At 40.9% G+C, this 144,179-nt stretch overlaps 1 protein-coding gene across 2 annotated transcripts; it reads left to right on the top strand.

The window, feature by feature from the left end:
* Positions 1–66,819: 66,819 nt before the first annotated feature.
* LOC149313539 (synaptosomal-associated protein 25) lies at positions 66,820–142,436 on the top strand. 2 transcript variants are annotated; one of them, XM_089519278.1, is made up of 8 exons: positions 66,820–66,996; positions 114,998–115,133; positions 116,759–116,800; positions 126,256–126,304; positions 131,555–131,672; positions 138,167–138,292; positions 140,376–140,520; positions 141,449–142,436. In XM_089519278.1, the coding sequence occupies exons 2-8, from the start codon at positions 115,062–115,064 to the stop codon at positions 141,515–141,517; spliced, it is 621 nt and encodes a 206-aa protein (XP_089375404.1). In that variant the 5' UTR covers positions 66,820–66,996; positions 114,998–115,061; the 3' UTR covers positions 141,518–142,436. The 2 variants fall into 2 exon arrangements, with proteins under 2 accessions (XP_089375404.1, XP_089375403.1); XM_089519277.1 differs by lacking the exon at positions 131,555–131,672 and adding an exon at positions 131,837–131,954 and having other exon boundaries at positions 66,829–66,996.
* Positions 142,437–144,179: the final 1,743 nt, after the last annotated feature.

Genomic DNA, 144,179 nt, shown 5'->3' with positions numbered 1-144,179 from the left:
ACATCACGGGAAGAAATTAATCATTAGAAAAGGCAATGGTGATAGGAAAAATGGGTGGCAGTAGAAAGAGAGGGATACCACATGCCATATGGTTAGACTTGATCAGGGAGGGCCTGGGCCTACAGGATCTGAGTAAAGTAGTTGAAGACAAGGGCTCTTGGATATGTCTCATACATGGGGTCACCATAAGTTGAAGTGAACTTGAGGGCAGTTAACAACAACAATGCCAAAGTACAGTAGAGTCATGCTAGAGAAAAAGCACCCTCACCCAAGGAAAATTTTAGAAGCTGCAAAGTTATAAAACTCTTAGGTATATCAAGGAAAAGCAGATTAAACATTTCCAGGGCATTCTGACCTATCCCCAACTAACTGCCATTTTCTGCTAATAACAATAATAATGTGAAATGTAAGGGGAAAGTGCAACATGAATAGTTTTCACCAGGTGCTTGCTTAGTAATTTTCCATTATGGCATAATGCCTGCTGTTTAATGATTGACTAATATATATCCACTATTCTCCTATGATAGATTGTATGTTGCTGTATGTTGTTGAATAAACTTTCTAATACTGCTATGAATGGTAACATATATGTTCGCTTCAGAACTCAGCTTTAATACTGACATCTTGCCTGGCATGTTGTAAAATACAATGTTATTAAACACAATTATGTCTTCTGTCTACCACTACAGATTCCAGTCCAGTCTTGAACCTTAAAGGGGCATAAGCTCCCCTGCAAGAGCCAACTCACAAGCAAGGAAAAACTGCATCTGTACTGGAATAACAATGCAGTTTGACACCACTTTAACTGTTATGGCTTAATGCTATGCAATCCTGGGATTTGTAGTGGCACCAGAGCTCTCTGACAGAGAAGGCAAAATATCTCACAAAACTACAAATCCCAAGATTCCATAGTATGGAGACATTACAGCTGAAGTGGTATCAAACTGCATTATTTTTGCAGTGCAGATGTAGCCCAAGCCAACAAATTTCCTAATGAGATTTTAAAACTGGCTCGATTAGGATGTCTGGCAAAATGCAGTTCTGAAATGGACCAAACTACTGATTCCCAACCCCAAGATTTGTTAGACTGGAACTCCCAGAAACCCATCCTGTACAGCCTATGGTCAGGAATCAACTTGTAACCCAACAACATCTGAGAACCCAAATTTGACAACTTGTAGCTTAGCAAGAGATCAGGCATTCTCAGGTGGAACTGATGGCACTTACAGCATGATGATGATGATATATATATATATATATATATATATATATATATATATATATATATATGGAAACTAGACATAGCTGAAAACCTCCAGCCTTGTTCTGCCAGCACTTTTTGACCAGTCTCAATTCTACTATGAAACAGCTCAAGGAACAAGAAGGGAAAATAAAGGTGATATCTAGTTGTATTTTCCATCCTTGTCCTTTGAGCTATTTCATCATAGCACAATGGGGAGCGGGGTTTAAAAGAGCAAGAAAGGAAATAAAGCTGTAAATTCTATGGCGAGATCAAGTGTGGTGTAGTACTTTAGTATTAGACAGGGACTCTGGGGGACTGAAGTTCAAATTCCTGCTCAGCCGTGGAAACTCACTGGGTGACCTTGGGCAAATCACACTCTCTCAGCTTTAAGGGTGGACAGTGGCAAATCTCGTCTGATTAAATCTTGCCAAGAAAACCCTAGGATAATGTTGCTATCAATCAGAATTGATGTAAAGGTACATAACAAATGTTCTAGCAAGCAGGAAAAATCAAACTAGTAGATATTTAGTTTATGAAACTGGCTAGATCAAGTTGTTATATAGATTGTATAGATTATATAGATTATATATACATATTATATATTATACAGATTATAATACATTATTATATATTGGATTATATTTGACCGTAAAAAATTGAGATGAGCATCTTTGATGAAACTGATGGGATTGATAGCCTGGTTTTTTATCCCATGCAGGCCCTGTAGCATTCCTTGTGGAAGGAAGGGTGGAACATGTATGTATGGTATGTTGTATGGTGTGCTAATTTGCCTCTTAATTGCCTATCGATAGGTTTGTCTACATGGACAAATTCCCCCAAATTCCCTTTGGGCTTACTGTGCCCTGTTTATATGATGCAGGGCCAAACCCCAAATCAGGTTTAGACACTCGTGCCTAATTCTGGACTTGTCTCCCGAACCTGCTTTTAAATACTGTATTTTCTGGCGTATAAGACTACTTTTTAACCCAGGAAAATCTTCTCAAAAGTCGGGGGTCATCTTATACGCCGGGTGTCATCTTATAGGGCAGGTGCTGAAACTTCCAAGCTGGACTGGAGAATCTGCGGTCGCCGCATATGGTGGGGGAGCTCAAAAACGGCTGCGGCCATATCCCCACCATATGTGACGATCGTATGAAAGCAGCTACTGCTCTGATACTCTTGGAGACAGGAAAGGCTGGGCAGGCAGGGAGAGCTGACCAATCCAAGCAGGCTTTGTATACAACGAGATTTCCTGCTAAGTACCTGCATGTCATTTGAATTAAAATTACCATATTGAAATCAAATCTTATGTTTTTAAAATTTTTATTTGGTGTGTGTTGGAAGAGGGATAGTCTTATACGGTGAGTATATTCCAAACTATATTTTAACTGGAAAAGTTGGAGGTCGTCTTATACACCCAGTCGTCTTATATGCCGGAAAATACGGTAAATCACTTTTTATGGCAGGTTTTTGGTTCTCTTTGCCATAGTGGCAGTGGTGGCCTTCATGCACACTTCCTGGGAGCCATTGGCTCTGCCACTGTGTGCATGAGTGGTTCTAAGGTCAAAACGAGGTCCCAGCATTGATAGCATGGCTGGGTGCTTTGTTCTGACCTGAGCAGCGATGCTAGGCAATGAACAGGAACCACATGGGATGGCAGTCACCCATCATTTACTGCAAGAGTTGAAAAACCACAGCAAATGACAGCAGGTAAGGGGTGAATTTGGGGGGAATTCATGTCCAGAATATCCTGGGGCCACCCCTGAGCATTCTGGCAAGTGAAGACAAGTCCTAAGAAACCAATCAATAATTCTAAAGTGCTCTGGGACACATTCATGCTAAATTGAAAAACTGTTTGCCAACAACTGGCTGTCTAATCTGGTTACACAATGGGAGAGAAAGAGGTCACGCAACACTTTAGGGACAATCTGGGAAATGTGCCGAAGACTATTAGATGTTCTTCCTGTTATTATTACAGAGAGGTGAACAAAATACTTCTGAGTTATCACTGTTGTGAAATGAGGGCCATGTTCTAACCATGGACCATTTTTCTGGGGCATTACTGTCCATTCTTCCTTTGTGTCTTCCTAGCCTCACAGATTATGTCTGTCAATAGCTGCCCATCACTTTGAAATTCAGATTGTCAGCTCTGTCTGTTTAAAATGCTTTGCTTATTATGGAATATATTTTTTCATTCAGAAAAAGCCGACATGACCTCCCCATCAAGCATGCCTCTTCTATCTCAGCTTTCACATATTTTCCAGAATACATAAGACTGAAATAAATGTGACAGTGCACCTATATTAGTGTATTTTGTGTCTGTCACATTCCTGGTGGAGGATTCAAATTTCTACATTAAAAGATATGTGAGGCTGAGGAAAGCTGAATTCTGCCCCTGCCTCTCTATTACTGTATTCACTTCATTCATGTCTCCTCCCATATTCCACTTCTTAAAATCTGGGTGCCTAATTTGCATATTATGAAAATATTATAATTATGCAAATCACTCTAATTTGCATTTTAATTATGCAAATTCAGCACATTGATGGTTGCATTTTCTCTTCCTCTGTGTTTAACCTTTGTACCATTTTCAAAGTTAGAACTCACCTGATAAAAACAGTACAGATCAATGTTTAAAATGACTTAGAACAGAGAAATCCAAATCCCTAAATTGAACCTATCATAGGGTTTCCCCCCATGAAAACGAATGGCCAGCTGTACAGTATATTGTGTTGTCTCCAATTCAGATGGCTTAACTTATGGGATGGTGGTTGGGATTTTGGAGGAGGGATAAGCAGCTAGGGATGGGGAGTGGTCTTGGTGGGAGGCGAAAATGTAGACTCGCCAATATTCAAACCCCATAGGCTTGATGGGGCACACATGCACATGAGAGAGCACAGAGCACATGCCATAGGGAATATTCCCCCTCCGTGAATATTCAAGACCGCAGATCTCAAGTCCACGAGAATGGAGAGCGGCTGTATTTGCTTATACTGTTCAGAGAGGTGAATATTTTATATGTACACTTCTTTTTGCTTAATCTTTCCCCTCTCCTTCCCCCTCATCCCCTCCTGTCTTACCTGCCTTTATTTATTCCCACCCCTCCCCCCTTTGAAGCAGAAAGAGAGTCCAAGAGGAGAGAGGGAGAGAAGCTCATTGCCTATGCAAGATTTAAAGCCATGACTGCTGGAGGCTATCTCCAACTCCTACTGGGTTCCCCTTCCCAATCCTGGTGTTAAGAGGGATATCATCAACTGCTTTTGATTTTAATTGTACTGCTCTCTTCAAAGAAGAATAAGAAGGGAGGGGAGTTTCTCAGTCTCTGACAAAATGCAGCTTGGAACAAACCAGGAATCTGGGATTTGTGGCTTAAATCATGCCCAGCCAACTTGGACATTTTTTGCACCCTCCAATCTATGATTGTCTCAGTTTCCCAGCACATATGGCAAGTCTACTTCTGCAGGCTAGGTTCAAAATGCAAAAGTAGTTTGTGCTCAGCCAATTCAGCAGAGAGGAGGGGAGGGGAGGGGAGAGGTCCAAATCTTGCTCTTCCCAGTAGGTTCTGACAAAAGAAAACTGCTACAGCCTCTTCTGGATTGTGTGTTCTTCCTCATTAATAATTTTATTTATTTTGAACACAGCCTGATGGTTCTTAGCCACACATGTCTGTTTTCACTTATGAAATATTGGCGGCAATGAAATTACATTCTTTAAACTACAAGTCCCAGACTTCCCAGCCAACACAGCCATAAACTGGGGGATTCTAGGGACTGTAGTCCAAAAATCAAATGTTTCCAAACTCTCTTTTAAACACAGAGTTGTCAGGGGGCAAAGCTTCCATCAAAAGAAAGCCTGGGCCACACTATAATTTGTGTGCCTCTCTCTGCCTTACAATTGTTTTTATTCTATGTTTCTAGGAGGTTTCCCCCTGCCACTTTGCTATTAGCCTCTGCTTCCAAATATTCACCATTAACATGTTGTGCTGAAGACCGCTGGTGCAGAAAGGAAACAATTTTAACAGCTGCCATCATGCCGTGAGTGTTTTGAAATACTAAACATAGTGCCTGGTATTTTATTCATTCAGCAAGCTTAAGTACTCTAACCTTTGTTGGCTGGGTAAGTGTTAGCAGGCACCATGTATGCACACACACATACACATATAGACATACACACATATACACAGAGAGAGTAGGGAGGGAGGGAGGGAGAGAGAGAGATTTAGAATAATAAAACCTGAAGTGCCTGTTCCTTCAATAGTTTATGCCATGCATAGATTTTGTGGGATGGCATTCAATGAATATATAAAGCCTGAGCTTCTATGTAATACGCAAAGGAGAGAGGGACTGTGTAAGAAAGGGGATCTGAAAGAGACTCTAGTAGTCAGGAAGAAAGGAAGTGGCAATGCAACAGAGATATGCACAATAACAGCCATGAGCCGTCTCATGGAGTGTGGCGGTTGTGTGTCTGCTATCATACCATATATCCTTCTTGCTGGATATGGGATTTGATATTTGATATCTAGTGCCAGGCACATTTTTGGGAGGTCATTGTGGAACCTAGGGTATAGATCATGTTGACTTATTTGGGAGACCTAGATAGTACTAAAATAAATGCTGATCGACTCCACACATACCCAAGGCTCTTCATGCATCATCTCACAATGGAGACCGAGTCCCATTGCAAAAGCAGTTAAAGACCATCTTCTACTTCACCTCATGTTGTGTTCCTAGTCACCCTTTCTTGTCCAAATATCTTGGGATTGTCCCCAAGCCAATCACTGTTTTGTCACTCCACAGTTAAAGCCATCAACCAACTTGACCCCTTTTGTCAATTCTGTGAGAAACACAGCAAAACCTTTTTTACACCATGTGGTAACACCAAGCACCCCATTGAGACTATGAGATAAGATTTAAATATCAGCTCCAGGTCTAGCCTCATGCATGTACAGAGGATCCCTTTCACTTCCTCTATGTTGCCCTCAGATATTTTCTGAGCCATGCACCATTTTCCATGGACTGGTCATTATCACCTCCTCTAATTCCTGACTTCTTGCTATCCAGCTTTTCACTCCTTCCTTTCTGTTAGCCTTGTATGGTTCATAAGGTTGCAATGTGTTTGTGTGTTTGTGTGTACCTTTGCACATTTCTACATAAAGCCTTTATATTAACTGAAACCAGAGTCTTTCTACAGTTAGTACTTATATGCATAGGTGAAAAGATCCCCAAAGTTACCCTCCTGTTGCAGTCCTCCTTTTGAGCTAATATTTTCCCCAAAATACAAAGGAAACCCTAACACTGTTGTTAGGCCCCCCAAGTCCCCCAATCTTTTAGGGTAATGGGGGAAGACCCTACAAAAAATAGAGGTGACAATATCTTTCCTGCCAGACTAACCCAATGCAGCAACAGACCTACTGTATCTAAGTCTATATCATTGTGCCAAGTGACTGGAAGCAAAAGCAGATATGGATTGCTCCTGATCTGGAGAGGCTGTTTTCTTGGGAAAGCAGGCAACATCATTGGCCTGCTTTTTTGTGTCTGAGGTGCCTTTACATAAGAAACATAGTGTGTGAGCAATTGCCAGTGTGAACTAGGAATGACAGAATACTGCAGGGGTGGGCCACATGTTTCCTCCATACGTTGTTGGACTGCAGCTCCCATTAGCCCTAGGCAACAGTGTCAATGGTAAAGATTATGGAGATTTTAGTCCAATAACATCTGGAGGGCCCAAACCATTCCCTTACAATACTATTATTCCCTGTGCTCCTAGGTGGCTTGTATTTCTATTACCTAGCCAACTCAGACTTTTTTGACAATATAATACAGGGATGGAGAAATTTTGCTGGCCTGACAACAGGGCTGCTGCTACACTGAAGAAATAAAGCAGTTTGACATCACTTTAACTTCCATGGCTCAATACTATGGAATTCTGGGATTTGTAGTTTAGTGGGGCATCAGAGTTCTCTGACCTAGAAGGCTAAACACCTCCAAACCTACTTGGAAACTCCCAGTGGTCACATGGCAGCAGTGGTCATGACCACCCTGCTCACACACTATGTTTCTTATCACCACCCACAAGACACGCATAAAGACTCCTTTCCCAGTCTTCCACCATAGATCTACTACGGAGAAGGATTTCCCCCCCCCCCCTTCTCAGCACTGAGGAGCTGCAAACTCCTAACATTTTTGCTGCTTCTTTTGCAAGTCTATCCCAGTGAATTCTGGGATTCCTTTTGATTATGCACACACAGGATTGTAATGACAGTCACTGATTCCTACTCCCTGACCCTCAAAAATGCCTTTCAGACCATTGTCCCAAAGGATGGAGTTCCTCTTGCTCTTTTTCATAGCTTGTAAAATGACACTTGCAGGCCACTGTTCCTAGAAGCCTCCAGCCAGCCTGGTCACTGGGGGATTCCGGTCCAAAAAAACATGTTTCCTACACTCAGCTCTTTCTGCTGCTGGAATAGGTACTTTCTGGGACATGAGTAGTGCCACAAGCAGGAGCAAAGAAAATTATGATCAGCGGCTTTATTATGGCTTTTAGTGGTATTTAAGAAGCCCCGGCTATGAGATGGTTTAAATTTTATTTGATTTGTAATATAACTAATGAAGTATAATGTGACATTTCATGATATTTTCCCCCGTAAGTGCTAAAAATGCAAATTAAGATGGTAATGTGACACCTCTGGTATTCTTTGTTAGAATAGGAAACTCTTATCCCTTCTTTTATACTGCTGGGATGTAGGAAGATGCCCTTTTCTGAGTGAGACAAACCATGGCTCCATTCTAGCTCAAGGGAGAGGGTGACTGTGGGCCCTCCATATGGACCCTTCACCTCCTGCTAACCATAGCTAGTTTAGCCCATGGTGAGGAATTATATAAACTGAAGTCAAAGGCTATGCTTGGTCTTCTTTGATTTAGCTCTATAATGTCTACACTGACTGGTAGTAGCTCTCCAGGGTCTTTCCTAGCCCTCCCTGGAAATACCAGATACTGAACTGCAAGCATGTAGTCTGCTCCTGAATTGTGGCCCTTTGCTTTGTTGCTTTGTTCCTTATTTGCCTTCTTTTGTCGTTCCTCATAGGGCATAGTTTCCAGACGCTTCACCATTTTAGTCGCTCTCCTTTGGACATGCTCCAGTTGAGACCCTATAGCCCTGTTGGTGAACCCATGGCAAGTGTGCCATCTGTGGTATGCAAAGCCATCTGGGAGGGCATGCAGCTGCTACAGGAAGGAGGGGCGAGAGTGTGTGATTTTCCTAAGATTACCTGTGGGTTTTTGTTGCTTCATGGGGAATTGAACCCTGATCTCCCAGAGGACTAGTCACAACAAACCTGTTACAAGATTTTCTTAGCAAGATTTGTTCAGAGGGCTGGAAGGCCTGCACCTTGCTATGTGTGGGATTCTGGGAACTAGTTTTGTGAGGTGTAATGAGGCCATCCATATTGTTGTTGTTGTTGTTGTTGTTGTTGTTGTTGTTGTTGTGTGCCTCCAAGTAGTTTCCAGCTTATGGCAACCTTAAGGCAAATCTATCATGGAGTTTTCTAGGCAAGATTTCTTCAGAGAGAATTTTTGCAATTGCCTTCCTCTGAGGCTGAGAGAGTGTGACTTGCCAAAGGTCTCCCAGTGGGTTTAATGTGCTGGGATTCAAGCCCTAGTCTCCAGACACCCACCCCAAGAAATCCTCCCCAAAGTCCCACCCCCGAAAGTCCCACCCCCAGCACCCAGTGACACCCAGGGCAGGAATGCCACTTAGTTTGGGCATGTGGTCTCTAAAAGTTTCACCACCTCTGACCTACAGGTCTGTTGTCTTTACACACATAAGAGAATGTAATGATGGTCCCATCAGAGACATGAACGATGAGGACAAAGGGAAGTACCTTCTCAGTGGTTGTTCCCAGGCTGGAATTCCCTCCTATGGGAAGCTAGGCCAGCGCCCTCTCTGCTTTCTTTCTGTGGGCAAGCAAAGGCCTTGCTCTTTACCCAGGCCTTTGAATGTTAAACTGCCTGTTGCAGAATATTGTGTTGTATTTGTATCATTATTAAATTATTAGTGGGACCTCGCCATCCACGGGCTTACCATCCACAGATTTGAGCATCTGCAGATGGCAAGCCTAGCTGTCCCAAGTAGTGGTGCATGAACGTGGCCATCCCCATTGCGCTGCCATTTGGGGCAACAGGACTTGAGGTCTGATTTTTTTTCATATCCGCAGGGGGGTCCAGAACAGATCCCCCATGGATATGGAGGTCTGACTGTATTTTAAGTACCTTTAAAAATGTTTTAAATTACTTTTTCATATGATTATTTGGTTGTCATTTTTTAACTTTCGTACTATCCACAGCTCTCACTGCATTTTGCTTCAACTCAGATTGCTTCAACTCAAATAGTAAGCTAGCCTGGGTCCCACATGGGAAGAAAGGGGGATATTAAACAAATAAACAAACAAATATGCACAGAGCCATGCTAAATCAGTCCAAATTACCATCCAGTACAGCATTCTGTTCCCACAGCAGCCAACCACATCCTTATGAGAATCCCTCAATCAAGACTATATATGGCTAAATAAAATAAGTTTAAAAAACAACTCTGATTAGGAACAAGACAAAGGCACAAATCTTAATGCCCAGTTAGAAGGGAATGTGTGTATAGATGATGGTTAGGATTTAATGGCTGTTAAGATTTAATGTGCAGTTTAGTTCTTTTAATTCCAGAAAACTGGGCAGTAATTTTTGAGGGAAAGGAGTGTATTCTGAAGGTCAAGACAAGGAAGAGTCACCAGCTGCTGGTGGAGAGAGGGATAGAGAGATAAGAGGAAGTTGTCTGTCCCCGATAAGCTGTGCAGAACATAAATGATCCTGAAAAATGTTAGCACACAGAAGCAGGGAAGGAATTGCTTTGTATTCCATCTGCTTCTATATATTCTCTCATAGCAGACAGGGCTAATTGAGGGCAAAGACTCGGGAGCAGCGTGGCTTTCAAGAGGGGATGAACAAGTGAATGTGAAAGGCAGCAACACAACCAATATATGTTCATGGCAAGTGTCAGGCTTAATCCTAGACTCAAAATCACGATTCCTAGTCTCTTGGTGTTATACTTGGTGCAACTCATTTGGCCAGGGCAAAGCAGTCCTTTGAGTTTTGGTTTTATGGTAGAAGGTGGCTGTCCAGCTTCACCTAGAGCTATCGGATTACTTCCCAAGCTGATTAAAGTCACCTTGGTCAATATCTCAGGACAGAAGGCCATGTTATGCCACTAAACTCATTTGTGCTAGTTCTTGACAATGAGGGTACTTGGTAGGAGCATTTACTGGGAAAGGACCAGCATGATGGAGCAATGCTTAACTCTTTCTTTCATGTACTGACTCACCTGAAGCATCCTTTTCCCAGGGTTTTCTAGTCTCTGAATTAGCTGTGGGAGGAAGGAATTAAAAACTGTGGAGCAGAAGAAGGACTGAGCACCACTCACCTATTTATTCTCCTTTGCCATTCCTTGCCATCCCAATGAAATTAGGATGAATTTCCTGGTCACCTGTAAATGTCAACTTCCATTTTTAATACTGCTTACTAGTAAGGCTATATTCAAAGCCCTGTGTTATCAGAGCTTCAGAGCTTGATTAATCTTAGCGATTTGGTGCCTTCTGTACATTTGAGGGATGTTTGGTTAGTATGCAGATGAATTGCAGTTACTGTCAGGTGCTTCAGAAGGATCAGCTGAATTCTTATGTGAAGTCAAAGGCTTTCATGGCCGGCATCTCTGAAGATGCCAGCCACAGATGCTGGCAAAACGTCAGGAAGAAACTCTTCTAGAACATGGCCACATAGCCCGAAACCCCCCAAAAAATCTACAGATAAATTCTTGTCTGTGCTACAGCACTTAAAGGCATGGAAATATTTCAGAAAGCTTTTAAAATGTGGTTGGTTTTCGTCCTAATGCTCCTGCCTGCAGGTAGTACGCACAGAGGTTCTGAGGGAACTTTCCATATCAAAAAGCTCCAGAGACTAACAGCCCATGTGGCCTAGTGTTTACAATGAAGTGCTAGGACTAGGGAAACCCAGACTTGAATCATGCTTACCCTTGAAACTGTCAGTCACCAACAGGGATAATGTGAGGATGAAAGGTGACAGGGTTCACTGGTCAAGACCCTGCTTCAGGTTGTGCAGTGCAAAACTCTGCATGCAGAGTTGTGAAATGATAGGGTTTTATGAATGGCAATATTGTCACCCAAACGCATAACTGAATGAGCAAATGAATGCACAACAAAAGGAGTGCCACAGCCAGTTTGAACAGGGGAAGAGGGGTAGACATTGCCATAGAGTGTGCATTTGCATGCACCACAGCACTGTGTAGTACACAGATCTGCTTCTACAACCTTGAACTGAAAGTGGATATTGTGAATTTGCCCAAGGTGGGGGAGTCCAATCTCTTCCTTAGGGGACCATACACATGTGGAAGACACCATTAGATTCAGCCATCTTGGTCTCTTTGGCAAAAGGATGGGATACAGAGGTTATTAAGAAGGGCTGAATGATACAAGGGGGCCTGTATATTTGTGAACACCTGGTTATAAAATACATAAGCAATGCAGCAATGCAATGATGCCTGTCTGTATTCAGTTGATTGCCAGAGACTCCTGTATTTGGAGCAGTGAACTACTCTTTAAACTGCCCCTCCTGGACTGTAAAGGAGCTATCCAAGGTCCTGAAACCAGTCCCCCAAAATAGGTTCAGCACTTTATATAAGTCTTTGAAAGCTATCCAAAATCTGGAGTGCACATGCATCCCCTCCCTGACACCAGCCACCACTGAATGAATCAGTATTAGCCCCATTACTCCTTAAAGCACATATGGCGAGGGAGTGTGACTGAACTCTATCCTCATGAATTTTAGAGAAGGACCAGGAATGATAAATGCATGCAAGTAAGATTCACATTAGATGCACTGCTTGTTTATTTTATATTCCTATGCAGGCAGTTATACAAAGTCTCACAGAGACAAACTCTAACTGGCTTATTAAAACAGACATTGATTCCATTTATTAAATGCCTCATAAAATTAGTTCTCTAGCCACTGTACAAGAGTTCTAACATTTATTTCAACAAATAAGAGAAATCTAGTACAACATAAATACTACAGATTCCACCAAATTCCACTGACTTGGAGAGATTTGCAGATGTGTCTGAATCACAACAGACCAAATCTAAATTTGAAACCTACCAAAGTTTGGTTAGCAATTCATATTCAAAGGGACTGAGGGAAACATTTAGTGTGTCTGCAAAAATTGATATATTTCTCTCCAAGTTCTCCATATAAAGAAGATGCCAGCGAAGGAGGGAGGAGAGAGAGGGAAAGGGTCTAGTTTTGTGGCTGGAAGATATTGCTTCCAATCACCCTAAATGATTTTATCAGGACACTCCAATCCCACCGCTTTGGGAAAGGGAGGTAGAAATAACATTCAGGACTGTTTCTGTACTCACTGCTCTTTGTGGATTCTCTCTCCTAGAAGAAGGAATATTAAAAGAGTTTCTATGGAGGCCATGGGACCGAGGAGAATATGATGCTGACTGCTTGTTTGGTAATTGCTGGGTGAGTAAATTGAAAAATGGGCGGAATTCTGATAAAGACATATAGATGCATAATGTTATTCATGTAGGGCCAAAAAGTCACCATTGGACAATGGATAAAGTCTCCTGATAGAGATGGATGTTGAGTGGCTCAGACAGCATTTCATCTGTGCCTTGTCTTATTTGAGCATTGTGCATTACACGTTGGGTTTGTGCATCCCATATTTTCCATTCTGGTTGTGTTTTGTCTATTGTGCATTGTGAATGGCACCTAGTCATTAACATGTGTTGCACAATGTTGCCATTCTGCATAGGGGCTGCATAGCTCTCACATAGTTTATCTTCACATGTGAGTATTTACACTAGGCTTGCTTTCAGCCTCAGGGGAAGGCAATGGCAAACCTTCTCTGAAGAAATCTTGCCAAGAAAAACACATGATAGTCCTTTAGGGTTGTCATAAATCAGAAATGACTTGAAGGCACACAACAACAACAACAACAACAACAACGGGATAATGAACTGAGACCAATGACTGCCACTGTATGCTTCATGCCAATCATTCACCTCTGCCCTATTGTAATTTCTGTGGCTTTGGTGCCAGTTCGGCAAAAAATGAGATGAAAAATCTCAGTTGATTTTTTTCCCCATTCATATCTGTCTTCTGCACTTATCCTTCTACAACTGTATATGTTTCCTCTGCAGGGACATCTCCACGAAGCAAGCTATCATATTCATTCAAATTTCCATCCCTCAAAAAACTACTCATGGCCAGGGGATGTAAGGGTAAACAAATTCTAGAATTCTATATATCCGATTGGATTCATGTCCCAGCACCAATTGAATAGCTGCATTTAGTGCTATGATCATTTTAAAAAGGTGATGGAGGAGGGAGAATACAAAGCACTGGGCATGATACAATCACATGAAATAATTGATTTCAATGGGAGAGTTAAGTACATGGGCTGAGGTTCTACAGCGTGATCTACATTTTATAATTTTACAAATCCATAGCTACATTGCAGAAGTTCTGTTAGTGAATGGCAAAGATGGTCATCTAGGCATTCACAAGAGTGTTCCAATGCACATCTCATCCAAAATCCACAAATCAGTGTTACCTTTATTGGGTCAACCAAAATGCACAAAATACATGATGCAAGCTTTCAAAACTCCATTGTCTTCTTCATCCAAGGAAGGTATAAAACATCATATAAGAGAGATTGAAAAGATGCATTACAGGAAAGAAAGAATTGAAGGGCTAAGGCTAAAATCTTGTACCATGTAGTGTATGTAGCCATATAGTATCTATAGTGACCTGGGTGTAAATTCAACTGAGCTTTCTTCTTAGTAGAGGGGCACTGTAAGGATGAGTTTTCTTTTAAAACTTCTGGGGGAGGGGGGGCTTTCCTCTTGTGGGACTTTCTTCTAAGTGGAGAGGCATCTAGGATTGTGCTAGAAGAGACTGAGCTGCATGAATCATGAAATCCCTCATTTAAATCCTTCTTCTTCCTTGACCACAGCATGCAGCCTGGCTTAGCCTGTATTCCTCATCTGTAAAATGTGGGTGATTGATAAGATGGGTTTATTTTGCAGGGTTCTTGAAAGTTTTAAGACAAAATAACATCTCAGCTCAACCTGTGTGCCAAAACATGGTTTGTAGTATCAGAAACAATAGACTCATGTACTTGCTTTACTCCCATCTAAGTAGTTGCATAAGATTTTGGGTGGTTTTTGTTTTTGTTAGATGTCTGAATTGGAATGCTGTGCTTTCTGCTTATCTGCTAATACAGAGTTGATGGGGAGGTCTAGTGTTTGTGTACATATTTTTAATAATTTGCTCCTGCCTCATCATCTAGACAGGAAATTGTAAGCAGCCAACATAATGCAGATAAATACTGCTCTAAAAGATATATACATACTTGCGCACAGCTTCATCACCGCATCGAAAACAGAGATCAGAAAATAGCATGATCTATAATGTTCTAGAAAAATAATAATTCATGGATGCCTTCATAAATTTTGCTCTTTAAACCTGAAGAAACTGAACTGAGCTGACAAGAATGTCGTGGCCCAGATTGTGATGACTGTTTATATTTTCACTTTGCAAACCATAAAGGAAATTGATTTAACTGGGGCCATGTTTATTTTAAAAGAATGGCAAGAGAGTAGTACAGTGTGGTATTTTTGATCAACTTCTCTCTTGCCCAAATGACAACCAGTGATGGTTAGTGGTTTCCATGTCAGAGGAGTCATGAATCTGTTCTGGCTTGTAGTCTGAACTGTAAAATGGCTATCCAAGATGGTGAACCCCAACTCCAAAATAAGTTCATTAACTTACATAGGACTTTTGAAGTTTAGACTTAAGCCTAGAACAAATTCACCACCCCATTTACATGGAAACCCTTAACTGAAAAGTAATCTCTCCATTTTTATTTTTTAATAAAAGATTGAAGGTTTAACACGTTAAATATTTGTCTTAAAAATCAGAAAGAAAATTAAAGTTTAATGTTTTCTTCCTACCAACATATGCATCTTTGTTGCTGCCATATTTAGCTGTTTGAAAAACATTTTCTTATCAATAAATACTTTACCTGTTAGCTGATTATTTTTTAAAACTTTAAAATGACTGCTTCTTATTCTTTCTTCTTATTCCCTTTCATGATGCTTATAAACATATCCTGATCTCTACCTATCCATCTGGGTTACTTGGCTTGTTTTCCAAGAATTCCTTTGGAGTTCTAAAAATGCTTTGAAAAATACAGATAGCTAAAACCTCTGAGGGCATAACAAAACATTTTTTGATTCAGAGGTACAAAATACAACAAATATATTGTTGGCAACAACAGATTTCTCAAGACCATTGAGGAACAATTCATAACAGCCTTAGGTCACCACTCCCTCAGATACTCCATTCATTATGTAGAAGGACTTGCCCAGTTCACAGTCTTTGGGGGCTTTACAGCTCTCAGCAAATGGATCCCAAAGATGTTGGGTCTGAAGCCCATGAGCTGGAAGACTTGGAAGCTTTCAATAATCATAAAGGTGCCTATGGATGCTAACAACCATTTCTCATATCATAACTCCCACTGCAAACTGGCCGCAAAATCACTTCCACAGCCCCACTGCCTGCTCAATAAACTCAAGTAGACTGCCTTTGCAGATCGGCTAGAGACAAAGCACATTTAGGGGTGGAAAGGTGAATACCATCAGCCCTACATAGTTTAGCCTGTGAATGTTTGGTTTCAGAATGATAAATAATTCCACCCTCATACTCCTGTAATGCTAGAGGAGTCTCTTAGTTCAGCTTCTCACCAGTCTGAAAGCAATGGAAAAACACCTCTGAGTATTCCATGCCTAGGAAACCACTATGGAATTTATGAGGAAACCAGAAGACATCAGGCAACTTGAAGGCACATGCACACTCACACACATACACACAACAGGTCAGACGCTGAGAATGACCAGGCAAAGATCAGACCATCAGACGATCACTGACGTTGTTTTGAGGTCTTTGCCTTTGCAAATGTGAGCGCCTTGTCCTTCAAAAGGTCCAAATCATTTCCCACCCAATGAAACCGTGTGCAGTTGAGTAAATGGTGTCATGTCGTACCTCTTTTGCCCTACCAGCAACCCTGGGAAACTTAGTTCATGACAGTGTTGTTATACTGCTTGTCTTCTAGCTGGGCAGTTTGGATTGGTCTGTCTCAAGTTGCCTGTCCCAACCAGAAAGTACTGGGTTTCCTAAGATCCTGAAAATGTATTGTGCCACACTGCAGTGGATGCAAATGTAACCACTATGAACTATTGGTTTGGCCTAGTAAGATTGCCAGCATGATGTTGTAGTTTGAGTGTTAGACTATGACCTTGGGGATCAGGGTTTGATTCATCATTTGAGCATAAAAATCCACTGGATGATCTTGGGCAAGTAACACTCTCTCAGCCTCAGAGGATGAAAATGGCAAGCCTCCTCTGAAGAAACTTGCCAAGAAACCCTTATAATAGGTTCACCTTAGGGTCATCATAAGTCAAAAATGACTTGGAGGCACACAACAACAAAGCATGTGGGGGAAAACCCTAAGGAAGGGGCTATACTTACTAGTTGAGTTGAGAAGGAGAAGGAAAGCTGCAGCTGGAAAGGAACTATCATTGACACAGCTAAGAAGTAGGGTTTTTTTCACCTTGAATAAGGTAGTTAGATTTTTAGCTGTGGATTTAGGAGGGGAAAAAAGGGTAAATTGTTTCTCATGCAATTTCTATATTACATCTGCTTTATTTTGTACTTCATTTAGGGCTTTAAGTTTGCCCACAAATGTTGCAGTAAGACTGAGTAGCATAGTCAGAAGAGTCCTGCAGGGAAATCCTGCACTGGCACCTCATTGGATGAATGGAACGTTTGAGACAGTGCATATGCATCAAATTTAATATATGATTTGTTGTGTTGATGTTAAAAATATATGTAGAGATCTAAAGTGCAATTATGTTTACAATATTTGATTATAGTTGGCCCCATAGAACCCAGAAAGAAGTACACAGGGAGAGCTTGGGTATAACTATTTACAAATTACTAGTTTCTTGTAATTAATGACTTTTCCCAATAACAGCTACCTCTCTACATTACGATTGTGACTTGACGATGGATATTTTCACTCCTTTTGCCACACAATAGAACATTTATTCACTTTTATAGTTACACGATTATGACCATGCTAAATGTTGGAGGAGGAATACCACATGGTCCAAGTGCTGGCTTGTCTTGTGCCTGTTACTGCTGCATTTATGGCCATTATGGCAGCAGTGAGACAGGTGGGAATAGAATGTGAATCATACTACAGGCTAGCAACATGTAGCATTTAGAAGTTTTAAAAAATAACTTTTTGAGGAGAAAATGAGGAAATAGTTACTTCGGGAATGTAATATATTTTGACCCTTGTAACTAATTACTTTTAAGAATAACTATCTAAGCTTGGAAAACATCTTTAACCCTGGCACTAGAGGCTTACACTAAACTTAAATGATATGGGTACAATAGATTAACGAAACACCACTATTATCCAGATGAGAATTGGGTCTGGCATCTTGGTGTTCCAGGTCAAAGTCTGGGTGGTAGAGCTAGGAACTCCTTTCCTATCCCTAGCGAAAGGACTGAAAGTGATTTTCAGGCACAGGCTTTTCAGCAAAAATATGAGTCTCTTTCATAATGCCAGCCAGCTACTTAAATGATGAGGAGGAAAGGAAATCCTTGGTGGATTTCTCTAGCGGCACTGTGAAGATCAAACACAGAAAGTCGCTGGCAGTGAATATTCTGTTCCTTAGAAGTAGAGGTTGATTGCTCTGTATCTGCTTTTCATACCGCTGTTAATCCTCCCCTGCAAAAAGCCTTACAGGGAACTGAAGACTCCAATTTAAAAATCTAACCTACTAGAAATGGCATGTCTTCATTCAAGGCCTGTTCAGCCCTTTCCTCTGGGCCTTCTGCTTTAATCCATCATCCATCACTGTCATATAACTGCTCTGTGAGAGGAATGCCATCAAGGATGCAGAAGTCCAGCCCCCACATTTGGCAGAATGACAAGGAAAGGCCCTCATCCAACACAACAAGGCTGGCTTACAATATTGTGAAGTGAAATAATTATCATCTAAAGGAGTGCTTATATGGTTATTAAGTCCAGTATCTCAAAGCACCTAAATTGCACGACTCTGTATTGTCTTCATCCCCATGTTGAGGACATCTTGAAAACATAAGGATACTTACTGTTGGAAATAGAACAATGGAGTAGATTAGTCATCCTATGATCCAGCAGGGCTTGTCTTATTGGCAGTTTCAGGGCTGGAAAAACTACTTTTGGGGTTACAACTCCCAGAATACAACAGGTAGTATAACATTTCCACTATACATCCAGCATATCACCAGATTATTATTATTATTATTATTATTATTATTATTATTATTATTATTATTATTTTACCACTCTTCTAGGCTGCTTGATAAACCAACTTCTCTAGGCAGTAAGAATATAGGTGGTTTTATTTTCCTAATTATATTTTATTGAAGAATTTTCATAATAGCAAAATGAACAACCATTAAACATGCACACACATACACACAAAACACAACCAGGGAAACAACAGTTTTGGGTGCAAATTAACAAACCTCTATGGGTAATCACAGTTTACAACGTAAGTAAGTTGAACAAAGGAGTCCAATCAATTCTACTAAGGGCAGAATTCCTTGGAAAATCTATGAAGTTTTATTCTTTAGTGGGTAACGAATGAAGATCCAGCATGTCTTTCCAAAGTATAGCTTGATATATTGCTGCTAACATATTCAATGAAAATAGATCAATCCCCTTGAAAAGTATTGTTCTTTTTATGTCCATTACATACCCTAGTGTTATATGATGTCCCACATTCTTTTCCACCAGTTGTCTATTTTTAAGTTTCTGTTTTCCAACATTGTGCCTTTTCTGTCCTGGTGACTGCAATGAAGAACCTAATCAAGTTCCAGTGTTTCAGTTAACCATGGTCTTTGCTGTAAATGGCTAGTAGAAGACCTGGGTAAAATGTAACAGTATTTTTTATGATAGGACATTCTAGCCATATGTGAGTATAAGAACCCAGGAATTTACATCATCTCAGCAGGACATTCCCCACCATTCTCCATAGTCATATGCATGGCATATACCATTTGTGTTTGACTTTGAGAGCTCCTGCCTTTACTGCAGCTGAATGTGATTTGTAAGACCAAATGTGAAACCAGCAAGTTTCTGAGATTTCTGTTCCTAGCTCAGATTGCCATATCAGTCTAGCAGATTGTCCCTTTCCATAAATGTTTTCCAAAAGGTTTTTAAATCTATCTGCTACATCTCCTTTGTCTTGATGCCTCTCCTCCATACAAATTGATTGATAAAAGGTTAAGGAGTGAGGAGTGTGTCTGACTGACATCAGATGAGAAGCAAAGGAAGAAATTTGAAATATTTGGAGTCAGTTAGTTTTAATCTGTCCAGACTGCACTGTTTAACTGCCTGTCATTCCGGTTCTCCCCTGCTGAAAAAGTTCTCAAGTCCTATAGATCACACAATCTTCTCAGCCCTTGAATTGTGTAGATTTATCTGCTGCATTGAAATTGAGATGCAAAAGGTAGGAACAGGATCAGGAGAGACTATATTCGTCCATTGTTTCCATGTGAGAAGTGAACTGCAGGAAGGGAAGGGTTTTGTACATCTTGTTGATTTCTTGCCATTTTGGAGAATATAAGATTAAACTCTACTGAGCTGTTGTTTATTTCTGATAGGACCCACTTGGTGGGATATGTTTCCTTAATGAATTGAGTGAACTGTCTTAGTTGAAATGCATGAAAGTAACATTTAATGTCTGTTATTGCTAGTCCTACTTCTCTATTTTCAAACATCTTATTGATTTTGTAAACCTAGGACTTTTTAAATTATACATAAATTCATTAATAATTTTTACCACAGTTTAAATTTGGAGAGAGGAGGACTTATGGTTATACACTGGAATTAAAAAATAGGTTGAGATGAGAAACCTCTTTACTGTAACAACACTTCCTAGCATGGAAAATTTCAGATTCTGCCATGACTGGATTTTGGTTCTCATCCATTTAGCAATAGGATTGTAGTTTCTAAGAATCAGTTGAGGCAAGTCTTTTGTGATAATTATGCCAAGGTATAAAAATGCTGAAGGTTGTAATTGTAGACTGGTTAGCCACTGCCAGTGCCTCTGTTGTGAAGATGGAGCATTTAGGCACATAATCTTTGATTTCTCAAAATTAATCTTGAGACCCAAATGGTCACCAAAAACATCTAGTATTATTTCAGCTTTCAGGTTTTTTCAGGAAGATCAGGAAATCATCTCCATACAGTCCTATTTTAGGTTAAGAACCACTCTTTGAGGGCCCATAATATCAAATCAGTTGAGCTAAAGGTTCAGTGGACAAAGCAAATAAGAGTGGTGATAAGGGACAACCTTGTTTTGTATCACTATGAAGCTGAATTTGGTCTGAGTCTGTTTTGTTAACTTATACAATTGCCTCTGAGTATTCACACAAGTGTTTTAATGCTGATATGATTATTTGACCAAAATACATCTTTTGTAGTACCCCTGTATCACTCGCAGCAGGAGCCCAGTCAGTAAGTGCACAAGGTCACAGCCCAACTAGCTGTCGAATGCAACACCCATGACTTTGGCAGTCAAATGCACACTCATAGCCCAACCTTTAGCTGGGCAGGTATGACACCGACGGCCCATCTAGCCATCAAGTGAGCGGGTTTAGATATGAATAGGTGAAATCACCACACAGTTCTGGTCTCCAGAAGGTTGCTTATTTAAGAAAATAGGGTAGAAAGAAAAGTAAAAAGCAAAGATTCATAATTCCACCTTCCAGTTCCCAACAAGTAGATATAAAAACAAAAGGAAATCAAAGCATATATCACATAACATAAAGGAAAAGAAGAGCAATCACACACTCTAGCTTAACCTGTCAAAAGGAAAGAAACCAGACACCCATGTCTCTGGCCCATGGCAGGCCGTGACAAAGTACTTCACACTTACACATTGTCAACGTAGGGCTGCATGCTTGCCTGCATGGTAAGAATTCTTTGTTCTCTATTATCTTATATACCCATTCTTACAAAGCTTTGACAGCATCACATCATCTACCCTGTAGAGGATGGGCCCACGGAAAGGGGGGAAAGGTTCCCATATCAACTACTAACTTGTTTATCCCATCAGCAGGTACCAGGATGAGCTGGGAACATCTTTTATTTTAGCTCTGGAATGCCATACCTCCTCCCTTTTGTACCATCCCAGTACAGAGAACTTTCTTTGAACTCATTCTCACAACAAGGCCTATGCATTTTTACTATTAATTAAAGTCTGAACCATGCTCTTGCCAAAGCTATAAACCTCTGGCCCAATACATTTCCAAAGAGAATCTTCCATTCAACCCTGTCAAATGCTTTCAGTGCATCTAACGAAAGAAGTGCTACCAGGATCTGCAACAGGGAGGACTGGTGTACTATCTTAAGGGCTCTGTGGATTGGGCCAGCCAAGTGTCCACTCTGGGCAGTAAGAATAGTAAGATTAGATTTTTAACAGCATAAATTCTGAAGCAGATTAAAAGCCACCTCAGAATGAGCCCATCAGCAGAGAACAACCGCAATGCAAGCAGTCTAAAAGCAAAGCTTGGAAAAGTTACTTTTTAAAGACTGCAACACGCAGAATCCTCCCAGCCAACAAAGCCATTCTAAAACTATGATTTTCCAAGCTCTTCTAGGAGGTTTTCAGCAATACTTAAAAAAACACAATTAACCACCAGATATAAGTCTCTGAAAATCATTCATCAATCAGGGTGCCCCATTGGAGACGTTCTGTGGCCTGCTAATTAGACAGCATTTCTGTTTTGTTTCATTGTCTGATGCATTCAGGATGTGGATATGAATGAAGTTCTCATCCAGAGAAGAGAATAGTTATAAGGGAATTTGCTGTTTCAGCCTTATGCCCTGTTAATAATCCAGAAGGCAGCCATCCTGCAAGACATGATATTGTTTTAAACTTTTCAGCTCCCAATCCAGCTCTATCTATGCATGACTAGCAGCATGTGAGCATTGCTGGCAGGGGACCTGCACATGCATCTACTCTGAAAGTTACACCCAACCAGTTCAATAGGACTCAGGTGAGCTTTTGTATTCATGCACAGATTTCCCTTGCCAGAACTGAGTGCCTGAGTGGCAGTCCTGCACATTTTGAGTGTCTCAGCACAGGAAAAAGGTTTTCTCTATACATTGATTCATGTTGTCAACCCTGTCTGGTATTGTATTTATCAGCTTTCCCAAACCTGCTGCACCCCTGCCCCCGTGATATCAGGTGTTGTAGTCTGACACATCTGAAAGGTAGGCAGTTTGGAAGGGATTTAATCTAATGGAGTTAACCTAATGGAAAGATTGTAGCCTTTCAGAGATTGCTAGGTTATAGTTTCCTTGATCTCTCACATACAGTGAGCCCTTGGTAACCCTTGGAGTTTGGTACCAGGACCCGCGGTGGATACCAAAAGCCATGGATGCTCATGTCTCATTAAATACAATGGCATTGTAAAATGGTGTCCCTTATATAACATGGCAAAATCAAGGTTTGCTTTTTGAAATTTATATTTATCAGAATATTTTCAATCCATGGATGCTTGAATCTATGGATAAAAAATAATCTGTGGATATGGAGGGCTGACTGTACAAGCTAGGGCTCATGAGAGCTGCAGTCCATCAACATCTGGAGGTCTGTTGGAAACTGTCTTGCTTGATTTGCCAGCTAAGCCAGCAACCAAACATATCATTTTCCTGTTCCCAAACTACCAAGCATAAGAGATACCTTTCTCCCTTAGAAACACACACAGATTTGCTTTCTCCCTATCTCCTGACATTTAACACACTGAGTTTCAAACATACTTATTAAGGTTAGGAAGGGTGGAGGACATGTCATGTTTTTTCATCTTAAATAACAGTGTCAGCACTTGCAGATGAATTTATGCATCTTTTACCAACCCCTATAAGAGAATGTCTGTTTACTCACATCTAGAGAGAAACTAGCTAGGTAGGCAAATCTGCATGATGGCTTCTCTGTCTAGCCTGGGGAAGGATAAAATGTGGTTTGCTTTGTTCATTTGTATGAATTTCACACCAGGAGACTTAATTAAGACTTTATGTGCAGGAAGAGGTAAACATGCATCTGTATAGCATGCAGATATATACATCCAAGGTGAATGTTCAAAGAAAAAGAGAATAGGTCAGAGAATTATATTTCCCTTGTTTTACAACAAACCAGAGAAGCATTTTTTTGGGCTGCTGTTAGCAAAATTACTATATTCCCCCATGAGGATCATGTTCAAGATCCAGAAGTAGTTCTCAAGCTGCTTAATTGTTTGTGACCTCAGAGCAAAGACATAAAAGATACACAGAACTTTTTTTAATGCAAAGCTAACTCTGGCTGTTCAAATACAAAGAAACTGAACGTTATAGCCCACACTGGAAAGGAAACATGATCTTGGTTTTAATGACTATATTTTAAAGATGAAATTGAGAAACATAAGAATAATGCCATTTCATTAAGGAAGTAAGGGAAAGTGAAATGAAATACTGATTTTGGAAGTGACAAAGCTTAAGTGATTTGTGGCAGACGTTGCTATAGTGCCAATCCAGACAGCATCTGCACTGCAGAAATAATGCAATTTGATACCACTTTAACTGCCGTGGCTCGATGCTATGGAATTTTGTGATTTGTAGTTTTGTGAGACTGTTAGCCTTCTCTGTCAGAGAGTTCTGGTGCCACAACAAACTACAAATCCCAGAATTCCATAGGATTTTAACTGTCATGGCAGTTTAAGTGTTGTCAAACTGCATTATTTCTACAGTGCAGACACAGCCTTAGTCATTCATGATGCTGATTACTGACAAAGGTGCACAACTACTGTAATCTTTTGTCATATGTCATCATAGTACTAGCACTATTGCTGTCCAAATGGTAGCTAAACTAAGAACCTCAGTCACACATGTAAATATACACATATATACATATACACATGTACACGTTAATATCCTGTTTGAATACCTGGATTTACAAATGCATTTCAGACCTTTTAAAGGGACCCAAAGGAAATGGGCTCAGATCCAGAGGTAGCTCCATTGATTTGGGATGGTGAATCCATGCTGAGTTTTATAGGGGCCACTCTGGGTTTTATGGAAGCATTTTACAGAAGCCATCCAAGAAGCTGAACAAATTGATGTGAATCAGTATAAATCAGCTGGATTCAAGATTTATCCAGAAAAGTAAAAAGTAAAGAGAGTTTCCAGTTCTTTTCATTTTGATTTTACCCGCATAAGCCTAGCTTTGCAGCCAAACTCTGTGTTCTTCCTCCTCCCTCTGCCATTAATCATGTGTCACCTTTAGACTCATACTGTATTTCAGAAACTGGTTTTCACCCATTTCTACTGAGCGTTCATTATTATTATTATTATTATTATTATTATTCAGGAGCTATAGCTACAGTACTAAAGAGTGTTAGCAATATTACATTAGTAAAACATTGGGAACATTCTGTTTTGATGCAAACATTTCTTGCTCTCATTTGATCTCTTCTGAATCAATGTGCTGGAAACAATCGCTATGGTCTAATCTGCATTGCAGAAATAATGCAGTTTGACACGACTTTGACTGTCATAGCTCCATCCTATGGAATTCTGAGAGCTCTCTGACAGAGAAGGCTAAAGATCTCACAAAGATCTCACAAAGCTACAACTACCAGAATCCCATAGCATTAAGCCATGGCAGTTAAAGCAGTGTCAAACTACATTATTTCTGCAGTGCAGGTTAGACTTGTGTCTTACTGGCAGAAGCCATTTTAACTAGTTCCAGACTAATACAAACAGACTGCTAAATAGAGATAACAGTTCATTTTGGAAACCACTGGGGTAATTTAAACTGACCTGAGAAGTAGGAATGCAAAGTCCATGAAAATGCCAGAATATTCAGGAAATGCTTTGGGGTGAAGAAAATGTCATGTGGTTCTCCAAAATAAAATTGGTTTGCACAAGAAAAAAAGCTGGTACTTTTAGAGACTTTTGGATGTTGAGAAACTGGAGCATGTCCAAAGGAGGGTGACTAAACTGGTGAAGGGTCTGGAAGCCATGCCCTATGAGGAACGGCTTAGGAGCTGGGGATGTTTAACCTGGAGAAGAGAAGGTAAGAGGTGATATGATAGCCCTGTTTAAATATTTGAAGGGATGTCATATTGAGGCGGGAGCAAGCTTGTTTTCTGCTGCTCCAGAGAGCAGGACCAGGAACAATGGATCCAAGCTACAGGAAAAGAGATTCCACCTCAACATTAGGAGGAACTTCCTGAGAGTAAGGGCTGTTCGACAGTGGAACACTCTTCCTCGGAGTGTAGTGGAGTATCCTTCCTTGGAGGTCTTTAAACAGAGGCTGGATCACCATCTGTCGGTGATGCTTTGATTGAGATTTCCTGCATGGCAGAATGGGGTTGGACTGGATGGCCCTTGCAGTCTCTTCCAACTCTATGATTCTATGATTTTCTCATCTGGAAGGACACTTGTTCTGTTGTTCAGGATTCAGTTGAATCAGTTCCACAGCCCTAACAGAAACCACCAACCACAAGTACTCACATATAATTGCAGAATATGAATTCACTTTCTCCCCTCTTAGATAACTCAGGGTCCTCAAGACAGAATGTAGTCCTTTGCAATGAAACACATTTTCTGTCCCATCCAATATCGCTGGAGATGGGAAAATCACTCAACTTCAATTTATTCTGTTTTCAAAACTGCTAAGAATTCAAGTTATTTCTATCCCAAACAGAAGGAGTTTGAAAATTTGGGGAAAGCCTGATCAAATTCTGTTTTACCTCTTCACCATGCTGAATATGTTTTAATCTTGATCAAGCTATTTATTGTTTTAGTCTGACATTGTTTAAAATTGTGTGCCTTTTTATTTGAACATTGCCCTGAAATTCCATGATATAGGGTAGGATAACAGCCTATTAACAAAGCAAATAATGTAGCATACTGAAGCAGATTTCTTACCTTTCTTTTAACTAACATAACTCTAAATAGTTGACATATTAATTTTCTTTTGAATCTGTGACCTTGGTGAGAATAGAATAGCCTTTTGATGTCAGACAATAGCATTTGGAATAGCATTGGTTCATTAAAAAAATTCTGCAGTAACATTTTCTGGGCTAGTATTCATTTGACTTTCATGTTTTATCTCATTTTATTTGAACTCTTTTCAGAATGACTGAGCAAAATGCCTCGCTGTGGTGGGACAGGCATTTATTTTGACCAAGTGGTCCCTTGCTGATTATGACTCTCATCATACAGAGATTTATTTTAAGTCAGCTCATGTTTAAAGATACTTTGTGTGTGACTGGGAAAAAAGAGGAAAAAATAGCCAGGGATCTTAACAACCAATATATTAAAAAGTTGATGCCAGTGGCTTGATCCCATCTGACAGTCTGGAACAGGAATAGATTGCAGGAGGAAATGGCCTGCTTTTTTCAGCTTTTAAAAATGCATTTCTGTTGGTGCAGTTGTACAATTTTCTGAGGGAAAAATATCACTGCCTAATTTTGTAGAATCTGCATGTGCACAGAGGTATAGTATTTCTTCTACCCTAGCTGTTATTCATTTGTATTTTGGGGGGGGGGGGGGGGAGTCTAACAGAGAGAGCTGAGCCTGTCTGTAAACTACACGTGCATATAATTTCTGAAAGGAAGAGCCATGCTAGTCTGTTGCAAGAAAAACAAAAAGCCCAGTAACATCTTAATCTCAGCCCAGTAATATCAACTTTCATAGAACATGGTCAATTTCACCAGATGCATAAAGTATAATCCAGAAGTTCTGGAAATTTATTTTGTGAACATGGCTGGTGGGTGAATGATAAAACCTCAGGACCAATGGAAACTAATTCCCTTAGGAAACTCCAATCTATCAGTAGAGGACAGAATCAAAACAGGTTTGCTTTTGCTTTTTTGTCATACTATAGCCTGAACCATACTGGTAATCTCAACTAGAGTAGAGCCATTAATTCCTGGGATTTATGTGTTTACTTATTCAGCAGTTGATTTGATGGGTCTATTTTGGTTGAGACTACCAATAGGGTTCAGCTCCATCTCTTAACAGGGTTACTTGGTAGCAGGATGTTTGTCTTACTAATAAAAGCCTTGTGAATGGCCAGTGATAACAATTGACTTGCTTTGTTGTGTGCCTTCAAACCATGCCCTATGAGGAACGCCTTAGGGAGCTGGGTATATTTAGGTTGGAGAAGAGAAGGTTAAGAGGTGATATGATAGCCCTGTTTAAATATTTGAAGGGATGTCATATTGAGGAGGGAGCAAGCTTGTTTTCTGCTGCTCCAGAGACTAGGACCCGGAGCAATGGATGCAAGCTCCAGGAAAAGAGATTCCACCTCAACATTAGGAGGAACGTCCTGACAGTAAGGGCTGTTCGACAGTGGAACAAACTCCCTTGGAGTGTAGTGGAGTCTCCCTCCTTGGAGGTCTTTAAACAGAGGCTGGATGGCCATCTGTTGGGGATGCTTTGGTTTAGATTTCCTGCATGGCATTTCAAGTAATTTCTGATTCATGACCCTAAACCAAACTTATCATGGGATTTTCTTGGCAAGGCTTGTTCAAAGGTGGTTTGCCTTTGCCTTCCTCTGATGCTGAGAATGTGACTTACCTAAAGTCACCCAGTGGGTTTCCATGGCTAAGTGGGGATTTGAACCCTGGTCTCCAGAGTCATAGTCCAATGCTCAAACAACTACACCACACTGGCTCTCAATGGATTTGCTACTGTCAATATTTCCTACAGTGAATTTCCCTCATACCACACTGTCTACAATTCTATCCCAATCAAATGGACTATATATAGAACTAGAATTCTAGATAATACTGTGTCAGAGCTTGGACAAGTTATTTTTTTTTAGAGTCCATCTCCCAGAATCCCTCAGTCAGCAGAGGCACTGGTAGTGCTGGGTGTGGATTCTGTGAGTTGGAGTCCTCAAAAAGTAAATTGTCCATGTTCATCATCTGATGTAGAGGACTATGGTTCATGAAGTCTCAAGCAATAACCAATGTGGTGGTCTTTAATGTGTCACAGGACTTATTCTTGTGAATTCAAGGAGCTCATTAAAAATACTGATACAAACCAGTGCACATAGACAAGACTAGTTCTTCAACTACACTTCTCTTTCCCTTAACACCACCACTACCAACTCAACATGTGTTGAGGAGCAAATAGAAACAGCTCTTCCCTTCCTACATGCTGTGCTGTCCCTGCCTTTGCTCACAGAGAAAAACTGATCTAGTGGCACCTATGCCAATAGAGACTTGTTTTGGATTTCATTCACACAGCTGGTCCCCATGAAGCTTCAATACTGGACAATACAGCTACATGTAGACAAGCAGAGAGAGTGGTGAAGGAAGCAGTGCATCAGGTGGGAAGAGATTTCTGTTTGAAGTGTTGGTCTGGAGTAAGGTGGAATATTGTCCACATCAGACCACAATCAATATGGGTTGTGCTGCATCCACAAATTCATCCAACCACAGATCAAAAATGTTCAAAAAGAAATTCAAACATTTTAAAAAAAAACCTTGCTGTTCATCGTTTTATATTAGGGGTACCATTTTACTCTGCCATTGTATATAATGAGATTTGAGCATCCACAAACTTTATTTTGTGTGTGTTTGTGTGTGTGTGTGTGTGTGTGTGTGTGTGTCCTGGAACCAACCCCCAGCAAATACTGAGATCCCACTATATTACAAATTCCCCAAAGAATGTGGAGGCACTCAGGATTACATTTATCTAAGTAACCAAGCAAGAGTATGGTGAACAATTCCCTCAACACAGAGCAGTAGATACATGTCACAAGTACAGACCTCTCCATGGAATCCTCTCATGGAATCTGCTAATGTTATGAACCATGAAAATGGACTGGCAGTACACTCAGCTAACTCAGTGGTGGCTGGTGGCTCTTATATCAGTGGAGTGATGGATCCATTCCAGGTTTTGGCTCATTGGAAAGACCAAAGCACTGAACCCATTTAGGAATAGAATTAAGCACCTTGGGTACAGTAGCTGTTTCAAAGCCTGGATGAAGCTCTGGAGAGGATTCACTGTCCCAGTGGCATAGGGGCCACTAGCCATTACTGATATTGCAACGTAATATTAAGGTGAGGAAACAGATGAAATGGTGGGTAGGGAGCATGAGTCTGATGCAAATGTGAATAAGCATTAGAACTCTGAAACAGGAACAGTTAAACTAGCAAAGCCAAAACCTGCTAGAGAGCTCATGCTGAGCACTTTCAAATACCTGAGTAGCTGCACCATGCGGTGAGCTGGGGAAGCGCATGCTGCAGGATCAGCTTCAGTAGGCAAATATCCCCAGGCCCTGGACAAACATCACTTACATATGCTGGCTGTCTGATTTTCTGATTAAATATAGTGGCATAGTAAAATGGTGTCCCTTAGCAAAATCAAGGTTAGCTATTCAAGCTTGAATATATGATAAAGAATCTGTGGCTAAGGATGAAAGAATGGATAATGGAAAACACCCATTCCATCAACATTATCTGACCTCCTATGTGTGTTTCTAATTCAACCTGCATCTCTCCCCATTTACCTGAAAACACAATGATGGTTGACCATTTCCATGCCTGTGAACCTGCTCTGGGTTTTAGTCTGGAATTTAAAAGAGCTATCCAAGATGCTTCAAGATACTGGAAGACAGGTTTATGGAAAGTACTGAAAAAAGCATCCCTGCCCTTCTGACTGTTTTTGACCTGTGGATTATGAAGTCATGGATGACAGAGAGAGGGGGCTGTCTCAGGCCACAGATCTGGATTATAATAAAACAGGTCGAAAGTGTTGCTTCAGTACTACTTACGGTTTATGCAATATGGCCAACATGGCTACCCCTAGATGTCTTTTGGATTTCAAGATATGACATTTTAGCCATCACAGGGGAATCTTAAAGAAAGAGCCAGTGCACTTGCCATCTGATGCTTTTGTCTCCAACAAACCGCTTTGATCACCTCAGAAAAGCGGTATAAAAATAAAACATTATTATTATTATTATTATTATTATTATTATTAACATTGGGACAGATTAGCATGCTTTGCCTCTAGACCACCTAAAGCTTTCCTGATGCAAAACATGAAGACTTCTTGAGAAATTCAGTGTTCTCTACGTACATAGGAGACTGGGGCTTCACAAAGGAAGGAAACAAGGAAACATCTTCTTTGAATTGCAAAGGGACACTACATCTTCTTGACTTTGAAAATCTACCAGTGACCACTTGGCCAAAAAAGGGTGAGGTGCCAGTCTGCAGATAGTGAACTAACTCCAGAAACAGAAAATGCAGGCCTATGACTAACATGTTTGATTCCTTTCTCCTGTTTGCCTGATGAAGAAGCCTGTGTGACATTGAAAGCTTGCAGCATGTCATTGTGCATTTTGGTAGGCCCAAGAAAGGGATAATTGTTTGTATGTTATGGTTTTATGGTGAGGGATGGAAAGACATGCCTATGGGGCTTTCTACAGCCTCGTGCATTCCTCCTGCAAAACACACACACACACACACACACACACACACACACACACAAACCAAAACAGGGAAGGGAAAGGAAAGACACTTGTCCGGCTTTGGATCCAAGGCATGTTAACTGATGGGGCTGTTCTACCTCAGACAGCAAAATACAGTTGGCCCTCCTTATTCACAGACTTTTTATCCACGAATTCAAGCATCCACGTCTTGAAAATATTTTTAAAAGTATAAATTCCAAATAGCAAACCTTGATTTTGCCATTTAATATAGGTGACACCATTTTGCTCTGCCATTATATTTAATGGGATTTGATCATCCACAGATTTTATTATCCACGGGGGATCCTGGAACCAAACCCCAGCGGATAACAAGGGCCCACTGTATAGTTTTTTGTGGGTTTTTCAGGCTAGGTGGCCATATATATTGGGCCAGCCCTACAATCATGCTATTTTCCCCCCCAGAAGGGTCAGGAGCCTTTTCCCCTTGCCCCAAATGGTCCCTTGGGGCTCTTTTTGAACTCATGTGCAGACTACCATTGCCAGATTCCCCATAGCATGCAGGCATGGCAGTTAAAGTGGTGTCAAAGTGAATGGTTTCTGCAGTGCAGAGGCAGCCCTGGATGATTTCTGCAGTGCAGAGGCAACTGGCTGTCTGAGCCCAAAGTCACCGAAACCGCAGGGCTGCAAGGAAGGGATGACTTGGCAGAGCCCAAGGAGGAGGTTTCCTCTCTGGCTGCTGCCTCGGAGGCTGGAAAGGAAATGGCAGCAATCACATTGTCCCTCCTCCTCCCTGGTCTCTCCCAGAGATGAAGGCAGGCCTTGTTAGTATGCCAAGGAGTACCCTGCCTGCCTGCTTCCCTGGCTCTGCATTTCTAGGCTCTGGGAAAGAGAAGCACCAAACAGCCTCTGCAGGTGTCTCAAAGCAGAAAGGCAGGACGGGGGCGGTGGCGGGGGGAACAGGCCTCCTTTGCAGGCTCCTCCTGCAGCAGCATTGCTCTCGCTCTCTTCTGTTGCTAAACATCTGAAGGTCCAGGGGGTAATAAGTGGAGGCAAAACAACCCAAATTCTACTTTCTAGATATAATATAATATAATTATAATATTGTATATGATACAATATAGTCTTCTTTATACACTCGTCCCTTCACATTCATTAGGGCAGTGGTTCTCAACCTTCCTAATGACGTGGCCCTTGAATACAGTTCCTAATGTTGTGGTAGCCCCCAACCATAAAATTATTTTCGTCTTGGTTCCTAAGACCATCAGAAATTCTATGGTCTTAGGTGACCCCTGTGAAAGGATTGTTTGACCCCCAAAGGGGTTGCGACCCACATGTTGAGAACAGCTGCACTAGAGTTAGGGGCATAGGACCTATGTATGTATATATATATATATATATATATTAGTCTACTTTATATATGCACACGCACACACACGTTGTTTCCAACTTATGGCAACCCTAAGGTGAACTTATTAGTGGGTTTTCTTGGCAAGTTTCTTCCCTTGTGGAAGCAGAGCAAGCCTACAAAACCTTATGCTACACCATCTTTCACTCCAGTTGCATCTGCACTGCAGAATGAAGGCATCTTGACCCCACTTTAACTGCCATGGCTTAATGCTATAGATTCCTGGGCTTTGTAGTTTTGTGAGATACTTAGCCATCTCTGTGAGAGAGCTTTCGTGCCCCACCAAACTACAAATCTCAAGATTCGTAGCACTGAGCCATAGAAGTTAAAGCAATGTCAAACTGCATCAATTCTTCAGTGTAGATGCAGTCTGAGTTAAGTCTCAAAGGTGATACAAGATCCCTTTGCATACTGACATTCTAGACCATTATAACTGTTTCTCTGAATTCTTCTAGAGAGCCAGAGGTGTCATGGTGTGAGCATTGGATTAGGATGCTGGAGACCAGGGTTCAAATCTCGGCTTAGCCATGGAAACCAACTGTGTGACCTTGGGCAACTCATACTCTCAGCCTCAGAAGCTGTCAAAGGCAACCCTCCTCTGAACAAATCTTGTCAAGTAAACTCCCTGATAAAGTTGCCAAAAGTTGGAATAGATTTGAAGGGACACAGTGACTTAAGAAAAAGAAACAGAAATCATTGCATGCTGAAGCCATGCCTATCCAAGCCACCATTCTCTCCTGTTATGGACAGCTTCAACATTATAATCCTTCTTCTTGAAAATAACTTTTATGGCTCTGGTGTGTCTCTTTCTTGAGTTAGGTTGAGAGAGTATGGTAGAAAAGCTTATATCCTGAATGACAGCTGTATTTATCCCTGCGTTTTATTAGAACTCTTCGGGATATTTTTATATTGTCTATTTCTGTACCTTTTTTCAGCTAATGACTGTCTGCTGTTAATGACAGGGTGATTTGGAGGTCTCTCATTCATAAAGTTGCTGTAAGCTGAAATCGACTTGAGGGCAGTTATCAACAAACTGCATTTTGTGTTGATCACTTTCCCTTAAGTGCAGAAATGTTTAAAGTTTTAAAAATAAGTGGATTATAAACACTAGGTCAGGGGTAGGGGGGCATTTTCCATTCACTGCTTAATTCTGGATGGCCTCAGCATGTCATTGGATCTATTGATTTGTTGTTTCATAAAAGTAATTTCTGAGTTCTGCTTCAAGCAAAGACAGCATTCTGCATCACTCTTTGCTCCTAACCCCAGTTCTCCAACTAGCAATGGGGAAAGCTTGAGTTTCAGGGGCAACGCTAACATGGTTCACTTGCCTTTTGTGTAAGAATGCCCTCAAGACTTAACAGCATCTCTGCAACATTTGTTTTATGGACAGTTTTGGAACCAGAGGATGATAAGTGAATAGGAGAAATTGTACTCTTATTCAGATTTTCCAAAAGAAATTTACAGATATCCTGCTATGTGGCACCTGAGTGTCCAATAAAGGAAATGCTATGATCTGCCAACCTCTGATGCCATACAAAACTGGTTACTTGCTTACTTGTTTTGATCTGCTTTCTGCTTTCTTTCTGCCCCTTCCTTTTAGGTGTAGGGCTACTATCATTCTGAAACACACATGAACATCTCAGACATACCCCAGTTAACACATTCCCCCAACTGCCTTTTTTCTCCTTATCATCTGTCTAGCTGGAAGTTTAAACAAAAATACGATGGGTGTATGTTAAAGCATACACACACCACCACCACTATGTTAAAGAAGCATAAATTTGGTCACTTGAATAGATATCATCAGCAAAGTGGAAGCCGGTGAAAGAAAAAGTCATCCCTAAGTGGATATTTGGAAGAAGCCTGCAAGTGTTCTCTAAAACACTTGCAATGTTTTTTGTTTAGTCATGTAAGATTTACCTGACTTGTGTGTTTTCATTTCACATGGGCATATTGTTAGTTTTCAATAAAAGGTTTGGTAAAATGCATTGAACTGCTCTTCTTTTTTTGTGGTATTGGAACTATCCCTAGTTTTTACAATCTATTTCCGCCTCTGGGCAGAAAGTTTCTGTTAAAGAGGTAATGCCCAAGAATATATCAACTGAGATACACCTGTATAAACTAGCAAAAATGGGGCAATAATATGCCATAAAGAACTTTAAGAATTCATTGATGTCACAAGCAGAGGCATGGTGAACTATAATTTAATTGATTTGGATTGTCCCAGGTTGAGTATCTCAAGTAGCCTTGTGAACCAAACAAAATGTATATGCATATGCATAACTACTACTACTACTACTAAATTAAGGATTCCTGCATCATATTCAGTCTATGTACTTGATAGTCTACTTCAGGGATGGGGGACATTTCTGAACTGGAATTGCCATCATGCCTATAATGCCTGACCAACAGTGACACCGATTAGTACTTATGGGAGCTATGTTCTAGCCTTATCTGAAGGGCCATAAGTCTCCTACTCCTAGCCTCCTGCATAATTAACCACATGATACTCCTTTCCTTTGATTTTAACCTTTTGTCCACGTTTTTCTTCTCCCCCTTTCCTGTTTCCAGACAGCCTTCATATACTGTTCTTCCATGGTAAAGGACTAATAGTGACTGTCCTTACTGCAATTGGCTTTCATGAGCAGACATTATAGAAAGAAAGGGTAGAGGGATAGGCCAGTTCCATCTACACTTTCCAACAGTCTATCTGAACTAGTTATTTCCACAGTGCAAATGCCATCTCCTTTGCTCTTCATCTGGAGATGCAGATAGTGCATTAAAAATCCCATCCAGGGCCAGCCCTGCTATTGGGCAGATTGGAGCAATGTCTTTAAGTGAGAGATGCTTGAGACTGAGGGCTACCAGTTCTGCAGGAGTGGGCAGCTCACCTCCAGGTGTTCTTCTCAAGACCATTAGCTATTCCCCTCTATCCTCCAAGAGAACCCTGTGTGCCAACAGCTCTATTCTCCAACTCCTAAACTGGGTGGTTCCTCAGAGATATTAGGGGATGCTCTTCTGTTGCCAGTGCTGGAGTAACAGAATTGAACTAAAATGTGAATTCACAGCCACAGCACTTAGTTATGACTGCCAATTTGGATGACTTTAGCATGGATAAATTCAGCTACAAGTCAGTATGTCCATACTGACTGGATAGCACCTCCAGTGTCAGAGTCAATGTGCCTCTGTATATAAAACAAACAAACAAACAGCTTCATTTATATCCTGCTTTGTACTAAACTAACAGTGTCTAAGCAGTTTACAACTGTAAGTTAATTGCCCCCAACAATCTGGGTACTCATTTTAGTGACTTCTTCGGAAGGATGCAAGCCTGAGTCAAGCTTGAGCCCTTTCACTGGTATTGAACTCGCAACCTTATGGTTTTGAGTGAGTGACTGCAGTACAGGCATTTAACCACTGTGCCACCAGGGCTCCTATTAATTTCTGGGAAGCATGAAAAGAAGGGTGCAGTTGCTCTTCTGTCTTGTTAGCAAGTTTCACATAGGCAGCTGTTGAGCTAGGTAGGCCTTAGGTTTGATCCAATATGACTTTTCTTATATTTTTATCATGAACTTACATAAGCATCAGCTGTCACTGTCATCAGCTTCTAAATCTAGAATAAAGAGGGGAACCATCTTTTCCCCTTCTTTGGGCAGCAAAATATCTTAGGTCATTTCAATTTGCTTTCCCTTTGACCTATGACTCACATACAGGTATGAGGGGGATCCTATTATACTCCCTCCTCCTCTGCCTTTGTTTATTCCCCGCTTTCCCCCAAAACTGTTAAGGCAGCTTGCAGATTAAAATGTTTGCAATAGAGTTAAAACATAGAAAAGGTCAACTTTAAAATAGAACTAAAGTATCAATAATATTACAACAATTTAAAACATATACTTAAAAGTATGATGTAAAACAATACAGCACTCTTTCCAAACCTTGACCTTAAAAGCCTTCAGTTTGAAAAGCCTAAAAAGTTCAAAAAAGTCTTTGCCTGCCCGTGGAAGAATAGCAGTAAGTGGGGCATTCTAGCCTTCCTAGAAAGGGAGTTCCACAGACTAGAGGGCCCTACCTTGAGTACTACTAACCCTATCTGTGAAGGTGATAAAAGTAAATAAGGGCCTCCATGAGGGTCTCAAGGCTCAAGCAGGCTTATACATGGAAATACAATTGATCAGATACCTTGGAGCTAATCCATAGAAGACTTTATAGCTCATAACCAGTGCTGTTACTTATGAACCTTAACTGATGCTCTAGTGGAGGCAATGAGGGATGACAGCAGTGCCTATTTCCTTCAAAGCCCACTGTTTCCAAGTATAGTCTAGTTCTTTGAGGAATGCTGAGTAGTTGAGTATAGTTGTCATTTTCATTCTTTACTAGATCTCAAAGCAACCTTACCTGGAGAGGGGGAGAACAGTTGGGGGGAAATAAAATGGCAGATGGATTCATCTGCCCAGTAATGTTTGGAAGGACCAGCTTCATTAGGCAGAGTGAGGCAGTCACATCAGGCAACAGATGCTGAGAGATGGCAGCACAGAGTTGTTCTCCATCCGTCCATCCATCCAGTTTATGCTACACCCTTTTTCCTCAAGAGCTCCGCATGGCTAATAATTTGCATAAAAACACAAGTAAAATCACAAATTACAAACTACAGCTCTAAAACCATCTTTAACACTACAAATATCTATCGTCACAAATTAAAATATCTGCTAAAAGTATAGCCCAAGAGAGAAGAGAAGTATGCACTACAAGGCCTGCTTCACACACCCCTCATCTAGTGCCCTGCTTTCTGGTACACTGGAAGAGGCTATCCTGTCACCAGTGTTAGAAAGAGATTCTCCCAGTAGTCAAGTTTCTTTTTGCATGTGGAATGGAAAAGAGGAGCCATTTTTTTCTTCACTGTGAGTAACAAAGTGTTTGGGGCTATTCCTGCTTTTTGGAATACTGTTCAGAGCCTTTACTGGCATTGCTGCTGTGCAAAGACTACCAAAGCCCACAGACAGAGGTGGGGACCCAAAGATGGCATTTGCACAGGGGTCCCAAGACCTGGAGCCAACCCTGGCAACAGCTGTTCTTGATCCCAAATAAAAAGCTTTCCCAGCTGTTCCACCTGAGGGCCATCTTTTTAAATCAAAGCAACCTGGAAATCCCAATGTGGGATCTTCTATATTCTAGCCTGTGATCTATCATTAATGTACACTCCTCATGCCTTACTATATTAGGTTCCTCCATCCCCATGCTTTGGAGCAGTTCATTATACGTTTTTGTGTGACTTTTCTGAAGCACATGGGCTATGGCTTGCAGCCAAATATTTCTGCTCTAGCTGGCTTGGAGAGCCTGCAAAAGAGTTGGAAGGAACATACATGGCCTGACTTAGCCGATGGCAGCTAAGCTGTCAATGTGATTATTCAGTCATCATCTCCAATGCCTGTGCAATAGCTGCAGTGCTGACTCACCTCTTGATGCTACACTCTGGTGTGAATAATGTTCCTAATGTATAAAGTCCCCCAAAATGCTATCATGCATGCTCTAATTTTTGAATGAGACCAACTGCAGTTGGCTAATATACTAGTCTCTCTCTAAATATTAAAGCTGAAAGAATATAGGACTTCTACAGAGCTTCTTTCACCATCTTCAAGGGCTTGCAGTCTTTACTCTAAACTAAAACTGTCCAAGATGCTGAGTCTATGGGGGGGGGGGGAGGGTTTCAACACTTCAGATAGCTGCTGTACATTTTAGATCCAAATCTGAAGCAGATTTACCTCCTCATTGACATGAAAGCCACCCACGGCCATTTCTTCTGCCAGTAGAAAAGAAGGTGGATCCAGTCCATGTAAACATAAAAAAGAAGCTATGCCATAAGATAACAAACTCCAAGATCTAAAATTCACTAATTAAACAATGACTTCTTCCCAGGAGACACTGCTCTGGTTTTGTCTTTTGAAACTCAGAACAATGCCATAGTTTGATAATGTAAAATTCTGACATTCTACGCCACATGGCATGGGGCCCATCCTATTTCAGAAGCACACACACACACACACACACACACACACAGGTATGCTTACAAATCCCAACAAAAGCCTTTTTGGGTATAGAGGCCAAAATCTTTGAAACAGTCTTTTGAGAAGACTCAATTGTATGGAGTAAGAAAGCCGGAGAGGCCCTATGAAAAAAGCATGAGAACATGCTGTCTGGGGGATTCTGGGAGCTCCACTCTAAATAGGAACATTTCCAAACTGTGATATAAACCACACTGAGTTAGATGGGCATAGGTATTGCCTACTACAAATCAGCTGGTTATTTTCATAGCCCCCCCCCCCTTTATTCTCCCATTTCCCCAACCCCCTTTTTCATTATTGGCTAGCTGGGCCATTCAACTGAAGCATAAACAATAGGATTGCCTGTAGCTTTCTGCAAACGTTCTGTACCCTGCTCATATTTAGTAAGCACCTAGCAGCAATTCTGTGTTTTTCATTTTCCATGCTGCCCCCACCCAACCAGTCCTGCCTCCCTCCCCCAGTCAACCCCTAACATGACACACATTCTGAAATGGAAGGGACGATTTTGTGGCAGCAGCATCTTTACTGTATTTTTAGCTCTCCTCTTTGGCTGCTTGTCTTTGTGTACTGCATTGCTGATCTGAGTTCCAGCTCTCTTGGAGCACCTTTGCCAATGCTGGCTCTTTCTCCTGAAGGAAAATTCTCTCACTGTGATATTTTGAGTGCCTCTAGGTGCAAATGTTGTGCTGCTGATTAGCATTCAACTCAATCTCCTTTACATCCATTTTATTGGAGCTAACCGCCTTCCCAAAAGGTACCTCTTACAGTATCTCTCAAGCAAACTGTATCTAGCAATATGCCCTTCCTGCTAACCTATTTTTGGTGCATAAATGTTTGATCGAGGTGTGATTGGCTGACAAGCTGTTTTTATGCTATTAGTGTCTACATGCCTTCAGATTTAAATACTATTCTTTGCAGTAGATAGGTGGCATGGGTTTCTGGATCTCTTAAGTTTATTTTATCCCTCTCAGATCAAGCTGTCAAGAAATGTCATGCCTGGTCCAGAATGTATGTGACTGTGCTGATATTTTGTTTTGTATTTCTCATAAAGCAAAAAGTAATTATTCTAGTTATGGAACTAAGAAAGAATGAGAAAAGACCATTACTTTAAATCTGTAAGTACAATTATAAGTACTTTGAGGACCCTTGCATAGTAACAGTAACTATTTTGGCAAGTGTATTCTTGAGCTTCAGTCTGATTCAGCTAGGGTCTCATTGTGTTCTTAGAATTCATTTGCTAGGGTTGGGGTGCAGGATTCTTATGAAAGTGGAAAAACTGCAAATACAAAAAACCAACACGTTTTTTAACCTGAGAAAAAACTTATCTGCGAATCTTTAGATCCTCTAGCGCAACTTGTATGGTCAACATCTGCTGGAAGTTGACCATAGAATTGTGCTGGAGGAACTACAAATGCCCAGAGAATTATTCTCTATAGGAATCTCAAGGTCCTCCATTGTGACTTCTGGTGGAAATTCTCCACAGAATTAAGATGGAGGATTTAGAATGTTTTAGAGAGAACATATAATCAAATCTGGGAATAATCAAATCTGCAAAAATCAAAGTTGCAAATGTGGAGGGCCAACTGTATATTGATTCTAGCTATTCAGAATTATCCCCCAAATTTTGTACCTGCCCCAGAATCCATCCTGCTCATGCAAGCAAACTGTAATCCCAGTGGTCTCCCATACCTTCTGGATGATTAGCAAATCACTAAAATACTGGTGGCTGATGGTGCCAAATTCAATGGGGTAGTGAATCCAAGTTTTAATCTAAACTTTATGGGAGTTCTCCAAAGTGTAGAACCTATCTGACGTTTAGGGTGTAGCACCCTGGATTGCTCTTTTAAAATCTGAGATTAAAACCTTAAGCAGAATTACTGTCACATTGACATGGAAGCCACCACTCAATTTTTCCTTGTATCTTCCTCCTTGAAGTTCAGAAGATACCTCTGTTTGAAAGGAAGAATAAGGATTTATCACATAAAGACCTCATATCATGTATGTTATGTGTAAGAAGACTAGAAATTGTCAAAACATGGAAGAAATTACAAAATTTGTCAATTAAGAATTGGTTAAACAGGATATAGCCCTATCAGAGATGTTAACCTATATCACATGGAAACCGTTTGTTACTTTTATGTGTCAAAGTAATGGTGAATTTAAACCAATGAATAAGTTAAATTTTGGATCAATAAGTAGATTAATAAGATGTAAAGAAACAGAATGAAAATTGCAGTTGTACGAGTTTTAGCAGAGTGGTATTTCTAATGTGTACTATGAATTAGAGGAGCAATGGCTTTGGGTTGTTTGTAACAAGGGGGTGAATTATTGCAATACTGAGATTGTACTGTTGTTAAATATCAATAAAAGAAAATAAAAAAGAAAGTTCAGAGGAAACATCTAAAAAAGAAAATATTGCTCTCATTTTTGCTCTCCCACCTGTCTCCCTCCCCACTAGCCAGTCTGTGAAGCCATTCCCTTCATATTCTCTGAGCAAGAGATCAGTGAAATAACAGGTCAGTTCCCTGGGGCATTGGGAAGAAAGAGAGAAGAGGAGCAGATGCAAAATTGTAGGCAGTCAGGACAGAGAAAATAAAAGAGCAGGAACAATAGGAACAAAGTGGTAGGATGCAGGGGGAAGTTGGGAAAGAAAAAAAATGGAAGCAATTTCTGTTGTAGCTGAATCTGGATGGGGAATTTGTGCTATAATTTGGTGAGTCCCATAACATCATCTACTTCCTACTTTGTGTTGTTACATGCCTTCATGTCATTTCCAATTTACAGCAACCCTAAGGTGAACCTGTCATGGCATTTTCTGTGGTTGAGAGCGTGTGATTCACCCAAGGTCACCCAGTGGGCTTTCTTGGTCAACTGGGAAATCAAACCCTGGTGTCTAGAATCATAGTCCAATGCTCAAACCACTCACCATGCAGATTCTCATAGATGGCTTTAGCATGTCCTTATTCTTCTTAAAAATAACCTTCCAAACTCCAATTTGTCCTGCTCTTGTTTTAGGAATTAAGACAAGAGACTTAGGGGCTGTACAGACTGGCATCAAAGGCCAGCATGGGGGAGGAGTGGGGGGTGGCATCTGCACAACATCTGCCCTGACTCCATTTCCATGCTGGTGTGATGCCGCACGCCCCACCACACAGTGAGCAACATCATGGTGCTCCTCTGGCACTGTGTCTAGATGACGCAGCACCAAAGGAGCACCAAAAGCTGCAGCACTGGCAGCTACGGTGCCCTTTCCATGGTGCAAAAAAGAGTCACTTTTGCAGCTCCTTTTTGCACCATAAGAAAGCCAGATCAGGGCTGTGGCATGATCCAGCATTGAAAGGGGTGGTCTGTTCAGTCCCCTAGAAGAAAAAGCTCTTACACCGAAGGCTTGCTGTGTTCATCCCTCAGTTTTACTATAGTTGTTGGGGATATTTTTACATCCTCTGTTTGTGCAACTATTTCAGTGATGATTGTGTCCTGCAGTTTGTTGTCACTGTTGTCTATTAAACATACAAATGCTGGAATCATTTAAAATCTTGAATTGCAAAGTTTTAACTTGCTTTGGGGTAAATGAATTGTTTTTGTATTCCAGTGGATACCAAGGTTGGGGACCTGGATGTTTGCAGAAGGGATCTATTTCAAGCTGTGTGTTCTTTTTACTAGTATTCAGCATTTTCCCTAATTTGGAAAGACAGTTTCTTACTTGTAAAGCTCAGAGATTGAGAAGAGTAGTGAATAGCTTGCTGCTACACATTTGCCTTAACCAAGAAATATTTCTGGTGTGTCATCTGTACATAAAAGAGCTTTCTCACAGCAGCTGCATATCTATCATTTATTAAAACTTTGAGGTAAAAGCATCCCCTTGCTCTTGCTAAATGCAGTTATACCAGGTTTAACTGCAGAAGGTTACCTCACTTTAGGAAGAAAGTGTTTTGTGCAGACTTAGGACTAAAACACCCATTTCATAATACAGCTGTGAATGCAAATGGCTATGACTTTTGTGCATCTTTATGACTTAAACACTATGCTGCATTGGACTATGAATCAGAATTCATGTGTGAAAACTTCTGAAGTCTTTGGCTAAGCAAGCAATGGGAGGGGGCACTCACTTGGAGAATGGTAATAGAATCAGAACCATCTAAAATTAGAAGCTGTTGGTTTTTCCATGCAAGTTCATCGCTTCAAGACAGGAAAATGTATTTGGAAATTAAATTCCTCATTCATTCCTGCAGGAGGTTGCAGACACAACATCACTGTGACCAGCCAATAAATATAGAAGGGGATTTAAATGTAAGATATCTTCTGTTGCTGTTGCATCCAAATCTTCTGGTTTTTCCCTGCTTGGTAGACTGGTCTGCCAGTAAATTATATATGCGGCAAACCAGATATAATGCCAAAACATTTTGGCCACAAACCTGTAGACATTACAAATTAAAGGATTACATTCTCACTCATTTCCAGGGAATTGGGAACTTTGTGACATCTGAAAACTAACATGTTTCTTTGGCATTTATTATCCCAAATAAAACATGTTTATCTTAGGGTGCCATGGGCTTCTTTGTTATTCTCTTGTGGTTTTTCAACTTTTATATAAATTTATGTATAATGCCTAAGTAGTAGAGGCTTGCATGTTACAGGTTGTTATTGTTATTTTTATGTGCCTTCAAGTCAGCAGCAAATTATGGCAACACCATCTCAGGGTTTTCTTGATAAACTTTATTCAGAGGGAGTTTTCCATTGCTTTCCTCTACAGCTGAGAGAATGTGATTTGCCCAAGGTTACCCAGTGGGTTTCCATAGCTAAGCGCAGATTCAAGCCCTGGTTTCCCAGAGTTCTCACAACATTCAAACCACTCTATTATACAGAATATATTATAGTATTGTATAGTATAGCCTATGTATCCTATTAAATTCATGGGGTTGCCATAAGTGAACAAGCAACTTGAATACACATAGAGAGCCCTGATGATGCAGTGGTTAAATGCCTGTACTGCAGCCATTCACTCACAAACCATAAGGTTGCGAATTCAATACCAGTGAAAGGGTTCAAGCTCGACTCAGGCTTGCATCCTTCTGAGGTCACAAAAATGAGTACCCAGCTTGTTGGGGGCAATTAGCTTACACTTTGTAAACCGCTTAGGGAGTGCTTAAGTCACTGATAAGCAGTATAGAAATGTACTTGTTATTGCTACTGCAGACACATACATGTGTAGTATAGGCTTGTAACTATTGTGTAGCCTCCATTACACAGGAGTTAAGATAACATTTTAAGAGGAGAGTTAAGATACACATTTTAAAACAAATCCAGATGCTCATGTAGTGCTTTGGATGGGTCCTTTGGCAGCAAGTGTGTTCTTTCACTGGTGTGTGGGAGAATTTCTTTCTCTTGTAGATACATTCTCTGTGCCATGTAGGAGGCAGAAAGGGAGAGAGACTGAGATCCAGAGAGGAGGGAGGGAGGGAGGAGAAAAACAGCAGCTATAATTGTCAAAGAAGCAGTAGAACTGGTGCATAGCATGGCAGGGATCCCAGACGGAGGAGGACAAAACCAGAGGGACAAAGACTAGCAGTTGACAAACAGGTGAGCTACTGAAGAGACATTTGTCATTCAAAAGGCAAATGGAACTGTGGTATAAGAATACAAAGAGTGCTTCTATCTTCTGAGTTTGCCCATATGCTCATATCTTCTGCATACTAATGAATCACCAAAAAAGGCAGAGAATCAAAATATTGCACTAAGCAAGCATTATAACCCTTTGATTCTGGAGAGACATGGCTTCAGGGAAAAGGTATAACACATATAAAGGGGGTGCTGATGCAGTGGCCCAAAGTGAAATCCTTAAAAACTACTGACAGCCTCCATTTGGAGATGTTTCCCTTGCCTGCAGAATGCATTGTCTGGCTGCCAAATTATGTTAAATACACAAGCCTATTTTAAATAGTGCAAATACCCAAAACATCAACAAGAACAATGCAGAGGTTTAGCATATATCATCAAGGATTTGATCCTGTGCCAGTCAGACAAAGCCAGTGTGAAGCACTCTCCATTCATGATTGTGACTGTGAAGCCTTCTGGATGTTTCAGGACTGCAGCTGCCACCATCCCTCACCAGTGACTATGCAGGCTAGAGCAGATGAGAATTGTACAGTAGTTCAATAATACCTGAATACTAATAATGCCATATTTCTTATTCCTGCTGTAGATGTGTGTGCACATGTGTTGCTCTTTAGAACGGATGCCAGAATGCTGCATACCTCTGGTTAGAACGTGGCTGGCCTTGTGTTTATTAGCAAGGAGAGGGAATTTGTGCATCACATTTGAAACATTGTAGCCATCTATCCAACAGTACTTCTGCTGGAAATTCTATTTTAGGATGTGGAAATACAGCTCAGCACTAGCTGCTGCTTATCAAATTCATAGTTCCCCTACCCCCATCTTCTCTGGCAGTCCTGTTTCATGTCTCAAAGACAAAGCTTGGAAAGATTACCTTTTTGGACTGTGGCTCCCAGAATCTTCTGACTGATATAGTTACTGGCCACTGTGCACCTTCTTCCCAGCCCAGCTGTCTATATATTAGCATCAAGGTTGGCACTAATGTTAGGTAGAATGAGGGAACTACCTCAGGTGACAGATACCGGAGAGTTGCAGTGGCAGCTCATGACCACCACCACCATGGTCCTGGGCTATGTCTCCTGCTTGGATGACACAACCATATGTTCTAAACAAGCCTGTTTTTCTCAAATGTACTGGAAGACTTCTCTCACTGACTGTGTTGCAGTAAGCTTCAAATTCTAGTCCAGTTGGCTTCCCTGTATGGAATGGTGAGGTCATTTCCAGAAGACAGGAACATATCTGAAACCAGACTAAAGGCCAAAACAGATTACCCTAAAGGGGCGGCTTGATGCTGCACCTATGATTACCAGATCAGGGCTGAAGCAACCACATGCCATGGCCCCAATCCGGCATTTTTCCAGTGCAAAAAGAAGCTGCAAAATGGTGCTCCTTTTTGCCCCAGAAAAAAGGCACTTTTGCTGCCACCGGCATGGCTTTTCAGCATTTCTGCAGTGCGGTGCATGTAAATGCCACACCATAGAAATACTAATGCCACCCACTGTGTGTTCAGAGGGCAGCATGACGCCAGCTTGGGGGTGGCATCAGGGCATACACCTGCATATTCCATGCCCCCATGCAACCCCGAAGCCAGTGTATTTTGCCGATCTCTTCAAGCCTTTAGTCACCCAGCAATTAGGGACACAGAAGCCTTTTATGTGTATTCCTTGGATACTTCAAGGTGGAGCAACTGGGGTTCTTGAACTTGGGTCAACATTCCCACCTAGAGGCATACATATGGAGCCTTCCCTACCTCAGATGTTCATGCTAATACAAGGGTGGTGGGAGGAATGCATCATCAAGGAGTAAAGGTCAAAAGTGCAGCTCCACAACTTCTTTTTAAACATTTAGCTGCAAACAGTGGCCAGAGGTAACAGTGAGTTTTCCACATATGCCACTTGTCCTCATGGGAGAGTTTCCCCACACCAGAAATGTGTGCTTTCAAAGAGACGTGGGACTTGGAGAGGGGCTTCCCAGGACCCTGTTAGGGCTGGTCAGGAACCTCCAGTTGAGACCTAGGGCCCAGCCAGTTCCCTCCCTTGGATTATCCCTTTCACTGGTGAGTAACACTTTGGAAAGGGGGCAGGGCTAAGGGAACATACAGAAGAATACAGTGGAGATCAGAGCATGTCCCCGTGAAATGTTAATCATCCTTCCAGAAAAGATCTGGGCATCCATAGGCACATGTCTTCTCTGAAGTCAGATAAATTGATTAAATATTACATGAAGACTTACAGATTTCCCAGGAAAGCTGACTGTACATAAAGAAGGATCTGGCAATCCTAATACAATCTGACTCTGACACTGGAGATACAACAAGCGTCTGTGGAATGTGATTCCATAAGAAAATCTGCACACATTCGTCAGTGCTGCCTCTTAGTACAGATGACATTCATATTTCAGCAACATTTTGCACACGAGGTCCCTGGATGTTTTGCTGCAATGGAACTCCTACAGCAAAAGCCTATCTTGGATAAATTCATTTCACTGCTTTCCATTGGCAATATGCAATAAGCTTGCAGGGGACTTTTAAGAAAATAGAGCCAATTTCTCAATACTGTGCAGCTCTTATCTTTTTAAAAGTGTCGACACACCTCTCCCACACACTTGGATGTAGCATATAGTGAAGGAAAAGGCACTACTGCCACTAATCACAGAAACAACTATTTCCTCTGATAGGAGTTGAGTAATTCTCAGGACAAGAGCCACTGTTGTACAGCAGTTTGAGAGTTGGACCATGTCTCTTGAGAACAGACTTCAGTCTCTCGCTTGAGCACAGAAACTCATTGGGTGAGCTTGAGCAAGTCACATACTCTCAGCCTCAGAGGAAGGCAAAGGCAAACCTCTCTGAACAAATCATGTCATGACCCTGTTAAGGTTGCTATAAGCTGAAAATGTCTTCAAGACATATAACAACAACAAAATTATCAGACAGTAATCATGAAGAGTTACAGAATATTTCAGAAAAGATGACGCATAAATTCTAGAAGCCATCATGATACCAGTTGTTGTTGTTATATACCTTCAAGTTTGTTTGGGTTCTTTTACTTATCACAGCCCTAAGGTGAACCTATCACAGGATATTCTTGACAAGATTTGTTCAGAAAGAGTTTGTCTTTGCTGTCCACTGTGGCTGAGAGAATGTGGCTTATCCAGCGGGTTTCCTTGGCTGAGTGGGGATTCAAACCCTGGCCTCCAGAGATGCAGTCCAATGCTCAAACCACTACACTATGCTGGCTCACAGTACTAGAAGAAAATTTAAAAAGTAGTCATGTGTTCCCAAAACAAAAATCAGAGATGGTTAATTTCTTTTATTGGGACTATAAAAGTATCAACACAAGGAGAGCACACCAAAGAATTTCAGAATATATCAGCCTGTGCTTTATAGATTACAGCAAAGCTTTTGATTATGTAGATCATGAAAAACTATGGATTGCTCTTAAAGAAATGGGTGTGCCACACCATTTGATTGTTCTGCTGTATCATAACTTACCCTGTAGAGCAGTGATTCTTAAACTTTGGTCCTGGACTTCAACCCCCAGAACTCCTGACAAGATGCCTGGGGCTTCTAGAAGTTGAAGTCCAAAACATATGGAGAACCAAAATTTGGGAACTACTGCTCTAGAGTCAGACCATTCAGACAGTAATGAAGAAGCAGATTGCCAGGAACTGAGGGTTGAACCAAAGGAGGGTCCTGCTACCCAGCAGGAGGCTGCAGGTCCTGAAGATCAATTGCCATAATTCATGAGACAAAAGAGTTTATCGGATGGGGGTTAAACCGCTCCCCAGCGCGTTCTAACGGGGGCGAGCGGGGGCGCGCACGGAACGCGATGGGCACCGGATGGGGCCCAAAATGCGACTTTATCGCACGGGGGGCCACCGCCGCCGCGCGTTCCCATCGCGTCCCAATTCGGTTCCAGAGGGCGCCATTTCTGGGAACTGTTTCAAAGCGTCCCCAGAAATGGCGCCCTCTGGAACCGAATTGGGACGCGATGGGAACGCGCGTCGTCGTCGTCGTCATCCCCCCGTGCGATAAAGTCGCGTTTTGGGCCCCAACCGGTGCCCATCGCGTTCCGTGCGCGCCCCCGCTCACCCCCGTTAGAACGCGCTGGGGAGCAGTTTAACCCCCATGCGATAAACTTCAATGAGAGATTGTGCAGCTGTCAGAGTTATTAAATAGGAATTGATCTAATTAGGAACCTGGGGTCTTGAAACAGCTGCCTATAAATCTACTAGCCACTCCCTGACATGTTGTTGCTTTTAACGCACCTTTCTTGGCTACTAGCAGTACTTTCCATCCAATGCTTGTGTTTTTGACTTTAGACTGGCTATGATTTATGATCCTATTTCACTTTTTGTTGACTTTGTTTATCTGAACTATTAACTTGCTGAATGACCTCTGGACCAGCCTGCTGGATACTCTGTGATTGACCTGGACTGAATAAATAGCTCTTGTATTCTAACTTCTGGTTCCTGGGACACTTGCTGACTGGTGCATAAGACATGATGTATAACCTCTACTCAGGATAAGAGATTACAGGCAGGACAGAATATAAAGAAACAGAATGGTTTCAAGTTGGCAAGGGGGTCAAGCACGACTGCATTTAATTACCTTATCTGTTTATCTTGTATGCTGAACATTTCATATGGAAAGTAGGATTTGACTGACAGAAAGGAGGGGTGAAAATTGGAGGAAGGAACACTAGCTATTTAAGATATGCAGATGACACCATACTACTAGCAGAAAATAGCAAAGACTTGAAACACTTACAGAAGAAAATCAAGGAAGAAAGTGCAAAGGCAGATTTAGAGTTGAACATCAAGAAAACAAAAATAGTGAGCACTTTAAAGTAGACAATTAAGACACTGAAATAATTTTCCACATCTTGGCTCAGTCATTAATCAGAATGGGTACTGCAGTCAAGAAATCAGAGGACTATGATTTGGAATAGCAGCAATGAAGGGACTAGAAAAGACCCTGAAGTGTCAAGATATACCTGTATCACTGAATAATAAAATTAGGATTGACCATACCATTATATTTCTATTTCCTATATATGGTTGTGGAAGTGGAACAGTAAAAAACATTTACAAGGAGGCTGTGGAAGGTCAGCTTTCCTAGGGATCAATATAACAAAAAAGTTTCTACTCTGGAATGGCAGCTTAAACAATCACAGTTAGAAACTTATCCTACCCATGTGCCAAACCATGTGAGCCACTGAATTAAGGAGAGCTTGAAAAAGTCCCTTTTTAGGAGTATAACTTCCATAGGCCAGCACAGTCATGCCAGGGGGGACTCCTCAGTCTGCAAGTCAACGAGAATCTTCCTTACTGACAGACAAAGGCATTAATGAGCATCTTCTGTATGCTGCAGAAGATTCTAGAAGTCATTTTAGGGCAGGGTTCACTACAAAGTAGATCATAGGTCATTGATGGGCCAACAGCTAATTTCTGGCGGCTCCCCAAGTCAAAAGGCTGCTATTTTATTTTATTTTATTTTATTTTAAGATTTTTTTGCATCCCATGCTGAACAAAGTGTGATTTCAGCCTGATCCAGAAAGGCAGTTCTCATGTTCTTAAGCAAAATGTATATGCTGGAAATTATTTAACCCAGATAGGTCCTACTTTCAGAAGTGATCCAGTGTAAATTAAACTGCTAATTGTGGCTTGTGAAAATTACAGTTTTAAATAAAAGCAAAGGAAAGAAATGCGGGCCATGTGAGATAGAACTGAGTCCTCACCTAAGGCACATTAAATGTTGTCAGACCACACTTCCCATCATCTGTGACCATATTCTACAATGACTGAGGTTGTTGAGTATCTAGAAAGCTACAGGTTTCCTATCTCTACTCTAAAACTTTTCAGTATTTTTGCTTATTTTCCAAACAGTTGTACTTGTGTGAAGAAAGAAAGAAGGACTATATCTTCTTGTTGTGTATGCATTGGGGTATGTGTTTCTGCACCACATGGTATGTGTGATTACAATTTTGCAATGAATAATGACTGAAATGGCATTTTAGCCCATGTTCATGGCATCTCAATGTGTCTCTCCATCAGTTGAGAGTTCATCAAACAATCCATATAACTTTCCCCTGCAATGCAGATTTGCAACAGAGGTCAGCCACCTGCTGTAAAAGGAAGCTTGACCGCCATTGCTGGTTTTCCAGTCAATGAACCTTGGAAAACCAGTGACCTACACTGCTTGATAAATTGCAAGTGAAGTATTTGGTGAAGGCAGATCAGTGAAATTGTTGGAGAAAGAAACAGAGAGAGAGAGAGAGAGTATATCCTAGACTTCTTCTGGAGGGGAAGAGCTAATACTGTAATGTACACCCAGGGGTTGCCATAGAAAGCAATGCAGTGTTTATTATAGATATTTCATCATTATATAACAATAATAAATCCCCACTTAATAATCTTGTAAAGTAATGGTGGAGTAAAATGTGACATGTGAATGAATCACTCATAAGAAATGCATGAGAAATTACATGCTTTGGACCAACAGTTATTATATAAGTGCTAAAGTTATTTCTGAAGGAGGCAAAGGGCGGGGAACTCCCTTCAGGCAGGCTAATTGGTTAGGCAGCGCTGAGAGCGAGAAATGCTTCAGTGCATTGCTCAGCACAGAACAGCTCTGGGCTTCTGGCTCTGTGATCCCAGTTAGAGATATAGTTAGAAATAAGTAGACTTCTTGCTAGAAAAACTGAACTATTGCTATGCTTGGGCATACTCTGGTGCGTGGAGGCCTACAGTACCCTGCCATGGCTACCATTTTGGGTGAGCAGAAATGATGAGGGGTTACGTCTGGTTGTTTTTGTGACTGTGCTGAGGGGGATCCAGCATTTTTAAGCCTCTAAGAGCAGCTACAGCTGTTCTTTTGTTGTTGTTGTTGTTGTTTTAAGAAAACATGTCTTAGTCAATGAAATTTGGGAGCAGGATGGATGACTCAGTGGATATTCCAAGAGCCACATGTGATCCATAGAGTGTTTGATTCCTAGCCCTGACCTGTGGAGTTCCAATTGTGATTTACTCTCAGGTGACTGAGTGTGATATTCTACCTAAGAAGCAATAATTTTGAGACAGGAAAGGCGATATCAGAACAATCTAGGTGTTGGAAAACACCTGTTCCATCAGGAACAGCTATGGATTTGGGAAGCTTCTTAGTTAGCATGTCTAAGGGCTGTAGGATGGCTGTACTTAGGCCCACTAGATATTGCTTAAGCATAAGTCCCATCACCATGACCACTGGGCTTCTAGCTGGGGCTGATGAGCATCTGAATTCAACACCAGTTGTAAGACCACCGCTTCTCTTCCCTTTAAAAAAGGTTTCCCACTGGTGCATGGCATGAAGGGATTGGATAGAAAGAGGCATTTGCTAACTTTCTCTTGATAGGACTACAACTTGGGTTTACAAATATAAACCTCTAAGCAACAAATGCAGGACAGAGAAAAGAATGTCCTTTCCAAAAGCCCTCCTCTCCCCACACACATGTACTAAGTTTGCTACCATCGTGATGTGATGATAATTGCTGGCTTAGAAGGCAATAAAAGGGATTGCAGAAGCTCCCAGCAGCTATTGACCATTATGCTGCGGGATTGTCATCGTGGAGTTTTTGGTTGCTCTGCATTTTGAAGGCAATTGACCTAATTCACACTTCCCAGGCTAACATATGGGTCAGAATATCCATGCTTCAGTTTCTGCACATCTTTGAATGCTGTGGTCCAGTTTGCAGCTCAAAAATTACATATAGTTATGTATGTGAACAGTAGGGAATGATATATATGAAATGCCTATGTGAGCAAGAGTTTTGTACATTTTTTGCAGTTTCTTTGTGAAGATGGGTTGGTAGAATGATGCATGCACTGGATAGAACAAACATATGAATGAACAGAACTTGGGGAACTATTTCTGACTGTAACTCCCAGGATCCCCCAGCCAGAATGGCCAGTGATCACTTCTAACATCTCATACTTTTATTGTGTTATGAAGAAGGTGCAAAATAGAAGGTGCCAACTATCAGGGGTTGTCTAGCCACATTTCCACTCCCCCAGGGGACCTTGGAGGGCCACCCCACTGCTTCCACCAACCCCTTTTCAATTTTTACTCCAATGCCCTCAATACTGTCTAAGAATTTGGGGGACAATTTCCCCACATTTTGGCCCACCATACTTTTTTAAACCCAAGAAAGGCCTTTCTTTCCCCATCAGGAAGTAACTCTTCACAACGTTGCCAAGTCACAGCCAAGGTTTGCAGAAATACTAGCAACAATAACAATAATAAAACTTGAGGAAAACAAGCCGCTCAAAAGCAATCCCCATTGGACTGAATATGCTTAATAGTCACGGAGTGCTGAATTGCTATTCGGATGGGAAGTTGGAAAAGGAGTTAGGGAACGGGGTGACTAGAACTCAGGACAACAACCCTCCATTTTGTTGCAGATTTAACTTGCATACAGCTGTTTCAAACTGGATCTGGATTTTAGTGATATCCTAAACTAGAGGAATATGTAGATAATGCAGAGTCAGGAAATCATAGAAGGATGACTGGACAGGGCAGCCAAGAGCTCCAGTGATGAGTGTCACTGAGCTTGTGGAACTGCTTGGCATTGGCAGAGTAATGAGAGAGTGACTCAGTTTAAGAGCTTGCAGTCAGCAGCCAGAGGGCAGGACTCGAAAGTTTTCTTCTGTCTTGGTAAGTCAAATGCACGACAAGTTTGCATCTACTGAAATCACAAACTCTGATACATAGTTTAAATGAAAGTCAATGGCCTCATGTTCTGCAGAAACCAGGACTAACATTCCACCTGACGAAACTGCTTCCATCGCAGAATTCTGAGGAATGGGGTCCCTTTTCACTCCTTTTAGGTTCCCCCTCATACTTTCACAAAGCATGTTCTGGAGCATTGAGAGAAACCAGGCAGAGTAAATGTTTGGGCAGTGCAGAGCACTGCCAGCATGTAGGGAAGAGCAAGAGGAAGCTGCTGCTTAGTTGTTGGCCCTCTAATAGGCACAAAACCTGTCCCCAAAATATGCTCAGTGGCTGGGATAGCTTCTTTAAAGTTTAGACTAAAATCCAGAGTAGGTTCACACTGACATGGAAGCCACAGCTACTACTGTCTGTAGCACAAGCAAGCATTCCCACAAACGTCCCTGTTCCTTTTGTTTTTGCTGCCAGTTCCAAGAACTTGTGCTCATGGCTGGTTTGTTTCTTACAGATTATTATTTTCACTTTCCTGAATCACTAGCCATTCTCCACAACTTCATATAGTTGGACAGAGAACAGCAGTACATGCCCACCATCATTGCCCCAGAAGGAGACAATCAGGACAAACCAAGCTCAATAAAGGTTTGTAAAAGTTACTTTAAAGAGTACATGCCCCATGATTTTGACAAATGCTCTGTCATGCCTTTTTATAGGTGAGTAACAAACTGCTCTCTTTCTCCTTCTCTCGCTTCTCTCTCTGTCTGGGGTGGATGAGGAGTTGGGTGGGTTACATTTCTATTGGTGAAGTGAGAAACTTTAAGGAAGGATAGATCTGCTTATTCCAACAGCCTCAATGTCATGATATCTTGATACCATTACTTAGCCTCTGAGGCAACAACATAACAAGAGGATAGCATGCTGTCAAAAGAAAATTTATGAGGACCAGAAAGCTATCGTAACCAAATGGGGGGAAATTCTCTCAAAAAGTCCATGGTTTCACCAAAAGTGTTTGTGGTCTAAACGTTTCCATATGCTGAAGCACAGGTTCATTCTAACAGATGCTGCCATATTCTTTAACATGCCATTGTATTAAATCTTTTGGGCTATCATCCTAAGAAAGCCTAATTGAACTAAGTAGATCTGACACATAGAGGAGACAATGCCCTGCATCATCTTGTTAGTTCTAAATAAAGGACAGACCCACTGAATCGATGACAACATGATAATTTAACACCCATGCAAGTTCCATTCATTCATTATGACTACTCTAGTTGGGAGTAACAAATGAATCTAAGCCAATATATAGGACTGTGGTGTTAAACAGAACCTTCATGATGGAGACAGGAGATATGGGTAATAGGCAGACAATTTCCTATTATCATAAATAACACTCTGAGACACACTGGAATGTTTGGTTCTCCATAGGAACTCAACTGTTTATAAAATACAGTGTGTGAATTGTTTAAACAGTTTTGAATGAAAATATGTCACACTGCCCATTGTGGAGGGACAGATCATCCAGAGTTAACATTGTCATTCAGTTTAAACAAAAGCCAAGGAAAATGCAAGAGTACAGAATGATTTAAGAGCCTCAGCAGCATAAGGTGGCATTCAGTTATTTTCCCCTACCCATTAGAACGCCTTCTCTCAGTGGAACAGGGAGAGTTTAAAGCAAGGAGCTTTAAAAATTACTTTTAACATGAATAAATATAACGAAATTCTGAAGATATGCAGAACTGAGCAGTAGCAGGATGCAACTTGGAACATCATCCAGTCAGTATTGCTCCATTATGAATGGCTTCTGCATGCCATTATATCCATTTCTAAAAGTAACTTTCCAAGCAGGGGACTCTGAAGCAGATTATAGAGAAGAGGGGGCCCAAGAGACTCTAGCAGAGAGGAGAGGAAAGGAAAGGAAAAGTCCCTTCACATGACTACAGGTTTATCCATGTAAGGTTGGACTTCACCTAGAATATTAGCTCTAAACAATAATTTCTGTTTTTCCTAAACAGCTGAACCGTTTCTACACCAGCTGAAAAATTCCTGTAGTTTGAAGAGCATCTGTGAAGATTTAAGTGCTGCAATGCAGTGCTTTTTAAAAGAAAGAGAATGAGAAATTGGACATTGATGGAAGGCATTGTTGCTAATGGAAATAACCTAAAGAGGTCATGGGAAGATACCCTCTTTTTTTTTCTTTCTTTTTTTCTTTTTCTTTGAAATGATGGTTAATTTGTCTTTTTTTCTTCTTCCTCTGCATGTCTTGGAAACCTTTAGCTTATAAAATGCAGTATCCTTCATTGCATACATAAAAAGGGCTATTTTCAGGATCAACACACATTCTGTAATGCTCTCATCATCCTCTTAGTTTTTCTGTGGCGGCAGCATTCCATAGGTGATAGCATCTGCACAATTTGGGCAAGGAGGAGGCACTTTCAGGATCATGCTTTGATTCACATCATGCCCCAGTGAAGAAGAGTAGTGCTTCCTCCTTTCACTACTCTGATGGAAGTTGAGGGATGAATTTCCCCCACTCTTCTAGGAAGCTCCCCACTATGTGGTCTCTTTACTTTTGCTCACAGAAACCACGAAGACTTTCATAAAGCTAAACCCCTGGCCACCAATAGTAACAGGAGGCGCTATGCAGAACCTGATGGCATTGGCCCATTTTCCAGGCCCCAGAAATAAAAGCAGGGGAGGGGAGGAAGCAATGGAAGTCAGTAGCAGTGGGAAATGGCACAAGGGAAAGGTTCTGAACTATTTTCATAGAATCAAAAAGTTGGAAGATATCTCAAGGGCCATCCAGTTCAATACCATTCTGTTATGCATAAGCACACAATCAAAGCACCCCTGACAGATGGCCATCCAGCCTCTTATTTAAAAACCTCCAGAGAAGGAGACATCACCACTCTCCAAGGGAGTATGTTCCACTGTCAACAAGATCTTGCTGTCAGGAGGTTGAGGTAGAATCTTTTTTTCCTATAGTTTGAATCCATTGCTCTTTGTCCTATTCTCTGGAGCTGCAGATTGTGCTGGTCTCATCTTTCCTATGCCAAGTCAAACACACATGGAAGAGATGTCAAGGAGAGGGTTCTGCTCCCATAGCAACTAGTTTCTGTCACCTTGCACTTCAAGAACACCCCCCCCCCCGCCACAAGATGTATAGAATAGCTAAAGGGCCATATTCTCCCATATGAACCTGTCTGTGTTTTGAACTCATCTGGGGAGGCCCTTCTCTCTGTCTCACCATCCTCACAGGTACATTGGATGGGGACACAGGAGATGCTGCCTTTTCAGTGGCTGGCCCCAGGCTCTGGAACTCCTTTCCCAAAGAGGTTAGACTGGCACCCTCCCTACACTTTCCATACCCAGATGGAGACTTTCATATTCTGGCAGACATTTGAGAATTAATTGTTTTGAGGGGAAACAAGCCTTGCATGATGTGCTGGATTCTTATTTGTTGTTGTCATGTTGTTAACATGCTGAAGGTAGCTGGCAGTAGAGGCTTATCTGCTGTCTCCTTTTTGCTCCGATTTGCTCTTCATGTATACTCAGTAAGGGATTCTGGAAATAGGTGCTATTTACCTTGCCCATAACAGGCAAGTACGCATAGTTGCAGTAGGATAAACCGAAGCACCATTCTGGTCTTTTTCTGCTCAAGCTTTATTGCATTTTTTTTTTTTTTACTTTAGACATGTTACTGCAACCTGACTCTGAAAATTTCTCCAGCACTCTTTAGCCATCTTCCCAATACTTATGCTGCTAAAAAACAAACTGACTGACTAACAATCAATCAATATTTATTGATTAGCCCTTAGGCTTTCTCAAAGTACCACAAGACTAAATAAAACTCTGTATCAAACTCTATATAAAAGTTATATAAAAGTACTTGAAAATAAAATGTATAAAAATAAGAATAAAAATATAATAAGAATATAAGTACAATACACTAGGCAATACAGTGCATACAACAAAACTAGTAAAACACTCTGTAAGACTCTATGTAAAAGGTTAAAAAAAGAAATATATATGCATAAGTAAAAATATCAATACAAAAGTCAATAAAACAATAGGCAGTTGAAATAAAAGTAAGATCATAGATCAAAATTCTACATCACCCCTGCAATTTACCCCAATCATCCCCACATATCTAGATCTCAGGTGTATTGCTTTGCTTGAGTACCGAGCTGTAATGAAAAATTTTTGAATCTTGACCACTCATAAATGATGTTGTTCTAATATGTACATTGTTCATTTGATATATGGACCGAGATACAGTTCTCTTTCCTGCTGATACAGTTTGCTCTTAAATAATATGTAAGCTGTATCCTCAATTTCATGGTGTCCACAGATTCAGGTTCGCTCATTATAAGGGATGCCATTAAATCTCTCATATCTTACCATGGTATCAAGCTGCTCAAATCTAGCTTGGGTGAATGCCTCCCTTGGGTGTTTTGTCATTTGTATTTTTAGGTAGTTTGCTAATTGAAAGGTCCATTTATATAGGGTCAACCATTTTAAATTGCATACCTTACTAAGAGTGGCTATATCTTTGGGAGCCTCAATATCTTCTGCCATGCAGTGCTCAGTTTTTCACTTTGAATAATGAAAGGTAAATCCCCACATATATGCACTCCCACAGTGTAGGTCTTCCCACCCAAGAATAGCACCCTGCCTCACAACCAGATACACGATGCCAGCCATAGATGCTGGTGAACCATCAGGAATAAACTCTTCCAGAACATGGCCACATAGCCTGAAAAACCCACAAAAAACTACAGACACGTGATGTTGTCAAGAGAAGATTGCAGCTGTAGGCAAGACTCACTGGCAAAGAAGAGCCATGGCATCCCATTTAAAAGCACTTTGTGGAATTACAATTCCTGCAGCTACCATGTTCAATGGGCATGGTGACTGAAGCATTCTGGGACTTGTAGTCCCACAAAGCATTTCCCCATGACACTGGCTTAGTAGCAGAGCTTTTTATTGAAAGGAAGAGCCAACAGTGAGCAAACAGACAGAGGAAGAAAAAGAGAGGCACAGAGAGATGGAGAGAAAGGAGCTTGAGTTCTGAACTGGTCCTTCAGAAGTGGGGAGCCCATGGCCCTCCCAAGAATGCCAGACTCCTTCTCCCCTCAGTTCTAGCCATTGTGGCTAGTGGTAAGATAAGGAAAGAGTTCTAGTCCCCTGTCAGGGAGCTCGTATAATGGTCAGCCCAATCTAGTTCCTCTACAATTCTGTGTTAACCATGAGCTGTGTCTTTTCAATATAGTCAAATAGTCTTTCTCATTAATTATCTTGAAACTGAAATTTTAAGACTACTGTTCCTTACTCTGACCTATTAAAACACACCTAAGGGTGCATCTACACTGTAGAAATAATGCAGTTTTACATCACTTTAACTGTCATAGCGCCATCCTACAGATTCCTGGGATTTGTAGTTTTGTGAGCCACAAAACTACAAATCTTTGACCTTGCAAAACTACAAATCTCAAGATTCCATAGGATGGAGCTACAGCACTTAAAGTGGTGTCAAACTGCATTATTCCAAGAGTATACATGCACCCTAGGATTCCTTCTGCTGTTGAGTTCCTGCTCAAGGAACTTTCAAAGGTAGCTGCAATCCACTGTACAGCATCCCTGGATAGAAAGGCCTGATGGACATATATAGGCCCTGGGGAGCACTGTGAACTCTGGAGAGGACTTCTTCAACTCAGGAAAGCGAAATATTGGGTTAGCCTCATGTTTGGGGTCAACTTCCTACCACCCCCAGCCAGCAAGGCCAGTGGTATGGGATTATGAGTACTACCATCCAAAACACTATAGTTCCATATTCTTCACCCCTGTTCTAAACAACAGCTGAAATGTCTGTTTCATTTTCCTCCTAGCAGGCAATTGTATGTTTGTCTGTAAAGTGCCAGGCCCCTGCAGATTTCCCAGGGAGCAAGCCCTATTGATTGCAGCGGGACTTAATTCTTTTCGACCAAACATGAATAGGATCACGAAGAAGCTCAGTATTCGACACTCTTTAGTAATCAGGTAAATATTCTTCCAACTCAACATGTGTTGCATTGGGGGCATAGCTACTGGTGAGGGGCAATATGAGGGCATTGTCCTACCCCCATAAGAATTCTGCTTAACATGCCATTTTTCTTTAGTCAGCAAATGTTCAGCCTTGCAGAGAAGATGGCACTGAAAATCTTTCACACCTTGAACATTTCTACCTGCTGTTTCTGTATTTCCTTGTAAACTTTGCCTCTCCCTTTTCATTGGTATCCTAAATTTCTGAATGCATGACCAGTTTAAGATCACTGCAATGCTAGAAGTTTGGGGAATGACAGAAACTTTCATCTTCAACATACAGAAGTTACAACAGGAAAACTGCAGTCTTCTGGTATTAAATTGCACTGTTTGCTTTGAGGCCTTCTTCTTAAGAAAAGTAATTAATTTCATAGCAAATCATAGAGGCAGAGCAGCTTTGAAACTAATATTTATCTTATTTTAGGAAAACCTCCCCTCCACCACCATCCCCCCAGCAAAAACCCCCAGCAAAAACAATACTAGCTGCATTTCCTTGACTGAAGAGGAGGGAAGAAGGTGAAAGAGACAGATCAAAAACATCACCTGTCAGGTTATCAACTTCAAACATCAAATTTTTCTCTTCACTCTGAAGATGCATTGCCTCCTCTCCAAGTGTGATTTGACAGCCATCCCACCAGGATGAGAAAGAGAAAGAGAAAGCAAGGAATCCATGAACTCTCCTAAGAACCATAATAATTTTTTAATTAAGTTCCTGTACTAATTTTTGACATGATTTTGTTTTTAAGACTGTTGTCTCAGTCCTTTTAGGGATGTTTTTTAAAAGTAGGATATAATCAGAGCTTAGAAAAGATACTTTTGTAGACTACAAATCCCACAATTACTCAGCCAACAGGATCAGGACCATGTCATTCAGAGAGTCCTGCGAGTTTATGTTTGAAAATGTAAAATTTCACAGCTTGGGGTATCAGTACTCTTCACTGCTTAGAAAGAGGACATGTGGGGCATATACCTGGAGCTCACCCATTAACCAAGGTCCAAAACACACTGCAGAAATAATCCAGTTTGAGCCCACTTGAACTGGCTCAGTGCTAGGGAATCCTGGGAGTTGTAGTTTATTATGGCCTCAGAGCTCTCTGACAGAGAAGGCTTAATGTCTCACAAAACTACAGTTCCCAGAATTCCCTAGCATTGAGTCCAAGCAGTTAGAGTGGTTGCAAACTGGATTATTTCTGCAGTGTGTTTTGGACCCAGGTGAACAATCCTAGAGACAGGAAGGATGCAGTTCTTCCTATTAGGTCTAGTGGCCTTTGCATACAACAGAGCTAAGCCAGCCCTGTTCTCCCATGATGCCCCAGTCCCTGATTTGCTGCTATAAACAGAAGTATGCAAATTCTTACCCAGTGATATTTTATTTTAGAATGCAATTCTTGAAAAACACTTTAGAGACCATCTTGGCTCTAATCCAGGCAGTTCCCTGAGCAGTTATTAAAGACATGGATGTATCCAGGAAGATTTTTCACTCTTTTGGTCTGCCCACCAGCTCAATAGCCTTCTCTCTAGCTGCATTGCAATTGCCAATTCAGATTCAGAAGTAACTTACTAGGGAGGATAGAGAAAATGTTTTCTGTTAAGGAAGGGTTTTTTTATTATTATTAATGCTGGGCACACAGCATTAGTCACACACTTCTCTGGGATTATGGCTGTTTTATTCCTTCACGAAATAAACATCAAGCTAAAGCTGGCCAGTAATACTCCAATTTCACAGAGTGGGAACAGAGGCCAGGAGAGACTTGCCAAGTAACTCAAAGCTTCAATGGAATGCCTTGATACAAATGTCCCAGGTTGAAGGCCAATAGCCCTCCATGCACAAAGGACTGGAAAGCCTGTGCCTCCATGCTGTTAAACCACAATTCCCATCATCCTTCACCATTTGCCAGTCTTTCTAGAGCTGTTGAGAATTGGAGTCAATCACATTTGGAAGGGCATGGACTCCCCAGTCCTAAATTAGCAGGAAAATATTGGTTTTCTCATTACAAGGCTGCTTCTTTCAATCGTGATAGCAACATTCTTTTCCTCACCAGTGTTATGAGGATCCTGGTTTATGTCATCCACTTCTCATTCTCATGGAAACTAATCTTTCTAAATCTAATTTTAATATGATGGGCCATATTTATCTCTGGCTAGATTCCAGTAGGCTGAATCCCTCTCCCAGAGCCACATTTTTGGAATACATCCAAACAAATTTAGTTGTTTCCAGGATCTTTTTTGTGTCATCAGAGTATTCTGTTTCAACAGTTTTGAGTGATTTGATGTGTAATTGGAATCGGGAATCACCACTATTGTTCTGCTGCAGGCAGACCCAGCAGAGAGGATAAGATTCATGGTCCAGGGTCCCTCCTGTTTAGATGAGAGATGTGCCCACCTCCACAAATTTGGAAGGGCGTGAAAGGGCTGCAGATTGTTATTTGTGCTTGTGAGAGTTTGTGTTTCATATGACAAAATAATTAATCTGCCTTTGGTCATGATGCACATAATTCAGGTCTTCTTCATGACATTAGGAAGGTGGCTAAACATCACATACCTTTCTCTCATTTCCTCCTTGGCCCAGCTTCCAAACATCCAAAAGCTGACAATTAACCTTGCTTTCTTGGAGCTTTAACATGTACGGACAGTTGTGGTCATGGGAGAAGATCAGCAGCACTATGGATAGCAGGTGGTGGCTTCCATGTTTTACTTTCAGGTTGAATTTTAAAGGAGCTAGCCAAGGTGCTGAATCTGTGGGGTAGGGTTCAGCATCTGGACAGCTTCTTAATAGCGTGGGCTAAAACCTCTTGCTGTATGCTGAAAACATCATAAGACAAGCAGAATTCGAATCAGAAAAAGGAGGAGTGAAGATAGGAGGAAACAACATTAACAACCTAAGAAATGCAGACAACATCATAATACTAGCAGAAGACATTCAGGAATTGGAACAGTTAATAAGGAAGGTCAAAGATGAAAGTGCAAAGATAGGTCTGATGCTGAACATAAGGAAAGCAAAAATAATGACCACAAAAGAAATACACAAATTCAATCTAGACAATGAGGAAATTGAAATAGTAAAAGAATTCCCATATCTAGGATCAAACATTGTCCAGATTAGAGACTGCAGTCAAGAAATAAGAAGACTAGGAATGGGAAGGGCAGCTATGAAAGATCTGGAAAAGATACTGAAGAGCAAAGACATACAACTGAACACTAAGGTCAGAATCATCCAAGCCATTGAATTCTCAATTACCATGTACGGATGTCAGAGCTGGACAGTGAAGGAAGCAGACAGAAAGAAAATCAACTCATTTGAAATGTGGTGCTGGAGAAGACTACTTAGGATATCATGGACAACCAAGGAGACAAACAAATGGGTTCTTGAACAGATCAGACCAGGGCTCTCCTTGGAAACAAAGATGATCAAGTTGAGACTATTGTACTTTGGTCACATAATGAGAAGGCATGGACCACTAAAAAAACCAATAATGCTAGGAAAGATAGAGGGTAGAAGAAAGAGAGGAAGACCACAGACCAGATGGATAGATTCAATCAGGGGGGTTGTGGGCAAGGGCTTGCAGGATCTGGGCAAGGCAGTGGAGGATAGGGATTCTTAGATGTTTATCACACTATGCTCTTAAAGAGGTACTATTCCAGTGTGACTCCTCTAGCTGCCTCCTGTTGCATGCTGGGATTGGCAGTTTTAAGGAGGGGTATTTAGAATTCTCAGGCAGAGAAGTTCAGCTCCTTAAAACTGCCAATCCCAGCATGCAACAGGAGGCTGCTAGAGGAGTCACACTGGAATAGTAGCTCTTTAAGAGCATAGTGTGATAAACATCTTAGAGATGTCTTACCCACAGGATCTCCATGAATCAGAACCCACTCGAGGGCAGCTAACAACAAACTTGTTGTATATTCACTACCCTGTTTACATGGAAGCCACAAGCTGCCATTGGGGAGCTAAACCAAAGATGTTCTTTGAAGGACATTTCTTTCTCTATCACCCCCATGTGTTTGTTCCTTCACCTCCCCTTTCACCAGACACTAGGAAGCATTACCTCTGGGTGGGATCCAAAGCAAGGCCAGGCATTCTAGTAAGCAGCCTCCTTTGTTTGTTTGTTTGTTTTTGGTATGGAAATCGAGGCTCAAACCTTGAGCAAAGTAACGTTTTCAAACTGCAACTCCAAACTCATGGAATGCTGATTATGGGATACTGGGACCTGTGGTCCTGCTAAGAACATTGTACTAAGCTCTGGGTCAGGATACCACCCTGCCCTTGACAGAAGGGTCAGTTGAGTGAGCCAAGTGGGCTGCTGTGTGACTAGTGCTGCCTGTAGGGGTGGGTGGATGATGCACAAAGAGGCTCCTGTAATAGCGGATCTCTCCATCTCCATACTCTTACATCTTATAGGAGAGAGATGTTGCTGCAGAGCAAAATGCCAGTGCTTCACCCACCATTTCTACAAGTGCTTATTGGGGCACCAGTTCAGTCCCAGGAAAATTCTCAAAGGAAGCAGTAAAGATGGTGACATGACTGTGGAGCATTTGGCCTCCAGCAAAGGACTCACTCTTCAAAACTAAGCACCAACATTTTTAAAATCAGGCGAAATAATATGTTACTAAAGTTATTTGTGGGCACTCTGGGCTTTGTGATCTCTGGTTTTGCATCAAGAGGTCAAGCTCAAGTGACACCCATGTGTAAAAGAGCATAAGGAGGCTTCCTTAATTCTTGATTCCTTTGCTTGTCATAGTTTACCCTGAGGTAATCTTCCAAACATGGCTAATCCTTAAATGCTGTCAGCGCCCACTTTCCACTGCCTTCCCAGTCAAGGCCCACTTCCTTTGCTCTTCCCAGTTTCCTCATGATTGCTGTTTCCCAGGAGAGTCTCTGTTGCTTGGAAACAAGTCTGACATTCCAACCTCCCTCTCCCTTCCTCGTTGCCACCACCAGCCTTAGCTTCAGGAACGCCCGCACACATCTGCTACGCATCCTCAGCCATTTTTTGAAAGTTCCCAACTAATAAGGAGCCAGATGGAATGATACTTTTAATAACATTTTATTTAAAGGCAGCTGTGGACATGAAGTTGCGGAGTGGGGGAGGCCAGTTCTTGGGGTTTCTCAGTAGAGCTGGGATCCTTGCCTTGGGTGGACAATCCAGTCTACATAATCCAAACCTTCCCCATAGAGATAGAAGGCATACTGGTAGGCCCAAAAGTCCTGGAGAAGTACTGAGAAGCTACAACGTAGATGACTGGATTACTGGGCTGATAGGTTTGTGAAGAATGGGAAAACAGAAAAAGTCTATCCATAAGTTTGGTTATTGATATCTTCTGCTCCATTAAAGTACTCATAATAGCATGCAACTATGGTTTACGGCCTTGAGTCTCCAGATGCTGGGAACTTCCAAAAATCCCAGCCAGCATGGCCAGTGGTAAAGGATTCTGGGAGCTGTATCCCAACAGGATCTGAGGTCCCATAGGCAGGAAAATATTGTCATAAAGTATAGTGGCTCAAGTGGTTCAGAAACTGACTCTGTTGATTGCAAGATCAGCAGGTTGGCAGTTCAAGGCCCAGGCACCACAAGATGGAGTGAGCTCCCATCACTAGTCCCAGCTTCTGCCAACCTAGCAGTTTGAAAGCACATGAAAGTGCAAGTAGGTAAATAGGTAGCACTTTGGTGGGAGGGTAACAGCACTCTGTGCAATCATGCTGTCCTATTCCCAAGAATCGAGGAAAGAGAAATTTTGCAGCCTGAAGAAAGGAACAAGCACCTATCCCTCCACTGTCCCCATCCCCATCCCACATTCCAAATTCAAAATCTCACTAGACTCAGAATCAAATTAAATAGTGATCTCCACCATCCTTGAGAGCAGCAGGCCAGTTTAGGGGACAGCAGAGGCCATACTGCACACAGAGCTGTGTTCTTTGATAGGGGGAAATGTCCAGTGAGCTCAGAAAGAATAGCCAAAAAGCTGTCATTGCTCTCCAGCATCAGCCACTGAGGGGGATGTATCAATCTGTATAGTGTTAGGGCCGGCACTGTTTTGAACACCCACACCATTCAGTTAACTGAGGGCTTGGGCATCCTTAGGACTGGAGCATGGCTTTGGTGCAACTTCCAGCCTCTTAGGACACATGTGTCATTTAAACAGCATACCTCTAAAGTGACCTGAAGCAGCTTCTGTTTGGGCCCTGAGATAGGTTTTTGGTTCCTTGGTAGCTTAAGATTGCAGACCAGTTCCATTTCAATGAATAAGAGTCTTGCTTTTGCTTTCATTAGCAGGAGGTTTGCATCCTGTCTCCTTTAAAACACTTTCCTAGGAGCTGCAACAGACACATAACACGCACACAGGCAGCCTGGAACTTTCCCCCCCCCCCTCATTTCTCCCTCCCCCCTTCCTTCTTTCATTTGTCAAAGATCCTCTCCTTCTAGTTTTAGAACATCTAAATTTAAATGGGGGAACTGAGGGGGAACTGTGGGGGAATTTTAGCTCATGAGGAGCTACCAGTCTTTCATGAGCATTTCCGAGCTGGGGGAAAAAATAACTGCAGAACTAGAGAGGTTGGCAGATAATCTGTATTTCTGCTTTCCTTCTTCACGGCCCATTCAAGCACAAGACTTACTGACACACACAGATGCACACACACACACTGCCACTTTTTAAAACAAATAAATAAATGGCTGCATAGACTTTGCTTTATCTTCCAGAGTTCTTCAGGGATGGGGCCAAAGTGGGACCTTGGTGCAAAATATTTGGGGCTGGGGAGAGAAGGGAGATCAGTTTCATTTTGATTCATTTACATCCAAACACCAGTGAATGTTGGTGTGAAAGACGTCTGCTTGTTTTAGGAGTCATAAGCATGTCGTTATTTATGCATTAACTGCGTATTGGCTGGCATCATCAGGAAAGCGTTCTCCTCCGAAAGTGAAGTAGCTTCTAGAAATTGTGCATTTCAGGTTGGCCAATAAAGGTATCACTGATGGATTTGGGGGTTGTATTTGTTAAATGGCCACAGCTACCCCTGCATAGTTTCTTGACAATTTACTTAGGGTTTGAAAATGAGCAAACTAAACAAGATTGGGATGGGAGGGGGGATTTAATACATCTCTGCATTGCTGTTCTTTAAGGGGATTGATTTTTTTTTTGTGAATTTGGAAACTTTAAGTATGTCTTAATTTTAATCTGTTTAATTTATTTTAAGGGGTGGGTGGGAATGATGGTTTGGGTATGTATATTTTAATGTTGTAAGCTGCCCCGATTGCATTTTGTAGAGGGGTGGGATATAAATAAATGTTATATTATTATTATTATTATTATTATTATTATTATTATTATTATTAAAAATAAATAAAAATTTGAAGAGCCAACCAGCTCTTTGTACTAAGATACAGATCAGTTTAGAAACAAAAACAAAACACTCACATCTTAAATATTTGGAATGCATGGCTTTGCAGAGGAGTTCCAGCTGGCTTATCAGAGAGACCCCCAAGAAAAGTGGCTTACTGGGGGCAACGAAAAACAATGCAGGAGGAGGAAAGCTTCCCAAAAGAAAGCCACGTCGATTGGCCATATATGGACTCCTGGATGCTTCAGAGGAATGCCCTTTTTGGGCAACCCCTTTGGCGAAAACAAACCACTACCGCATTATTGCATTCTCCTTTTCATCCCCCTCCCCTCCAGCTCCAGTCCCAGTCCCATGAAACCAAAACTTCCCATCATAACAAAACAGGGGCCCAAAGTGGGGCTGCTGATTCCTTTCAAGCAATAGGGTTCACTAAAAATCACCCCCTCCCCCAAATTATAGACCATTCAATCACTTTTTCACTGATCCCCTTTTCCTTTAGCAAAATAAATAAATTAAGAAGAAAAAGAGGGGGAGGGAAAGGCACAGGATTGCGGTATTGTGCAGCAAGAGCAGCTTCTGATGAGTCAAGCTCCCCGAGACGCCTCCCTGCTGCTCCAGCTCTCTCTCTTTCTCTCTCTCCCCTCCGCCTTCCCTCCTTTTCCTCTCCTCCCCCAATAGATGTCTATTAAAAGCTGCTGACGTTGGAAAGGACGGCCATCTTTGATGAGGGCACAGCTTCCTTCCCCATTCAAGAAGGAGACTTGGGGAGGTCAGGAGCGGCTTTTCCTTCCCGATTTGCAGCCCTACACACACACACACACACACCAGCCTCACAACCTTCCAGGGGAGGCAGCCTAACAGGACTCTCCTGGAGCCACAAGGTAAGGAGGGGGAGGGAAAAAAACCTGACGGAAAGACTCCTGCCTTCTTTGGGAAGCTCCTTTTTTCATTATTATTATTATCATCATCACCATTCCCCCTACTAAGAGAGGTAGCCTGGGAGGGAAGAAAAGCAAGCATCATGGTGTTTGTTTCTGACCAAGGAGACGACAAGGAAGAAGGGGGAAAAGAAACACTCCTTTACTTGTCTGCAGTTGTTGTTGTTTTTGTTTTCAAACTATAGGGATGTCTTTTTATCCCTTAGAGTATTCCTGCATACTCAGCGTCTATACTGCTTTCAGCTCTGAGAAGAACCCAAGCGTTTGGGTTTTGTTTTGATGGATTCTCTCTCTCTCTCTCTCTCTATCTCTCTCTCTTTTTTTTTTCTTCCCTCTTTCTCAGCTTTGGGGGCATGGTTCTGTTCTGCTTGCCTAGTAATATGGAGGAAGGATCTGGGGAGAAGTTGGGAGGTGTGATCTGTCAAGTGGAGCCTGGTTTTTGTTGCATAGGCTCTCCTGCTGCAGGTCTCCTGCTACAGCTGTCCGTTCAGCACCCTGGACAGCTCCACCGCTGCAGCATAGCCTCTGCTTGGATTCAGCCCCCTGGACAGCTCCGTCTCTGCAGTATAATCGTGCTTAGGTTCAGCACCTTGGACAGCAGGATCTGCCTTGAGAAAGGGGCTCCTGCTCAGGCTCACCCTTCAGAGGAAAAACCCTGCAAAGAGCAGGGAAGGCAGGTTATGTCCTCCTCTCAAAGGAGGACAAGGCATAATATAAGGGGTGGGGATGGAGGACGTGACCAAAGGAGAGCTCAAAACACTCCTAGGAATGTAAACCCATGCTGCTCAGCCAAATGGAAAATGTGGTGGGATGCCTTTATTAGGGGGCAGAAGGTGGACATGGAGGATGTGTCCTGGAAAAGGAGGCCGCCTGGTCACACACACCCCTCCCGGCAAGAAGGCAAACCTTGCAAAAGGGTTGCTGCAGGAAGGGAAGGGAGGCCAAAACTCTGTCTCCGTTTGCTTTCCCTTTTCTGCGGATCCCTAAATGCTTAGCTGAAGGTTTGGTTCAAAGTCGCTCTGTTGGTCTAAAAAAAATCAGCATGAGAAGAGATCTTGCAGCACTTCTAACACTCAAAGAAAGAAAGAGGAAGGAAAGAAGGAAGAGGAAGGAAGGAAGGAAGGGGAAGGAAGGGGAAGGAAGGAAGGAAGGAAGGAAAAAAGGAAGGAAGGAAGGAAGGAAGGAAGGAAGGAAGAGGAAAGAAGGACGAGAAAAGAAGGAAGGGGAAGGAAGGAAGGAAGGAAGGAAGGAAGGAAGGAAGGAAGGAAGGAGCTGGTCGCCAAGCCTATGAAGGTTCATACTACCAAATTCTCTCTTCCAGTTGAGTCCCAAAGGTGCTGCAAGATCCCTTTGGGTACCATCATGATATATATCAGAGCCTCTTACATTCACCCTGAGGATGTAGGGCTGAACCTAAGGTTGGAGTAGTAGACCTTTGTTGTTGTTCTTGTTGTTGTTGTTGTCGTCGTCGTCATTTTTAACCGCCTTCGAGTCGATCCTGGTTCCTGGCGTCCGTGTGGATGAGAGACCTTCAAGACCCCCCCCCCCCCCAGTCCTCCACTGCTCTGCTCAGGTCCTGCAAATCCATACCGGTGACTAGTGGAACCAAACGGGGCTTCTTACATAAGCACTGGCTCAGCAAATCTTGACTCTTTACTGTCTGGGACATGAAACAGTGGGATTTCATGTTTCGTTTCCAGATTCTTTTTTTCTTCCCCCTCGATCGATACTAGTCTCTGTGTTTTCCTCTCCTCGCGATGTTTCTCTCAAACATCCGCGTTCATCGCCATTGAGGAAAGCGAGGCAGCCTTCCCTTCCCTGACCTCTTTTGCTATCATTGCAGAGTCCTGCTATTGCAGAGCCTCCTGCGCCTCTTTCCTTAGTTTTCCCCTCCACCAAAAACTAGGGACCTTCGTTGGGTTTCTTTCTTTCTTTTCTTTCTCTGGGGGCAGACCTTCTAAGGAAGCAGATGAATCGTTTTCTGAGTCAGCAAAGGAATAACAATCACGATTATATATATATATATATATATATATATATGACCGCTTTCTGAGTCTCGCTTTCTCTGTGTCACTTTTATTTAATTGTGTGTGTGTGTGTGTGTGTGTGTGTGTGTGTGATCGCTTTCTGAGTCAGAGGAGGAATAACAATCACGATTATATATATTTATATATATATATATATATATATATATATATATATGTAATAGTGATTGTTATTCCTATGACTCAGAAAGCGATCATATATATATATGTAATTAAATAAAAGTGACCGAGAGAAAGAGAGACTCAGAAAGCGATCTCATATATATATATGTGTGTGTGTGTGTGTGTGTGTGTGTGTAGTGACAGAGAGGCAAAGAAGGAAGGATGAATAAGGCAGTGGTAGCCGTCTTGACTGCAAAAAAAGACTCCCATTCATACTTGGCTTGGGAAGGGTTTCAAGAAGTTCTTGGGCCTCGAAGTGTGCTTCTTTTTAACCCTTGGATGACAAATGTATTGGGGGGGGGGGCAACAACCCAAAAAGCAGGGATTTTCCCTCAAAGCCCTCTTTTTAACCCTTGCATACACAGCGGCTGGAAGATGTCCATCAGATTTTGGAAATGCCTTGCAGGTCTCAGCAAATGATTCATATATATATATATATATATATATGTATGTAGAGAGAGAGAGAGAGAGAGAGAGAGAGAGACAGAAGGGGGGAGGAAGAGAGAGAAGAGGGGGAATATATATAAAGGGGGGAATGTATACATACATACACACACATGTATATGTATATGTGTGTATACATGTATGTGTATATGTATATGCATATTTATAATTATGTGTGTTTATATACATGTAAATGTATATGCATATGTATATGTATGTGTATGTGTGTGTATATACATGTACTTTATATGTATGTATATATGCATATGTATTTGTATATGCATATTTATAAGTATGTGTGTATACATGTACTGTATATGTATATGCATATGCATACGTGTATGTGTGTGTGTGTATATGTCTATGTATATGTATACGTATATGTTTCCCTCTCCTCTAGTGGTGGTTTGGAGGGAAGGGAGAGGCTTGACTTCATTCATATTTTCCTCCCTGATGCCAGTAGTGTCTACTACGACATCTTGTCGGGGAGGCCATTCTTGAACCAGATTAAGGAGAGGAATCGGTGGGGAGTCTTTTGGAAAGGGGGAGGGGGAGATGGGTGTGGAAGATGGGTGCCTAAGCTCTCCCACCCACCCACCCAGATCTCCCTTGGATGGGAGGGGAGGGTGCCCCGGGTAGTGGTGCCCATTCACTGCAGAGCCCTCCGATCCGTCTGCGTGCCACCTTATGTAACAACACACTGCCACATTGGCACAGAAGCCTCCCTGCCTTCTCTCCATTGCTCCTAGGCTGGTCCTAGGTAGGGCAGTTGCGAAAGGGCTCTAGTGTTTATCATCATCATCATCATCATCTAAATCTTTCTTTTAAAAAAATCTTTTAAAACAATCAATAATGACAGTAAGGTCCAAAACATACTCTGCAGGAATGTTTGAGATCCCTTGAACTGTCTTGGCTCGATATTAGGGAATTGTGTGAGTGTTGTGAAAGATTAATAATGAAAGTAAGGTCCAATTGTGTGTGTGTGTGTGTGTGTGTGTGTGTGTGTTGTGAGATCGCTTTCTGTCACTCTCTGAGAGAGAGAGAGAGAGAGAGAGAGAGCGCTCTGGGGCCACAATAAACTACAATTCCCAGGATTCCCTAGCAGTGGACCCAGAGCAGTAGAAGCAGTTTCAAAATGGATCCTTTCTGCAGTATATAATCAGGGCACCCTCTATCTCTCAAAGCTCGCTAAAGCCAAGCGGATCTTGGCACTCTCAGAGTTGGGGATTCAAACCCAGAGTCACAGACCAGACCAGTTGACACGACACGCAGCGAGCCAGATTCACACGGGATCCAACCCAAACAACCCCCCTTCACACTGGAGTGGGTTTGCCCATCTCTGGGCAAAAGAGGCAGGGCAAAGGGACTGGGCAGAAGAACTGGGGGGGGGGGGGGGCTTCCATCATGTGCCTGGCATCCTTTGGAGGAGCAACCAAGAGCAGCAGGAAATAGGAGAAAAATGAGGAGGACCTAGAAGAGGACTATTGGGGGTGTGGGGAGGGGTTTGGGGTGGACCAGCTCTTTCTATAGCCTCAGAAGGCGAAGCTTGGATTTTCAGAGCTGCTTCTGCAGGGTTTCCTCTGAGCATGTGCAGAATGCCTTTCTGGAATCACAGCCTGATCCCATCCATTGCAGACCAGATCTGGGGAGATGGAAGGGCGCTAGGAAAAAAGAGAAGATCGGTAAAGGCTAGGAGCAAGGCTGAGGAGGAGGCTGGTAGAAATCTTTCTCCGCAAGGGCTCCTGCAGCTGCCAAAAGCTGGAGGAATTGGATTCAGCCAAGGACTGTTGGCTTGTGAGGATGTTCCAAGAGGGCAGGGACTCCCCAGATGGCTCCTGCTTCCAAAGAACTGACACAAGGAGACATGGAAAAACCTTGGTTCTTCAGACCAGCTCTCTTCATGCCAGCATTCTCTAAAGAGGCCACAGCCACAGATGCTGGCGAAACATCAGGAATAAACTCTTCCAGAACAAGGATGCAGAGCCCCCAAAGCCCATAAAAAACCTTGGTTGTTCTTGTTGCGTGCCTTCAATTCGTCTCCGACTCATGGCAACCCCATCACAGGGTTATCTTCTGCCGAAGAGGTTCACTGCTGCCTTCCCCTGAGGCTGAGAGAGTGTTGCTTGACCAGGATCATCACTCAGTGGGTTTACAAAGCCGAGCCAGGATTCGAACCCCGTTCTTCCAGAATCCAATGCTCAAACCACAACAGAGAAGAGTATGCATGCAGTACCATCCCAAGATCTTTCATTTCTCCCCACAACACACACACACAATTCCTTTGGTGTGTGCAATGGAAATGAAAGGATCTCTGGATCATGCAAAATCCAAAACCCAAGCCAGGATTGATTGAGCTTCTCGGTTCGGCTGATTGCAGCTCACCTTCAAGAGAACGCATGAAGACACAGCTGTACCCTGAGATTCAGAATTTCCATTGCTTTCTGTTTTGTGAGCCCAGGTTTGAGGCTCACAGTTAAGCAGGTACAAACAAAAGTCCATCGTCAAGTCCTTTGTTGGTCAATCGAAAGGCACAATATACTGGTTGCAAGCTTTTGAAGCTCCATGGGTTTCTTCATCAGGCAAGATGTTACAAACCAAACAAGAAAAAACAATTGCAGATGTTAGTAAGATTAAGCAGGAGTGAGTGGCTCTCTGTGAGCTATTATACAGAAGGTTTGTTGTTGTTAACTGTTGAGGCCCCAACTCAAGGTGACCGTATGGATGAGACATCTCCAAGCCCCCCAGTCCTCCACGGCTTTGCTTAAGTCTTGTAGATTCATTAAAGAGAGCGGATATTAAAAGGAGAAAGAGTTCTGCAGTTGCCAAGCTCAGTATCCTTAAGGGTCTGAGGGACATTTGGTCAAGGCGACCATACAAAACTATCTCTGTTGAATCTCTTTGGCCCTGTCTTCCTTGCTGTCAATGGAAGCCTTCCCTAACAGGCTGCTCTACAGATGTTTTGGATTCCAACACCCATGATCCGCCTCTGCTGGCTAACATTAGCATTGGTTAATGGGAATTATATTTCAAATCACTTGGAGGATTCTAGTTGAGGGAAACTGCCCTCAGGCATTGGCAAGAGATTTTTTTTCCAGCTCTACTAACTGAGATCCTTGTTTGGGAGAGAAAAAACCAAAACGAACGGAGATGTTAAAGATCAGACATTGAACTTTGTGTGCACAATGCATCCGCTGCACCACTGAGCTGCAGAAATTTCTCAGATGACATTTTGACGTAACAGTTGAGATAGATGGTTCAGTTTTCTGTGCCAGGGAGTGGATTTGAGAAATATGGCTAGCACTGCACAAAAATGGTCTGTCTTCTGTCTCCTTTTAGTTCTTATCTGAGGAAAATAAGAACGGGTCTGCTTGAACATAGCCTTTTTTTAGAATTTAACACTTATGTATTCCCATCTGTCCGCACACCCTTTCTGTTTCTCTGTATTGGTTGTTTCTGTGTGATCAAAATATGCATAAGAAAGGGATATCTGCAGATGTAGGGAAACCCAAAGGTTTGCAGAATATCTTTTAGATCCCTGCCCATGGGTTAGTAAACATGCTCAGGCACCATAAAATGCTTATTAAAGGTTGGGGGAGTGACAGAAAACTTGATAGAAGAAGGAACAGAATGGCATAATATGGAAAAGGGGAGGCCTGGCTGAAAGGGAAATTTAACAGCAAAATGTTGTTCTGCATTCAATTTACATTCATGTTGCAATGGAACTGGGGGTGGGTTGAGAATTGACAATATGAAGGCCTAGGAGCTATTTGACAAGGAACGTATTTTTTTTTACCATCTGGGAACAGATGTACCAAGTTATTTCTCTATGGTTTGGATTCTGTTTTGGGACTGGTGGCTTTTTTTGGTTTTAAATCCAGACTCACTTTCAGACACAAGCATCACCTGTCCTCCATTTGCAATAAAGCAATACACAGTACTTTGCTCCTGAGATTATGTTGGTTTATTGTAGGTGGCAAAAGCCCAATGAAGGCGGTTTAATGTAGAATTAGGGACCATTCTGCAGCACAGCAGATTGGAGCCAAATCTGAGTTTGGAAAAGGTGCCCTTTCTGATTATAGCTTCTACAATCCTCCAGCTATGCTGGAGGGGGCAAGGCTGGGGTCTGGGATCTGGGCTGGGGGCAGAGGAGAACTAGTGGGAGAATCCAAGAAAGTGTAGTCTAGCAAAGTAACCATCTCAAGCTTCCATGGCACCATGTTGAAGGCAGATAGGTGTATGAGTTGGCCTTTGAATCATGTAGTAACTGCTGGATCTGGCTGTTTCAGCAAGACTTTTTTAAAAAAGTGTTTGCTCCTAGTGATGTATGTATAGAATGGGGCAGGCCAAGGAAATCATTTAGAGTTTACTGCAGCTCACCATAAGGTTGCGAGTTCAATATCAGCCAAGGGCTCAGGCTCAACTCAGGCTTGCATCCCTCTGCGGTCACTAAAATGAGTACCCAGCTTGTTGGGAGCAATTAGCTTACAGGTGTAAAGCGCTTAGAGACTGTTTAGTTGGTATGAATCAGTATATAAATAAGCTGCTATTGCTATTGGTACTGCTGTCCAATGCCAAAAGATTCTCACAGTTTTCTCCTTGCCACTGGGTTCTAGAGATAGTTAGATGAAGTTAAGTCCTGATCATGTTAGTCTTTTCAGAATGAACAGCAACAGCCTTCCAGATGTGTTTTTGCCTGCAGCTTCCATCAGCATAGTTCATGGTAAGAGGCAATGGGAGATGCAGTCCAAAAATACTTGGGATAAACGAAGGCTGGCGCAGCTGCATTTAATATGACTGTCACATTAGTGAAACATTTGGATTTAAGCTCGTACTGAATTGTGCAATGACATTTTAAGTCTCATACAGTATAGAAGCGAGAGCTTTAAGTCAGAGACACATGTGCGCACACACACATGATGGACTGAATTGCTTGCTAGATTGTTCCATTTCAGACTGCTGAACAGGAAACACAAAATCAAAGTCCCTGGAAATCCTGGACTAGAAAATTCTCTCTGGCATACAATTATTTTATTGTTTACATTTATATCCTGCTTTTCTGCCAAACGATTGCTGGACGATGTGCTGGTGATGTGGGGGAGATGAGGCATTCCATCACTTTCCTACCCCATCTGAAGTGGTACAATCTCGCCACCCACATGTCTCATGAGGCTGCAGATTGTGGAGCTTGGCTGTCAGATGCATCTTTACCCATGTTGTTGCCTTTGTGCCTTACGGCTGCGTCTGACAACCTTTTATGGAATCTAGAAATATCATTCCTGACGTAAATGGTTTCAGTTGAAGTAAATTTATTCTGCTGTCATTAATTTGCTCTGGTTTTGATCCTTATTCATTTGCTTGAATAATCATTCTCTCTGGCTGACTTTATCTTTTACTGATGAACTTCTTTCTTTCTTTCTTTCTTTCTTTCTTTCTTTCTTTCTTTCTGCTGAACAATATTACAGAATAAGCTATTTGCATTCTAATTTACTGGAGTGGGAGAGCAATGTCTGTATCTGGAAATATATGTCCATTTGTTATTCTTTATAGCAAAGCAATTCTGCAGCAAGCAGTATTCAAGTGGTTGTCTCTGCTATATGAAAACCCTGCCATGCAGAAATCTATTCCAGTATGTTCTGTTCTGGGGACTATAATATTCCCAATAAATCCATATTTTATGGGTGAGCAATAGAGTGTTGACTCTTGTCACAATTGCAGAAAGGATGTACAAAGCCAAGCCTGTTATACAATGTCACAGCCTGTTGTTTCAAGATGTAGTGTTAATTCATCACTCTCGATTGACAGGAACATCCCATCCAATCACTGTAGCTTAATTTGTTGCACATATTGGACATACTGTGTCTTTTTAAATGTTAAAAGCAAATCCTATAGGTAAATGCACTGGTGAAGTGAAACACACATCAATGTGTGTGAGAGAGTGATTAAAAAGCAAACCAGCAACACTTCTTCCAAGTTTGTTGCTGTATTCCCTAAAATAGTAAAGGAAATCAAACAGTAATACAGATGTTGTTGCCATTGGTTATTGCTGAAATCCAACAACGTTTGGAAAGTCATGCAATTTTCACGATGGCCCTTAAAATCCCAGTGTTATCATTGCTTTATAATGACCTTTCTTTGCTAAAGTTAATGTCTTTTCTGAGGCTGAATGCTGAGTCCAAGAGAAAGGAAAGACCAGGAGCAATTTGTCATGGATGTTTTGCTGTTCCTTTGGATGGCAAATGCTCATCTGGCATGGACCAAATTGAATTCACGCTGGCTGCAGCCTTCAAATGCTTTTAGCTTTTTCAGCTGGAGCTGTCCCAAGCCATGTGCATGTTGTGTTTAAAAGAGCCCACATTAATATAAATTGAACCTGATTCTCAGCATCAAACCATTACAGCCACATTAATGATGGGCAATGAGAATATGCAACCTTGCAGGCCATCATGTGTCTGTTTCATTTCACTACATATTCACAACCATATTCACACAAACCGATGATTTAATTCCAGGGTTGCAATCTGACTTTTTATATGCATACAGCCTGCGTTTTATAGCTTTTGAAGTATGAATAATGAAATGTTACTGTGAATACCTGAAATGATTCCACTGGAATGTATTTCTTTCAAAGGGTGAGGTGGATAAAAAATGGTGATGCTGGTGTTGCTTAAAGATAATGATTTTGGTGGTAAGGAAAAACATGAGTCTTTGTTTTGCTGCATTCGTCTCTTGAAGTTTGTACTTTTAATCAAGACTTGTAACAAGACTCTGGTGATTCTTGATTCTGGTCAGATGTAAGTATAGTTTATGTAATCATAACTGTTTTTAAGTGAGGTATTCAAGATATGAATCTAGCACCAGTGTTAACCATTTGAAAAATGGAAGTGGCTTTGGATGTTTGAATGTACCATTGGTTCAGCTAGCTCAGGGTTAGGAAACATGAGGAACTCCAGAAGATGTCAGGCCACAAATCTTATCATGTCTGAGCATTGGCTATGCAGGCAGAGGATGACAGATGTTGCAGTCCAATAACATCTGGAAGTCCACACATTTCTCAGTGTTGATCTTGCCTCAGGATGATTTACAATTGCTGTCCAAGCTCTCAGATAGAGACTTTTCCCACCCTGCTACTATTTGATTCCAGGACTTAGAACCATCTATAGACATAACTTTGCTCCAGCACTAAGCCATGGGTAAATGAGTCAATACAAGTTTATACATCAACAAACTTACTCTTACTTTGGAAAATATAGCATATTTTCCCTGACATTTATAACGTCCATATTAAGCCTTTCGGATTGCAATGTTTTCTTATTGAAGGACATGACAGGGAATCACTCGTGTGTGTGTGTGTGTGTGTGTGTGTGTGTGTGAGAGAGAGAGAGAGAGAGAGAGAGAGAGAGAGAGAGATATTCCCTTCCTTATGTCCTTGGTTAAGAAAATGTTGGCAGCTGAAAATTACCAAGAGGCTCAATGTGGCCATTATAAACTGATACTCTGTACTGTGAAGATTTGCTCTCTTACCTGTACATATAGTCCCCCTACTTGTAAGGACTGCAACTATTCCTTGCATAGTTGCTATGACCAATTTGTTACCTGGTAGTCATCCTTTTTTTCCATGCTTGGCTAGGCAGATCCTCAGATAATGGACAAAGAGTCCTTCTTTGAGGCTTAAGCATTACCAGACTGGTAGATCCTGCCAAACCTTATGGTCTGCAGGAACTAACTATGAGAATCCAGACTCATCCCCATTCCACAATGAGGTGGCAGAATTTGACTTTCTGGAGGATTAGTACCAACTGCTCATGGTGGGACAGTAGGACTCCACATTTAAGAATTTTAGGGCAAGGAAGAGGATTTGCTTTCTCTAACAAATGAGGTAGCATTTCCAAAACGGTTAAGTATTTATACTTTTCCATTTCATATGGTATCTTGTACAAAAAAAAAAAAAAATGCTATTAGAAACTTTGAGTAGCATTAGCATGGCCATAGCTGGGACAATTGCCAATAATAACAAAGAGGTGTTTCTTAAACTATGACTGCTAAAACTGCTTCTCTAAACGTGATTTCTGATGCTAATATCTACTATTCTGTTCTTCCTTTGAAACTTACTAATTAATTAGAAGTGGACTGTTAGAAGCACTGGACTCTGTGGTGAAGCACTCAACTCGAACATGTTCCCAGGACCATATGTTTGTGCCCTTAATGTAAAGTAACTTTCAGTACCTCTACACGTTATGCTGTGATTCTGCAATCATTTATCGATCCACCTGGAAGATCTATTAGTGCAGTGAGCTCAGGAAATTCCCTTTCATTCTTATGAAGCTCATAAATACTGATGACACTAAAGATCCAGCATGACTTTTCCATCTTTGTGGACTCTGGAGGGCCTGCACAAAGTTTGTTCACTTTGCACAGAATTTGTGTAGGTTCCATGTTTGATACACTCCCTGGGTTGATGCCCAGTGTAAGCTTCATTCCTGCACAGACTCACTATTTGCCACTGTCACTTGTTCTCATTTATCATGCTCACCACTTTACAGTAATGTATTCAAGTCTTTTATACTCAAGTCAAATCTCAAGGTTCTGCATTCAAGGCCACCAGCTGGGTGACCCTGGGCAAGTCACTCTCTTTCAGCTCCAGAAAACCCTGTGATAGGTTAGCTTTGGGGTTGTCATTAGTCAGAAATGACTTGAAGGAACACAACAACAATTTGAGTCTTAAGATTCTACATTCAAGGCTCAAGTTGAACTTCAAGTCTTGCAAGATACTTTCAAGTCAAGTCTTAAATCTGAGGGCCAACTTTTAACAATAAAAAAATGGAGGCTGGGCATGTTTCTCAGCTGGGAACAGCAAACATGTTAGGCAACAGGCTTGAGGCAGAAGTTGAGGCCTACTCAGCAACTTTTTCCAACTACACATTGGAGGAGCCTTCTAAAGCTTTTCAAAAGCTTTCAAAGGATCCTTCTGCCTTAAGCCCATTGCCTAACACATTTTCAGTTCCCCTCTGAGAAACATACCTGGCACTCCAGGTCAGGTCTTGCCTACTGCTCAAACTGAATGATGCCAGCAAATTGGTCACTACAAATATACAGGTCCTAAGTCAAATTTAGTCAGTGCATCATTTATGGCAGAATCAAGTCCAAGTCAAGTCATTGAAGTGACTTGAGTCAGACTTGAGTCCGAGTCAATCGACTTGAGTGTACATTACTGCCACTTTATTTGTCCATTTGCCTCCTTCTCTGGAACAATGCACATGAGAAAGCAAGAGAATTCAAGAGGAGGGTGTTACTCTTTCTTCTTGCTCTTGTCACAACTTAGTGCTCTTGGTGAGGGCAAGTAGAAGCAGGAGCAAGAGAAGAGGCAGGACCAAGGGATGTCAGGAATGAAAGAAAGGGAAACCTCTCAAGGGATGAGAACTCACTGAGCAAGATTTGTTTTAAAAGGATCCATAGATTTCATCTTTCATGTTATACTCTAGGGAAAGTTTAACATTTGTAAAAATTATTTCCTGTGTGGCAAAGGGAATGTATAAACAATGCAATGTTCTTTCTCTCAATGGAAAACAATTAGTGTTAGGCTTTGTATCCTACATTTTACCAACCACACTATTTTAGCCTCTGCTCTAAAAGTGTCTTGGTAAACTTAGGGTTCTCCCTTTCCACTCCAGTTAAATTGCACTGAAGTCTTTCTAGACACTGAAAAAGTGGCTACCTGTTTACTGCCCCAGCATTTGAATGTTCACAGGAATTTGCCTCTCCCCAAACGATTCAGGGATGCTGGAGGGGAGCCGACGATCCACTTACATTTAGGAAGTGTTTCAGGCTTTCACACACATGTGCTTCCTAAACAATTTAGCAGCATTTTACCAGCACTTAAGCACTGGTCTGAAAATCTTCAAAAATATTCTTATGCTGTCAGGCCTTTTCAAGCTGCTAAAGGCTGGGTTTAAATGCTGTTAAATTTTTTAAGGTTTAGATTTTTAATGTGTTACATTTAAATTCATAACTATTTTAACTTTCAAAATGGTTCATTTTTTAAATTTTATAGTTATACAGTGGGACCTTGTCATCCACTGGGGTTTGGTTCCAGGATCCCCCATGGATAACAAAATCTCTGGATGCTCAAGTCCCATTAAATATAATGGCAGAGCAAAATGGTGTCCCTCGTATAAAATGGAAAATTAAGGTTTGCTATTTGGAATTTATACTTTTTTGGAATATTTTCAAGCTGTGGATGCTTGAATCCATGGATAAAAAATCCATGGATAGGGAGGGCCGACTGTACATTTTAATATTGTACTCTTTTAAATTGTATTGTTTTTAAATTTGCTGTTAGCTGCTTTGAGACCCTATGTTGGGAGAAAGATGGGATATAAGAAAATAAATAAATAATTAAATCTCCCTAAATGAAGCCTATACAACAGGGGTAGGCAACATGCATTACAGGGGCCACATACAGCTGATAGGCCACATACAACCATTGGCCTGATCTCACATCATATGGCCTTTGTCCAAATTTCATGTGCAAGTGATCTGTTCAAGTCTCTGCAAGAGACATCTGTCCCTCCTTCAGCAGCACATAAGATAGGGAGAGGGAAAAGCAAGGACAACATGAGGAAGATGAGGAGGGAGTTGCAACATGAGGAAGGTGGTGGGTATACTTACCTTTGACACTACTAATGTATGTCTTGCGTATCAGAAGCATGAAGCCCTAACAGGCTGTCCCCAAGGAACTTGGCCTTTGAAAGAAAAATCATTGCCCATTCCTGCTGTAGACATTTTGCTTTTTGTCCTACATTTCATGAGGTTGGACTGATACAGAAGAACCACTGATGTGGCCATTAATATTATGGATGCATATTTCCACCCACCTTTACATTTGTAGCACACATTGTAGGGAAGAGATGAAGGAGAACTACTGCTCTGTAAATTTCCACCTGTCTGTGGAAATCTGTAAGGCAGTGTTTGCCACTCGTCTTTCACTAACTGGCGAGAGGCAGGCAGCAGTGTGATTTAGGCTGCATCATCACATTAGAATAACACCTGCATCTATCTGATAAGTGAGAATTCTAGAAAGAACCTGGAATTCTTCACGCAATTGACTGTTACTCCTCTTCAATCACGAAATTCCTGATGCAGAAATGGATTTACATAATCATGTTTTTCATGTGATGATTACAGCTCAGTCAATGACCAACAAATTCCATTTCCCAGAGCTTGCAAACTGTAGAAGGAAGCTGAGAAGAACTTGGGACAGGGATAGGGTACAAGTGGTTTTCCAGATGTTGTTGGTTTGCAACTCCCATCAGCCCCTGCTTGTGTAGCCAATGCTTAGAGATGATGGTCAGGCATCATCTAGAGGGCTACATATTTTTTAGTCCTGAACTAGTTGTACTGATGTTTTGCCCTAGCCAGTACGGTCAGTGGTGAGCAACAATAACTGACTTACAAAATCTGGAAGACCATGCATTTCCTATGCCTGACTAATTTAGGTCCAAAACACACTGCAGAAATAATCCAGTTTGAGACTGCTTTAACTGCCCTAACTCAGTGCTAGGGGATCCTGGGAATTGTAGTTTATTGTGGCACCAGAGTTCTCAGACAGAGAAGGCTAAACGTCTCACATAACTACAGTTCCCAGAATTCCTTAGTATTGAGCCATGGCTGTTAAAGTGGTCTCAAACTGGATTATTTCTGCAGTATGTTTTGGACCTTAGAAGACTGAGATGGAAAAATATGCATCTTGCTAGTTTCACCCACCCCTGTGAAGTGTTTCCCTTACTCTTACTGCAGAGGAAAAGCTATGCACATATATGTATATACAGATAGACTGTCCATATAATAAGGAACACTAAGTAATAGGAATTCCCAAATGCATTGGATGTATTCAACATTCAACTGTACACACAGGCTTCCCTTTCATAGGTATCCCATAGGATGTACAGATGTTGAGGCCACAGCCAGAGAGGTGCACTACTTTCCCTTTTATGCACTGGAGATGGGAGAGATATGGGCTTATATGGTTACATAATTCCATATTAAAGAGCAGAATTTATGTTATGTAATTTTACTTTGCCATATGTTTATTATATGACCTGATTTCTGATGAAGCATTCTATATGCTGAATCCTGACGCTCATGTTGAATTGTAGTGAATTACCTATGCATAGAAGTAGATGCAGACTGTGTTTTCCACCAATCCAGCCATTTATTTGATTCCAGGTACAGCCTGCTCTTCCTCATATACACATAAAACAGCACCCATGTCTCTCTTCTTCCCATTTTATACTTACAACAATTTTGGGAGGCAGGAGAGCCCTTTAAAAAAGTGGGGGGGGGGGGACAGGCCAAAGGTTGCTCAGTGGGTTAAATGGTTCAATGAGAGTTTGAACCAAGATTTCCCAAGTTCAGAATAAGGTGTCACCTGTGCAATAGCAACTGGAGCCTGCAGTGTGGGATGAGGCTCCTGCCAGTGTCAGTCTTCTTGCATGATTTTCTGCTTCATTGCCACTGCCACATTTTAACCCACCCATCATCCTGTGACAAAAGAGAAATCTGGGATTTACTGCTTCAACTATCCCATTCAACTGGGACATGTTTACTCCCTTCAGTCTGGGATTTTCCAGGTTTTCCGGGACAAATGGCAATCCTACCCCAAGTCCCAATCCAGGGATCTAACCAATGCGCTGCATGGGCTATCATGACAACATGAACACCTGTATTTAAGGTTATCACCTTTAAAGCCCTAAATAGCTTGAATCCAACCTATCTTCGGGGCTGCCTGCTTCCATATAATCCACCCCATGTACTTACTATAGGTCTTCTGGGAGGAATTTGCTGCAACCTATAAAAACGAGGCTGTCTGCTAATGCACAGAGTACCTTTTCGGCAACCGCTCCCAGATTATAGAATGAGATCCATCATATTTCCAACTTAAACAGCTTTTTAAAAAGCTGTTAAGACAGATCTCTTCTGGCAGACCTTTCTTGAAGAGATTCCCAGTCTACCAAAAAGGCCTAAGCTGTTATACCGTGACTTCTTCTGTAGTTATTGACTATTATTTTATGCTATGTTTTAAATTGTAATTTGTTTAATTGTATTTTAGTGGGGGTGGGATCTTGGGATATGGGAATGTATGTTTTAATGTTCTAAGCTGCCCTGGTTGTAGTACACAGAGGGGCAGGATAAAAATTATTATGATGATTATTATTGTTGTTGTTGTTGTTGGGTAATTATGTGAACCAGGATACAATTCAGAGTAAGGATGGGATATCTTTGGTCCTGCAGCTCCCTCCAGCATGGCCAAAGGCAAGAGATTGGAAGCATTAGAGATCAAAACACCTGGAGGGCCAAAGGTTCCCCACCCTTGGCATAAAGCATTCATTACTCTTTTTCTCTAGAGCTTTGTAGATAAATGACCATACTGCCTCCATGTAGCTATCCCCTGCTCTTTGTCTAAATTGGTATCTGCTAATTGCCCTTTCTGGTGTTAGCTTATTTTGTTATCACAGCAAGATACAGCCTCTGTATGTCCTGATGTCTGCATGAAAGCAGTATTTGTTGATAGCAGCTATTGTATGGTAGCTCAGACAGAGATTTATCAGAGGGACGTACTTGTGAGCAAAGCAGAAAATAATGCTGTGTTTGGGTGTGGCACTGGACATGCTGCTTCTCTCTTTCTCTTTGAATACTATAGTAGCAGGCCCATGTTTTGTACTAACCCAGAGTTCAGTATATTAGAACAAACATGAAGAAGTTTCATGAGGCAGGGCTGAAATTTTTCTAAGATCGTATTGCTGAAACAATGCCTTCTGGCCACTATTTGCAAAAGCTGAGGGTTTTAAATTTTGAAACATACATTTTTAAAAATTAAACAGTGGAAATTAAACATATATGAGTTTGAGAGTTAGTTAATCAGACCCACATCTTTCCCCCCAAACTGGAAAACATGGTGACTTACAAAAATTAAAACATAAACAAGTAAAAGCATATATCAGTTTAAATATACAAGTAGTATGTTAAACTATCAGTAAAATTAAGAGTGGTTTAAAACATAGCCATTAAAAGCCAAGAAATGGAAATAAATACTAATTAGATCATTAATGTTGTGTTATCTATTCTCCAGACTCATCAATTTTTTTTTGTCGTCGTTGTGTTGTTTTCTGCCTTCAAGTAGCTTGTGACTTATGGTGACCCTAAGGCGACTCTATCATGAGTTTTCTTGGCAAGATTTGTTCAGAGAGGGTTTGTCATTGCCATCTTCTGATGCTGAGAAGATGTGACTTACTTAAGTCACCCAGTGGGTTTCCACAACCGAGTAGAGATTTGAACTCTAATCTCCAGAATCATAGTCCCATGTTCAAACCACTATATCATGCTGGCTCTCATCATGTTCTATAACATTAGTGAATAGTTCAGTTCCCAATGGTTGGAATGGCTTGACAAACAAATAAGTTTTCATTATCTATTTGTACTCTAGTTTTCCTATTGAAATGATGCTCAAAGCAGTTAACAAAACCATTGTATCAAAAGGTAAACTATATGAAACAAATTGCTAGGAAAAGGCTACAACAAACCTATGAAGAACCTTTATATTAAAAGACATAATATTTTACCAAGCAAGGGAATAATATAAAGCAAGCCATACATTTTGTCCAAAACGTATAATTTCAGTCTTTGGAGAGAATATAAAGCATTAGCCCAAAGTGAAGGTTTTTGTTTGTTTGTTTGTTTGAGAGATGTCTGTCATTACTGTTCTGGTATTACATCAGTGTGGTGAGATTTTCAACACAAATACTTTGAAGATTCCCAAACTGAATGCGAAAGACAGGGTTCTTCAGTTGGCATGGGCAGAGGTCTGACTAGTCGCATGTCATACTACGATAAATCAGTCTTAAGGGTGCTGCTGGATTATTTTCCTCTTCACCATCCTTTTCCCCTTCTTTTTTTGCTTTACATGCTAAAACAGATTAGCACAGCTATCCCTCTGAAAACTGGTTGAATGTGGATAATTACCATTATTGTGCTTTTATTTTATTTATGTATTTTTATAGATGTAAATACCCCAAAAGGCACCAGGTCCCACCTGAGCTTGGAAGCTAAGCAAGGTCATCCCTGGTTAGTTCTTGGATGGAAGACCACCAATGAATAATACAAGGTGCTGTAAACTATACGTCAGTGGAACTGGTAAAACCACCTCTGAGTATTCCTTGCCTGAGAAAACCCTCTGAAATTAATGAGTTCACCATAGGTTGACAGGCTATTTGAAAGCACATAGAAACACATATATAACCTTAGAGCCAGCATGGTGTAGTGGTTAGGTGTTGGACTATGACTCTGTAGTCCAGGGGACAAACCCCTGCTCAACCATGGAAACTCACTGAGTTGCCTTATAGCAACAGCAATATCAAATACTTTCTATACTGCTTATGAGTGAACTAGCACTCCCTAAGAGGTTTACAATGGTAGGCCAATTGCCCCCAACAAGCTGGGAACTCATTTTACCAACCCATGAAAGGATGGAAGGCTGAGTCGACCTTGGGGTCTTGCCTGGGATCGAACTCACAACCTTGTGGCTGCAGTACTGGCATTTAACCACTGCGCCACCAGGGCTCCTGCATTAGGCAAGTCACATTCTCTCAGCCTCGGAGAAAGGCAAAGGCAAACCTCTTTCTGAACAAATCTTGCCAAGAAAAACCTGTGATAGGTTTGCCTAACCCCAGCAGCCCACAAACTACTCTCCCCAGGACACTCTAATTATAACTGGTTGCCAATATAGGGAACTGCTGACCAGAGGTGAAATGTGCCTCTTTGGATTTCATTTCCAGTGCAGAATGATAAACGCTAATGATTTTTGGCATGGATTAGAAAAACAGAAGCAGTGGCAGTTTGTAGCTTCCATGTCAGTACAGTGAATCATTCCTGGATTTTCTTCCAGACTTTAAAGGAGGTTGCCAACACATTCGACTTAGCACAAAATGGGTTCAGGACCTTGGATAGTTCCTTCCCTCAGAGCAGATTCACTGCATCCTTTAACCTGGAAGCCATACTCCTGAAAATCAGTGATTTTTGTTTCTTATTTAGGGAGGGAAGCATGCTGCATGGAGGTGGCCCTGGCTTCCTTTTCCTTTTCCAGTTTGGGCCTAACTCTTAAGCCAAACACATCCATCTTTTAGCTTCTGTTTCCAGTTAGTTGAAAAAGTGAGTCTTAGGTTGTGGGACTCTACAGATGTTTTGAGCCCCATCTTCACTTGGCAGAATACTCCAGGGTACCTCTAGTTTTCTGGCCCTGAATTCTCCCCTACCTACTCTCTTTTGCTACATGTTTGCAGCTCTCACAGTGAATATTGGGTGGCTGCTTTCCCATGCGGCTGCCATTCATCTCCTAACTCTACTACTGAGGTCAGAATGAGGTGCCCAGCCATATTATTAACACTGGCCACTTTGTTCTGACCTAAGTGAGATTTGTGCCCACAGAAGCAGTGCAAAGTGGCTTGCAAGGACTGTGAGTCAGTGCAGCCATTGCTGAAAAGAGAACCAAAAACCCATAGCAAAAAGTGAGTTAAATGTAGATTAGAGGGAGGAAGCCCCAAATCCATTGTGGGGGTTGTGGAGACAGTCCACACCCAATTCAGGGATTTGGCTCTGCTTCATATGAACATGTCTGGCTTTGCTTCGCGAACAAAGATTCAGGAAGGACTCATCCCATGCTTTGTACAAGCGCGTTGGTGACTAAAAAGGCCAATTCGGGATAAACAGGCCCGGTTGCAGAAAGCACAGTAGAAAGTCTCCTTGGGTGATGTTTCCAGGTTGCGGTTCTTTCTGCGTTGACATTTCTCTTCGAGACTCATCCGGCGTGAGCTTTCGATGAAGGCTGCAGCGTCATGGATAGTATGTCTCCATGTCTCCCGATGCGAGGCCAGGGAGGACCATTGTTAGTGATCTATCTGGCCAAGCCTGAGATGTTGTTTCAGGGAGTCCTTGTATCTCTTCTTTGGGGCGCCCCTCTTACGCTGACACGTGGAGAGTTCACCGTAGAATACTATTTTGGGGAGGCGATGGTCCTTCATCCTAGAAACGTGTCCTGCCCAGCGCAGCTGCATCCTCAATAGCATGGCCTCAATGCTGGTGATCCCTGCTTGCTCAAGGACAGCAACATTTGTCACATAGTCAGTCCAGTATATATTAATCATATGAACATGATTTATCCATAAAGACAAGTCCTAGGCCAATCATCAATCTTATTTGGCATGTCCAATGCTAAAGGACGGTAGCCTGAACCTCTGGAATGACAAATGTTTCCTACCTCTGCTAAAGAGTCACAGGTAGATACAAGAAAATGAACCTGAATTAGTATCCATTGGCTGAGGATCAAACATAGAGTATTCCAGAAAAAGCATTGCTGGGGAAACATTGCTCAGGAAAGGAGTGCATTAACAACCTGTTATGTCCAAAGATGCTCTTGGTCAGTCTTCTGTTTTGAAAAGGTTGAACTTCCCAATTAATTAGCAGGGAAAGTGGAATGTTAAGCAGAATGTCACAGGGTGCCAAATAATTCATCAGCAGTTCAGTAGCCATATGATCATATGAAGAAAAACATTTGATGCATGACTCATGTTTTAGGCAGAGGAGTGGAGTTTGCAGTACAGAATAGATCTAGTAGAATTTACTTCGTTTCTCTATGTTTATTTTCCATTAATATCATCCAAGGACCCAGATATACATGTAGTTTGCAATGCATGTTTGCAGTCCATTACTGAATTTCTATGCATAACTCTGGGTTCCGCAGAACTGACAAAAGATCACATTTACATGATATGTGCATTACTTTAATTGGATACATATTGTTCTAAATTCAGGTGAATGCATTTTAATTCTCTGTACTGATATTAATATTTGCGTTTTAAAACTGGAAAATTTTGTAACATATACAGTTTGGTAGGTCCCCCCCCCACATTCTATTATTGGCAGATGGATCGTATAGCCAGTACTTGTGGGAAGTATGTACATTGATTAAACAATTAATACAGTATATCAAAATGATTGATTCAGTGATATTATATCAGTGGTATATAAATAAGTGATACATAAATTGATTAAATAAATCAATATAATACTCATTTTTCCCAATACAGTGAAGTGTAATTTGCAGAGTAGCCCTGTGTTAGGACATTAAAATTGGCTGATTTCAAATGTAATGATGAAAAATGAACAGATTTATGAAAAGGATCAGCTCTTCTTGTTATCAGCTCTTGGACACAGTTATAACAAGAGAAGGTTTTTGAACTGCTGAGGCAAATGTAACAACTGAGGATATTATATTGTTTTAGGAGACAGTTTGAAGAGTATTGAGGAAAGACAAGGATGTGACACTAGTCTTTAAACAGAGGCTGGATGGCCATCTGTTGGAGATGCTCTGATTGTGAGTTCCTGCATGGCAGGGGGTGGACTGGATGTCCTTGTGGTCTCTTCCAACTCTATGATTCTAGAGGTGCCTGTTGTGCCAGGATCATTATCCTGACAGAGTTGATCTTCTGTGGGGCTAAAAGGTGTAGAAGAGTATTTCATAGCTAAGGTCAAGTATAAACAAAAGGTTCTCACAAAGGCCTACCCCTTATGAGAAAGAAATCCTTAAACAGCAGTTACAGCAAGCCTTTGGGAGAACTACATCTTCCATGGTCCTCCTAGAAATGAGCTCTGAAGGACTGTTATCCAGATCATCAGTGTGACAGAAAAGAAAGAAGGGAGGTGAATTCTCCTCTCCCACATGCCTCTGTTGCTGCTCTCACCACCAATTTAAGGCAAGGAAAGGATTTTGGCAACAGCTGGCAGAGACAGGTGGTGAATTTTTCAGAGACTGCAAATTGGCTCAGAAGAAATACCAAAATTCACGCACCCTTCTCCCAAAGAACCTGAATAAATTCTGATTTAGTCCTAGGTGAGCAGAAGATACTGCATTCATCTCAAGTGGGCTTGCTTTATGTCCTTATTTTAATATTGTCACCTTTTTAGCTTTTGTATATTTTTATGTGATTTTATATTGTTGTATATGAATTTTATTGAGATTTTCCAGTGTTTTATCTATGAACGGCCTCGGGTCCCTCCTGGGAGAAAGGCAGCATACAAATTAAATAAATCAATAAAAATAAGTTAAAGTGTAACAGAGGTCCAAAATACAGTGCAGAAATAATGCAATTTGAGACCTCTTTAACTGCCCTGGCTAAGTGCTAGGGAATTCTGGGAACTGTAGTTTTGTGAGAGTTTTAGCCTTCTGGTGCCACAACAAACTACAGCTCCCCAGGATTCCCTAGCACTGAGCCGGGGCAGTTAAAGCAGTTTCAAACTGGACTACAGTCCTCCCTCCGTTCTCGCGGTTTTGGAACCCACATCCCTCGCTTATATGCGAGGGATGAATGATGGTGGAAATAATGGGACATGTGCCCGAGGTATGTGTGCGTGTGCGTGTGCTCCTGTAGCTGCATGTCTATATTCAAGCCAATGGGGTTTGAATATATGTGCAACTCCATTTTCATGAGGGGGTCCGGAACGGATCCCTCATGAAAAAAGAGCGGCGATTGTATTTTTGCACCGTGTTTTGGACTAAAGTATTACACTTTACAGTCCAGGCTAGATGTTGCATGAGTAATTGTATTTGTGGTTCATGTCTCTGCCCCTATCATATATAAAGAACAGGGCAAGGCCTAATTTGTAGAACAAGGAGGCAGAGGTTAGAAATGTGAACTTTCCCTTTCCTCCACCTGATCCCTCCATGTTCCTGTGCTTCAGGCACTTTTCTTCTGGCTCCATTCTGATGCTGGTAATGAGCTGGGTCAGGAAACAGTACCTGAAAAAGAATATGCAAAGATATGAAAGAAGTCTGGGCAGGGCTCATTTCTCCTTATTTCTGTGCACCCCTGCTTTATGTGTGAATAGATGGGCAGTGCTTAGGTAAAACAAATCTGATCAGGTCATTTGGCAACTAAAAGTCAGAAAAGAAGAAGAAGAAAGCACCTTTTGATAACCAGGCAGCTGTCTGTCGTGAGCGCCTCGATTTTTGCTGTAATTATTTTTATGAATCCACCTCCCCTCAAAGTAAAGTTCATATAATTGATCTATAGCAGAAGGCTCATTTCATCATGTTTCCTTATGAAACTGGGATGTTCTCATGAGTAGAATTTGGAAGTATTACAGATTACTACATTGCCTTTTATAACACAAACCTTTCTGTGCAATGAAATACAAAAAGTTCTTTTTAATTTTGTTATTTTATAAATATAATGTAGCAACTAGTACCATCATATTTTGTGTGTGTGACAAGTAAGTAATTGCACTTTTACTCATTGTAATCACATTAATAGTTGCAAAAGTGGGCCCAAATGGCTAACCACCCCTAAAGTGATTATAGAAAAGTAAGAACAGGAAGAGGCAAAAGTACTCCTTATTTCCCTTCAACCTCCTGCTGCTAGTGGTCATTTGTGGGGTTTGAGCCTTTTTTCTTATTTTTAAGTGATTTTTTTAATAGTTAAAAGGTAACTAAAATGTACCTTGTCAGTAATGCATTAGTAATGTTTTACAAATGATATTATTTTGAGGAGGGAAATGATATACAGTGGTCAGAATTCTGCATGATGGCATAGTACAGTTGGCATAGGGTAGTAATTTTCTATGCAAAACTACCGCTGGCCATTAACCTCCCTTGGACCTACCACACACACCCCACACACACCCATGGGCATTTCATGCTTGGGACAAGAGAAGAGAAACATGTGGATGGCCCCACAGCCAAATGTAAAATGATTATATCATTTATTGAGACCTCTGGGGAACCCTGGCAGACCTCAAGAGATGATGTACATGTTTTGCATCAGGATACAGGTAAATACAAGGATCCCCCCCAAAAAAATCCATATGCAGGTATAACACTTTCTCACATCACTTTATGGCATTAATAATATGCCAGCTAATGTGTTCTTTGTTCAAGATAATATTCCAAGTTCTGCTCATGATCTGGGATCTTGATTTGTTTAAGTAATTGCTAAACACTGTTTAGAATGCTGCCGTGTGTGTGTGTGTGTGTGTGTGTGTGTGTGTGTGTGTGTGTGTGTAATCCCTTAGTGAGGTGACCATCATTTAGCTCGATGGTCCCCAAACTTTTTCAGCCTCTGCCCCCTTTCCTCTTGGGTGACAACCCTAGCATCACCACTCCCCATGACAACTTGCTGATATTAAGTTTAGTTTACTGTTCTACTGCCAATTCAAAAAAAACAATCTTGGTCACTACTCTCTTTGCACCTGGTCACCCTGGGAGCAGCAACTGAGCAGCTGGTTGAACAGCAACCAAGAGGCCTTTCACTTGTGAAAGACTTGCAATAAGAGCTTGCACAGGAGAGAGGCTTCTTGGTTGTTTTTCAACAAGCTGCTTAGTTGCTGCTCCCTTTGCACCCAGCCACCCTCAGAGCAACAGCCAAGCAGAGACTAGGCAGTGACCGAGAAGCCTTTCACCCATTCTGGCCCTGTGGCAAAGGCCAGTGGGGGCAAGAAGCTTCTTGGTCACTGTTCAGCCAGCTGTTTGGCTGCTGCTCCCAAGGTGACTAGGTGCACAGAACGAAGCTCTCAATCCTTCTTTGTTGGGAAGGAGAGGTGTGTATTATTATAGTGGGTTTACAGAGACCACATGCTCTGGACTGGAGAATGGTGTTGACAGGAAAAGATATTTTAATTACAAAAGCTGTTCCAAAGAGAAGGGCTCTTTGCAAGAATCAACCTGGATATTCCTTCCCCAAAGACATGTTTTTCTCCACACTCGAACATTGTTTCTTTTGCTACCTCTTCTCTCAGCCTGTCTGATGGAAAAAAAGCACAGTTCTAACCTGTCAGCCAAAGCTTAAGCAGGGTCTCAAATTGGAAAGCTCCTTTTTGCTGCCACGTCTTCCCCATCACCAAATGGTCTATTTTTTTGCTCCAGTCAGTTGGTCCATCCCAAAATGGTGTTGCTCTAAGCAACAGAAATGATGTCCTGTGCCCAAGCCTCACAAGAGTTTCCTGCCACTGCTAGTGAAAGACGCAGCTAAGTGAGTGAGCTCACACAGGCAGGGAAGAGTGAGAGACATCACCAGATGAAGTGAGTCTTCATGGTAGTTTTAAGGGATCCTGAAAAGATGTTTCATGCAACCCTCATCTCCACCATGGTCCTAAAGGTTCCCCTTGTGTCTTTTTTGCATGCCAATACTTTAACTGATAACCCCTTGCCACCCCATTTCCCCCCGACTTCCCCCTGATTGTTCCGCCATCCCTTGGGGGCATGCCACCCACTTTAGAAATCACTGATTCAGATTCTAAGTGTGTCTAGAGTAAACGTGATGAATGTGTGCCTTCTGGATGTCTTTAGAATGCAAATTATCAGCCCTAAACAGCATAGTGAATGATGATGGAGTTACAATCAAACTACAACTGCAGGCCTGCCTACCCATCTCTGGTTTGGGTATATTACTTTCCATGCACCCTTAACTGATTGACATCATGGCAAAGCATACACAACATGTACTCTCCATGAGCTCACCCACCCAATCTATTACCAATCAAGCTTTCACTGATTTCTGACAGAGGATAGATAGAAAGATTAGATTAGAGATATCGATCTGTCACCTAATCCTATCTATTCTATGTACGGATAGATAGGTTAGATTAGCATGACAGAAAAGTGAAAAAAATAATTATAAGATAGATAGATAGATAGATAGATAGATAGATAGATAGATAGATAGATCAAGTTCTATCTATCTATCTATCTATCTATCTATCTATCTATCTATCTATCTATCTATCATCTAATGCATCTCATTTATATCCTGTTTCTCAGCAGATTTTGCAGATCAACAGTATCCTATTCTGAAAAATTTCAGTGCCATTTCCTGAGACCAGGGGGTGGGACCTTGTGCTGTCACAGGAACAAGCCATTGTGATGATAGAAGAATGGGTTCTTCTGATGTCACAAAGGCAGGCAGTGGTTGGAGTGGGCTAGGACTGCTTCTCAGACAACAGATTATGGAAATTGGCGAGAAGGCAATCCCTGTAAATGGGTCCAGGAATTGGATAAAATTAGGCAAATCAGGTAACATGGCAAGCCAGGAACAGAGAAAAGGAAAGCATTTTTCAATGGCCAGGCAAGTGGCAAAATGCTTCCATCAGCCTCAACTGTTGCCACTCACCATTCCTATTCGGACTCATCTCCTGTGTTTCCTTACCTACATCACACTTGAGAATGGAATTTTCCCATGTTTTATGTTGCTGTTGGGGCTCATTGCCATCCCATTCTGTATGTCTGTCTGCTGAGTAGATTTTGGTCAAGTGAGGCTGCAGCCATAATCTTGAAGCAATAAATACATCTCAGAAACAGGGTGACCTTCCCTAGCAAGAACTAGACCTAAATGATTCTTCGTTCTTGCTGGAGAGCATTAAACAAATATCAGAAGGGACTGCCAATTTCAGAACCTAAGCTTTCTCCTAAGAACTGATCAGCCTTTCACAGCAGAGAGAACAGAATCTTGTTTGTTTTTTAATTCCTGAACAGAACGACATCTGACCAGATTACTGTTTCTAGTTTGTCTGCACAGCACAGTATTCTGTGCTTTCGGGCTTTTTTATCTGACGTATTATTGAAAGTCAAGATGTAATTCATGCGGCACAGTGATTGCCTGCTCTTCTGCAAGATATGCTTCACAAAATGGCTGCTGTCCAAGGAGTCTGCCAACATTTCAAGCAGTGCTTTAGGAAAACAAAATGGCCACATGCGTACATCTTTAAAGGCATCATGGAATATGAGAGAGTTTATTCTCTCAATTCTAATGTCTGCATCTTTCTAGAACTATATTTTCTTACAGTTGGTATACTACAAAAGGGGTTTTAGCATTAAATATTAAACCAACAGCTTCAGAATGATGTTTTTGCAAAATGCACCAGGAACTTGTTTTCTAAAAGTGTATATTTGGAATGCAGCCTATATTTAGAAATCATATATTACTAAGGCACCAGTACTGTGTGGTCTCTGGCAGTCTATATCAGCCAGATAATGCATCTACATTCTTAACACTGAGTTAAGGTTAGTTTGGCTTTTTAAAAAAAAATCAGTGATGCTTGAAATTTTAGTTACTGTTGCAAACCTATTTTGTGATGCAGTAGACTTCCAGCTCAACCAGTCATGACTTTCTATTTCATAAAATCATGGCATTCCTTCATTGCAGAGAGAAAGAGTGATGCAGTGAATGGGTTTCTTAAAGGTACAAAATAAATTCTAACTTTACTTTGCTCCCAACCGTCCTCTTAAAGTTCAGTGCAAGAGCATGCAGCTGTGAAATTGTTCTTCATATTACAGCTAGCAAAACTGCACATCATGATAATGGCTGGTGTGTGTGTTGTGTGTGTCAAGATGCCCTACACAATAGAGGAATTTTGAAGGGATGTGCATTGTGTCGGACATCTCTGTGTGTTGCTCTCCACACAGACATACAGTGGACCTTTGAGTGGCATTTTTCCCCAGTAATGGACAGGCCACCCAATGTCTGGCATGGGCATGTAGTTTCTCCCTGACTGCAATGGTGAGGCAGCACATAAGTTCAACACTTGATTCTTTTTGCTAAAATGGTGAATAACTTATAGCTCTGGGGCTGCATTTGATCACCAAAGCTCTTTGACTCCACAGGCTTTCTGAATACCCCTCATTTTTTGGCCACAACAAAGGGTGAATGGACACTCCTTAGGAACAGCAATTCACTTTTTAAATAGGTTGTAGCCCATTTAACTTCACTTTTAGTGGACCTCTACCCACGCCATTTTCTCCCTTTTTGCCATTTAGGCACCCTATATGGGTTCAGTGGTAGAAAACCAGTCCCCGAAACCTCTGAAGGTGTTCACCTCTGCCTGGTGGGAATGGATAGCATCTATTGACATATGACCATGATCAAGACAGCATTGCTGTCAACTGGATTATATGTAATGATTTTATACTTTTGGTCTGTTGGTTAACAATAGCTGAATATTCATGACAGTATTTGCTTATTTACTTAATGTTGATTTCGAAAGGCTCTGTGGTGTAGTGGCTTGTTTCAGTACAGTTACTTATTTCCAGTAATCATTCTATACTATAGTACCTGGAAAGCACCAGAAAAGTAAACTTGAAGAGCTCCCTACTCTAATCCATTTCCTACTCTTGCCTATTTCTTTCGCATGTGAACTGCCTGTTGATATTTCTTTAAATATTATAGGTTATAAATTTGAGATGGAAAAAGATAAAGTGTCATCTATCTGTCTGTCTTTCTATCTATTATCTATTATTTTCATGCATTTCTAAAATTGGACATACTTCCAGATCTAGTAAATCTGGCTCCCAGCTAATGAGGTGATGTTACAGACCTTGCACATTTATTATTTTAATTCACTGCTGGACAGATCAGAACCATTTTGTCACCCCTGACACTGGACACTTGTGAACATACACCAGCAGTGCATATAGGTAAACTGTATCATTTTCAGAGGAGAATTTAGAAATCCAATCAGTAAATTCAAGTGACCTTTTGATTTCTAAGGTGGCAATCTTCTTGCCTGGGATTCACTGATCACTACTCCTCTTGGAAGATGGAAAGACCATCTCAAGGTGAATTAATATGCAATGGTAGAATTGTTAGCAATCCTATACACACTAACCTGGAAATAAAGACCACTCAGCTCGATGGGACTTATTTCTGAATAGATATGTCTGGGATAACACTAGATAGCAAATACGTTATCATGTGATAATTGTGGTAATCATCTAAATGTCATGGTTGTTAAACACATCCACTTCTATAAGACTCCAAGCAGAGAAGGGGCTTAACTTCATTCTCTAGACTGAATTCAAACAATGAATCCCTCTTTTACTCATGCTTCTACCTGTAGCTTCTATATGCACACACACAAAAATTATACCACCCACTCACCTCTTATATAGCAGCATAAAAATGAATGAGAGACTTGGCATGAATCAGCCTTTTTTTATATTTTCCCTATAGCCTGGTAATAAATGGAGGTGAAAATTGTTACTGTGACAATTAATTTCAAATACTCAGCTAGCAGTCAAAATTTATGTTAGGGGGAAAATGTGGGAAAGGATAATTAAAGGGTAACTGCTAGAAAATTGAGGGACAAATACCAGGCAGCAATGGTCAACTTGTTTTCAAGTTGACATGTTGTCTGTTTGTGCTAAGACGTGGTTTCTATTAACCATAGTTGAAAACTCCAGCTATGGCCAAAGCTTTCAAATGCACCACAGGCAAACCAAGGTCTATGGCTATCCATCTGCTTTTGTTTCCTGCCATCCAACAATCCTGAATTCATGTTTGTCTCCACAGAGCAGGACTGTTGAGAATGGGAGTGATGGTCATGACCACTGTTTGTGACTTCCAACATTGCATTTAACCATGCTTAGCACAAAACATGGTTTACAATAAAACCCACGCCACACTGTGATTTTCAATTTTGATTTGCCAGTCAATCATAAGCCAAAGGGTTAAATCTAACGTTAGTCCAACCTAATGTAGATGTTTCTTCTTAGTCACAACTAACAAGTACTGTTGATTTAAATGGACTTATTCTGGGTAAAAATAATGTTGGATTTAGCCCACTGTTTGCCAGTTGGGTGGATTTAGCCCACTCAGCTACAGCTAAGCTTTCGTAGCTAAGGCCTGGCTACAGACTTGAATAAAATCTCTGCAACCAGAGACATTAGTTGCTCTGGCTAATGCATTATTTGGTTGGTCTGACACTATTGCAATGAGCTTTCTACTTTGAAAATAAGATTGTTCAGTGTCCATACTTTTTATTGACTCTGGTTTAGGACTAATTCTGACCTTGCATTTATCTTCTGTAAAATGTGGTGTTCATAAAATCCACATCATTGCCATCTTCCTTATGTTTCATGAAGGAAAAATTATGTTTGAACCCTCCATTGTTCCAATAACAGCAGACCTACAGGCAGTTGGTGGTTACAGAATTTCTGTGAGACAGAAATTAACAATGTAGAGAAAGGAAGTTCACATTCTTCTTTCTGAGGATCTTACAGTTGCAGATGTATCTTAAAATACACAGTCAGATGGAAAGCTCACTGAGTGACTTTGGACTGGTCATGCTTTCAAAGAGTGACCTATCTCATCGAGGAATTTTATTTTGTTTTTAGATAAAAAGGAAGGCACACTGCCCAAACTCAAGGGTGGAACATTTACGAAATGAGTAATGTTGAAATTCCTTCTCCCTCTTTGGACACATGAGTAGCACACAGACATTCCCCTTCACAGTTTGGAAACTATAGGCCTACCCACTGTAGATCCATAAACTACCCGAGCATGTATAGGATTTTGTTGCAAATCATTTCTCCCCATCAACACTCTGCTCAAATAGCTGCATGTTTGATTACCTTTGAAAAAGTTGCTGTTGAACTCCAGTTCCTATCAGTTCATCAACATCCAGATAACCATAGGTTCCCTATTGTGGCTCTCAAGGCTTATAAGGAGGGCATGAAGCTCTGGTGACCATTCTCTTTTGTTTCCCCAACATTTGGTATTCAGATGCAGATTTCCTCTCAAACTGATGATCGGTTTAATGATTATGGCTCAGAAGAGATGTTTCCTGAGCAGACCTAAATGTATGAGAAAAGTTAGCAGCTATGAGAATGTTTTTAGAAGAAAGATATGACTTGGCATGGTCAATGTGACTTTTAGCATCTTCCCTGCTTTGCAAAGGCAGAAGCTACCCTTTCTCAGATTTACTGGATTTTCATTGTAGGGATGGGCAGAAGGTAGACTTTGATCTCAGACTTAGAACTCAGCATTCTGACTTCTACCTGCTTAATAACAGCAACAATATAACCTCATCCCATCACCCCTATCAAAAATTGCATGGATGAAATGAAGAAAGGTACAGGTAACCAGGAGTGAGGGTTTGTATGGAACATCCAAAGGGCCCATTCTGTTAAGGGCACTCCAATTCCTGAGCTCAGAATTCTTTAATTCTAAGGCTGTTAATTTTTTAAGCAAATTTCAGTTGATGGATCTTGGGATTCTAGTCAAATAAACAAACAAACAAAAAAATCTTCCAAGCTCAAAGTCTTCTGTCCTTCTCTATAGATCTGATGGTTTGCAGCCTACAAACCAGAGCCTAAAGTAATGTATTGCACCACACTTTGAAATGACACTGGAAGGACACTGCCTCCATCTGTAGTTTAGTTTTCAGGATATGAACATAATGAGAAAAGTTGGCAGCAAGGGGAGAGCACCTGCTTTGAGGTTCATTCTTTGAACCTGCATTGCAGTAAGGTGGTGGTGGGGAAAACAGGGATCTGAATGTGGTGTGTAGGCGTCAGAGATTTGCAGTCCAGTTTGAGGTCAAGCTGCACCGTGGAAACTTCCAGGGGGAGATCCTGACAGGACTACTGAGGAGACATGACAATGGAGCTAAAAAGAATCAGTTGCATCCTTTGGGAGCTCAGAGCTATCAGATCAGAGCCCTATAGATTGACAGTCTGAAAGGATAAAGTACTTTGTCACCCAGAGAGATCCATTTTACACAATTCCTCAGTAATCAGCAGTGGTGTCTGGTTTCCCGCTGAGCCTACTGCAGTGGATGTCAAATGCGGCATTTGTCTTACTCATGCTTTTCTCTCTTGAAACCCAGCTGGCTTTCTGAAAGAGGCCTCCCTGTAGCATTGTAACTGCAATGATCTTTGGATATATTGTGTGTTGTTTCCTCGGTGTTACTGTCAAATCTGCTTCTTCATCAGACGAGCTCTGTGTGACGCAGTATGAATTCTAAGCTCAGCATCCTCAGCGCTGCCCTGTGGTCAGCCTGGCTCAGAAAGCCGTGTGACTAAAAGGATGCCCTTTTGCTTTCTTTCTCAGCAGGGCAGCCAGCCCTGAGTCATGGTTGTTGTTGTTTTAATATCTTGCTGCAGAGCCACTTCTATTCCTATCTCTTTTTCCCTTCGGCCAAAGTTGCCTGTAATTTCAAATGACAAGATTCCAGCTTAACTCCACTGAAGGTTATTTTGGATTTCTGAGCATGTAAATAAGAACAAACGTAGCCGATGGAGTCTTTGGAGGCTCAAACCCTTTTTTTAAAAATGCCCATTCTTCTATCATAGTCAAGGCTGGAGGCGGTGGTGGGCAAAGTGTCTCTCTGGTGTTGCCCCATAAAAATGCCTTCTAGTTTTTTCCTCACTACCACCCTCAGTTGATGTGTCTGGCAATGGTAAATAACCCCAATTCCACAACCACCAGTAATATTCTGAACAGTACTGGACAACTGGGCCAAGCTGTCATTTTAATTTCCCACAATGTGCCTGATATATTTTCGCACTGGGGTATTGCATCAAATTCAAATGGCAACCAGACATAGACTCAGCCACTCAGCATAGTGAAAAGAACCGGAATGGAGTGGGGAGGAATTTAAGGGAACCTGGCACAATGATCAGCAGTAGGCCTTGCTCAGATGTCGGGCCCTGATGAATGAAACATTAGGAGGAACTTCCTGACAGTAAGAGCTGTTTGACAGTGGAACACACTCCCTTGGAGTATGGTGGAGTCTACTTCTTTGAGGTTTTTAAACAGAGGCTGGATGGCCATCTGTAAGGGGTGTTTTGATTGTGAGTTCCTGCATGACAATGGGTTGGACTGGATGGCCATTGTGGTCTCTTTCAACTGTATGATTCAATGATTCTATGTGTCCATGGAGAAATTAAACTATATTAGGTGTAAGAGGGCACACAGTGTTAGCCCTCAAATTATGTATTATTCTGACAGATTTTTAACTTTTGGGTTTTTTAAAATTATTTAAAGACTACTCATAATGTGATACTCTTAATTGTATTTTACTTATGTTGCATATAAATCTGACCTGAGGCAGTCAAAGCATGCCAGGTACATCTGATGCTACCCTTTGTAGAATTATTGGTTCTTTTCTCTCTGATGTAATTCTTCGTGAACTGCCCAGATTGTGTCTGGATCACTCCATCACAGTGGTAGAGGTTCACATGGTGGAATAACCTGCATACCACCAACATTACCAACTCCCTGTCTCACCCATATATCCTCCATGTTAAAAAAAAAAATAGAGAAGGCTATGTTAAGGTTTTATTTTCCAGACATGCTAGTTTTCTATATGCAAATACATTATATGGCCTTTATGGAGGAACACATTCCACCAAGCCTGACCCATGCACCCACCCCAGTGTTTGCAATTGTTAATGGCACAACTCAGCCACAGATTGCCCAGTTCAGTGACATCTAAGCCTTTAACAAGGGAATTTATTGGATACAGCAGGCTTATTTGCAATGCTTCTTTTCTGCAAGTTAAAAACAATTACAAATGAAGCATGGTTTTTTATAAGGGTTATTCTAAGAACCAGAACAGAACTCAAGGGCTTGCAGCCTAGACAGTATCAAGGAATGTGTGTTGTCAATGCACCCACTGCTAGAATGACCACTATCCATATTGCTCATGGAAGAGGGAGACTCAAAACATCATTTCAGCATATGGATAGTCAAGTCAGGGTGACAAAGTCATTCTGAATCTGAAAAATAAGCTGCCAGAGTAGGAATGTACATCTGTGATAATAAAACTGTTCTATTCCATTGTATTCTGTTAATTTATAGGCTTGTTTTCCCTATGAGTTTTCACTTTATTCTCAAATACTGTAGATTCTGTTGTGCAACCACTGGCATCAGGGCAGTAATCATGTGACCCTCCAAATGTTAGACTGAGACTTCCATAATTCTTCACCATTGGCTGATCTACCCAGAGCTTCTATGATATGCTATCAACCAAGGACTTTTTCAAATGGGCAAAAAGGACGGGAGCACAGTGCAATGCTCCCATCAGTGACGCATATTTTGGCAAAGACTTTCAGACAACATCGCACAATGTTGCGATAATCTGAAAACATCCCAACATCTGGAGGACTGCATGATTCCCTGCCATGGTCTATACTATGTTCTGAACCTATCAAAACTTGTTCTGCTGTTAGGAGTTGTCAGGAATTTTGTAACATATGAGGTATTGCACTATCTAATTTTAGCCCTCAGGACAACTTTTGATCCCAAGCACAAAACAAAAAAAAGGATGTTCTCTGATCAACAGTTACTGAGATATTGAATATGCTTTTAACCCATTTATTGATTAAAATATTTTGTTTGGGAGTTGAGGGCCTTAATCCAACTGTAAGTCCTAACTAGAGTAGAACCACCCAATTAGTAGGAAATTAGTAAGTCAGCCATTATATAAATCCCATTGTCTGAATATGTCTACTTACTTGGGACTAATAATTGAATAAAGGTCTTGGATCTATATGAAAATTATTATAATTTACACCCACCCTTTAGTGAATTCAAAATACTTCATATACCATACTGAATTATTTTATGCTTGTCACATCCACATTTTTACTTTTTATGCATATTTTAAACATTAAAATGATTAATTTTTCTGTATAAATTAAAAAATAATAATCAAATCAAAAACATTGTCATTTGTATTTAGAAAGGTAAATCTCCATCTCACAAAAAATGCTATCAGCATTTCTGATGAAATCAACATAGCATATAACCCCATCAGTGGTATACATTTTGTATTCAAGGTGTCGTGTACCAAGTGCATTTTCATGAATGCATCCAGCTTTTTTCTGGGGTCTGCACAGTGTTTCATACACAACCAACACTAATAAATAAATGTTAAATCATGGCAGTCAGCCTTAACTGGATCATCCAAAGTATCTGTATAACAAGTTTGGAGGACTTGTTATAGAAGTACTGTACTACTGATTAGGTAAACAACCAAGTTTCAGACATTCACAATGTTTAAAAAAGTGAAGAGAGATACACTGGAGGATCCACTTAAGTCATTAGGAATAAACAAACCACTTGATGACTGCAGCTTAATTGCCTTTAGAGACAGGAATAGCCATAGAGAAGGAAAAGGGCTTTTTTGTCATTACTATCATTGGGTTGAAAAGTCACTTCTAATTTTCTGAAAAAGGAAAAATGACTTCCTGTGGATTCCATCAGGATCAACAGGACTTCATTTTCTCTTTATAATGTTTTGTTTATGTGGCTTAAAATGAATCCCATGTCCCATTATTAAGCAAATCCTCATAGGCCTGATTTGTCACAGACTCAGTTGTCGTCTGTTTCCCACATTTGGATGCCCTTTTCCTAAGGCAATGGTTCTCAAACTCTGCTCTTCCAGACTACAATTCCCAGAAGTTCCACAGTGCTCAAAAATTCTAGGTATCCAAGTCCCAAAGACTTGGAAGATGAGAGTCTGAGAGTTCCTGTTTTAAGGAGTTTAGATCCAGAGGACAGTACTGTATTTCTTGATGCCTACCTAAAATTGTAAATACAGCCTACAAGATTGGATCCTTGTCCATATGAACCCTCTGTTGGAACTACCCAATACACATCTATTTTACTTTTTCTATTCAGTGAATGCAGATTTGGTTGGAGAAAGAGAAGCTGTTTGATAATTCCGGGCCAACTACTCTCCAAGTGTCTGTTATTTGATCAGACTGGAGTGAAATATAGCCATATCATTCTATAGCAATATATCTGCATATAGGTATAATGAACAGACAAAACTGCTTTAAACTGAGTCAAACATTTGGTCAGTCTGCTGAGTTGTTACTTGCTATAACTGGAGCAGCTCTCCAAGGTATTATGCAGAGATTTTCTTTCTGAGCCTTGATACCTTTTCACTGGAGATACCAAGGCTTCGGTTCTCTCTTCCTTAGATCCTTGCATAGAATCAGAAATGTCCATATAGGACAAAGAATCATCAATGGAAAGTTGTGTAATGATAGAAGGAGCCCAAGTGTTCCCTGAGTCTGTATAGAGAGGGAAGCATTTCTGAGAAACATCAGCATAAGCTTGGGTAGTAGCCATTTTGAATTCAGTTGCAGTATGAGTTTCAGTGTCACATGGAATTTTGTTCCTCATTTCAGTTTCCTGTGGCATTGTTGTACTAGGTCTGTAGTGAGAAATAGGAGAACAACAGGAGCATTATTGTAACTTTATGAAATAAAATCCAGTATCCACCCCTGATGATGGAAGACAAGACCAATCCTGATCTTGTGCCACTTTATGTAGACTTAAAGCTGGCACATACCAATACACAATACTGAAATAAAAGCCAGGAAATAAATTGACAAACATGCCTGAACAAAGGTCTTGGTCCTCTGACAGACAGAGTTTAGGTAGAAAGGATTTTGCTGCATCTTCCCGTTAATCTGTCAGTCATGTGACAGAAACCGATGCCCTTGGAGCACAATCCACATCCTTGGCGCAAAAGGCGAAAAGGCGTACTGCATCTATATTAGTACAAGATGAATCTTCCCTGACTAGTCACAGATTTAACCACTGGTGCCACACAAAGGCAGTGTGTGTACAGAATATTCTCAGCCCTGGAAATAAAGTTTTGCATTAGCATTCTGCGCTGACTGGCTGAATTAGGAATGTGTAATCACAAATGTTACTTTATCCTGCAGAGTGTAGCTTTCTGAGATTTCATCTTATTAAGATTCCTGAATAGAAAGTGAGCCGTAGCCACAAATTTCAAGTCATGGAAGTGAATCAGCAGTCTGCATAGAAAATGAACAAATAGGTATTGTACATCAGTGGGGTTCTGTTGAACACTCCTGTGGCTAATAAAATTTCTTGCTCCACCTACAAATACTGAGTGCTGTAAAATGTCTATGAAAGGCAAAGCTATATGTTTTATGCAGTCACTGATCTCAGTTCTGTAATGTTGCTGGAGCAATTTGACATCTGATTAATGGTTTATTGTGATTGCTTATGTTATTTTTCCATTCAAATGTTTGAATGCACTCACCTGTGGGGATAGTAGCATGGCTAAATCAAATCATTTGTACCTTTTTTAATGAGCTACAACTGGAAAACTAGAGGTTTTATTTCAGATGTCAATCAGTTATTATTGAATGATTGTGTTGGAAATCTGCTGGTGTTGGTGAATATTTGCTTACTTCTTCTGGACTAGCAGGCCATGGAATGGGCAAATTTGATGGCTGTCTAGGGTTACCAGACTCTTGAAGGACTGTCCTTTCTAGATAGCTACCTGTTTGTTCCCATTCTGAGAAAGAAGTGTAAATTATCAGGATAATTTTGGATACATGCATTCATACAGAAGTACCTCCTCAGAAATCCTTCATAGAATCTTTGGACTAGTGACCAGTGATATTTCTCATTTAGTGAACATAAAAACCTGAACTGATATCTCAAGTAGTTAGCACAGAATTCACAGAACCAAGACTTTTGAATCCTTAAAGGTGCAGAATGACAGATGCTGAAGACTATTAGCAAAGATGTGAATTTAAAACCTGCTGAAATTTCACAAAGAGGTGAAATCACAATCCTCTCTGGATTGCTCATGCCAGTGAGTCCAACTCCTGTAGTGACTAGGGCAACTGCCCAGGAAGTCCTTCCCTCCAACACTGACTGTGATCCTGCATCATGAGATACATTGTTCAGCTACAAAGGTCTCCCTCCTCCTGAAGAACTCACTTTCGTCCTACAAACCCCATGGCCAGTGCTTGCCAGTGGAATAGGGGAAACATCTGGCTATGTTACTATAGTCAGACACACAATAATGTCATCTTCTTCCAGGATCTCCAGGTCACAGAGAATATCTTACTCAGGCTGCATCTACACTGCAGAAATAATGCATTTTAACAACACTGACATGGATCAATTCTGTAGAATCTTAAGATTCAGAGTTTGATGTGGCACCAGAGTTCTCTGACAGAGAAGGGTACTTATCTCCTAAAACTCCAAATCCCAGAATTCCATAGCATTGAGCCATGGCAGTTAAAACAGTGTCAAACTGTATTATTTCTGCAATGCAGATCAGACCCCAGTGTGCTATATTCACATAGCCAGATGCTTCTAAGCCACCCCCCCCCCTTTCTCCACTGGCCACTATATGCCTGTGGGTTGGGTGGGGTACCAGGAAAATGGCAGCTTGTCAGAAGTGGTTGATTGTTGTGCAGTGTTGTTCCAACCACTGCGATGACAAAAAGAAGACACAAATTAGACTTATGCCTGAGTAGTCACTAACAGGATGACAGACTGCATTATTTCTACAGTGCAGATGCACCTTAAGAGAAGTATTTGGGACCTGCCAGCACTTTGACACAAGTAAGGACAACCCTGGGCCTATTCAGTTCACTTCTGTATTTCTTAAAATTATATATTCCTCTGTTTGGGAAGATTTTAATGAACGACTGCTAGCGAAGACATTCCTGAGTTTTGCTGTTTGCTGCTGCATTTCAGCACTAAAACTGAATCATTAAAATTCATTATTACAATGTATTCCAATTTTTTAAATACTGGGGACATTTGGAGACCACCAAAAGATCTTGGAGTGTACATGACTGGTGGGCCTAACTCAACTCACCCTTGGCATATGGCACACACAACTTGGCACAAACTGCCTGAGAAGGATGCCTCCCTGCCTAAGGGCAAGGCCTCTTCTGTATGTGGTTGTTTTTTAAATGTCTGCAGTGCACAGACTGTGATAGGTCAGCATTTTGTGGGTGAACTATAAAACAAAAGTACTTTTTTTCAGATTATATCTGAGTAGCAGTTATCCAGGCCTAGCATTTGTTAGATAAATAATGAGTGGATGAGTGAAAAACACTGAAGCACATGGATATTACCACTGTCTGTTCTTTCCCCCCAGAAAGCATCTATGTCTGAAGATTTTTTAAAAAAAGATTCCTTGTTATTTTGCTCAGGTGATTCAAAGGCTTGAAGATGAAGTAATGATGAGTGATTGCTCTTTGGTTTGATTTGAAATCAAATTTACAGGCTTTGTTAGTGAGCATCCTTAGGAAGGAAAGCACATCTGTTTCCCAAGAGTTTACTACCAGCTTGTAATGTTTGTGTGTTATCATATAGCTCCCCTGAGAGCGGTTTTTTGGTGTGCACTGGATTTACAACTGAATGTCCGTTAGATGTTTGTCAGGGCATGAAGAACTGCACTAGGGGGAAAAAAATAAGGCGCAGATAAGAAACACAAAAATCCATATCATCATACAGACTTTTTTTAAAAAAAAATCAAACTGATGCAGAAAGAAAATGGAATGAATTTGTGCTTTAAAACATGAAACATAATAGAAAGTGAAACACATTCATTAGTGCTCACTTGCTACTGGACGAGATATCTATACTTTAAGAGTTTGACTGTTCCCAAGTCAAATCAAGATTTCCCCCTTTCCATGATACTATTCCTGTAGTCTACTGAACTGTAGTACTCCTTATAATTTCCAAATGTAACTCAGTTCAAATATAGATTAATAGTAGTGATTCAAAATTCGCATGACTGGTGATGTATTTCTGGTGAAAACAATAAATATGGAAGAATAGGTAAAGCCACAAAAAAACTGTTTGGCAGAGGAAGAGGCGACCATTTTTAGCATTCTGAATTATTCTGGTTTTGATCTACCTTTTTTGATCAGTTCTATGTCTGATTATGCCAGTCAGGAATACAAAGGGAAAGCATATATTTACAATAATTTAAATGCTTTTGAATGAACGTGATAGTTTAACAGTTTTTAACTGGTATTTACTTTTATGATTGGTTTTAGTAGTATTTTATTTGATATATATTATGAGGTGCCTTGGGGACCATACGGGGAGAAAGGTGGGATATAAATTAAACTAATTCCAAGTGGGACTTGCAACAAAATACATATGAAATGTATGTATTCAGGGTTCAGCTATTTTGTTACATTTCTTTTCCATAAATTCAGTTAGAATCATAGAATCATAGAGTTGGAAGAGACCACAAGGGTCATCCAGTCCAACCCCCTGCCATGCAGGAACTCACAATCAAAGCACTCCAAACAGTAGCCCTTTTGGCCCTTAGACACACACATGTGCACAGACATGCATGTGTGCACATGCACACCAAACACACACAGACACACAGTTCAATTTGTAAGTTTGTTCCCCACTCACCATCCCACCCAACAGTTTGTTAAACTTCTGCATACTTTGGAATTTCTCCAAGGTTGGTGAGATTATATGCATGACCACTAGACAACATATATGATGACACACAGAAAATTAATTTGGAATTGGAAAATAACATAATTTTTAAAATATATCTCATTGGTATATGCATGTGCATGCGTGCGCGCATGCACACACACACACACACAGAAAGAATGTACCATTTTAAAAGAGAAGTTGCAAAATATAGTACTTTCACTTACTAATTGCATTTGTTTGCAGGGACTGGTATCTATATCTACTGCAGCTTCAACTGAAGCCTATTTTTTAGAATTAATGATTTTACAAAGGCAAAATAGCTAAGGTGTGTCTGCACTTCAGGTGGTATGGAGGGGTATAACTTGCAGGCTGGCAACTCCTCCTTCTAACCATGTGGGAACTGGGAGATTCTCAGAGTCCAGGAAATTTAACATCCATTTGCAACATGAAAAAATACTTCCTTTGTAATCTAGTATGTCTCCATCCTTTGTAGGCACCTTTGGTAGGCATAGGACACTGAATTCATGTGCATCTGCATGCCGATGAATTTTCTCTGCCTTGTGTCATTTTCAAGGAGATGGGAGCATCTTGGTCTCTTTAGCAACAGGAACATTTCCCCTTCCTCCTCCATACTCCTCCCATGCTAACCATGTTTCACAGCCTTTTTTTAACGGGTCCAAAATTGCCTTCAGAATGAGGCTTGTTCCTTTTAGAAGGGACGTTTGGCAATAGTCTTATGAAACATATCATTATCATCCTGCCCCATCACCCAGTTTGGGCTCAGCATTGTAAGAAACATTTCCCCTCAGTCTGGTCCAAGGAGTTGTTTGAGAGTCCATTGTTGATTCAGAAAACATTATCTGACACATTTTGTTTTCTAGCTTGTACTCTGCAGTAGAGCTGTAACATTAATAGCACATAATTAAGAAAATTGATTGCAAAGAGATTACACAGGAGTGAACAGTGTCATCTCTGTAGGGTTTCTAGCTGGAAATCAAAAATTATACCTCTGAGTGCCATACTTTTTACAAATAAGTAACCTGATTCAATTGCTGGAGTTTTTAAAAAATAAACAAAGATAAGTCAGCCACACCATGGAGCACTGTGAATTATGACTAAATTCTGGTATACTGTACAATTGCTTTTCCTTTAGAAACAGAATGGCCATGTTGGGTGAATCACATATTACAAAATACTTTGTCTGTTCTGACCAATGTGATTCTAAGGTAGCTGCAAAGCCACACTTATTTGTTCCTAAATTCTCCCCTGCTGTGTGTGTTATAGCTCATTAGAAGCTACATTGCTATAAATAAATAATCATAAAGGCGGGGTACAGACTGCCAAAAAGAGGTGCCTCCTCGGCGTCTCTCTCTGCTGCGCAGGAACGCTGCAGCATACAAATTGTGCGGCACTGCTGCGCAGCAAAGAAGGAGCTCCCAAAAGCAGCTTCTTTTTGCGGTGCCTCAAAGCACCAAAGACGGTGTGGTTATGTTGCAGCTGCGCAGCACTGTTTAGAGGTGGCGCAGCTACAACGTAATCGTTGTTCACGCCATATGTATGGTGCTGCACAACTGCGGCGCATGCATGACGTGCTAGGGTTGCAGGCCGTTTCAAGCCCCCCCCCCCCCCCCCCGGCCCAGGAAGGGTTGCATGGTGTAAAGCTCCAAGATTCTTGAAAATCCAAACTGGTAAACTGCAAAATAGCATCAATCAGTTCAATTTGCTTTGTTTGTCAAGTCTGTGAGACAGCAGTTATGTCAACAGCGAGGCAATTGCCTCTTGCACAATTTTAATTATCAGGTGGATATTAACAAGCAGAGTCCTTTCTCCCTGACAGAGGTGATTCGTCATTGAGGAAAAGCAAACATTAATGATGAAAGAAAATCACAATGAAGTCTACCAAAACTGAATTCCTCCCGAAATCAGAGCAAGGAACATAGATTCATTTCATCTATGTAGCTTACTCCAGGGTTTGCCACGTCCCCCTTTGTCCTAATTCTGCCTAGTTGCTTCACCACCATCCCACCACAAAGCCAGTATGGCTACTGAAAAGAAATGGGAAAAGGGGGGTGAGAATGAAAAGATAAAGAAAATACTGGTGACTAGTTTGTTTGTTAATTTTATGAACACTCATGTTAATGGTTGATTCCGTTTGGGCCTCCCATGTCCAATAGTCCTCTAAGAAGTGAAAGATAACCTGCCTCTTATGTATTCTTCTGTTTTACAGCTGCTGAGTTCATATTCATACCATATTTAGGATTTGCATATGCCCCTTGCCAATCATTAATCTCCATAACAGTTTTTCTTTCATCATTTCTCATCTACAGGCAAATTCTTACTGGAGTGATATTGTCCATTCTTTTCCTCATACCAAGTATACAGTGGACCTTTGTTATGCACTGGGGTTTGGTTTCAAGATCCCCCATGGATAATAAAATCTGTGGATGCTCAAGTCCCATTAAATATAATGACATAGCAAAATGGTGTCCCTTATAAAAAATGGAAAATCAAGGTTTGATGTTTGAAATTTATATTTATTTATTTATTGAACATTTTCAAACCTTGGATGCTTGAATCCATGTATAAAAAATCATGTATAAGATGTATTAACAATTGTTTTAATTTTTCTCTTCTTAGTACCATTGGTTTCATTTCTGTAAATAAAATTAATAATAATAATAATAATAATAATAATAATAAATTGTTTATTTATAGCCCGCTTTTCCTGAGAGATCAAAGCGGGTTACAACAAGGTACTACACAATGTACAAATTTACAAATAGCATCCACATAAAAATCCATATCAATACATCAGATTATTAAAAAACTAGATAAAAACATAAGATTAAAAACCACAACAATAACTAGCTAAAAATGCTCGTGTAACGGGGAGAGAGCAGAAATCACAGCGTCTGGGGGAAGGCCTGTTGGAAGAGGAAGGTCTTCAACTTCTTCCTAAACAGGTCAAGGGAGGTAACCGAGTGGAGCTCATCGGGAAGGGAGTTCCAAAGCTGCGGGGCCGAGATGGAAAACACCCTCTGTGCAGTCATGGTATACTTTGTGTCAGGAACCCTCAACAATTGCTTCCCGGCCGATCTGAGAGCGCAGGGTGGATTATATGGGGAGAGGCGGTCCTCCAAGTACCCTGGGCCCAAGCCATTTAGGGCTTTATAGGTAATAACCAACACCTTGTATTGGGCTCGGAAGCAAATAGGCAGCCAATGAAGATCTTGCAAAATAGGTGTTATGTGGCTAGTCCTGGAGGATCCAGTGACTAACCTAGCTGCCATATTCTGCACTAATTGAAGCTTCTGGGTTTGGTACAAGGGTTGCCCCATGTAGAGCGCATTACAGAAATCCAACCAAGAGGTCACCAGAGCATGTACTACCGTTTCAAGCCCCCCCCCCCCCCCCCCGGCCCAGGAAGGGTCGCAGCTGGCGTATCAGCCGAAGCTGATAACAAGTGCTCCTGACTGTTGCATCCACCTGAGATGTCAGGTGGAGCAACGAGTCCAGAAGCACCCCCAGACTGCAAACAGAGTCCTTCAGAGGGAGCGTGACCCCATTCAGGACAGGTGGACAAATTTCCATCCCCAGGCCCGGGGAACCTATCACGAGTACTTCCATTTTCTCTGGATTCAAGCTGAGTCTGTTTTCCCTCATCCAGCCCATTACTGACTCCAGACAGGCATTTAGAGGAGAGATGCCATCCCTGGTCACTTCATCAGTCGGAGGCACAGAGAAGCATATTTGGGTGTCATCAGCGTACTGATAACACTGCGCCCCATGTCTCCGGATGATCTCTCCCAGCGGTTTCATGTAAATATTAAATAGCATGGGGGACAGAATGGCTCCTTGAGGGACACCAGATGTAAGTGCCCTCTTATCGGAGCACACGTCCCCCAGCTGCACCATCTGGAATCTACCCAAGAGGTAGGAACGGAACCACTGGAGTGCAGTGCCCCCGATACCTAACTCCTTCAGGCGTTCCAAAAGGATACCATGGTCAATGGTATCGAAAGCCGCTGAGATGTCTAAGAGCACTAACAGGGACACGCTACCCCTGTCCATGCCCAGACAGAGATCATCGACCAGGGCGACCATGGCAGTCTCAACTCCATAGCTCACCCAGAAGCCCATTTGAAATGGGTCTAGAAAATCTGTATCATCCAAGACCGATTGAAGTTGAAAGGCAACCGCCCTCTCGATCACCTTCCCCAAAAAAGGCAGCAACGAAACAGGCCAATAATTACTTCGAATCAGGGGGTCAAGGGAGGGCTTTTTTAACAGCGGTTTTACAATGGCAAATTTCAAGCTGGATGGAAATCGCCCTTCCCTGAAGGATGAATTAATTATGCGGCGTAACATAGTAGTTACTGCCATCCCCCCGAGCTGCTAGCCAAGAGGGACAGGGATCGAGAGAGCACGTTGTCTTCCTAACATTTCGAAGGATCTTGTCCACTTCCTCAGTACTCACAGACTCAAAATGATCTAGTACAATTCAGTCCACAGAAGCTCCGGAGACCTCTGCTCTGGATCCTGAAGAAATTCTGGCGTATTACTAAATTAATATTCTAAATTAAGGGGCGAAACAGACAGGCAAAATAATCAGGTTTCAGAGTGGCTTCAAGGTGGGGCATTTAGATGATGCTCACTTTGAAGCCGGCCAGAAATCACACTGTAGCTGCCTTATGGGGAGAAATGCTACTTCAAAAAGAAGCTGCTATTTTTCTTCTTGTAGCCGTACCATTTGGTCATAACATGCACGCTCCAGCCACTTTGGGAGCCGCAGGTGTCTCTGGTAGGGTTTCAATGTGGCTTCAGAAAAGGCAGCTTCAAGGCACTCTTTCCTGCCCATCTGTTTCGCTCCTGTGTTTCTGTCACTCACTGCATCATGCAAAACTGGCTAGATGGATGTACACCCAATCTGGAGGGTATGTTTTAGATGGTCTGACAAACAATATATGGTACACAAAATTAACTTCGCGGAACTCTATGGAGTGAAAACACCACTTTTTTGTTCATTTGTGATGCTTTGTGTGTCACATCACTTGAAATAATTTGACAAGCTGAGGTCAAAAATTATCTTTCTATATTGTATATAATTTCATGCCTCATAAAACTACAGATCCCGGGATTTTGTAGGATGGAGCCATTGCAATTAAAGTGATGTCAAACTGCATTATTTCTACAGTGCAGACACCACTATGACTCTCACTGGTTGAATCTACACTGCAGAAATAATGCAGTTTCACAACTGTTTTAACTGTTATGGCTCAGTGCTATGTATTCTGGGATTTGTAGTTGTGTGAGATATTTAGTCTTCGCTTTCACAGAGCTCTGGTGCCACAACAAACTACAAACCCCAGAATTCCATAGGATGGAGCCATGGAAGTTAAAGTGGTGTCAGAGCATTATTTCTGCTATGGAGATTCAACCTCTGTTTGTCTGTCTCTGCATCACACATAGAAGTGAGCATTTCCCTCTCTAGATGATCACTTACATGTGTGATGCAGACATATTTGGGGGATGAAATGACTTAACATATAGGCTGGCATAAAGTTCATTTGAGGGGCTTCTTTGGGGGCACCTCAATTATTTTTTCTTCACACAGAATAGTGTGTTTGGTAACAATCAGGAAAGGCATGCTCTCTCAAGGAGAACTGAGACAAATGTGCAACATGAGGATTGTCTAATCAGAAACAGAGATAGGCACTCATCCTCTAAGGCAATTGAAAGTGAACAGTCATTAATAATGATGACTTATTTCCTTCAGCAATGCTTGGTTGTGGGGAATTACAATGGAAAGCCTCATTGGCCTTAATCAAGAATCCTTGTCCAATGAAACTTTTGGGGGCATAAACCAGGAATCCTTCATCAAGAATATGAATGGCACCCAAGTGGAGGAAAACCAGGGCACCACCTTCATACAGGGGTTCCCAATGGTACAAAGACCCAAATATGACTATAGTTCGCTACTACAGTACAGTTAGTATGACAGTTCATCCAGTTCTAATATTTAATATAATCTTGACGATGCAGTTGATATATACCCATTGATAGTATAACTGATATGTATTTTGAAACATTTGTTCTTGCTCCCCCTACATTTTTCTTGTTTCCATCCCCTCTTCTGAAAGATAAAGGCAAATAGATATCATGCTTACCAGTTAGTATGTACGTATATATTTAAAGCAGTGTGTCATCTAAAGCCAAAACATATGGAATGGTTTTTCCCATGCTAGTCTTGGATATACATGAATAAGAATATTCTAAATAACAGAAAATACAGAATATTTGGAGGAGGCGGAGGAGGCAGCCGAGAACCATCTTTGCAGGGACAGTTCAGTAGCCTCGCTGATCATATGCAAGACAGTTGGCATGTCAGCCAGTAGAGGTAGATATAGGGGAGGCACCCATTTGGAGTTCCATCTTGGGAGAGTCAGAATCAAGGTGGACAATTTATTACAACCCAGGGGGCAATTTTGCTTTTCCAAGATCCACTGAAGACCACATTGAGCCCTAAAAAAGCTGCCAGGTGGGAGGGTCAGGTGCTCAGTGCTAGAAGTTTTGTTTGTTTTGGTTTTGCATCTAGGAGGGAGGTATTGTGTTTTATCAAAGAAATGCAAGAACAGAGCAATAAAATCGGAGGATGGAAAAAAAATTCAGAGGACCTAGGAGGAGGGAGGTCCAATTGACCATTGGGCTCACCCTGTTCTAACCAGCTTCTATTGTGTACTTGTTATCTCAGAGATCAATGTCCGCCTGAACTGTACTTTCATTCCTGTAAATTATCTCAAGACTGTCTTCAGTGTTAACAGAAGACAGTTGTGCTCCATCACTTCCTACTGATAGTGATATGACCATTTGAGCTAGATGAGACTTTTCATTCTGTGACACGAGTCAGAAAAGAGCACTGTGTGGTTCCCCCCAGGACCTCTGCCACCCTGACAAAGTGAATAAGGAAGGTAATGCACAATACATCACCCATGATCAAAAGGCCAGGCTCCTTCTCTACTAGCACTGCTAGCATTAACAGGAACCATTGCTATACACTTTCCTGAAGATGGTGAGGGAGCACCTCAAGACATGTTCTCACATTTTCCTTTCAATGGAGAAAAACAAACAAGAGTTTTACAAATTATTTCACCTTGCGCAAAATACTTTGTACCAGTTCTAGTAAATCTCTACTCAAGATTTAAAGTTGGAGGCACTGGAATAATCAGGGATTTTGATGTATCCAAATGAGATTATTTTTTATTGAGCAATGCACCTTTGTCATTCACAAAATTTTACTGGCAGTGGGGAGAGGATGGGAGCTGACAAGTGGTTTTAGAGAAAGGAGGGTTTGATCATGCCAAAACCTTGTCCCATTCATTGAATTTTATGAGTGCTTCAAATGAAATCATCCTTTATTGATAACCCTCCTTATTTTTTATTGCTTCTTTCATATATTTTTTTCCTTATGTAGAGTGCTTTTTGATTGTGAGCAGCATGACATTTCCATCTAGAAATGCTTGGTGTCACCTTCTATTTGTAACTTTCTTGTGTTTTCCTAACATTCTAATTATTTTCTTACCCAGAAAAAAACATTAAAACTTTTAAGGAGGCCAAGCAGAGTAGCTCCACAGTGGTTTTTTGACTGTAACTATGAGTTGTTTCTCAGGAAGCACCCTTGCTGTTGTATACTGTCCTTACAAGTGTTTAGTTTTGTGCTGTCACCAACTTTGGAGAGGTTCTGGGTATTTAGGGGCTAAACATAGATGGAAGTTCTTCACTGGGTGAACCTGTTCTTTTCCATTAGGTTTGTTGTTCAAAGAGAGTTGTTATAGTGTCTTTACAAAAGAGAAATGAATCAGTTCTGCCTCATGATTGTACCAAGCATACTTTTGGGTTCCTATTCAAGAGAATGACTAACAGATCAGAAATAGAACAACATCACCTTGGGAACAATCTATGAGTGTTCTCTGGCTCATGAGAATTGCCAGCCACTATTAAATGATTTGATGGTGAGAGCCATAATCGAAGAAGGGTTTTGAAAATACTGGCATTGACGCACAAATCATCAAACATAATTTGTTGGTGAGAACACTAATCTAATGGTGTTTTTCAGAGTCCTTAAGGATCATGCCAACTTCCAGCATGCAACATATTTAAGTTTACTTCACTGACTTTATTCCTTTATGTAATTTTCCCTCTTTCCCCATCTTCTAGGCTTACAGGAAGGACAAAAGAAACCTATTGATCCAGGAGCCAGGCCAACACATTCACCGACAAAATGGCAGAAGACGCTGATATGCGCAATGAACTGGAAGAAATGCAGCAGCGTGCTGACCAGATGACTGATGAGGTGAGGAAATATGACTGAAACCCAATACAAGGAAACTTCAGCCTCATGTAGCCTGTTGTCTTCCAGCTGAAGTTCCCCCAAATACATTTAGGGGAGGCACATCAGTTACGACTGACCTATTAGATCCTGATCTCTTAGCTCTGTGGTGAAGTAAAGTGGGATGTAAATTGGCTTCTACTCTTACCCAGCTATACATCAGAGGTTGGGAAACTGTGGCCCTCCATGTGTTAAATGAAATAAAATATTCATCAGGCCTAGCCAGTATGACCAATGATCAAGAACGATTGAGGTGGCTGTCGAAGCACATTTGAGGGACATAGGCGGGTTACAGACCGCCAAAAAATACGTAGTGACTACGTATTAGGGTTAGGAAGGTGCGGTGCTTCCGCACCCCCTAACCCTAATACGTAGTCACTACGTATTTTTTGGCGATGGCCGTTCCAGACAGCCGCCGCCATGTTTACTTCTTGGACGCATAGCGTCCAGACGTGTCGCGGCGCCTATGACGTCACGAGTGCGCCAGCGGCGCCTCGTGGCATCATAGCTGCTCCGCCGAAAGAAGCTCCATTTTGGAGCTTCTTTTTTGCTCTGTAATGGAGCCGCGTGGTTTGGCTGCAGCGGCTCCCTTACAGAGCAAACAGTGGTGGCGGCAGATGGCCACAAAGCGGCGGTTTATAACCCGCCATAGATTCTTTGACTCTTTATAGAACTGTATGTCTATCTGTCTGTCTCGATGTCTATGATCAGCTATCTGAGTGCTTTTTTAGGGGGGGAAATAGCTTAAGAACTTAATTAGATTATATGGAATTATTTTCTGGCTCACTAAAGTCTTATTGCTTTCCATGAAGTACCACCATCACCTAAAATTATCCTCCATTGCTGATAGCAGTGTGTGTGTGTGTGGTTTCAAGTTGCCTTTCAGTTTATGGTGCCCCATGAATGTCATACAATTTTCTTAGGCAAGGAATCCTCAGAAGTGGTTTTGCCACTTCCTTTCTGTAAAATATAGCATACAGCACCAGATATTTGCTGATGGACTCCCATCCAAGTACTAACTAAGGCTGAACTTGTTTAGTTTCCAAGATCAAATGGGACCCGGTGCCTTAAGAGTATTTAGGCCATTTGATAAGAATAAAGCTTTGTCCAGTTTCCTTGAGTTCCAAATGCTGAGAATTTCAACTGTAGGTTTTTTTGCAGCTTTTCATGCTTAAAGGCCGAGTAAGAACCGTCACATTCACCATGCTTTTGCTCTGAGAAACCAATTGGAAGAGATACTATGTAGTGCCATGGGGAGAATGTTGGGCTAGGACTGTGGAAGCTCTAGCTCAGGTCCCTACTTAGCCCCCAAGATCCTTTTTCAGTTCAAGTTCAGTCTTCAGTCACCTTGTGCCAGTTGCTATTTCTCAGCCTAATCTATCTCATGGGTTCTGAAGATAAAATGACAGGAGGGGAGAATCACGACTACCATCCTGAGCAACTCCAAGCAAAATGATTTGTGACTTCTCTTTATTTGGCTGTGCTGAATGTGCCCTAGTTTATCAAATGTAACCCTTATATTCACCAATAAGTACCAATAACACGAGTTTACCACTTGTTCTGTTTTTTTTCTTTCTTTTTCCTCCTAGTCACTCGAAAGCACTCGTCGTATGCTGCAACTTGTTGAAGAGGTAAGGATGTCATGATTTCTCATTAACATTTTCCTGGGGCATCTAGTGGTTTGTTGGAGATGATCCCTCTTGAAACACAAGAAGCAAAATATGATGAACCTCACTAATTGCCTCATTCAAATTGTCAGATCAGTAATGGTTTAGTTTTCCAAAGCTTAGTTTAACAGCATGAATTGTTGTTGTTGTATACCTTCAAGTTGTTTTCAACATATGATGACCCTAAGGTGAACTATCACATGAGTATCCACATGATAATTGATACATGAAGCCAACATTTTTTGTATATGTGTGGTGCCCCCACTGTGACTTATAGGCAGATGGATCTGATCATGTGTACACCACTCTTACAAAATGGAAGTTTCCTGTGGATTAATTTGATATTATGTTAGAAATAGAATTTGAAAATTTACTTTTGTGAACTATAACTCCCATGAATATGAGCAATGCAAACCATTCAAATATTCAGCAAGTGGCCCCTTGCTGGCTGGCAAATTTGGAATTGTTATCTGAAAAAGTTGCTTTTCCAAATTTTGAGTAGGATTTTACATAACGCCAGGAAAGAAAGTCTTGTATATTTATATAGGTATGGTAAGGGACAGGGAACAATTTAAAAAAAATCCAGTCTTTATGTTTGACATATGGACATATAAATATACCCTAATTACTTTCAGGGTTTTAGACTATTACAAATGCTCTTAGGCTGCAAACATCCCATTTGAAAACTGATAATTGTAAATGATAATGTATTGGGTCCAGTCATATTTAGAGTAAGATGACTGAAATCATGACAAAACTATAGCCCATTAATTTCAATGGTTTTATAGTAGGTATGACTAAGACTGGATCCAACCCATTAATCTGAAAGAGCCTCCTACTCTCACTGCAATAATGACACACCAGTCTACTTTTAAGTATGTATACACTGATTCCTACACACCATACGTTGCCTTAGGAATGTGAGGATTATGAACTAGCTGAAAGGAATTTGAGGATTATGGTGTGGGTATTGAAAACTCCTCCAGTGCCATTCAGGCCTAACAATGAATTGATGCTATTAATTCTTTTAGCCTACCTTAAAAGCTTATCTTAAAAGGTCATGGTGGAATAGAGGAAAAGAAATAGCATTTAAGGATTGAATCTTGATGTAGGCAGTACATGTGGAAGCAGAGTTCCCTGTAATCTCTCTACAGCAGGTCCTCCTGCTTCCTAAAAAATCTGCTATCTAATGGGTCAGGGACCAGGTGAATGGGATTAATATAGGACAAAAATACTCCTTAAACTGTCCTGAAGCCCCTTCTGCTGTGACAGCTGGCTACTGCCATGACAGTGAAACTGTGAATGTTGCTCCAGGTTTTACTTCATGGAACTATCCATGGTGCTGAACCTATTTGGAGGATAGCGTTCAGCTGCTCAAGTAGTTCCTTTAAATGTTGGACTAAAACTTGGAGCAGATAAATTGTGTCCCTCGACATGCAAACCACCATGGACCTTCCTTGAAGGCGGAGGCACTCCTGTGTATGTAGGGCCTAAACCACAGCTTACCTATGCTGGGTAGTGGATTTTAGGAGGCACAACCCAAAATGTCATGCTTTGATCTAAACTGTGAAGAGATAATGCAAACTAAGCTGGCTGATCAGTACATTGTCAAAAAATTCTGCTGTGGATATGCTATGTTTCTTCCATAACATAATGAATCAAAAGGCTCTGCCAAGTACAGTCAGCAATAGTGTTGTCCCTCTATAATACCCACACAATGAAATATTCAAGAACAAAATTATTATTATTAATAATAATAATAATAATATGTAACATTTTAGAATGCTTCACATGCTTGAATTTTTCCTAATTCTTGTGACAACTCCATAAATTAAGTCAGTGTTATTATTTCCTATTGCAAAGTAGGGGTGAGAGATGCAGATGAGAGAAAATTGCTTGCCTAAGGCTGCCTGCTGAGTTCATCAGAGAGGCAAGGTTCAAACTGCAGCCAATTTATAACTTTTTCTCAGCAAAATCCACTTAATACTTAATACAGTTAAGGCCATGATAGAATAGCAGAGGGAAGCGAGTTGGTTCACCTTCAGATGTTTGAGACTACAGTTCTCATAAATCCCAGGATAACCAATCATCCAAGGTTTGGGGAGCTATAGTCCAAAACATCTGAAGACCTGGAAGTAGTTTCTCTCACCTGACTGACTTTGGTTTATCTAAAAGATTAATTGTGATGGAGAAAGCTGGCAAAGGAGAAAAATTCCATGCATCACTGCAGATCCATGTCTGTAAGACTTTTCCTCTCAGATCACCCTTTTGCCAGCTACTTTTCACTTTTTCTGTTGGCTTGAAGACAAGGCCCTAGAACCCCATGGAGATAAAATCAGCAGGGGTGCAGGAGTTTCAAGAAAAGTGAGACTCCAAGGGAAGGGTTAAGTAGTTCCTTTCCCCACAATCTCCCACTGGTGCAAAGTCCCACAGGAGAAGTGGGCTGCTAGGAAGGCTGGCTCTTCCTTACCTGCAGCTGCACGATAATTCATAACTTGCCTCTGAGTCTATTCAGGTCTAGGAGACTATTCATCTTCCATTTCCATTTAAGCCTCTCCACTGAAGCGGATGGCAAAACAGATCTTAAAGAGTCACTGCAGTGGAACATTCTTAAGACTCTGAAATCTATTTCTGGAGCACCTGAAAGGTTATGAGGGCAGCCTTTAATTCTTCTAGCCACAGAAAGTGCCAGCAACATTTGATCAAGGAGTAATATTTTTAGCACATTATGATGCTTAGGGCTAATGTGCACAACTGCATAACACATTAGTCTCATTGTCAGTCAAACCAACTACTATCTTTCTGTGTGTGTGTGGATGTGGTGTCTTGTCAATATGAGTTAATGAACCAGCCATCTAAACATTCTTCAAGAATTTAAAATTTTAGTTTGGCAGAGTCTTCCCCAAAATCTTTCACAATGACGCAGGTACCTCCACTGTAACTGTGTCATTATGTAACTGCCTTAGACTGTGTTGAGGGATGTGGCCTGTGCATCTTATTCTGGCATGGAAAAGCTTGTATAAGGCTCCTTGACAGGCCTATTGCTCCTGTTCCTTTCACTGAGAATTAAACACAGGAACTTCTGTATACAGAGCATGAGCTCAGTCACAGAGCTGTTTATGGGCACACTTTGTATGCTCCTCTCTCATCTATTTCACAATTAAGGGACTTGATGAGGAAACATCAAATTGCTTATGTCTTAGGAAGAGATAGAAATATCTGCTTGAATTCTTCCATTGTTGTTATTGTTGTGCCTTCAAGTCTAGTCTCCAGAGTCATAGTCCAATGCACGAACCACTATGCCACACTGGCTCCTGCATTCTTGCAGAACTCTTTTGAATGTAATCAATCTTGTCTTTGGCCCAACACTAACCACATCCACTCATTATAAATAATATTTTCTGAACTTGGGAATCACAGAGAAAGAGACAAAGACCAATTCAAAGTTTCTGTATAGTCTGCATATACTAGCTGTCCCCATTAACACCAGAAATGCCAACTCCCATCTGTAGTCATGAGCAGCTAGAGAATGTATAGTTTAGCTGCCTCGTGGTTTATTTTTATTTTGTGATCTTGGTTGAATATGATCTAGATTGGTCTGTAACTTGCAATTCCTGAATTTGCCTTAAGGGAAGGTGCCCTTCATAAAGAGAGATATCTTTTGTTAATGTAGATGTCTTGCTTAGAATAAAGCCTTCCCTTAAAGTACTCCTATCTTACGCTCTCTTCACTTGCTGGCTCAGTCTCTGCAGAGTTAGAGGTGGAAAGTACTGTTTTCCCCAGTAACTTCCCACTTATATTACTAGGAAAGGGGGTTAAATCAGTGAGTGGTGGCAGCTCATCTAAATGCCCCAAGGGTTCCCAGTTCTTCTTTCAATATACAGAGCACTTTGGATTAATAGATGGATGGAAAAAATTACAGCCAAACTCTAGAGGCTATACAGTTGACCCTTCTTATACACAGATTTTTTATACACGGATTCAAGCATACACGGTTTGAAAATGTTCAAAAAAAGTATAAATTTCAATTATCAAACCTTGATTTTCCAGTTTTTATAAGGGACACCATTTTGCTATGTCATTATATTCAATGGGACTTGAGCATATATGGATTTTGTTATACATGGGAGATCATGGAACTAAACCCCAGCGTATAACAAGGGTCCACTGTACTTTATTTTCTGGATTTCTAAGAATATGGCTAGCTTAATCAACAGCATAGACATTTTACCAAAAATCTTTCAGAGCATAATCCTATCACAGTCCTGAAAATGGAACAAACACAGTTTAGATGCAGACTTGGTGAATATCTGTTTTTGAAGATATAAACATTACATCAATGTAAATAAGAACTGAGCAATTTTTAAAAGTTGACCTTAAATAAAGATATAGAGCCCACAATAGTTTGGGATGCAATCAAAGTTTATATAAGAGGACAATTAATTAAATATGGTTCCAGACTGAAAAAGGGAAAAGCAAATTGATGAACACAAAATTTGGAAGAAAAACATAAGAAATATTTTGATAAAGAGACTCAACAACAGATTAAGTGTCTCCTACACCAGTTATCATTGTTTACAGTCAAAGCAATGAATGTCAAATACAATAGCTTAAGGAAAAGAACTCTGAATTCTCAAATATACCTGGGAGCAGTTTTCCAATAAGTTGAGAAAAGAAAAAATGAAGAAAAATGTCAGAAAGATCAAGAAGAAACACAATTTGTAATGGATAATTTGAAAATATTAAAAGCATTTGTGGAGAATTACAGAGACTTATATGTAGGGGGGAATGGGAAAATCTCAGATATAGAAAACTATTTGGATAAACTCCAACTGGACAAATTATGCTTGGACCAAAAGCAAAGTTTGACTGGCCTGTGACAACTATGGCTATTACTGAAGCAATTAAAAAATAAATATAGAAAAGCACCAGACCCAGATGGACTATCTGAAGCATATTATAAGAAATTTGAAGATGAGCTATTTTATTGATTAAAAATGGTGAATGATGATTTATTAGAAAAACAATAAACAACAAAGACGCCTCCTTGCTGTTGATTTAAAAAGAAACTGATGATGAAACACATATGCCATAGTGATGAAACCCAAATGTCAGTTCAAGATGATCAAAACTTCATGGAGCCAATGTTAAACTTATCCTCTACAAAATCCTGTCCAAAAATCCTGCCCAGAATCTATATCCCTTTGAATGGTGTAGCAATGGCCACCTTGACTTCAAGCTGATGGGGACATTGTTTGAGCCATTACTTTCCCAGAAGTCTAAATGGCAGCATATACAGAACCTATATGGAAGCAAGTAGTTTACAGAAGTGACTTATTATTGAAGCCTGAACTGGCTATCAACCCAACTGTGATCCTGTAAATTCTCAAGGTGTTCCCTGGGGGCACACGTTTCATATAAATGAAATCAGCTTGGTCTAAAATAACAAACAGATGCAAACTAAACTTTTCCCCCAATGGTTGCATAGGGATGTGGATTTTTTGATGTGATAATAAAATGGCAAGACCTTTTGTGAGAAGTTAACTGAATCCCAAAATCAGATCACTGCATCATCTAGCCCAGTTTTATTAACTCAGATTGCCAGCCTCAATACAGGGTTTCAGGTCCTTTTTATCCCCTATTTACCTAATGGAAGTGCCAAGGACTGGTTCTGTCTGTCTTCTGTCTGCGTCTCATGTGCTGCCTTTGCCCTTTGGATGGTCCTGTCTTTGAGGTAATTGTCTGATCAATCTATCAAGTTATTGGAGTAAAATGAAGAACTTTTACAAAGGGAAGTGATCTATGCTTCCCATATATGTCAATACTACTAAATCTGGAGCAGTCCTTCCAGTTAAAATGCTAGACTGCAGGGTCAATTCTAAAGAAGAAAAACATGAAGAAAAAGGCAGGTTTTCATGATAAATTAGTTTGCCATTTCAGCAGGCTGCATCATAGAAAATCACTTATCATTTTAAGGGAAATGCCATCACCTAATCTATTTTGGCAAAGAATTTTTAGGAGGTCATTTTCTTGCAGTGACACATTATATGTGGAGAGGAGATGTGAAATTTTATCCTAAAGAGCAGCAGAGAGAAGGGAGGTTTAAGGCTACAGTCATAAGCATAAATTCTGCCTGGATTCTACCTCCATTAAGGTATATATGAGTCACTGCACATTTCCTTACTGTGATGTCAGTATCTCCAATCCCATCCCAGCATGAAGGTCTTCCTGAACATATGATCAGAATCCTGTTTTGTAAAGCCTGGTGACAATTAGGAGATCCTATACCACAGAAAAGATTTTCCACTCTTCCACTGGAGAACAATTGCAGAACTATGCAATGATGAAAGGAAGGAGAGTGGGAAAGAAATGTAAATTTAAAGAGAGAAAAGGTTTTCTGCTTTAAAAAGATTTGATGGTAGGAGGTATTCTTTGTTCAAGTGATGCTGCAAGAAGTAAGCAAATAGTTTATTCATTTCTTTTGACAGAGAGAGTGTGTGTTCAATTCAAAATGGGAATCAGAAGGCTAGAATTCATATGGCTATTTGAAGAAAATATGGAAGAAGGCGAGGAAAGATTGAAACATAGGGCCTGAACAGACAGGCCAAAATAAAGCTGCTTCAGGTCACTTTGGAGGTATGCTGTTTAAATGATGCATGAGTCCTAAGAGGTCAGAAGCCATGCCAAAGCCATGCTCCAGTCCTAAGGACTGGGGTTCAGCGCAGCTTCTAACCTCTTAAGATGTATGTGTCATTTAAACAGCATATCTCCAAAGTGACCCGAAGCAGCTTTATTTTGGCCGGTTTGTTTGGGCCCATAGTATGACTGTTCATCCTGTTATGTCTATATAGTATATAGATTTGTATGGCTGTTGTTTTATTATAGCTGTATCAATTTATCTGTCTAGAATGTGTGAACACATACTGAATGTTTAAAATCAACATATGCTTATCGTGCTTGAGTTCTCCTAGGGGTGGTGCTCAGGTTCTCAGCTATGCTTGGAAGCTTGCCAATATAAATGCCTTCATGCCAAATTGGAATGGTGTGGATAGATGGAATGGGAAATTATTTTCTCCTTCAAGGGAATTCATCAGCATATTTCATGAGCAAGAGAACCATTTTCCCCCCTGGGAAACTGTTCTGCAAGTCATCCTTGTAGCTTTAGCCAACTGACACTTCAACTTAGTGTTTTCTAGCTGCTGGCAATGTCACACTGTCCTAGCAGATCAACAACTCTGTAGCCACATTCAAACCAAAACTATTATGCCAGCATAAATGGAATAAAATTAATACCAAATTTGAAAAATTGAAAAGACAGAAACTCCATTCTCATGCTCTCTTGGTTGTGCTGCTCATAAATAGGGTGAAAACGTATTGATATGCAACTTTCATATCACAATATTGCTTCAAGTTATTTTAGAGTGCAGTAGAAGTAGGTCCTTCTGTGTTCAGTGAGACTGACTTCCCCCTAAATGTGTTTAAAACTGCAGCCTATAACTGCCATTCTATACTCACTTACCTGGGGGTCAACTCAGCTGAAAGCAATGGGCCTTATTTTTGCACAGAGCTGCACAGGTTTGCACTGCTAATATTGTTGAAAAAGTCAATTGGTTTGGCTCCTGTTCCTTCCTGTCCTCCAACTACCTCTTCCATTCAACACTATGAGATAAAAATGCCATTTCACTGTACTGTATTAGCCGGACTGCAGTTTCTCAGAATAAATTTTATGTGCTCCCCCCCCCCCTTAATTTTTTCATTTTAGCTCTACATTCCCTCATCTGGAGCCACACACTGACACTAGTAAATATTCTGTACAATGTCCCATCCTCCTTTGCCACCGACAAGTAAAGTGGAGAATTTTGATCAGCTGGTATCTCTCAAACCCTTGTGTGACGCTCACTAACCAAAGTCAGACTCTGCTTTCAAGACTGTTCTTGGACTAGTCACATTCCTCCCTTCTCTATCTGTCACTTTGATCTCAGTTTCTGTGGGGATTAGGAAATTTGTTGGTTTGTTTAACCTACTCTTTGTGGATTCTCACATACACACTGATATTGATGTTGACATCTATATAACTGATAATTTACACCTAACTGATACAGACAGAGAAGCAGTGACAAGAAAAAGTGAGAAGGCCCTGCTTTTTCCTGCCTGCTTTTGCTGTTTTATGGAAAATAGCATTCACAAGTGCAACCAATGGAGAGGGAGTTGAGGCAAGAGCTAATTTGAAAAGGCCATGTAGGTGTACAATCCATTTGTCCCCCTTTGGCAGAGACAGTCACACTTACCCCTCTGTCATCCTTCTTTTTCAGGTGCTTTAAAAATGTCCCAATTTCTCTCTCTTCCTCCTGCTTTCTTCCCTTATCCTCAGTTTGCTTTGAGAGTGTAGTGCAATAATTTCTTTACTCAGCTATGTTGCATACTCATCTCTATACAGAAAATGGCATCACATGTATGGAATGGCTCCTTTTCTGCCACCCATGATGCTTGACAATTAAATTATGGAAGATCATGGATATTTTGCTCTTAGATTTGGTTCACTGCTGCCTTGAGTGGGAAATCTGCTGGTCTGTTTAGATGATACTTGTCCCCAGTCTTTCTCTTGTAAATGGTTCATAAGGAAGATATATCTTATCTTCCAGTTCTTCTGGTTCACTTGTCCTACCTCCAAGATAGCTGGCTTTCAGCATGTCGGCGTTGCATTTCATTGAAGTGTGTGTATGTGAAATCCAGTGAATACAAGTCCAGGTTGAACAGTCAATTGTTGGACTGTATCTGATATATGGATGGGAAACCATGCAGCCCTCCAGATGTTAAACTGCAGCTCCCAGCATTCTTCACCATTGCCTGAGTTGGATATGGCTGTTGGGACTTGCAATCCAACAACATCAGGAGGGCCATATGAATAATACCCTTGATTTGAGTTACTGATCATACTGTTGAGGTCTACACACATTAGATTTAAATAAGTGCTCTCCATGCAAATGTGTCTCGGTTTTAACACCCAATAGGATATGCATCCTTTGTCAGAGGAGATGTGATCTCATTCCCGCAATAACTGTAATCAAGAGATAAGGTGAGATTAGAATCTACATAGGACCTAAAACATCAGTTACTGGCTGCCATATGTGGTGGGCCAAAGACTGAATTAATATTTCATAATGAAAACATTTTTCCTCTCCTGAAATGTTGTGATGTTGCAATGAATACTTAATACTCTCAGTGCAATGGGGAATATTACATTTCTTCTATATTTTATATAGGTATGACCACTTCCTGCTGTGTCCCTTACCCATTGCCATACCTTCTGCTGTTTACCTTTGATCTTTCACCCCCATATCAAATACTACTAGTTCTCTCACTAATTTCTTTCTATCTCTGTCTCTTTATTTCATCCTGTTATTCTTGCTGGAATGTAGAGCAAAGATGCTGGTATCAGGACTTTGGTTATGTTGGATGAGCAAGGAGGTAAGTTCAGATTGTTTACATAAGAAATTAAAACACCTTTCTATTGAAGTTAACAATTAACTAGGTATTTATGAAAAGTCTGAGTAAAACATATGGGTGGATATTTGCTTGCGGCTCTCAGTCTATATCTGCATTAAATATGAACCTGACTAGTAGTGATAATGAGCTTTCTAGTCTTCACTGAAGTCAAGAACTCCTTAATGAACTCTGAACTTATTTAGTGTAGAAAATTGCAGAGTAAGGTTGTACTAATCAAGCATCATTCTTCAAGGAAACCCCACTAAAATAAGGAATGGTGTCTTAGGAATTAGTGTCTTCAAGAACCCTAAAAACATTTCCTTAAACATTCTGCACCGCTTCACAAAACTAACAATAATTTCAAAATATTGTGGATGTTTAGTTTTAGTTTTGTCTTGTGTATCTAGTTTAGTTTTAGTTTTATCTTTTAAAATTATTGTAAGCCACCTTGAATCCTCTTTTGAGAGAAAGGTGGGATATAAATCCCATAAATAAGTAAATAATAGTATTTCATTTTAGAGTAGGCCTGAAAAGCATAAGCAGAACATCATGCAAAGTACTGAACATGCATCTATCTCACTGATGTCCAAGCTAGTCATAGTACAATAACAAATATGGGATATTATACAAGTCAGACTACTGTTACCAAGAGTGATTGGCAGAGGTATTATATCCAGGGTTTGGAGTATGAACCTTACCCACATCTACCTGGAGATGCCAAAAATTAACCTTACCAGCTTTTGCATGCAAACCATATACTCTTCCACTGAGCTGGCCCCTGCATATAATCAGACAAGATAACTTACAGTACATGGAGCTTTCATGCTTTTTCATGCATATATATGTATTTCTTATCTAGCACAGTTGTAACATGTGAAGTAGCAGGTGGAGATCTCATCTGTACACCAGAGTGACTGGCTTAAGCCACATGTGTTTAGAAGTCAGCAATATGTTTGATTGATTCCAACTCAGTCTCTCCCATCAGTATCTTATGGGAGAGGCTGAGCTCGAACCAGTCAAACTGATTATTGACTTTCAAATATCATTGTCTTAATGTGTGGTGCATAACTGTTTACCCCCACATTACTTCGCAGGTTACAAATGTCCTTCATGGGAAGTTAATGTATACATGAAAACAGTCTACTCTGGGAACAAGATAATACTTTCTAAATTGGAGTACACAACTAGGGACCTCCAGAAGTTTTTGGAATGCAGTTTTCAGCATCTGCGACTATTAGCTATGCTGGTTAGGGATGATGCAATGTGTTGTCCAGCAACATCTCACAGGTTACGGTTGCTAACCTGTACATTCTGGTAGCAGAAGGAATCTTGATGCAAGGTTCTTACTAAATAGACTTGAAGAATATTTCTGACCATACGGGAATGCAGCAATTGCAAATAGGAAAAAAAATCAGATCTCAAAATAGCCCCCGTCTAAAAAAATCATTCAATTGGTACTGGCCATGCCTTTAGGTATCAGCTTAATTACTCACTGAATGATAGTTTATGATAGTTTAAGTAGAAGACTGGTCATGTTTCTGAACCTGGAAATGTTGTGATCACTACACTGTGCTTAATGCTCTCTAACCAAATTTGTATCACTTTTCTTTTGTAGTGATATGCAGGTTGGATGAATTATTTTTCAATATTTGAAAAAAAGTAATTTCCCCGTTGTGTGTAATTGAAACAGCCATTCCTCTGCTAACTTCTGGGACCCTGCTGTTGTTGTTTGTGCTCTGTGTCTAAACCATCTATGTCTTAGCAGATGATCCGATTAATGAAACCATCCGTTAAACTTGCCATGTGATCTTTTTTCAGATGACCCCAGCAGTAAGATTGTTAGGTGTTATTTAGATAAAGACTCTGACATGGATCACTTGAGTGTGCAGATGACAAAGAGGATCACATCCCTTTTGGGTTTTCCTCCTTATGTCTTTACATTTCCTAGATTACATTTTTACTTTGATATATCAGGGGATGAAAAACCCATGAGTGATTGTCAGTGTAATTAGCACAGAGCAAGTGTTTATTTCTGGCATACAAAGCAAATGTCTTTGAGATCATCCAGGCAGTGCAGGGGTGATCTGGGTGCAAACCAGAAGCCACATGCTAAGCCTCAGAGCCTTTCTGACAGTCCTCTTATTAAATACCTGAAAGATCTCACTGTTAATTTGAAAAAGAAGTTCATTTCAAATCCTCATGGATTTGAAGATGTAAATGAAAAGGAGAAGGAAGCAATGGCATGTTTTCTGAAAAGCTGAGACACTGCATAGCCAGCTCATCACAAAAAACCCTCCCATAATAGGATATGCTATACAAACTCACAAATTCTACAGACATTTCTGGTTTTGTAATTTGGGAGTTTTTGAGAAGCGTTTGGCATTAACAACAGTGCATTTCCTTCTCCTGGTCTGCAAAAGAAAGGGTTGCTGCAAAGAGGGAATCATTTGACCTACTTCCCAAAATATAGGAAATGGTCTCACATGGAAGATTAGGTGTTGGTGACTGAAAATGAAGACGCTCCAGCTCTGTTGCCATAGAATGCACAGGAGTCCAACCTTAACTGTAGTCAGTGACTGATCCCCTATGAAAAGTAGCTCCCATGTACACTAATCAGAGTGTCTGGAAACTGCTAAGACATACACTAAAATCCAACCTTGTCTTTACTAGAAGCATTACGTTTCTCTCCTCCCATATGCAGATATACCTTCTGCCCTGCCCCAATTTCCTGTGTTCAGGGATAAACTTCAGAAAAGTATTATTAATCCTCTCTGTATTCACATATAAGCATGTGAATTATGCATTTTCATTAAACATTTTCACATATTCTGTGTATCCATGTGTATCTACATGGGCATAACAACCATGTGGCTCCTGGGCCACCTACAGGGCCCTAAAGATGTTTGGTGGCCTCTGGGGACCTCTTTTGGAATGACTTGTGTGGCCACCGGAGGTCTTGAGGGCTTAACTTTCTTGCTTCCCATACATTTTCTTGCAGTAATACTATGATCAAACAGGAAATCATAGGACTGGACGTACAGGAAGATTTTCTGTCAGTACTAAGTAGAACTAAGATAGATAGTCAAACATCTTTTCTAGGTGATAAAATAATACACATTCCAATCTAGACATGTTCACTCAGAAGTAAGTCCCTCGGTGCTTAGGACTATATAAAAGTGCATAGGACTATAATTAATCTGTAGCTCCTTTATTTCACTACTCCTGTTCCTTACACATCATTTGCCATACAGAGATTTCTCCTCCCTTAGTTCAGTTTCAGAGGGTGCATCTACACTGTAGAAGTAATGCAGTTTGGCATCACCTTAATTGCCTTGGGATTTATAGTTTTGAGGTACAGGTACTCTTTGGCAGAGAAGACTAAAGACCTTATAAAACTGCAACATCCCAGGATTCCATGGGATGAAGCTACAGCAATTAAAGCAGTGTCAAACTGTATTATTTCTACAGCGTGGATGCATCCAGAGACTATTTTTTATTGCATGTTTATGAATTGTGGCAACTTCTCTTTCATATTCCTATGTGGAAATGTGAATCTGTATTATTTTGATTTTAATGAAGAAAATGAGAACGGAACCTGCTTCAAAAATCTAGTATCCCTTTCCCCCCACTCCTTTTAGCCTATGCAGCTGGGATGACTTTTTCCTCTAATTAAAATGTTTCTTTCCTATTTGTCCATCATACTATGTTTGAAAAATTGATGTTGAATCAGATGCCCATGGTGAGGAAGCTTACTGGTGATGTGCCTGTTAAGCAAAAATGTTTGTAATAGCGCAAAACTATTGAGAAACAGTCAGTAAGGTATGCATACTTACCTGGGAATAAGACTCGTTGAATTCAAGGGTGCTTACATCTGAATAGACATGTGCAGGATTATACTGTACCATGACAATCCTATGCATCCTTATCTGGGAGTGAGTATTATTGATACAGTGGGACTTGCTTCAGAGTAAACATGCATTGGAATATGCTGTCTGACCATTACTGCAGTCTTACTGTATATTTGGAATACTTGGAATATTTGACATAACTTTTGCCGCTGAAAATAGTAGTAGTAGTAGTAGTAGTAGCAGCAGATGATGATGATGAAGAATAAATAATAGAAAATTCTCTGTCACATATGAAAATTTAGACCCTACTTCTAGTCTAAGCAAGAAACAGATTACTGGAGTTCATGGATGTAATTTATTATTTGCATAAAAACCCTCTGTGGTGTGCTTGATAGTTATGTTATACTGTTCTGATGCGAATCAGGTGTAACGGCATTAAAGTGAAAGGAATAACATTGACTTAATCATGTCCTGGAAGCCATGGGAAGATCAGGTAGCCAGCAAAATGGCTATGGTAGTCGAGAAAAGAAAACGCAACAGTGGATTTTATTTGGATATATATTATCTGCTCCAAATGCCCCTGAGTCTATGTCCATCTGTCCATCCGCTTCTTTGGACATGGAATTGGGTCTTGTGATTTATGTAATTCCTTTTACTCCTTTGTGGTTACTCCTGGCATATAACAATGTCACTGACAGAGGAATAAGACCCATGGTCTTCTCTTCTTTAGAGATGGACCACGGCCAAAAATTCAGATCTGAAGAGCCTCAGTCTTTGAAAAAGTTTGTATCTGGACATGGATCTTAACTCAACTACTCATATCCATTCTTAACATCATTGTTAACTGTACACTCTTTCACCAATTCTCAAAATCAAACCAATTACATTTTCAACCATCATCAAACTCAAAGGCATTTGTAAGTGAAAGTATTGTAGATATTTTCCATGGAAAGCAACCATTTAAATATTTTATTAACGTACATAAATACAAGGTAATAACCCCATTTCTTTCTCTTGGATGTCATTGATGTCTTAGTAACTGGATGTATTGCATTATATTTCTGCGCTTTGGGGTATTTGGTAGTTCCTCTTCCACTTTTACATTTTTGTTCGAATTAATCTACATCAAAGCATTTCTCCTTTTTTTTCTGTACATGAATGTACGTGTGCTTTACCATATTAGTAAAGGGCATCATTCTTCAGCCTCTAGGTTCACTTTCATCCTTGCTTCAATGCATCAGCTGCAATTTATGCATTGAAACGCTTCCATAATAATTCAGTTCTTCCATCTACCATCTTTTCATGTTCTGTTGAAGACAAACAGTTACAGCAGCAACAACAAAATACAATTCATTCCATACTGTCATCCCTTTGTCCTGACCAGAACAACTCGATCGTGTTGAAGAAGGCATGAACCATATCAACCAAGACATGAAGGAGGCTGAGAAAAATTTAAAAGATTTAGGGAAATGCTGTGGCCTTTTCATATGTCCTTGTAACAAGTAGGTACTGGGTACCAACTCTGCTCTGTAAGTGTCCAGTTCTTTGTCATGAGTGAATGTCTGAAGTTGTTTTCTTTCTTTTCTTTTCTTTTTGTCTTTTCTTTTTCCTTTGTCCCTTTCCATCCGCTTCATACTGTGGGGATAAAATACTTGTGTTTAATCAGAGCAACTGGAACGCATCGAAGAGGGAATGGACCAAATCAATAAGGACATGAAAGAAGCAGAAAAGAATTTGACGGACCTAGGAAAATTCTGTGGTCTTTGTGCCTGTCCATGTAACAAGTAGGTGCTGCCTGCCTGCCTGCCTGATTTCTTGAGCACCCAAGGCTGCCTTCAAAACCACAAAGCCTTGTGACGCTCATCCTTGCTTAAGGCACCTAGGCAGGATGAGCATGTGGCATGCAGAGAAAAGAATTCTGGTTCTAATGCGTTCATCCCATAGCGTAGACCAGGGGTTCCCAAACTTGCCAAGCCAACAATTCGCTCTTGCCCTGATCTTGACAATCCTCCCAAGCCACCCTTTATTCCCCCCCCCACCATTGTCAGTATTCAAATTTCCAACAAGGGGGGGGGGGATCCAGTATGGTGGCAGTGATCCAATTCAGAATCTATCCTCCTATCAGAACCTGAATCGTTTGGCTGGAAACTTGAATACTGACACACGGTGCATGTGGCCATCCTAAAGGCCCAGTAGAGAAAAGGAAGTGGCAATTCACCTGTCACTTCCCCTCCATGAATGGATGCTACTGTGACATGGAGGACTAGATGAGGCTGGGATAATGTGGTTCTGTTAACAATTTATGAACTACTTCCTGTCATCTCAGAGAGCAACGGTGTCTTGTGGCTTTACTGTTTGGGAACCACTGGTGTAGACAATAGCGGGATTACTGTAGCTGCATTAAAATCAGGCATACCACAGTGAGATCTTTACTGTGAACACATTTTAATGATGAAGATTTCAACATTTTACAGTGTGTGTACTATGTGGTGTTAATAACCTACGCTTCAAAAATTATGGCACCATTATGCTCTTTTATTTCTGAATACTCTCCATTACCCCCAAAACATCTGTAAATGGAAGACTTTCTTGTTCAGTCTTTGTAGCTCAAAAATACACAAAGTGGTCACTGGAAACTAAATGATGCCACTTTGATATTTCATTGAATATCTTTCTTCTCAAACTTTGGGGACATGCCATGGTTTCTTGTCTGAACCCAAGCTATGGAGACATATCTATCTATCTGTTTTAATTGACAGGAAAACTGACCCCACGTTGCCAGCTATGATGCCCTAAGTGGGTTGCGTACACCAAGAAGAAATGTTGAAATGTGCTGAGTTTGCTTGCATGTAATTGCCATAAAATGAAAATGCAGCCTAAAAATGTGATATGTGGACTGTGAAGCGAGAATGCAGACATGAAAGAGTGAGCTTCCTTATGGATAACAGATTTAGCATGCACTGGGTTGCTGCATGAATGAATGACTAAAATATGTTTATAAGTAGGTAGCATTAAAATGATGTATTAGTAACATATGATAGCGTTTCATTTTTTAGACTTATGACCTTACAGCATTATAGACCACTGTCTGTCTATAGTCTAACTTCTTATGCTTATTCACCACTTACTTTGAGTGAATTACCTCCAGGTAATTGTTATTAAATCCAAAAGTCACACTCCTCTATGAGACATAGATGTGTGGATAAAAAGCAGCAGATTTTATTTTTCTTAAAAGTTTCTAAGTTGCCACAACCCTTACATTTTTTTTTTTGCAAGGGGCAGTCAATCCTTCTTAGCAGTCCTAGCCTGAGCAGAGAAAACTGGTCAAATTTCTTGTAAAACACAAGAGTGATTCTAATCCTTTGTATGGTCCACATGAATGAGTGCTTGTAGACTGATGTAGAACTATCCATGTATTGGAGTAGTTATCCTTCTACTCCCACAGGGGTGGGCAAAGAATGACCCAGGGCTCACCTGTGACCTCCAGGGCCATTTTTGAGGCTGACACACCCCAAATTCACTTTCCTCACTCCATTAAAAAAATCAGAACAAAAAAGGTGAATTGCTGCTCCTGGAAGTTTCCAGGAGCTGAAATTTATCATTTTCCAGTGGTGAAGCTTTATTAAATACCAAACATATTCTACATCTTTCTTTCTTTTCCTCTCCCCCCTCCCTCCATTTTTGGTAGTCTTTGTAACCCCTGGAATGCACCGAAGGCCAAAAATGGGGTCTCAGAAACACCAACATTGCCTGTCTCTATTTAATCTCAAAAGCAAGCTTGGATAAGACAAATGCATGGGGTCTTGGCTCCATATTGCTATCATGGAGGCAACTCTTTGACAAAGGAAATTAATGTTCTTTAGGAAACAAGGGGAAATACAAACATAACTGCTTAAATTACACTGGGGTGCAGCTCTTTGACAAAGTAGGTTATTGCACAGCCAAATCAGCCATGCTGAGAATGGGATGAGTGCATTAGGAAATTTTGAAAATTTGTTAAGATTGGGTGTTATCACACACCTCTGTGCTCAATCATCCCGATCTTACCCATCCTGATCCCGATCTGTCATTCTCCCGTCCTTTGCAATGAATGGTTAACTTCCGTTCTTTGCAAAGGATGGGAGAAGGAGGGGGTGGGGTCAGGGTGGCTAAGATTAGAACATAATGCCTCTGATCTGAGTATGGAGGTGTACAATAACATCCGATCTTAGCAAATTTTCCAAAATTTCCTAATACTCTCAACCTGTTCTCTGGCCAGCCAATTTGCCAGTGTGATAATCTCCAATCTATTTATTAAAGTAAATAAGATAAATCTGTGTTTGCCTGGAAACATAAAGTGGTTCTGACCATTGAACAGTGTAGTCTGTAAAAGTAGTAGATCATTGCACCATCCTATACATGTCTGTTCAGAATTAAGTCCCATTGAGTTCGATGAGATTTACTTTCTTATAAGTCTGTGTTTATAGGATTGTAGGCTTCTTCATATTACCACTTTGCAGTAGACTACTGGAGTCAACTAAAGGGTGAAGCATTGGTGTGTGTATTGAAAGGAGAGAGTGTGTTGTCATTAAAAAAAAGTAAATCTAAAGGATGAAAGATGAGTTTCCCAACACCACCTCTGGGCTCACCCCTCCAAGAAGGAACAGAACTACTGTAAAACAATGCCACCAAGTCCCATCCCAGTGAGATGGCTCAGAAGGAGATTATGATCAATTGTATCAAAAGATGCTAAGAGGTCCAGCAGAACTAAAAGAGACACAGTCTCCCTGTCCAGTTCCTTCTGTAAGTCATCAACCAAGGTAACCAAAACTGTCTCTTAATCTTACCACACAGCCCCCAGGAATGCTCCCAGTGCGGAATGAAAGGGAGCGGGATGGGAACAGAATGGGGGCTATCATGCATTTTATCACACGCTGGAACACCGCTGACACTGATGGAAGTTCCCATTCTGTTCCAGATCTGTCCCAGAGGGGGCGATTTTCAGGAACACTTCTGAACAGTTCCTGAAAAGTGCCTCCTCTGGGACGGATGTGGAACGGAATGGGAACTTCCAGCAGCGGCGGTGGCATTCCAGCTTGCAATAAAATGCATGATAGCCCCCATTCTGTTCACATCCCACTCTCTTTCATTCCACGCTGGGAATCCCACTTTAGCAGGATTCAGGGGTGGCTTCTTTCAGGCCTTATAATTGCCCCCTTTAAGCAAGTTGGAATGCAGCCTTGGAGGGAGGCATTGACTTCCCCCTTTACCCACTCAGCCAGCCCCCCTTAGCCTGTTTGATAAGCCAGGAAGGACAAGGTTCTTGCATGCATGTGGTGACTCTCATCTCTCCAAGGATCCTATCTACATCTTCAGGCTGCACAAACGGAAAAAAATATGCACTGACACTGAATAAACAGGTACCAAGGTTACATTTACTGGTACTATGTCAATTACAGTATCCTAGTTGGATCAGATTTTAGCAACTTTATTTGCAAAGTGCCATACAAATACTATGCAGTGGGCTGCTGAATGGTCTGTGTTTTCTACTTGAGGATGAGTACACTCAGAATAGCTCTACTGGTCAGTTCCTTGCCAAAGCAATGGTGGACGCAAAAAATAATTACTTTGCTGCCTACACTGCCATAGAAAAGACCTTCACATAGTCTTTAGCCCATGCTCAGTCAGGCTTACCTTGAGTTTTCTGCCAGCATCACTCCAATCTCTGTCTTGCTAACTTCATCACTACCAGCTCTCTGGAAAAAAAACAGGGGGCTGGTTTAGATCCAGTCCATAAGAGCTGATGCTGAGGAGCAATTGTTCCCACTGCCCTAGCCATTTCCCCAGGGCATTCAGCCTACCAAATTCAGTAAACAAAGGGATCTTGTAGCACCTTTGAGTCTAACTGGGCAAAAGAAGTTGTAGCATAAACTTTTGTAGACGTATGTCCTTATCACACTACACTATTATAATGCTATATTCTACGTTAACAACATTCTGTGGAATTCTGCGGTTTGTAATTTAGTGAGGACCAAGAGTTCACTGTCTGAAATTCTAAATGTCCCTCTCTAAACTGTCAATCCCAGGATCCCACAGGAGGTAGCCATAGCAATTAAAGTGAAATAAGAGCACTATAACAATATAGTGTGATAGAGCTTTCGGTCTGCTTCCTCAGATGCATGGAGTAAACCAGATCTCTTACACAACTTCTTTTGCATACTTTTGCATACAAGATCCTTTGCATACTGATATTCCATACTAACAAGGCTCTGGATTCAGTAGAATTCAGCCTACTGAATTCAATGGGGTTTACTCACAAGCAGATTTGCATAGGATATACAGCTGTGCATGATCATTCTAAACATATTTAATTGGGTGTAAGACCTATTGATTTCAACATCTATGTTGAAATGTCTCTGTTTACATTTATGTTATTATGTGTAAGATTATTGCCACACAATACAGATCAAAGTGTGATTGTTCAAAATGCAGTCTCCTTCAGTTTACAAAACTACAAAAAATGTTTGGAAATGCAAATCAGCCTACTCTCTTTCCAAAGGCTACTTTAACCAAGCAATTTTAAAAATCACCTCCAAGAAATGTGTTGATAATTAGTACCATTTGAATGGCCAAATGAATAATAGTTTAAGAATATTCAGGTTATATTCCTTTCCATTACAAAATCTTACATATAGTGGCAGTATTGGGCATTTATTACTAAAATTTATTACTAAAATTACTCTAAATTTTCAAATCTTATTTCCATATGTAAGAGAGACTTCTTGTGTACACTCCATTAACAATAGTAACTTTTGTTTTCTTTTAACCCCAAGAGAACTATCAAAACTGACATAATTTCTGGGTGTATCATAAGATTCTGTAAAATTCAGTTTGCAATATAGGATAGTTTTGTTACTCAAAAGAATGCTGCACATATTACCCATCACTGCTGGTATGCCTAGATTTTAATTTCTCTGTGGTGGCTCAGTCAAAGATGGCTTCTCAGAAACTCTGTGCAATTGAATTCAGATATTGGCTCTCCACTGTTTCCTGTGGCCTAATGTTTGCTGCACCTGGAGATCCATTTTTGCCTGTGTCCCACTTGCTGTTTCTGCTAGTGCATCAAGAAAATGTTGAACCACAGGGGCAGCTGTGCTTTACTGGGAATGCTTCACTTCTTATTCATGCCTGTAGCTGGTGCATGGAAAAAATACATAGAGGAATTTCCCTTTCTGATGCTACACATGCTTGTATTCTTTTATTATTATTATTTCCTGCACTCATCCCACTATGGCCCGATTTTACTTTTTGTCTCTGTGGACAAAGGTTTGTACATCAACTATTGATGTATAGTTACTCTTTCCAAGTACCGATATATTATTAAAAGATCTAACCAAATTGGTCTAATGATAATTCTGTAAGGCAAAAGAGTCAATGTCGCCATGATTCTAGTTTAACACTGGAAAAGTTGATGGGGGTAAAGGTTCACAGTGCCACACGTTAAAAAGAGGAACTTCGGCCATGGCGATATACTGAAATGGAGGCCAGTTCTGTTCTATTCTGTTTTGTTTAATATCTAAAACAGTGTGTTCTGTGATGTGATGTACACACTATCCTCAGTGGGTTTGTTTCCATGTCTGTCTAGCAGTACGTTCTCTGTGTTATATGTCCAAATATACATGTGTCATGAAAGACAGCTGAGTGTTCTCTAGTTGTGTTCATTTTTATTTTTATTAAAGAAGCCAGAAAAAAAGAACAACAAAATTATTCTTCATCAATGTGGCAAAATTACAATTGACTGGATTGCAAGTTAAATTTGGTAGCAACACAGCTGTGGAAGAAAAAAAATGGAGAGAAAAAAAAGCTTTTGTTCAGGTTTATGATATATCGGTATACCAGAATGTTCCCCTTCTCAAACACTCATTTGCTTGTAGCCTGAAAGCATAATAATAGGGTTTTTTTTTCAGTTGTCCCTCTGCCCTCTGTGCTTTGTTACTCACCTTTTATTTTTGCATAGGCTTAAATCAAGCGATGCTTATAAAAAAGCCTGGGGCAATAATCAAGATGGGGTTGTAGCCAGCCAGCCGGCACGTGTTGTGGATGAACGAGAACAGATGGCCATCAGCGGTGGATTTATCCGCAGGTGAGAGTTGTGGTTATTGCTATTTTTCTTTTTTAAAAAATATCCAGTCTTTTTCCCCCTTCTTCTTTCCTGTTGCTGACATATTGAGAGCAGTTTCCATATGGTCTTTGTGTTTTTGTTGTTGTTGTTTATTCCCACTTGATCATGGCCAAGTTAATTATTCCAACTGTTTAAAATTTTCCACTGACATTCCATGTCCTATTTGGGAGGGGCTCTTTGAGCCACCAGATCAAGACGAAGGGAGCCAAATTAGGCTTTAGATAACAGAGGCTGGTAATCTTTCTTCTATGGAGCAAATATAACGGAAGTGAGTGGGGAGCAGGGACTCCTGTAGCTGTTCCTGCCTCTCACAACTATTTCTAATTTGACAAGAAGCTGTGAGAGCTGCTGCTGGCATGGCAGAATCCAGCAATCATCTCTTCCTTCCCTTCTCTTCCTTCACTCATCACTTCCTTGGAGTTGTGAAAAGAGTGCTCAGACACAACCAAGTTACAGTTATTAGATACTGGACTAGATAAGAGGGTATTGGGAGAGTCCCGGACCCTCATTGGTTCTCTAGTCCCAATGAGAAGTGCAGGCTGTAGGGTTCCTGCCTCCAAAGTTGTTGGTTGTTCTTGAATAAGTGGGAGGGGGAAGGTAGGAAACTATAAGAAATGCCATATAAGTTAACACAGGGTTTGGCAGTACTGGACAGGATTATTGTGGGTAACAAAAAGGAAAAGAATATATAGCAAACTTTGTAGAACACATAATTGGTTAGTGTCAGGCAGACGTTTAGTGGGTGGGATAGACAAAAGGGAGAGTGCAGAAAGCTATAAGTATGTGGAATGTTTGGTGATAGTGGTGGGGGAGAAAAGTCAGAGGAAGAATGCAGAAAAACACAACATAACAAACTTTGTAGTACTCATTGTTTGGTAGTGTTGGTGGCACCTTCCCCACATGAGACATCACGTAACTATTAGTTGCTTGATTCCTCAAACAGCAGCTATCAAACAGCTCATCATACCTTTCTGTTTGTAATTGGATAAAGATAATGGCTGAGATCATGCATTACATAATGCTCTGCATGTGCAGCTCCATGTCCACTCTCCACGTATGCCTATTTTGGTTGGAGCATAAGGGGCTGTCCTCTATACCTTTATGCCCAGTCCAATCCTCACTGCCACCATGCAGCTGTCAAGCCCTAGAAGATGGTAAGGTAGAGATTAGGGAGGCAAGCAATGAAGAACTAACATGGATTAGCTGAGAGGAGAAGGGAAATTGGAGCATGCTCACAGATGGAGAGTCCTACATTGTCTGAAATATCTCCTCTACTTCCTCCTCTCGCTCTGGGAAACAGCAGCAGCAACAGTTGGAAAGCACATTTTACATGTCACACAAAGGGTGACAGAATAGCACCCTGCATGCCATTCAAAAAGAGATGTATATGCCCATAAACCATACTTTTGCATATACATGTCACTAACATGATTTCTGCAAATGTGCCCACCATATGGAGTGCCTCCAAAATATACAGTATAGCATGGATATGGGAATGGGATGGTGATATCCTGATATCACTGCATATAGCTGCCCCAACTCTGGTGTTTTGTTTTTGTTTACTTTGTTTACCTATAGAATCCTATTTGTGTTTCTCCATTGATGGAAGACTTTCACTTGCAGAATAGGGGAGATCCTTTCTCCCTTCCCCACCCTTTGTGCCTCTCTCCCTAAGTCTGCTCTGAAGGGTGCATATTTGGGAATTCATAGGGGACGTGCTGGGGAGACAGAAGGAAATGTTTTGATGTGTGAGGGTTTTAAAGAACCAACAAAATATAACAAGCTTTCCACCACAATGAAAGGCACATGCAAAGACGCACTATCGTGGTGCTAAATTATTGTTGTGTCATTATTTAAAGAATGTGTGCACTGAACATTAATGTAAATATTCCATGTCAGCAGAAAAGCAAAACCCTGTTTCATAGCTGAACACTAAAGAGTGTGCAAGACTATTCCACTGAAAGATCAAAGAAAGACAAACAATCATGGGTCACGATGTGATTATATAAGTGACATTCCACTTTTACTCTTCATTTATCTACAGGGTAACAAATGATGCCCGAGAAGGTGAGATGGATGAAAACCTGGAACAGGTCAGCGGCATCATTGGAAATCTCCGTCACATGGCCCTGGATATGGGCAATGAGATTGACACACAGAACCGCCAAATTGATAGGATCATGGAGAAGGTAAGGCCTGACCAACTATTCAGATCTTATATCCTTTATGTAGGATACATGAAGCTTTTATGGTGTAGTGATCCGATTACTGGACAAGGATTTTAGGAAACCAGGGTTCAAATTCTTGCTTAGTCATAGAAATCTACTGAGTGACATTAGGTAAGTCACATTCTCTCAATTTAAGAGGAAAGCAATAGCAAACTTCAGCTGAATAAAGCTTGCCAAGAAAATCCTACAACAGGATTGACAAAAGCTGGAGTTGACTTTTAGGCAAATAACAACAACAACAGTACAATTAATTGTTATGGATCCAAAAGTAGATAGAGATGTAGAAATCATATTATGGTGTTTAGTTTCAGAATTAATTCCATTTAAATTATTTCAGTGTAACGTATATAGGCACGCTGTATTGCAGTGGGAAAGGTGAGGCATGAGCGTTGTACTAATGCCCTAAAATGAGGCAAGCAGGCAGGCTGTCTCACTGAGGCATACTGGAAGGCTGATCCAGGCAAAAAGGGGAGAGTGGCTAGAGAATTCAAGGAGTAAGAGACCACTGCATGCTTGAAAATGGTGATGATGGATGACTAAGAGGCATACATCATGACAGAACACCAGAGAGAGAAAGCTTTGGAAGGTTTTGAAGCTTGTGGTAGATCTAAGATCAGATAGCAATTCAGTGTAGGGATTTAAGGGTGGGGGTTATCACAAGTTTGCACAGATGAAGAAGAAAAATAGTAATAAGGTTATTGTGCATACCACAGTTAGGGATGGGGGAAAGGCAAGGGGACTTGGGGAAGGGAGAGGCAGGATGACTTTTAGGAAACATTAAAATGGCCTTGGAGTTGCATGCAGACCACAGTATACAGTTTGCCTATGTGGATTTTACATCTTCCATGATTCCCTTTCCCACACTGCTCCCTCTTTTCTCTTTTTTTAGGCTGTTTCCAACAAAACTAGGATTGATGAGGCCAATCAACGTGCAACAAAGATGCTGGGCAGCGGTTAAATGCAGCAAACTGGAGATTCTTCTTAACACTGTCCCCATGGACAGTACTTTCATGCTTTTCTCATGGTATTTACCAACTAGGTTTGCACACATGCACATATCAATCCTGTTCAGCCCCCTGTTGTAAATGTTGTCCTGTGTAAGTTGTCAGCTTTCCAAAAATGATACTTGTAAATTTATTTTTATTTTCCAAATCTCTTTCTTTCCAAAGGTTGTATATAGTACTAATTTGCTGGCTATAGCTCATAACAATGTTCAATATATATGTTAGGATTAGCCCCCTTCCTTCCTTCCTTCCTTCCTTCCTTCCTTCCTTCCTTCCTTCCTTCCTTCTCTCCTTCCCTCCCTCCCTTTCTCAATCCTTCCTTTCTGTCTGTCAGTTTTTGGTTGGTGAGTTTTTTTTTTTTAATCTTTATGATGTTTTTGCTGAATGACAAAAAATGTAGGAATGCTCAACATGCTGTTAAACTTTTAACTATACAGTATTGTTCTTGTAAAACTGTTAACATTCCACAGAGCTACTCCCAGAAGTCTTTTCTTCGGGCGTCATGTTCTTTAAGCACTTAAGAATTTGGTGTTCTCTCGGTTCTCCATTGCTGTCATCAGTTGTTATGAGTTCATGATTAAACAATGTGGAATTATATAACCTATAACAAGCATTGCACTAAAACAAAAAAAAAGTGATGTGATTTATGCATTTATTGCATGAGAAATAGACTTTTAGACTCCTTAACTTAAGTGAGACCTTTTCATGGCAGTAGCAACATCAGCGATGATAAAAGAAACAAAAAAAAAATCCGCATGTTCGGTATTGGAACACTGTCAGGACTATGTTATACCAGCAAGTTTGCAGTAGTGCCACTTTATTTCTTCTTGTCAATATATATATATATATATATATATATATATATATATATATGTATGCCATGTTCATTTCTTTCCTTTTCTCTTCTCATTTTTTTCCCTTCAAACTTTAATTACAAAGAAATATACGATGGATCAGGCACTCATCATTTAATCATTGCCAGCAAATTAAACATTTGGCTGAAACTATGTCAAGGGTTTTTAAAAAAGCAAGCATCAACAACTAAGAAATAAGTGTAATATATAGATTTTGTCTGCTGCTTTCAAAGACTGTCTTTTTTCGGGGGGGAGGGAATGGCCACCCTGTGAAATGTTGCAGAGAAATGTAATTTTTATAAGGCTCTCTCTCTTTCTCTTTCTAGCTTCTCTCTCTTTCTCTCTCTCTTCCCTTTCCCCCTCCCTCTCCCCCTGTGTGGTTTGTTATTGGTACAGTTCTCTGTTGCTTACCTAGAGCTATGCACACCAAAATCACTGCGATGTTTAGTAGCTGTTATTAATAAAATAAAATAAAATAAAAATAACCTACATGAATGAAATCTAGATTTAAACAAAAACAACCTGTGAGATTAAATATAGTTGCCGCATGTAATATGAAATTCCTTCTGTCTCCTGTCAGTTTGTGAAGTGATTGACATTTTGTAGCTAGTTTAAAAATATTAAAAATTATAGACCTCATACACTTGCTAAGGCTTTTTTAATCCATTGGTTAATTCTTTTTCACACATATCTTGTTATTTTCAACCTACTGGAATTTTGAGACATTAGCATTGTGCCCTCCAAAATTTCAGATGAAAACTGAGACACATGTGGTCAAGGAATATAGGTGTGGTCAAGATGGCAAATGTTAGTAAAGAGGAAGAAAAATCAAGCTAAGAGAAGTTGCAGCAGTTTGCTTTTGCCTGGGCCTACTGGGAAGGGTAAGATTCTACACACTCCTATCTTCTCCCCTCCTGATGAGTTAATTGACGGTAAATGACTTTTGCTATATCTACTCAGTTTGCGCCAATTGAAGTAAGCTAAGAAGTAAATGTGAGGAGGAGAAAGTGAGACATTTTAAAAGCAGCTACAATGATGGAAAGCAGAAGATTAATCAGGACAATCCTTGCTAAATCAGGACATTTGGAGGCTATGCAGCACTACAATTCCACTTCAACTGCCATGGTTTCATCTTGTGGAATACTAGGATGTGTAGTTTAGTTAAAGGAGCTCTTTAGAGCTCTCTGACTGAGAATTCTAAATGAGTGTAGAGGGTTGAAGGGGGGGATGTGCTTGCTGTGAGTTATAACCATGAAACTGACATATTCAAATCAGTTCTGGGGGGAAATGGGTTTCTGGGCTGATCTGCAATAAATTCTTTCTAATTCATCCATGAAGCCTGATTATTGAGGTTATTAAGTTAGACACAGGACATCACAAGTTGCCAGAACAGAAATAGGTACAGGACTCTGCCCAGAGCAACTATGTCTTCAGACAGAGAGCCTCAGATAAGCTTACGGACTCATAAACCAAAGCTAAGACCCAAAGGCAGCAGGATGGGAGTAAGCTACTGGCAGTCCCACAAGAGAGGTGGGGGGTACTAGCCTGAAAATCTCAGGAGCTGGCACAGCCAACAACCATTGGCTGTGAGTCTCATGGAAGGAATGTGGAATCTCGACACTTGGAGTGATGGGATGCTAAGCCAAGTGGAATCCTTACCCCATTCTGAAGGAGAGAGAATAACCATGGGGACCTGGAAACAGAATTATTGAGTATGTGCACCGAGATGAAGGGGCTCAAGGGATGTGTCCAAGACATTCTG

This window comes from Sceloporus occidentalis, unplaced genomic scaffold (genome assembly GCF_023333645.1).
Source record: "Sceloporus occidentalis isolate IW3139 unplaced genomic scaffold, rSceOcc1.0.p SCAF_4, whole genome shotgun sequence".
NCBI lineage: Eukaryota > Metazoa > Chordata > Lepidosauria > Squamata > Phrynosomatidae > Sceloporus > Sceloporus occidentalis.
Note: the sequence above shows the minus strand (reverse complement) of the source record. Positions and strands in the feature narration are given on the sequence as shown.

Excerpts from the sequence above, each read along its gene's own strand:
- LOC149313539 (XM_089519278.1), top strand. The coding sequence starts at position 115,062 with ATGGCAGAAGACGCTGATATGCGCAATGAACTGGAAGAAATGCAGCAG. Across the intron at positions 115,134-116,758 it reads CTGACCAGATGACTGATGAG|TCACTCGAAAGCACTCGTCG; the intron begins GTGAGGAAATAT and ends TTTTCCTCCTAG. Across the intron at positions 131,673-138,166 it reads TTCATATGTCCTTGTAACAA|GCTTAAATCAAGCGATGCTT; the intron begins GTAGGTACTGGG and ends ATTTTTGCATAG.